The following is a 116,690-nucleotide window of genomic DNA, read 5'->3' on the forward strand; positions in this document are numbered from 1 at the left end:
GCGTGAGCCACCACATCCAGCCAGATCATCGTGCATTTTTAACACAAAGGCCCAAGAACAATTATAGCATTAATTGTTGACAAGTCATGGCCCCAGACCAGAAAATACATTCAGTCAGAAAAGACTTCATTTTGCAGAGGGCAACGCTAATGACAGCATCAAATTGCATTCACGAGCTGTAATAGAGTCCAGAATTTTGCATTTGTTCCCATGTGTCTTAATGTTTATTAAATCCAATCCAAACATCTCTACTACACTCTTGCTCTACTTCTCCCCAGATTGTCTCATATATTTATCTAGAGATCCCAGCAGTAGCCTTACACACCGACATCATAAACCATGTGTGCCTCCTCTCAGGTAGGGAAAGGGAATCTTATCAGGGCTGGGAACTCTAAATACAAAACCCAAACACTGTATATTCCACAAATATGATTTCCTTTTCCTTCAGCAGACAGTGCAGTCACAGTATTAAGTTCAACAGTAGTGTATGATCCATACTAGGAACTTTACAGGCATAAATATTTATTTTTTAAATTTTAGGTGCAAAGTAACAGGAGGAGTACATACAGCAGCATTGGGACGCCTTAGGAAGGTAGTAATTAAACTTTGTCTGAAGTTGCTTAGCTTTGTAATTCTAGCGTTCTGGGAATTATGCCTTTCATGTGTATCCCTCCAAATCAGTTGAGGTTTCAAAATATACCCAAGTAGAGTATTTGAGAAATTCTAGTTGCGGGTAAGATCTGACTGTTTTGCATTGTGCTATATACATCAATCTATTAATATTAGTTGTTCCCTTTTTGGAACACAGTAGGAAATAGACAAATTAGCAAATAGCTTACAAGAGAGATGGTGGCTTCATGTCTTCTACAAAAGTCTTACTTGAGGTTCTATGACTTGCCTTTACTTATTCTTTCGATTCCATTTAATATAATTCAGTCTTACAGAACTGTTTTTAAGGTATGCATGATATAAACTAGAACTTAGATATCTAGACTTCTAAGTATTATATACTTAATTTTATCTGCTCCATAAAATAATTATAAGGAAGCAATATTCTTTCTTTCTTTCTTTTTCTTTTTCTTTTTTTTTTTTTTTTTTTGAGATGGAGTCTCACTGTGTCACCAGGCTGGAGTGCAGTGGTGCGATCTCAGCTCACTGCAAGCTGCGCCTCCTGGGTTCATGCCATTCTCCTGCCTCAGCCTCCTGAGTAGCTGGGACTACAGGTGCCCGCCACCACACCCGGCTAATTTTTTGTGTTTTTGGTAGACACAGGGTTTCACTGTGTTAACCAGGATGGTCTCGATTTCCTGACCTCGTGATCAAGGCCTCGGCCTCCCAAAGTGCTGGGATTACAGGCGTGAGCCACCACACCCAGCGGGAAGCAATAATTTTCATAACAACCAATATTTATTTTTTATAAGTTCACATTCACAGCCATTTTCCCACTATTGAATTAGCAAAAATTTAAAAAACATTGTTGGTGAGAATCATGAGATAACCATTTTCATTCACTGATGCTGTGAATTTAAATCAGAACAAACTTTCTCAAAAACGATTTGGGAAAATGTATCAAGAATTTAAAACATCTATTCCATTTGTCTCAATTATATACATACGCACAAACAGAGCTAAAAAAATGCCCCGCCTCTTGCCAAGTCAAGGTGTTAATAATAGTTATTTCTTGGTGATGGGATAATAGGTAGTTTTTATTTTGGAATTATATTTCTAAAAATTTTATACCCAGTGAGAAAGTATTACTCACTGATTATAGTCATTTTCATCGCTGAAGAATATTTATACAGGCTGGCCACGGTGGCTCACGCCTGTAATCCCAGCACTTTGGGAAGCCAAGGTGGAGGGATCACCTGAGGTCAGGAGTTTCAGACCAGACTGGCCAACATGGTGAAAATCCGTCTCTACTAAAAATACAAAAATTTGTCAGGTGTAGTGGCGGGTGCCTGTAATCCCAGCTACCAAGGAGGCCAAGGCAGGAGAATCGTGTGAACCCGGGAGGTGGAGGTTGCAGTGAGCCGAGATTGCACCACTGCATTCCAGCCTGGGTGACACAGTGAAGCTCCACCTCAAAAAAAATACAAAAAAAAAAAAAGAATATTTATAGAGAATTTTAATAAAACAAAATATTCACAGTATGCAGTAAAAAAACACTATATTTTTAAAAGAATATAATAGCAGCTAATTTTGTATGTATATAAGTGTGCATATGTATAAATATATGACCATTCACCTAATAAATACATCTGCTTAGCAAGGACTAAAATGAGGAACAAGCAAATCAAGTCTAAAACCATGTTAGCACTTTTGGAATATGTATTATGGGTTATTTTTAATTTCTGGTTTTTCATTTTCTTAACACTGAGCTTGTATTGCTTTAATATTTTAAAAAATACTATTAAAAAATCAATTAGAAAAAAATCTCTGCCAAGCGTGATTATATCATACATGTGTTCACTATACTGTTACAGATCCCTCACTGCACTGTTACAGATCCCATCAAGTTGTCAGCTTCCTCATTATAAAGTAAGGGGATTTGGCCAGGTGCGTGGCTCACGCCTGTATTCCCAGCACTTTGAGAGGCTGAGGCAGGTGGATCACCTGAGATCAGGAGTTTGAGACCAGCCTGGTCAACATAGTGAACCCCACTCCCACCCCACGCCATCTCTACTAAAAATACAAAAATTGGTGTACTGGCAGGTGCCTGTCTCTACTAAAATTAGTGTAGTGGCAGGTGTCTCATTTCTACTAAAAATACAAAAATTAGTGTAGTGGCAGGTGCCTGTAATCCCAGCTACTCAGAACACTGAGGCGAATTGCTTCAACCCCAGAGGCGGAGGTTGCAGTGAGCCGAGATCGCACCATTGCACTCCAGCCTGGGCGACAGCAACGAAATTCTGTCTAGTCCCAGCTACTCGGGAGGCTGAGGCATAAGAATCGCTTGAACCTGGGAAGCGGAGGTTGCAGTGAGCCGCAATTGCATCACTGGACTCCAGCCTGGGCAATGGAGTGAGACTCTGTCTCAAAAAAATAAAAAAATAAAAATAATATTATATAATATAATGAGGGGATTATATTTGGTGTTCTCTAAGACACCTTCCAGCTCTAAAATCCTCTAAGTCCATGAACCATACAGCAGACATCTAGTAAATAGTTATTAAAATAATGGACCAGGCTGGGCACTGTGGCTCACACCTGTAATCCCAGCACTTTGGGAGGCTGAGGCAGGTGGATCACTTGAGGTCAGGAGTTCAGAACTAGCCTGACCAACACGGTGAAACTCTGTCTCTACTAAAAATACAAAATTAGCCAGGTGTGGTGGTGCACGCCTATAATCCCAGCTACTTGGGAGGCTGAGGCAGGAGAATCGCTTGAACCCAGGAGGCAGAGGTTGCTGTGAGCTGAGATCGCACCATTGCGCTCCAGGCTGGGCAACAAGAACAAAACTCTGTCTCAAAAAAATATATATATATGTATATTCTATTGTAAGTCTCAAAAGACTCCAACCTTGAGGTGTCAAGGTGTGATAATCAGAGGATGGCCTTGGCATTAAAGAAACGGCTGGAATCCTGGCTGGGTCTCACTTTCCTCATTCGAGCAGTGGGGATAATAACACCTCTCTCAAAAGACTGAGAAGGAACTGAAATGTGATCAGTCTGCAGGCCTTGTGTGTTGGCTTGCGTGGAGTAGATGCTTCATACATGACAGTTTTCTCCTCAATAATCCAAGGCTTGATCTGCCGGATTGCACCGGACCATCAGTTTGCAATCCCAGGATCTAAGCTCCCCTTTCGGGCCCCCACATCTGGAAGTGGAAGGGTCCCATTTGTGAGGACTAAGTGATATTTAGCTTTGGGATGTTGAGTCACGGGTTCCGGAGAGATGTGCGTGCAGCAGCCAAAGCGGCCAGGGCAAGTCCTCTGATCCCGAGCACAGAGAAAGAGGCAGCAGGGGAAGACAGGGGAGGGGTGGGGGAGAAGCTTGGTCCTGTGTCTTCCTTCACGCGTGCTTGTCCACCCACTCACCAAACTTTCTTCCTCCCCCACTCCCTTCCTTCAGAAGACATCAATGATGCAGATTACCTGGCAGTCCCCGTGCTGGGTAACAGAGTTTGAAAACTGAATACGATATTGGCTCTGGGCCAGGCACAGTGGCGCATACCCGTAATCCCAGCACCTTGGGAGGTTGAGTCAGGAGGATCACTTGAGCTGAGGAGTTCAAGACCAACCTGGGCAACATACTGAGAGCTCCTCTCTACTAAAAAAAAATCAAAGTAATTAGCTGGGTGTGGTGGTGGACACCTGTGGTCCCAGCTACTTAGGAAGCGAGGTGGGAGGATCACCTGAGCCTAGGAGGTCAAGGCTGCAGTGAACCTTACTGCACTCCAGCCTAAGCGAGAAACAGCGTGAGACCCTGTCTCAAAAAAAGATACTGGCTCTGCCCTTAAGGGTCTCTGGTCTTCTAGGGGAGGCACACAACATGGTGAAACCCTGTCTCTACTAAAAATATTAAAAAAAAAAAAAAAATTAGTCAGGCATGATGGCAGGTGCCTACAATCCCAGCTACTCGAAAGGTTGAGCCAGGAGAATCACTTGAACCCTGGAGGCGGAGGTTGCAGTAAGCCGAGATCGCGACATTGCACTCCAGCCTGGGTGACAAGAGTGAAACTCCATCTCAAAAATAAATAAATAAATAAATATCACAAGCCTACCCACATGATCAGCCCTGCACACCAGTGGGGTTCACGGGAAGGAAGACTCAGATCTGTTGGAGGGGCTGGTGGGCCATGGGACACGGTGAGAGGCGGCTTCCCAAAGGCAATCCCCTCAAGGTCATTTTTCTTTCTGACGGAAGTGGATTTTGCCCTATCGATCAAGATGTGCTTGAGATGGGGAGAGGAATACCCCATCAAGAGCTCCCAGTGGAGATGGGAATAGTCCGGCTCCTCCATGACGGAATCTTGGGGAACTCCTCTCACCAGAGAGAAGGGTGTGACGAAAGGGGGCTTAAGACCAGATCCTGAGGGGCGTGAATCACAATTGTGAAGTAGGAACAGTCTGGTGAAGGCAATGGACCATTCCCTGAAGTAGTTTAAAGTAGTTTAAAGCTCGGAGGGACACAAACACACCTGTATTTTACAGAGCAACCTCAGAAGAAGGTGCTTCACAGTTTGGCCATGGAACAGACTGGAGCCTGGGAGGCCAGCTGCAGGGCCAGGCAGTCCAGCATCGGGTGATGAGGTGGGTCAGGCTCAGGGAGAAGCAGGAAGGAGAAGCGACAGCCCGCAGGAATGCAGGGGTGGCCGGGAGCTGCTGTCGCCATTCCTGAGGTGTGTAGCCGTGGACATTGCCTGGCTGAGTAACTGGGCATTGCTCAGCTTCGTTTGTTGCTGATACTGCCTGGAGAGATCATATGGTCACCAGCTTGTTTGTCATTGTTGTTCTGTGTGACTCTGGGAAAGGGTCTTCTGCCTCTTTCTTTCTTCTATTTCTCTTCGTATTCTATATTGCCATTTTTATTCCAAGTTGCAATTCTTCTGAACCAATTAGAGAGTTCTGTTTTGGAGACTACCTCCAGAAATTCACTAACTTCCCATTTATCTTTCTTTTATCTCCATTCTATGGTATTTTTCAGCAATAATACTATTCTCCAGAAATGCATTCTAGGTGAGACCTTTTTTTTTTTTTTTTTTTTGAGACAGAGTTTCACTCTGTCACCCAGGCTGGAGTGCAGTGGGGCAATCTTGGCTTACTGCAACTTCCACCTCCCGGGTTCAAGCGATTCTCCTGCCTCAGCCTCCTGAGTAGCTGGGATTACAGGCGCTTGCCACTACACCGGCTAATTTTTATATTTTTAGTAGAAACTGGGTTTTGCCATGTCTCTAGTCTCGAACTTCTGGCCTCTTGTAATCCGCCCGCCTCGGCCTCCCAAAGTGCTGGGATTACAGGCGTGAGCCACCGCAGCTGGGCTAAGTAAGACTTTTTTTAATCTCCATATTTGAGAAATAGTATGCTTTCCTTTGTACAAACACACTAATGTGTGACTTCTGGAGGGTGAATCTGTCACAGTGAGTGACCAGACCACACTGAAATTCAGGTGCTAGAAGTCTACTGTGGTTTGAAGGTCTGTGTTCCCTCCAAATCTCATGTTTTGAAACAGAATCACCAACGTCACAGTGTTAAGAAATGGGGCTTTCCAGAGGTGATTAAGTCATGAGAGTGGAGCACTCGCGAGTGGCATTAGGCTTGACTGACCTACCAAAAAGCTTGATCAACTGCATTCAGCCCTTTTCCCCTTCTGCCCTCTGCCATGTGAGGTCACACCATTCCTCCCTCCTGAGGATGCACCATTCATGAAAGTAAAGACTGGGTCCTCACCAGGCAACAAACCTGCTGGTGCCTTCATCTTGGACTTCTCAGCCTTCAGAACTGTAAGATATAGATTTCTGGGTTTTTTAATAAATAAATTACCCAATCTGTGGCATTTTGTTATAGCAGCACAGACTAAGACCGTGGTTCAGATAGGATACTTTTTTTTTTTCTTCTTTTTTTTTTTTTGACACGGCGTCTCGCTCTGTCACCTAGGCTGGAGTGCAGTGGCGTGATCTTGGCTCACTGCAACCTCCACCTCCCAGGTTCAAGCGATTCTCCTGCCTCAGCCTCCCAAGTACCTGGGATTACAGACATGTACCACCACGCCTGGCTAATTTTTGTATTTTTAGTGGAGGTGGTGTTAAACCACGTTGGCCAGGCTTGTCTTGAACTCCTGACCTCAGTTGATCCACCTGCCTTGGCTTCCCAAAGTGCTGGGATTACAGGCATGAGCCACCGTGCCCAGCCTACTGTTTAGTGAGGGGCTCTCTCAGGGATACAATGCCTTACACAGAATTCAAACTTTGACTCAACAACAAGAGCAAAAAATTCTGTGTGTCATTGGCTTTTGAGATTATTTGTAAAATGTAGACATTGCTGAACGCCAAATGCCAAGAATAACATTTCTTCTAAATTCATCATGAGTGGCTTCTGGTAAAATAATGTGGCCTGTCAAAATCACCTTTAATATTACAATTCACAAATTATCAAATCTCTTATTTTTGTTTTTTGATATTTCATTTACTGCTTCCAAGCTTTTAGATAAGTTATAATTCTTCTGAAGATATAACTGCTTGTTTCTGTTTTCACTACTGTGTTATAGTTTGATTTATATGTTTAACAGTTAAATATCAAGTTTTTTGGGGGCCGAGCCTGGTGACTCACATCCGTAATCCCAGTACTTTGGGAGCCCAAGGCGGGCAGATCACCTGAGGTCAGGAGTTTGAGACCAGCCTGGCCAACACGGTGAAACCCCGTCTCTATTAAAAATACAAAAATTAGCCAGGCATGGTGGCAAGTGCCTGTAATCCCAGCTACTTGGGAGGCTGAGGGAGGAGAATCACTTGAACCCAGGAGGCGGAGGTTGCAGTGAGCCGAGATCACGCCACTGCACTCCAGCCTGGGCAACAGAGCAAAATTGCCTCTCAAATAAATAAATTGATTAATCAATACAAATGAAGTTTGTTTGGTATAGTGTAAGTTAAAGTGTTTTTTATATTGCTAGCATGAAGAAATAAATTTACAAGGGGTTTTACTTCTCCACAAAGCAGATAATTTGCATGTTTTGTAAACTGCTTAGCATGGTATAAATGTGAGATAATTTAAGCCAGAGGAAAAAGATTTTTATCACTCCACTACTCCCTTGGAAAATATTTAAAATATGGTAATCATATTTCTAATTTCCCTTTGAAGATACTTTTGGATAGATTCCAGGAAAACGACCCTTTGTAAAACAGATGAATGTTTCATCTAAAAATTTGGTCCACTTATAAAAAGTTAACTATCAAACATGTTGAAGTGTCTATGTTAGTTACTGTGGTACAAATTATATTCAGTAGAAGTTTCACGCTGAGAAAAACCACGATGTGCATAAGATGAATGCATTCATGGTGATTATACTCTTCAGGAGCTAGAAAATAACTACTTAGGAAGATTATGCAGGAGAGTAATTGCTGTTTAATGGAGAAAAACGGGAAAATAATTATAAGAGTAAAGAAGACATTTCCTAACCATCTGTCATTTAAAAATCAGAAACAAAAAAAGGAAACATAGCATGTTTTTCAGAAAGACTTGGAAATGATGCCAAAAGGCAATACTCTGGTGGTGCACACACAAAAGAGCTCTCAGAAGAGTCTGAGATTACTATATAAAAACAGTCTAAACACCCAAGGTGTATTTACTATTACAGTTAGTCACCTTTATTTAACATTTCTATGTAGCCAAGAGTAGAGAACAAACCCAACTGAGATGTCCATCACTGGAACCAGGAAACAGCAATGGGAAGACATTTTCTCCCACTAGAAGAAAAAAAAGGTGACTATAGGGAAAAGCAGTCTTCTTTTTTTTTTTCTTTTTTTCCGAGATGGAGTTTCACTCTTGTTGCCCAGGCTGGAGTGCAATGGCACGATCTCAGCTCACCGCAACCTCTTCCGTCTCGGCTCACCGCAAACTCTTCCTCCCAGGTTCAAGCAATTCTCCTGTCTCAGCCTCCCGAGTAGCTGGGATTATAGGCATGTGCCACCACACCCGGCTAATTTTGTATTTTTAGTAGAGAGCGTTTCTCCATGTTGGTCAGGCTGGTCTTGAACTCCCGACCTCAGGTGATCCGCCCGCCTCGGTCTCCCAAAGTGCTAGGATTACAGGCGTGAGCCACCGTGCCCAGCTGAAAAGCAGTCTTCTATTTATCACTTTGAATTTTGGGTTTTGTTGAATGCATTGAAGAAATATTAGTAAGCTAATAAAGGACTATATTGTTACAGGCTTTATTCCTATAACATTTTATTGGTGGTCTCTTCTGCTGAAGCAGGTGTTCTTTAGGCTATAGATAGGCTGGGTGCATGGCTAACACCTGTAATCCCAGCGCTGTGGGAGGCCGAGGCAGGTGGATCACTTGAGGTCAGGAGTTCAAGACCAGCCTGACCAATATGGTGAAACCCCATCTTTACTAAAAATACAAAAATTAGCCGGGCAAGATGGTGCGTGCCTGTAATCCCAGCTACTGAGGAGGCTGAGGCAGGAGAATTGCTTGAACTCAGAAGGTGGAGGTTGCAGTGAGCCAAGATCACACCAGCGCATTCTAGCCTGGGAGTTTGAGACCATTCTAGCCTTAGGAGTTTGAGACCAGCTCTGTCACTAGCCTGGGTAACAGAGCGAGACTCCACCTCAAAATTAAAAAAAAAAAAGGGCTATAGATATTAGCCCCTGAAATGTGCCTATCAGAGTCTCCAATCCTGACTTGGAGGAGCTGATGATCTGGATGCAGAGGAAGAAGCAACACCATGAATTATTCAGTGTGATTGGCTTGCTGTTGTTTAATAACACAGGAATTAATAACCAGACAAGACAATAATACAAGAGATGTGAGGCAGTATGTGATTAAGGGTGCAGCTGGAAGTGATCTCTCGCCTTTAAATTTCCAAACACTTTAGCTGTGTTCCTTATGACACTTTCCCCTTTCTCTCTGTTATTACTGTAATTTCTTGTCTTTTTCTCTTGACAACGGTGAACTACTGCAGGGCAATTCCATGTCTGGTTCGTCCTTGATTCCCCACACAGAGTCTAGCCTGGGCCTGCTTAGCACTGCTGCCAAGAAATATTTATTTCAATAAAATGAGGGATACAGGGGATAAGTTTTGGGTGTGAACAGGGGGAGGGGAAGGGTATTGCTTGCTGTGAAGATTCTCACTTTGGGCAAAACTAGATTTTTTTTTTTTTTTTCTGAAACAGGGTCTCACTCTGTTGCCCAGCCTCCCGAGTAGCTGGGACGCACCACCACGCCCAGCTAATTTGTGTGTGTGTGTGTGTGTGTATTTTTTATAGAGACGATAGCTCACCATGTTGCCCAGGCTGGTCTCAAACTCCTGAGTTCAAGCAATCCACCCACCTTGGCCTCCCAGAGTGCTAGGATTACAGACCTGAGCCACTGAGCCCAGCCTGTATATATGTGTGTCTGTGTGTATATAAAAAATTATCTGGAAAGTTTTAAAAAAAGATCCAGAAATACCCAGGCAGAGAGACGCTCACTGCAAGCTCTGCCTCCCAGGTTCACACCATTCTCCTGCCTCAGCCTCCCGAGTAGCTGGGACTACAGGCACCCACCACCACGCCTGGCTAACTTTTTGTATTTTTAGTAGAGACGAGGTTTCACCATGTTAGCTAAGATGGTCTGCATCTCTTCAGCCTCCCAAAGTGCTGGGATTACAGGCGTGAGCCACCGCGCCCAGCCATGAATTAATATTTATAAAGTATTTCAAACACTGTCTAGCACAAAGTAAGGACTCAATGAGTTCAACTTTTATTACTTTTTAAAAAGTATTCATCTGTATTGTAGCCCCTTGATATAGATGAGAAAGTTGAGCTTAAACAGGTTAAGTCAAAGACTGCAATCTGGTCACTCACTGTTGGCTTGCCTGGTTTAAACAAATATTTAAATGGATTGTAACCAGTTGGAACCTGAGAGATTTCATATGAATATGAAGAATTCTGGCTTATTTGAGTGACAGGATAATCTCTTAACACTGGGCCAGCATTCCTGCAAGGCACCCACTGGCTCTTGCTGACCAGTGGCTTCTCGTTGTAGATGGAGCCTGCACTCTCCAGTTCATCACCACCCCAGCATCCCTACTCTTGCATCTAACACTTTCCTCTATTTTGTACCACCTGCCTGGCCCTTATTGGCAACTCAAGGAAGAAAGGAAAGAAGAGATAGAGGAAAAATGGATTCAACAAATGAAAGTGTTCTTTCCGATTATTGCTATGTATACATTTTAATCATCAAAATATGCTTTATTTGATAGAAGGATCAAATCTGCCTTTGTAAAACAAGAGCCTATTTTAACCGTTAAGACAACACACACGTTTGATTTGGAGGCATGTTCTCATTCAAAACCTTGCAAAATATAATTTCTTCTTGTCTGGGAGATGCTGTCTCTCTTCGGGGAGAACCTTGAGAGAAATGTCTATGAATGTGTCTGTAGAATGAGGATAGGACAACAAACATATTTTGAAATAATTTTTCTTTCTTTTAAAAAAAACAGATACTTTCAAAAGAAAATGCTGATTTAAATTACATAGCTCTTTTTTCCATTCTTACTCATCATTGTGGTTTCAATCAGTATTACATTTATTCCCCAGAGCTAGGATTGCTGTGTTTTTAGAAAGGGAGTCTGTTTGAAGGGACTCTATACTCTTGCAGTAATTAAAATCCTTTTAGGAATCTTTGACTTTGACTTACTGCTTTGTTTTAAATTATTGAAATTATTGAACTTCCCCATTCTATCCCAGAAAAGGCTGTAGTTGTTCTCATTTATAATGGCACAATATAAGTTTAAAGATAACTGTCTCCACATGAATGCATCTGCAAATCCATCTCCCTTCTCCCTTCTCCCATCCAGGTTAAGAAGCTCCACTGCGCTCTGTCCATTGCAAGTTGAGAGGTGAAGCCCCAGCTATCACATACAGTGAGTGAAGAAGCTGAGCTTCCCTCAAAGCCTGGGCCTCCACCTGCTGTATGATTTTGTTTGTTTGTTTGTTTTTGAGATGGAATTTCACTCTGTTGCCCAGGCTGGAGTGCAATGGCACTATCTTGGCCCACTGCAACCTCCGCCTCCCAGGTTCAAGCGATTCTTCTGCCTCAGCCTCCTGAGTAGCTGGGATTACAGATGTGCACCATCACACCTGGCTAATTTTTGTATTCTTAGTAGAGAAGGATTTTCACCATGTTGGCCAGGTTGGTCTCGAACTCTTGACCTCAGGTAATCTGCCTGCCACGGCCTCCCAAAGTGCTGGGATTACAGGAGTGAGCAACCGCACCCGGCCCTCTATTTGCTTTATATTTATCTTTCCAAACTCTCTCTCCCACTCTTCTTTTCAAATTTTGTTTCAAATTCATGATTTTGTTTTAGATAAGCTTCTTTTATTATTATTATTATTTTTTTTTTTTTTTTTTTTTTTTTTGAGACGGAGTCTCCATCTCTCCCCAGGCTGGAGGGCAATGGCGCAATCTCAGCTTACTGCAACCTCCGGCTCACTGCAACCTCCGCCTCCCAGGTTCAAGCAAATCTCCTGCCTCAGCCTCCCAAGTAGCTGGACTACAGGCATGCGCCACCATGCCCAGCTAATTTGTATTTTTAGTTGATATGGAGTTTCTCCATATTGGTCAGGCTGGTCTCAAACTCCCGACCTCAGGTGATCCGCCTGCCTTGGCCTCCCAAAGTGTTGGGATTACAGGCGTGAGCCACGGGCCCGGCCATAGGTAAGTTTCTTAAAGGAAATGTAGACTTCAATTACTTTCACCTTGGCTGTATATAAAAAGTTATCTGGGAAGCTTTAAAAAAGGTTCAGGAATACCCAGGCAGAGAGCAAAGGGAATTTGCTCCCTGTTCCCATAGAGACATTAAATTGAAATTGCTTGGATCAGCCAGGCACGGTGGCTCATGCCTGTAATCCCAGCACTTCAGGAGGCCAAGGTGGGCAGATTATAAGGTCAGGCGTTCCAGACCAGCCTGTCCAACATGGTCAAACCCATCTCTACTGAAAATACAAAAATTAGCTGGGCCTGGTGGCACATGCCTGTAGTCCCAGCTACTTGGGAGGCTAAGGCAGAAGAATCACTTGAACCCAGGAGTGCAGTGAGCTGAGATCGTGCCCCTGCACTCCAGCCTAGGTGACAGAGCAAGACTGCGTCTCAAAAAAACAAAAAAAAAAGAAAGAAAAAAAATACTTAGATCCTAAGAATGGGTATTTTTTTAAATTGTGGTAAAACAAACAACAACAACAAACCCACAATGTAAAATTTGCCATCTTAATCATTTTTAAGTGTACAGTTTAGTAGTGTCAAGTAAATTTACATTGTGATGCAACAGATTTCCAGAACTTTTTCATCTTGCAAAGCTGAATCTCTACACTTTTTTTTTTTTTTTTGAGATGGAGTCTTGCTCTGTTGCCCAGGCTGGAGTGCAGTGGTGCGATCTCAGTTCACTGCAATCTCCGCCTCCCAGGTTCAAGCGATTCTCCTGCCTCAGCCTCCCAAGTAGCTGGAACTAAGGCACCTGCCACCATGCCCAGCTAATTTTTGTATTTTTAGTAGAGATGGGGTTTCACCATATTGGCCAGGCTGGTCTCAAACACCTGACCTTGTGATCCACCTACCTTGGCCTCCCAAAGTGCTGGGATTTCAGGCGTGAGCCACTGCGCCCGGCCATCTACACCCATTAAACAACTCCCCACTTCCCCTTCTCATCAGCTCCTGGCGACCACCATTCTACTTTTTGTTTCTATGAGTTTGACTACTTTAGATGCCTCATATAAGTGGAATCATACAGTATTTGTCTTTTGTGGCTTATGTCACATAGCATAATGTCCTCAAGGCTCATCTATGTTATAGCATGTGTTGGCATTTCCTTCCTTTTTAAGGCTGAATAATATTTCATGGTATGTACATAACACATTTTCTTTATCCGTTCATCTATCAATGGGCATTTAGGTTGTTTCCACATCGTAGCTATTGTGAATAACGCCGTGGTGAACACTGGTGTGCAAATACTATATCTCTTTGAAATCCTGCTTTCAATTATTTTGGATATGTAGCTAGAAGTGGAATTGCTGGATCATATGGTAAGTATATTTTTAATTTTTTGAGGAACCTCCGTTCTGTTTTCCATAGCAGCTGCATCATTTTACATTCCCACGAACTGCACAAGTGTTCCAAAGAGCATGGGTATTTTTAAAAGCTCTTTCAGTAGAAGCTTTCTGTTTATTATCTTTTGCTTTCCTTTTTTCTTCTCTATCATTGCCTTAACACAACCTATCTCGTTTGCCTGGACTAACCAATTGGTTTGATACATTTTCCTATATTTTCTTTCTTTTTCTTATTGGAGGCTATACAATTCGATTCTTTTATAATAGACTTTAAATTTTTTTACATGTATATTATTTAATAAAATGCTTTTTTCTTTTTTCTTTTTGGAGCAGGGTCTCACTCTGTCACCCAGGCTGGAGTGCAGTGGCATGATCTCGGCCCACTGCAACTGCAGCCTCCTGGGTTCAAGCAATTATCATACCTCAACCTCTGGAGTAGCTGGGATTACAGGGGCACACCACCACCCCTGGCTAATTTTTATATTTTAGCAGAGACGGGGTTTCACCATGTTTGCCAGGCTGGTCTCGAACTCCTTATCTCAGGTGATCCACCTGCCGTGGCTTTCCAAAATGCTGGGATTACAGGTGTGAGCCACTGTGCCCGGCCATAAAATACTTTTTTCTAACAAAATCGAAAGCTTTTTACTGTTTTTATCTTTTCTTAAACACATCGTGACATTTAAAGTATGCTTGAATAATTTGTTGTATAACTTTATCCCCCACTCCATCATAATAGTGTTCTCTGGAGGTTTAATTTAACGTTCTTTTAAGCACCCTCACCCCATACATTTTTTCACAATTGTTAAATTTTCTGACATAATTTATCAATTTGTGTGCTAAAATCTGTTTTCTGTGTACAAATGTATCTGAGTCACTTTTCCTCTTGCCACTTTCAAGAAGACCTGCTACAATACAAAGTATTATTCAAAATATGTAACAACCAGGGCCCTGGAATCAAACTGAGCTGACTAATCAGCATGCTCTCTTCCTGCAGGTGGGGTGGGGGGGAGGGGCTGCAGGAGGATAGAAGGATTGTGGTTGGGGGGAGCGATGGAGAGATAGGGGAGGTGAGAGGCTATTCTGGGAGAGATAACTGGAGGATACTTGGGCTTTGGGGTAACGGTATTTACTAGCAAGTAAGGAAGTGTTCAGGAGCTATATTAAAGGTATTTACCCGTAGGGTAGCATGGGCACTCACTAGCCAGAATAGGGCACTGACCTATCAAAATGAGCACTGACTTTAAGCAGCCTCTTTGTTCACACCAGTGCTGCCATCCTCGGTGAGCATCAGCCACAGCCTGCAGAGAGAGAGAGAGAGAGAGAGAGAGAGAGAGAGAGAGAGATTATATGCAGTTTTTTGTTTGTTTGTTTGCTTTTTTCTTTTTCTCGAGATGGAGTCTCACTCTGTCACCCAGGCTGGAGTGCAGTGTCGCAATCTCGGTTCACTGCAACCTCCGCCTCCCAGGTTCAAGCGATTCTCCTGCCTCAGCCTCCCGAGTAGCTGGGATTACAGGTGCATGACACCATGCACGGCTAATTTTTGTATTTTTAGTAGAGGCGGGGTTTCACCATGTTGACCAGACTGGTCTCCAACTCTGGACCTTGTGATCCGCCCGCCTCTGCCTCCCAAAGTGCTGAGATTACAGGCATGAGTCACCATGCCTGACCAGTTTTTTGGGTTTTTTTTATAAGATACTTACTGTTCTAGTGTGGAATATTGTCTGGAATGGAATGGTTTAAATAGTACCATAGTGTAGTTTAAAATATAAAATAGGATTTGGAATCTTATTGTGATAAATTTCTGTATAGGATGTATGTGGTTGTCTCCCCCCGCCAAAGTAAGGAACCCTTTTAAAGCATGTTGAGAAAGTATTTTTTGATATGAAAGGGTGAGAGGCCTTTAAATCTTTCAGGGATACATATAAGCATAAGGATACAGCCTCTATGGAGAAGGTGTGTGCAGCACTCAAAGTTGCTAACATCAACTTCCTAACTTTCGGCCAGGGTTCTTACTGCATTTGGCATGGCTCTGATGAGACAGTGGAGAATTTCTGACAGTATAGCACACTACCTTCTGACAAATGGGGTTAAGCTGCCAAAAGTGACAATCAGGGATTCCGTAAGAAATTCTGGTCATTAAATCGATTTTATATTATTACTTTTTTTGTTTGTTTTTTTTTGAGACGGAGTCTCGTTCTGTCACCCAGCCTGGAGTGCAGGGGCGCGATCTCGGCTCACTGCAAGCTCCGCCTCCCGGGTTTATGCCATTCTCTTGCCTCAGCCTCTCGAGTAGCTGGGACTGCAGGCGCCCGCCACCATGCCCAACTAATTTTTTTTTGTATTTTTTTTTTTTTTTTTTTTTTCAGTGGAGACAGGGTTTCACCGTGTTAGCCAGGATGCTCTTGATCTCCTGACCTCGCGATCTGCCCGCCTCGGACTCCGAAAGATTACAGGCATGAGCCACTGTGCCCGGCCTGTATTACTACTTTTTATTAGGTTGGTGCAAAAGTAATTGTGTTTTTTGCCATTACTTTTAATGGGAAACACCGCAATTACTAATCTTCCGTTTGTCACAGGACTTTAAAACCATATATTTCCCCTCAATTTTTTCTCCTTTTGGCTTTTTCTCCTTTTGGTTAAGACATTTTTTCGTAATTAGCACAGTATGTTTGACTGCAGACAAGTTTATGATACTTCTAGGCTATAAATCTTTAGAATTCTGTGAATTTCAACATTTGAAGTAGTCCTTCAGTTATATTTACATATGTTGTAAATATGTAAATATATATACACACACGTATTTTTATATATATATATATTATATATATATATATATTTTTTTTGAGACAGGGTCTCACTCTGTCACCCAGGCCGGAGGGCAGTGGCATGATCTCAGCTCACTGCAACCTCCACCTCCCCAGTTGAAGTGATTCTCCTGCCTCAGCCTCCCCAGTAGGTGGGACTACAGGCGCCCACCACCACACCTGGCTAATTTTTGTATTTTTAGTAGAGTTGGGGTTTCACTATATTGGCCCTCTGGGGCCTCTTTCATGAGGGCACTGGTCTTTAACTCCTGACCTTGTGATCTGCCTCCACCTCGGCCTTCCAAAGTGCTGGGGTTACAGGAGTGAGCCACCGTGCCCAGCCATGAATATATTTTTAGTTTAGGGAATCTTCCAAAATACAAAGCACTCCCAGTTAGTTATCAATGAGTTTGAATTATTGGTAAGAGTTTGAATTATTGACAAAATGTCAAAAATATCATTTAATTTTACATTAAATTTTGTGGAAAAGATTGGAAGCTTGTTTTATTTTGCACCCACATGGCAGTAGTTCAGCAGTGTAGATACTGTTTTCCCTCAGCACCTTGAAGATACTACTTCACTGGCTTCTTTGTGGCATTTAATCTCTCAGTTGAGAAGACGGTTGCCTAATTGTCATTCCTTTCCCCCAATCTTTTATCTCTGATAGTCTTTTATCTCTGATAGCCCTTAAGATTTTCTTGTTGTTCTTGATGTTTTAAAATTGTTCTGTAATGAATTGACTTCTTTATCCTTTTGGTATGTAACACACTTTTGTAAAAATTCAACTTTCCCTTCATTTTCTTCTGGAATCCTCGCAATCTAACCTCAATACTCCTCCATGGTTCTCTCATGTTATTCTCGTCTTTGGTCATGATTGCGTGAATTCCTCCACTCCAATTCAGTAATCCCCTTTTCAAAGGTATCCAGCCTAGAGTTCATTTTTTTCAATTGATTTTTAAATTTTAATGTCTATTTTTAAATTTCTACTTGTTTCTCTTTCAGATCTACCTCTTTCTTCTTCCATAATAGTTTTTTTTTTTTTTGCTTCCTACTTTCTTGTTCTTTTTTAATGGAGGAAATATCTTTATCTCTTTAAATATCATAAGCACATTTATTTTCAATTCCTTATCAGTTCCACAAAATTATTATTATTATTATCATTATTATTACTATTGAGACAGTCTTGCTTTGCAGCCCAGGCTGGAGTGCAGTGGCACGATCATGGCTCACTGCTGCTTCAATCTCCCGGGCTCAAGCCATCCTCCCGGGCTCAAGCCATCCTCCCACCCCAGCCTCCTGACTAGCTGGAACTGCAGAAGTGAGCCACTACACATGGCTAATTTTTTTATTTTTAGGTTAAGGTTAAGGCCACACTGTGTTGCCCAGGCTGGTCTCAAACTCCTGATCTCTCAAAATGCTGAGATTACAGGGAAGAGCCACCATGCCAGGCCTAATTTTATCTAGAGTGAATTTATACTCTTAACTGGGGAGGTGGAATTCATACTCTTTCTTATGTAAAATATTTTAATGTGGTTCTGAACTTTACTTTGCAGGAGGCTATTCTGAGCGGAAAGAGCTGTAGTCTTTTATCTATTTTCTCCTTCCTGTTCCCTACCTGCTCTTTTTCCTACCTGACAGTATTGCCTTTCCCTCCACATAGCAGCCTGGGACCTCAGCTCAGAAGCAGAAACACGGCATTTTTTCTTGGTATTCCTGCCTTACTTTGATGTTGTAAATATCACAGTATTTACAATACCACAATTATCACATATTTACACTATCAAAATAAGGCAGGAATACCAAAAAATTAAACTCACATGTCAATTTGAGAAAAATTTATAGGACTATGACATGCGTTAATGTGTCATTTAAAAAATCTTCCATTAAAATGTTGTATTTTTTTCTTTTGATTCCTTCACTACATTAGGCTCTGTCCCTGAATTCCTCTTTCCCGACTTCTGCTTCGGTAGCTTTAAGCCATGGGGTATCCAACTTTTTTTCAGGCTCCATCACAAGAGGGAGCCCTATCGCTAGTCCCCATCCTCAAAGCTCTCTGCGTGATGTTGTCTACTGCCACTCTTCACTACCCTGTGGGAGCCAAAGCCCTGGGCGTATGAACAGAAGACAAGTAGGTATACAGCTGCAATTCAGCTCTCTTCGCTGTGTAATTTTTGTTTGTTTCTGTGCCACGGAGGTATGTATGTTTTTGCATTCTGAACCAACTATATCATTTTAATTTCCCCTTCTTGTAAACTTTTTATTGCTACATGTTTGGAATGAGGGTAGGGGCTGAAGGTGGGAGAGGGGGAGAGATTGATCAGAGAATGAGGCTGACTCACGTCTTAGGCAGTTATCAGTTGTGTCCTTCTGCTAATATTCAAGGTGCAAAAGTTTAGGCTGGGCACAGTGGCTCACGCCTATAATCCCAGCACTTTGGGAGGCTGAGGCCAGTGGATCACCTGAGGTCAGGAGTTCAAGACCAGCCTGGCCAATGAAACCTGTCTCTACTAAAAATACAAAAATTAGCTGGGTGTGGTGGCACGTGCCTGTAACCCCAGCTACTAGGGAGGCTGAGGCAGAAGAATCACTTGACCCTGGGAGGAGGAGGTTGCAGTAAGCAAAGATTGAATCGGCCTCAAAAAAAAAAAAAGAAAGAAAGAAAAAAAATGTTATGTTCATGTTTTATTTGGCAAGCTATTTCATACGTTTTAGTTTTTATTTCTTTGTTTTAATTTACCAATAAAGCAAAGGCAAACCATTTAATTTTTATTTCTGATTACAAAAGCAATAACTTTTTTTTTCTTTTTTCTTTTTCTTTTTTTTTTTTGAGATGGAGTCTCACTCTGTCGCCCAGGCTGGAGAATAGTGGCCAATCTCAGGTCACTGCAACCTCCGCCTCCCAGGGTCAAGCGATTCTCCTGCCTCAGCCTCCCGAGTAGCTGGAACTACAGGCGTGCATCACCATGTCCAGCTAATTTTTGTATTTTTAGTACAGATGATGTTTCACCATGTTGGCCAGGCTGGTCTCGAACTCCTGACCTCACGTGATGTGTCCACCTCAGCCTCCCAAAGTGCTGGATTACAGCCATGAGCCACTGCTCCGGCCACAATAACTCTTCATTATAGAAAATTATTAAAATTCAGGAAAGGGGAAATACTAGTTTGGAGAATGGTGAGTGGGATGCTTTATGGATGCCTCCTCTTTGAAGATGTGCCTTGAAAGATGAGGATTTTAGCAGTAGGATTGTGAGGAAAGAAAAGATAGAAGGGCATTTTAAAGGGGGGATGGAATCCAGATATGGAAATAAAAATATTCCACATGCTTCACAGGATATTGCTGGGTACATGGAGTAAGGGTGGATATGTAGATAAAGCTGGAAATGATTTGGGATGAGATTTTGCAGATCTTGAATGTATTCTTCAGGAAATGAAAATCCAAGTTCTTGGCCAGGCGCGGTGGCTCACACCTGTAATCCCAACACTTTGGGAGGCTGAGGTGGGTGGATCACATGAGGTCAGGAGTTCAAAACCAGCCTGGCCAATATGGAGAAACCCTGTCTCTACTAAAAATACAAAAATTAGCCAGGTGTGGTGGCAGGCGCCTGTAATCCCAGCTACTGAGAAGGCTGAGACAGGAGAATTGCATGAACTCTGGAGTCGGAGGTTGCAGTGAGCCGACATCGCTCCACTGCACTCCAGCCTCGGGGACAGACACTCCTTTTGTCTCAAAAAAAAAAAAAAAAGAGAAGAAAAGAAAATCCAAGTCCACATTTGTCCTTAAAAAAAAATTCCTGTAAAGCTCTTTTTGTACCACAGCACAGAGAAGTACAATGTTACATTTGAGAAACACTATTTTGTTCATTTCCTGTGAGACAAGTTTGAATGTAAAATGGGAGGAAAAGCCTTGTGTTTTAGTTCCTTCCTGATTCCCCCTCGCCACCCCCCCGCCGAAAGGTAGGCAGGAGCTGGGGAGGAGAGGAGTTATGTATTCACTCTCCACAATTAAACACAAGTAAAAATCCACATCTATCCCCAACAGTAAAAGTCACATAACCAGCACTTTAACTATAAACACAGAAAACGTTTTATGTTGCTACAAGAGCAAATGTATAATCAAGAAAGATTCTTTGTAATGTTATCTAAAACCTGAAAAGTCTATAGTTTTGGTTGGTTGCCCAGTAAATTGAAAGGACTTTTTTTTTTTAATCTTGGGTTTCGTTTTTCTTGGTCTAAAGCCCAATCTATTGCCAGTGGTGACTCAGAAGGGATGCCTGAAATAGTTCTTCTGAAGTTATCTGTCTTTGTGTCTTATCATCCACGGATGGCCAAGACTTTCTCATGCATCTATATATTTCACAAAAGCCTAGCACAGTGTTCCCATGTTAAATGTTTGCTGAATTACAGAAAAGCATTTCAACTCATCTGTCAAATATGTGAGACAACAAATAGCATTTGGTGATGTGTCCACGGATGTGCAGTTAGAATTGTAAGGCCAAAGTAACCCAGAAGTTTCCTTTTCCCTTTTTCTTGACCAGGAAGAACTGTCCAATGAACGCTATCACTGATGAAGGAAAAGTTCTGGTAAAGATATTTTTTCAAAATATTAAGATAAAAGTAAAAGCACTTATTTTCAGAAAGTGATTATCATTAGCTAGAAAAATCGAATCACAAGGCTAGGCACAGTGGCTCATACCTGTAATCCCAGCACTCTGGGAGGCCAAGGCAGGCGGATCACAAGGTCAAGAGTCGAGACCAGCCTGGCCAACGTGGTGAAACCCTGTCTCTCCTAAAAATAAAAAAATTAGCCAGGCGTGGTGGCAGACACCTGTAGTCTCAGTTACTTGGGAGGCTGAGGCAGGAGAATCGCTTGAACCCGGGAGGCAGCGGTTGCGGTGAGCCAAGATCGTACCATTGCACTCCAGCCTGGGCAACAAGAGTGAAACTCCGTCTCAAATAAATAAATAAGTAAATAAACAAAACGATGTGTTTCCTCATAGTTCTGAAGGCTGCAAAGTCTTTGATAAAGACACCGGAAGATGTGGTGTGGTGTCTATGGAGGGCCTGCCTTCTGGCTGGTGAGCAGCACCTCTCTGTGTCCTCACGTGGTGGAAGGGGAAAGGCAGCCCTCTGGGGCCTCTTTCATAAGCACTAATTCCATTCATGAGGTCTCCGCTCTTTTGACCTAATAACCTCACCATGTGTCCAGAATTGGTGGGTTCTTGGTCTTGCTGACTTCAAGAAGGAAGTCACAGACCCTCGCGGTGAGTGTTACAGTTCTTAAAGATGGTGTGTCCAGAGTTTGTTCCCTCAGATGTTCAGATGTGTCTGCAGCTTCTTCCTTCTGGTGGGTTCGTGGTCTCGCTGACAGGAGTGAAGCTACAGACCTTCGCGTGAGTGTTACAGCTTTTAAAGGTGGCACGTCTGGAGTTGTTCATTCCTCCTGGTGGGTGGGTTCATGGCCTCACTGGCTTCAAAAGTGAAGCTGCAGACCTTCATGGTGAGTGTTACAGCTCATAAACGCCACGTGAACCTAAAGAGTGAGGAGCAACCAAAAGACCTAAGGCTCCACTAGTGTGGAATGGGACTCTAGCGGGTTGCCACTGCTGGCCTGCTTTTATTCCCTTATCTGACCCCTCCCACATCCTGCTGATTGGTCTATTTTACAGAGAGTTGATTGGTCCATTTTGACAGAGTGCTGATTGGTGCGTTTACAATCCCTTAGCTAGACATGAAGGTTCTCCAAGTCCCTACTAGACTCAGGATGTCAGCTGGCTTCTCCTGGTGTATCTTGCACCTGGGCTGCAGGCCAAGCTGCCCACCAGTCCCGCGCAGTGCACCCTCAGCCCTTGGGCGGTTGATGGGACCGAGCACTGCAGAGTGGAGGACGGCACTCGTAGGGGAGGCTCTCCGACCTCGCAGGAGCCCACGGCAGAGCGGGCGGCTCAGACATTGCGGGCTGCAGGTCCCGAGCCCTGTCCCGCAGGGAGGCAACTGAGGCCCCGCGAGAATTCAAGAGTGGTGCATGCTGGCCGGCAGTGCTGGGGGACCTGGCACAACCTCCGCAGCTGCTGGTTTGGGTGCTAAGCCCCTCACTGCTCGGGCAGCAGCGCAGTCTGGCGGCTCCGAGTGCAGGGCACGCCAAGCCTGGCCCGGGCCCTCTGGAACTCGCGCTGGCCTGTGAGCACCCAGCTCGGCCCGGTTCCCGCCCACGCCTCGCCCTCCGCACCTTCCCAGCAAGCAGAAGGAGTCGGCTCCAGCTCCTGCCTTGGCCAGCCCAGAGAGGGGCTTCCACAGTGCAGTGCCGGGCTGAAGGGCTCCTCAAGCGCCACCAGAGTGGATGCTGAGGCCGAGGAGTCCCCGAGAGTGAGGGCTACTAGCATGTTGTCACCTCTCACCAATGGGCCCACCTGCTAATACCATCCCTCACCTTGAGGATTAGGTTTTTAATATATGAATTTTGGGGGACACAAATATTTTGATCATAGAGAGAAGGTAAATTGGTACTGCTCTAAACTAAGGAAACAGAGAGGACTCTGGGAAATGCTCCTCCCTCCCTGGGGCTCCTAAGCTTTTCAAATATTTTCATCAGTGCCATATATCTCCCCTTAACCACTCTACAGCCCTGGATTAGACCGTAGCATAAGCCATGATTTTCAATTTGCTTATAATCTGGTGTAGAGTTTCATTCATTCATTCAACATACATGCAGCGCCTACAATGTGCCATAAATATATGCCAGAAAGGCAGAATATTTGCCAAACAAATGGTGCAGCTACTGTATGCAGTGAAATTTGGGAAGCTGTCTCTGGGGGTCGGATAGCTTGGGAAGGCTTTATCAAAGAACTGGTGATTTGAAGTCGGACTTGTAAAATGGATGGGATTTAAACTGAAGAAGGAGGAGGTAATGCTGGAGGTACAGAGGTGTAAGTAGAGGACATGAGGGAATTCAAACTGGAAAGGGGGGTTCCAGGCAGCGCGTGGTGGCTCAGGCCTGTAATCCCAGCACTTTCGGAGGCCAAGGTGGGCAGATCACTTGAGGTCAGGAGTTCGAGACCAGCCTCGCCAACATGGTACAACACTATCTCTACTAAAAATGCAAAAATGGGCCGGGCGCGGTGGCTCACGCCTGTAATCCCAGCGCTTTGGGAGGCCGAGGCGGGCGGATCACGAGATCAGGAGATCGAGACCATCCTGGCTAACATGGTGAAACCCTGTCTCTACTAAAAATACAAAAAAATTAGCTGGGCGTGGTGGTGGGGGCCTGTAGTCCCAGCTACTCGGGAGGCTGAGGCAGGAGAATGGCATGAACTCAGGAGGCAGAGGTTGCAGTGAGCTGAGGTTGCCCCACGGCACTCCAGCCTGAGCGACACAGCGAGACTGCATCTCAAAAAAAAATTAGCCAGGCATAGTTGCAGGCGCCTGTAATCCCAGCTACTCGGGAGGCTGAGGCAGGAGAATCACTTGAACTGGGGAGGTGGAGGTTGCAGTGAGCTGAGATCATGCCACTGCACTCCAGTCTGGGTGACAGAGCAAGATTCTGCCTCAAACAAACGAACAACAACAACAAAACAAATTTATACTTTAAAAGGGGGAATGCTGCTATGTAAATTCTATCTCAATGTTTTTTAAAAAATTAGACTATTTATTTATGATCCCTGCATGGAATTAAACTAAATGATAAAAAATTTTCTTAAAATCAAGGTAGGAGTCACTTTTTAATCAAAGATTGCATTCTTTTTTTTCTTTTTTAACTTTTATTTTAGGTTCAGGGGCACATTGTTCAGTTCTGTTATATAGGTAAACTCATGTCACAAGAATTTGGTGTCCAGAACATTTCATTACCCAGGTACCAAGCGTAGTACCTGATAGGTATTTTTAAAATATGAAACACTTCATGAAATTGCATGTCATCCTTATGCAGGGGACATACTAATCTTCTCTGCATCATTCCAATTTTAGTATATGTGCTGCTGAAACTAGCACCAAAAGTTATATTCTACAGTATATGTCAAATGAAAATTGCATCTGATCTATGAATATTACTCTGGAAAAATCCCTTGAATTGTCCAGGGTATAGTAATAGTCAGGATTAATATATTCTTTACCATCTCTTCATAAATGCGGTGCAGCTAGTTTTTCCTCCAGCGTTGGAGTCCATCACTGTTGCTGTGGATCAGCAACAAATGAAGTCATTGGTTTGCATTTCAGGCCTCCCTTGTATTGAAAATACAGTTTGTGTGAACATAGTTGACTTGTCAGAAATTAAAGACATAGATGATGCAATTTCCCTGAATTATTTTTTCTGAGACTGAGTCTTGCTCTGTTGCCCAGGCTGGAGTGCAGTGGTACGATCTCCGCTCACTGCAACCTCTGCCTCCTGGGCTCAAGTGGTTCTCCTGCCTCAGCCTCTTGAGTAGCTGGGACTACAGGCATGCGCCACCACGTCTGGCAAATTTTTATTTTTATTTTTAGGTTTATCCATGTTGGTCAGGCTGGTCTCCAACTCCTGACCTCAAATGATCCACCCGCTTTAGCCTCCCAGAGTGCTGGGATTACAGGCGTGAACCACTGCACTCAGCCTTGAACTCCTAAATTCTATTTACTTCATACTATTTTATCTAATTCCTTTCCTCACTTGTATTTATCTTTTTTTTTTTTTTTTTTTTTTTTAGACGGAGTCTGGCTCTCTCCCCCAGGCTGGAGTGCAGTGGTGCAATCTGGGCTCACTGCAAGCTCCGCCTCCCAGGCTTACACCATTCTCCTGCCTCAGCCTCTTGAGTAGCTGGGACTACAGGCACCCGCCACCATGCTGGGCGAATTTTTTTGTATTTTCAGTAGAGACGGGCTTTAAGCATGTTAGCCAGGATAGTCTCGATCTCCTGACCTCGTGATCTGCCCATCTCGGCCTCCCAAAGTGCTGGGATTACAGGCGTGAGCCACTGCACCTGGCCTGTATTTATCTTATGATTAAGTTCTTCTATCTAGTCCTCGTGAACCTTAACATTCTTTCTGTATATAATACATTCTCCTCAAAAAACATAGTCTTCCCCAAGTAGATATAAGTTTTATATTTTTATTTTTTAAATCTTTTTTTATTTTTAAAACACAGTTGAGATCATTCTGTACATACAATTTAATAGTGTCTTGCTTTTTAGGTTTTTTTTTGTTAAGGTTTATTACATGTTCTTAAACACTGTATCTTTCATCAAGTGAAGCTATTTAGCCATACGAATGGTTACACATTTTTATTTTTTTAGTGTTCTGATATTATAAATAATGTTGCAATGGACATATATGAACATAAATCTTATGTTCAAATTTTAAAATCTTTGTTTATTTATTTATTTTGAGATAGGATCTCATTCTGTCACTCCAGCTGGAACACGATGGCACAGCTCACTGCAGCCTTGACATCCCTGGGCTAAGCAATTCTCCCACCTCAGCCTCCCAAAGTCTCAAAGTGCTGGGACTACAGCTGTGAGTCACATGCCAGCCTGACTGTACTTTTGGGTTTTTTTGTTTTGTTTTGTTTTGAGACAGAGTTTCGCTCTTGTTGCCCAGGCGGGAGTGCAGTGGCGTGATCTTGGTTCACTGCAACCTCCGCCTCCTGGGTTCAAGCAATTCTTCTGTCTCAGCCTCCCGAGTAACTGGGATTACAGGTGGCCGCCACCAAGCCCAGCTAATTTTTGTATTTTTAGTAGAGATGGGGTTTCACTGTGTTGGCCAGGCATGTCTCGAACTCCTGACCTCAGGTGATTTGCCCACCTCAGCCTCCCAAAGTGCTGGGATTACAGGCGTGAACCACCCCACCCGGACTGCTTGACTGTACTTTTTTTTTTTTTTTTTTTTTTGAGACAAAGTTTCACTCTTGTTTCCTAGGCTGAAGTGCAATGGTGTGATCTCGGCTCACCACAACCTCTGCTCCCAGGCTCAAGTAATTCTTCTGCCTCAGCCTCCCAAGTAGCTGAGACTAAGGTGCCCGCCACCACGGCCGGCTAATTTTTGTATTTTTAGTAAAGACGGGGCTCCTCCATGTTGGTCAGGCTAGTCTCGAACTCCTGACCTCAGGTGATCCACCCGCCTCGGCCTACCAAAGTGTTGGGATTATAGGCATGAGCCACCGCGTCAGCCAACTGTACTTTTAAGTGTGGTTTATATGCTCACTATAATAGAATGGTTTTTATGTGAAGAAATGGTCTATGTGGGAAACTGATAGCTCTTAGTCATTAAGTGGAAAATAAATTGTGTTTTTTTGTTGGTTTTTTGTTTTGTTTTGTTTTGTTTTGAGATGGAGCCACCCAGGCTGGAGTGCAGTGGCGCGATCTCAGTTCACTGCAACCTCCGCCTTCCAGGTTCAAGCGATTCTCCTGCCTCAGTCTCCCGTGTAGCTGGGATTACAGGCATGTGCCACCACGCCTGGCTGATTTTTGTATTTTCAGTAGAGATGGGGTTTCACCATGTTAGCCAGGCTGGTCTCGAACTCCTGACCTCAAGTGATTCACCTGCCTCGGCCTCCCAAAGTGATAGGATTATAGGCATGAGCCACTGCACACGGCCAATAAATGCTTTTTGAGGATTGCCTTGGGATAGTGAGATTTTAAAGGGTTCAAATGCTAGGAGAAATGACATTTGAGGGGTGTTCAGTTTTTTATCTTTTTTTTTTTTTTTTTTTTTTTTTGAGACAGAGTCTCGCTCTGCCACCCAGGCTGGAGTGCAGTGGCGTGATCTTGGCTCACTGCAAGCTCCGCCTCCCGGGTTCATGCCATTCTCCTGCCTCAGCCTCCCGAGTAGCTGGGACTACAGGCGCCACCACCTCGCCCGGCTAGTTTTTTGTATTTTTTAGTAGAGACGGGGTTTCACCGTGTCAGCCAGGATGGTCTCGATCTCCTGACCTCGTGATCCGCCCGTCTCGGCCTCCCAAAGTGCTGGAAGTTTTTTATCTTTTTATCTCTTCATCAATTTTCAACTTTTGTCTTTGTTCATGCCTCTCATCTCTGAACATTATATCTACTATTTTTTTTTTTTTTTGAGACAGAGTCTTGCTCTGTTGCCCAGTCTGGAGTGCAGTGGCGCAATCTCGGTTCACTGCAACCTCTGCCTACTGGATTCAAGCAATTCTCCTGTCACAGGCTCCCGAGTAGCTGGGACTACAGGCGCATGCCACCATGCCCGGCTAATTTTTTGTATTTTTAGTAGAGACGAGGTTTCACTGTGTTAGCCAGGATAGTCTCGATCTACTGACCTCATGATCTGCCCGCTTCAGCCTCTCAAAGTGCTGGGATTACAGGCATGAGCCACCACACCCAGGCAATCTACTCAGGATTTTTTAATGGGATTCTTAAATAAGAACCTGTAAGTGCCAAATCTCAACATTTCCCCCATTTCTCACAACAGCAGTTGTCCTGGCCTCACCCAATCCTTTTGATTTCTTTTTTTTAAAAAGCCAAAAATCAAACAAAAGTGTTGGGATTTAAAACCAGATTTAATATATCTGCTAAGTATTAAAGGTGCTACCAGTAGGTACAATACTACTAGGTACTAAGTTGATAATTCCATTCATAGTTTTTTTTTTTTTTTTTGCCAAGTTCTGTTGGTCTCCTCTTTAGTGTATCCCAGACCATTCCTACCAACATTGCATGCCAATCTTCCTTGATGCAAGTTTTCCTTTTACAGTCATGATCTTTCTTTCTTTTTAGAGATGGGGTCTTGCTATGTTGTCCTGGTCTCAAACTCCTGGCTTCAAAATAGGAAGATCTGTTTCTCTTGTATTCTCTTTGGATGGCTGCTGGACCACTGTTTCTGTGCACAAACAAAGGGGCAGAGCTGAGGAACAGTCATTCCTCCTCGCTGTCCACTATCTGTTGCCAACATGGTTATTTTCATCTTTTTGCCACAAGCTCATTGCTCACAGCATTTTCCCTCTCGTGTACCTGCTGCCTCCAGATTCTCACACATATGAGTGTGACCCTGGACAGGTCCTTCTGTTCAGAGCTGAAGCAATATGAAGAGACTTCATAGCTTTTTATCTACTTAGTTAGATCTTTTGACTTATCTGCATAACTTTCGTAAAGTTACAAAACTTAAGTAGAGTTTTGGCCCATAATAAATAACCACCTTAGAAACTCTGGCCGGGCGCGGTGGCTCAAGCCTGTAATCCCAGCACTTTGGGAGGCCGAGACGGGCGGATCACGAGGTCAGGAGATCAAGACCATCCTGGGTAACACGGTGAAACCCCGTCTCTACTAAAAAAACTAGCGGGGCGACGTGGCGGGCGCCTGTAGTCCCAGCTACTCGGGAGGCTGAGGCAGGAGAATGGCGTAAACCCGGGAGGCGGAGCTTGCAGTGAGCTGAGATTCGGCCACTGCACTCCAGCCTGGGTGGCAGAGGCAGACTCTGTCTCAAAAAAAAAAAAAAAAAAAGAAAAAGAAACTCTAATGGAGGTAAGTAGACCAATTTCCTAAGTGCTCTCTAATTATGTTTTTAAATTTATTGTCAAACCAACTATGACCATAAATTGAAGTGCTGTGGTTAGAGGATACATTTCTGGTCAAATGAATCACAAACTCATGTCAGCTGGTCAAGGAATAATACGCTATTTTCAGTTTTTATAGTAGTAGGAAGCAATAAATGACAAGGAGTCACATGCAATAAAGCTGTTATCAGTCTCTGAGAAAAATCTCATATATTAGTAGTTATGTTATAGCTATACCAACCTAATAAATTCAGATGTCTTTTGCATATTAGATTACTTTCCCACCACAAGCACGCTACAAATAATGTTTGTCTTTCTGAAGACAAACATTTGTCACAGTCATTCCTACCATTCTTGCATGAATCACACTGGTTCATCTGCTATGACTTAGAAGATTATGGCCAATGGTCAACACAAGCCAAAGTGATAAATGTGCAGTTAGCTCATGTGAAAGCCCATGTAGACTCATTTCTGGAACAACGGGAGGAAGATTTATGGTAGTAAGGCAGTGGCATGTGTGAGAATTTTCATAATGGTGGAGTTGAGACACAGAGGAATTGGGGTGAGAGGTTAGACCCATCAAGTTTAGAGAGAACTGCTGAATCAAGCTCATGGCAGCAAGCCAGGGGCAGTAGCTTGCGCCTGTAATCCCAGCTTCTTGGGAAGCTGAGGCAGGAGGATTTCTTGAAGCCAAGAGTTTGTGATCAGCCTGGGTAACACAGCAAGACCCCGTCTCTAAAAAAAAAAAAAAAAGTTAAGAAAAAGCGGGAGGCTGAGGCAGGAGAATGGCGTAAACCCGGGAGGCGGAGCTTGCAGTGAGCTGAGATCCGGCCACTGCACTCCAGCCCGGGCGACAGAGCAAGACTCCGTCTCAAAAAAAAAAAAAAAAAAAAAGAAAAAAAAGAGGCCAGGCGCGGTGGCTGACGCCTGTAATCCCAGCACTTTAGGAGGTTGAGGTGGGTGGATCACCTGAGGTCAGGAGATCGAGACCATCCTGGCTAACACAGTGAAACTGCATCTCTACTAAAAATACAAAAAAAAAAAAAAAAAAAAAAACCAGCTGGGCGTGGTGGCATGCGCCTGTAGTCCCAGCTACTTGGGAGGCTGAGGCAGGAGAATCCCTTGAACCCAGGAGGTGGAGGTTGCAGTGAGCCGAGATCTCGCCATTGCACTCCAGCCTGGGCAACAAGAGTGAAACTCCATCTCAAATAAAAAGAAAAAAAAGAAAGATACAGAGTAAAGGAAGGTTTCAGATCGATGCTAACCTAGGTCCCCAAATTCACCCAGTGGGCATACTGTGGGTTCTATGGCACATGAGGGCCCCCAGCCCTGGTTTCAGCACTGGGCAGCTCTGCTGTTAAATGAGTGGAGTCATAATTTTATCTCCTTTCCTTAGAGGACTCTCAAAGTCACTGAGGTGACAGGTGACAACAAGAGTTTATAAAAATCTTGATGATGTCCTATACATCAAGGAACACATTTTAAGTTTTTTTCAAAAAGACAATTATCATTAGTAAGAATGCTAAATAATTCATACCACTACTCTCTATTTTTTTTTTTTTTTGGAGACAGAGTCTCGCTCTGTCACCCAAGCTGGAGTGCAGTGGCAAGATCTCAGCTCACTGCAATCTCTGCCTCCTGGGTTCAAGTGATTCTCCTGCCTCAGCCTCCTGAGTAGCTGGGATTATAGGCACGCGCCACCACACCAGCTAAATTTTGTATTTTTAGTAGAGATGGGTTTTGTCATGTTGGCCAGGCTGGTCTCGAACTCCTGACCTCAGGTGATCCGCCACCCTCGGCCTCCCCAAGTGCTAAGGTTACAGGCATGAGCCACCGCACCTGGCCCCATTACTCTCTTTAAGGTGTCATGTAATTGAAGAAAATTCATTTTCGTGATGTAGATAAAAATCAGACACTACCAATTGCCCGAGTTGTTCTTATTTGTATCCAGGTCCCTCTTAAATTTTTTCACCACCAATAAGGACAAAGCAACTACAAATGCCAGAGATCCCAAGATCTCAAGAGTGGCCCTTGGCATGGAGTAGAGGCACAAGGTTAGGGGATGTCCCATTGAGGTAGGTTTGATTTTTTATAGGCTTGGGACAGGACTTGTGGTGAGGGAAGAAGTTCAGTTCAGTTTCCTATTATGGTAACTGGCCAATTTTAACACACACTTTACAAATTATGTTTCATTTTGGTGAAAATGCACTTTGGAATTAATCATAAGAAGAATCTTGAGAAAGATGCAGAAAGTAAATCTACTTTTCTGCTTATCATTATGAAGCATAATGTTTACTTTTTTTTTGAGACAGAGTCTCTGCCGGGTGCGGTGGCTCAGGCCTGTAATCCCCACACTTTGGGAGGCCGAGACAGGCAGATCACCTGAGGTCGTGAGTTCGAGAGCAGCCTGACCAACATGGATAAACCCTGTCTCTACTAAAAATACAAAATTAGCTGGGCGTGGTGGCACATGCCTGTAATTCCAGTTACTCAGGAGGCTGAGGCAGGAGAATTGCTTGAACCCAGGAGGCGGAGGTTGCGGCGAGCTGAGATGTCACCATTGCACTCCAGCCTGGGCAACAAGAGCGAAACACGGTCTCAAAAAAATAAAAAATAAAACATACAAATAAAAATACAAAAAATTAGCCGGGTGTGGTGGCGGGCACCAGAGTCCCAGGTACTCTGGTGACTGAGGCAGGAGAATGGCGTGAACCCGGGAGGTGGAGCTTGCAGTGAGCCGAGATCGTACCACTGCACTCTGGCTTGGGTAACAGAGCGAGGCTCCGTCTCAAAAAAAGAAAGAACGAAAGAAAGAAAGATAACATTCTTAGATAATTTCTACCCAATAAAGAATTCAAGGGCCAGGTGTGGTGACTCAAGCCTATAATCCCAGCACTTTGGGAGCCACAGGTGGGAGGATGACTTGAGCCTTAGAAGGTAGAGGTTGCAATAAGCCAAAATTGAGCTGCTGCACTGCAGCCTCGGTGATAGAGTGAGACTTTGTCTGAAAGAAAGAGAGAGAGAAAGAAAGAAAGAGAAAGAGCTGGGTGTGGTGGCTCACATCTGTAATCACAGCACTTTGCGGGGCTGAGGTGGGACGATCACTTGAGTTTAGGAGTTTTAGATCATCCTGGGCAACACAGCAAGACTCTGTCTCTACAGAAATTTTTAAAAACAAGCTGGGTGTGGTGGTGTGAGCCAATAGTCGCAGCTACTCAGAAAGGCTGAGGCAGGAGGATCCCTTGAGTCCAGATATGCAAGGCAGCAGTGAGCTATGATCAGGCCATTGCATCCCAGCCTGGGTGACAGAGTGAGACAGAAAAAGAAAGAAAAGAGAGAGAGAGAGAGAAAGAGAAAGGAGGAAAGGAGGGAGGGAGGGAGGGAAAGAAAGAAAGAAAAGAATTCAAGAAAACAAGGATCATGTTATCATACAGGAAGAGTCTTAAATTTATTTGAAAAGGTGAGAAATTGGAGAATTTAGATGTTCTGACTATTGTCAATCTCTTGTGGCTCTTCAGATGGATAGCAAGACCCAGGCTGCTATCACACACAGGTGTGCTGCCATAGCCTGAGATGCTCTGATCTAGAAAACTTCTAGAGGACTTGAAATACAGCTGAGGTAACTCTTTCCTCTCCAAAGTTACAAGAGTTCCACAGAACTACTCCTACTCCAAACAATAAGATTCCTGTATCAAATGCAATAACAGTTTAAAATATAGGTTGGTCAGGCTGGAGGCGGTGGCTCATGCCTGTAATCCCAGCCCTTTGGGAGGTTGAGGTGGGGGGATCACCTGAGGTCAGGAGTTCAAGATCAGCCTGGTCAACATGGTGAAAGCCCAGTCTCTACTAAAATTACAGTGGTGGGTGCCTATAATCCCAGCTACTCGGGAGGCTGAGGCAGGAGAATCTCGCCATTGAGCAAGACTCCATCTTAAAATAAATAAATAAATAAATAAATAAATAAATAAATAAATAAATAAAATATAGGCTGGTCTGTGTGCAGTAGTGTTTACAACTAAGATCACCACGAGTTACAGATTTCTTTGTTCCTTCTCCACTCCCATTGCTTCACTTGACTAGCCTAATTCTTCCAAAGAAAATAGCTAGGCACCAGAACAAAAGATAGAACTCAAAACTGGAGTATGACAAGATGTCAAGGAAGCCTGGGGGGGTACTGTACCCAGATACAAGTTCTAATGGCCATGGACTGGCATTTTATTATTTATTTATTTATTTATTTATCTTTTTGAGACGGAGTCTGGCTGTGTCGCCCAGGCTGGAGTGCAGTGGCGCGACCTTGGCTCACTGCAAGCCCCGCCTCCCGGGTTTACGCCATTCTCCTGCCTCAGCCTCCCGAGTAGCTGGGACTACAGGCGCCCGCCACCACGCCGGGCTACTTTTTTATATTTTTGGTAGAGACGGGGTTTCACCGTGTTAGCTAGGATGGTCTCAATCTCCTGACCTCGTGATCCACCCGCCTCGGCCTCCCAAAGTGCTGGGATTACAGGCGTGAGCCACTGCGCCCGCCCGCATTTTTTTTTTTTTTGAGACAGAGTCTCGCTCTGTCACCCAGGCTGGAGCGCAGTGGCCCAATCTCAGCTCACTGCAAGCTCCGCCTCCCGGGCTCAAGTGATTCTTGTGCTTCAGCAACCCAAGTAGGTGGGATCACCTCAAGTGATCTGCCCATCTTGGCCTCCCAAAGTGCTAGCATTACAGGTGTGAGCTGCCGCACCGGGCCCAAGCCCAGAAATTTGTGTAAAAGTGGGCCCTGAATAAGATGATATCCGTGAAAGCCGTGACAGAAGTTAAAACAAAATCTCCCTTTGGAGACACCTTTATAATTCAAGGCACATGGAATGTCTAACGAACAGTTGCACTTTGCTAAAAATGTGTTCACAGTGAAAAATTACAGCGCATGTGAGGAAGTGATCTACAGGGGAGTCAGGAAGCAAAATGGGAGAATTAGCACCCTGAGAAACTGAGACAGTAAATGATAAAATAAGAAACAACAAAAGAAAACAAAGAGGCCATCAAATAAAATACAAAAAGGAAACGATGAAAAGTAATATGCTATTTAGTAAAAGAGATGTTAGAATACGACCTAAGTGTACATACTCCTACAAACTCACTGATTCATAATGGATTCAAATTGAAACTAGAGAATTGAAAGTAAGCTTGAAAATGTTTGATTATACTTTAGAATAAATTACCTGAAAGAATTATGAATTATGTGACTCTCATTGGATTTTATTATCTCATTGGATTTTATTATCTCATTGGATTATGTGACTCTCGTTGGATTATATTAAAAGCCATGTGACAGGTTTAGCTTAGATGATAAATGCATACATTTTTCATTGATTTTGAGCTGCTATACAAATAAATTTTTTCAGAGAAATGTTTTCTGGGCTGGGCGCGGTGGCTCACGCCTGTAATCCCAGCACTTTGGGAGGCCGAGGCAGGTGGATCACCTGAGGTCAGGAGTTGGAGACCAGCCTGGCCAACATGGTGAAACCTTGTCTCTACTAAAAATACAAAAAAAAAATTAGCCCAGTGTGGTGGCAGGCGCCTGTACTCCCAGCTACTCGAGAGGCTGAGGCAGGAGAATCACTTGAACCTGGGAGGCGGAGGTTGCAGTGAGCCAAGACCACGCCATTTTACTCCAGGCTGGGGACAAGAGTGAGACTTCGTCTGAAAAAAGAAAAAGTTTTTAAAGTTTTAACTTGTTTAAATTAATAAAATAACATAACTTTTTTTTTTTTTTTTTTTTTTTGAGACGGAGTCTTGCTCTGTCGTCCAGGCTGGAGTGCAGTGGCACAGTCTCAACTCACTGCCAGCTCTGCCTCCCGGGTTCACGCCATTCTCCGGCCTCAGCCTCCTGAGTAGCTGGGACTACAGGCGCCCACCACCATGCCCAGCTAATTTTTTATATTTTTAGTAGAGACAGGGTTTCACCATGTTAGCCAGGATGGTCTTGATCTCCTGACCTCATGATTCACCTGCCTCGGCCTCCCAAAGTCCTGGGATTACAGGCATGAGCCACCACACCCGGCCACACTATTGATATTCTAGCAGAGTCTTTTCTGGGTCTTTTTTCCTGAATGATGTTTGGTTTTTTGTTTTTGTTTTTTTTGGAGACAGAGTCTCACTTTGTCACCAGGCTAGAGTGCAGTGGCGTGATCTTGGCTTACTGAAATCTCCGCTTCCCAGGTTCAAGCGATTCTCCTGCCTCAGCCTCCCAAGTAGCTGGGATTACAGGCATGCACTACCATGCCTGGCTAATTTTGATTTTTAGTAGACATGGGGTTTCTCCATGTTGGTCAGGCTGGTCTCGAACTCCCGACCTCAGGTGATCCACCTACCTTGGCCTCCCAAAGTGCTGGGATTATAGGCATGAGTCACCGCACCTGGCCCTGAACAATGTTTTCTTACGAAGTTGAACTTACACTGAAATACTGTTTAGTATGCCCTTTGTTTTATAAATGTAACCTACATCATACACATTTTCCCATGTCCTTAAAACTTGCTGTAAGTATAGTTTAAATGATTATATAATATTTCTTCCTGGATACACCATTTATTTAATAATTCTCATTATTGCATATTTAAATTGCTTCCTTTTTTTCATTGTTATAACTCTTCAATAAATATTTGTGCATTAGTCTTTGTTTATGGGTTTAACTATGTCCTTAGGCTACATCTATAATTTTTAAAATCAAGGGACAAGCCTTGATCTTTACAATTCATGTATTCAAATGTATTTTATTTCAATTCAACAAAATCCACTGAGCATTCACTAAATGCCACATAACTTTTCCCTAGACACTTATTATTTGTCTTTGTTTTGTTTTTCTGATTGTCAAAGTCATCACATAGATAATTTGGAATATATATGTGTGTTTTTCAAAAAGGAAAAGCCAGGAAAGAGGAAGCATCAATGAATTCAGCTATTTTCTATGTTCAGTTTGTAGGATCTAAGCCAACAAAAAGAAAACTCCAAATCGAAGAACTTTTGCTGGGCATTAAAAAATTTGCAAAGTGCACGGTGGCTCACACCTGTAATCCCAGCACATTGAGAGGCCAAGGCAGGTGTATCACTTGAGGTCAGGAGTTTGAGACGAGCCTGGCCAACACGGTGAAACCCCGTCTCTACTAAAAATACAAAAATTAGCTGAGTGTGGTGACACGTGCCTGTAATCCCAGATACTCTGGAGGCCGAGGCATGAAAATCGCTTGAACTTAGGAGGCAGAGGTTGCAGTGAGCTGAGACTGCTCTACTGCACTCCAGCCTCGGTGACAGAGTGGGACTCTGTCTCAGCAAAACAAATAAATAAAAAACTTTAAAAAGTAGACCAGGCATGGAAGTTCATGCCTGTAATCCCAGCACTTTGGGAGGCTGAGGCTGGTGGATCACCTGAGGTCAGGATTTTGAGACCAGCCCGGCCAATATAGTGAAACCCCGCCTCTACTAAAAATACAAAAAATGAGCTGGGCGTGATGGCGGGCACCTGTAATCCCAGCTACTCCAGAGGCTGAGGCGGGAAAATCGTTTGAGCCTGGGAGGCAGAGGTTTCACTGAGCCAAGATTGAGCCATTGCACTCTAGCCTGGGCAACAGAAGCGAAACTTCGTCTCAAAAAAAAAAAAGTAAAAATTTGCAAAGCAAGTTTGCTGCATGGGTACAAAGGTGATGGAGTGGTGGTTTATTTCACTTGATCTTTGGAATATGTCTGCACCAAATCAGTAAGGTAAGTCAAATTACCACCTTTCCAGACTTTCTTCCTGCTATAATTCTGTATTTGGTGGCAATTTTTATAACAACATTAAAAAACTATGTTGGTTTACCAAAATGTCTAATCAACCAAAACATACACGTTTCAGAGCTGTGTTTACAAACTCCAGCTCTTCATTACTTACTTCAACTAAAAGAAACACTAACCCTCGGCCGGGCGCGGTGGCTCAAGCCTGTAATCCCAGCACTTTGGGAGGCCGAGGCGGGTGGATCACGAGGTCAGGAGATCGAGACCATCCTGGCTAACATGGTGAAACCCCGTCTCTACTAAAAATACAAAAAACTAGCCGGGCGTGGTGGCGGGCGCCTGTAGTCCCAGCTACTCGGAGGCTGAGGCGGGAGAATGGCGTGAACCCGGGAGGTGGAGCTTGCAGTGAGCCGAGATCGCGCCACTGCACTCCAGCCTGGGCGACAGAGCGAGACTCCGTCTCAAAAAAAAAAAAAAAAAAAAAAAAAGAAACACTAACCCTCTAATCAAATAAACCAAATTTACTCACAGCAACAATTTCCTGGAAAACCTAAATTTAAAAAACAATTAAGTTGAACTTATTTCAAATAGGCCAATTGATTTCCATTCTGTCTTAGACACAGAGGTAGATAGACTATTTTACGTCTGTTTAGATTCTGCCATAGCAGAGAAAATGATTTAAAAGTCATAGTGCTGGCTGGGCGTGGTGGTTCATGCGTGTAATCCCAGCACTTTGGGAGGCTGAGGCTGAGGTAGGCGGATCACCTGAGGTCAGGAGTTCGAGACCAGCCTAACCAACATAGTGAAACCCCATCTCTACTAAAAATATAAAATTAGCCAGGCGTGGTGGCATGCGCCTGTAATCCCAGCTACTCGGGAGACTGAGACAGGAGAATCACTCGAACCTGGGAGGCGAAGTTTGTAGTGAGTCAAGATCGCGCCATTGCACTCCAGCCAGGCAACAAGAGTGAAACTCCATCTCAAAACCAAAAATAATAAATAAATACATGTTGTAGTGCTAAAACCTAGAAATAAAGCAAAGGGTTACAGACAGAGCAGGAGTCATAAATCAAAGGACAATAGTTCTGTTATGAAGTTACCTGCTCCAGTGCTCAGTTCTCCTAGCATACAACTCTAACCTCACAGCCACTGCTTATGATTGTTTGTGCCCTGAATAATCCCAGGGGGCGCCATTCACAGCAAGCCCTGGCAGAGGACTCAAGCATTGTAATTCAATAATGCAACAGACTGAGATGACTTCAGAAAGAATAAATGACAGTAGTTTATTATATGAAGGGATATATTTCTGAAGAAACAAAGAAAAGTGACAATTGTGTATACAGTTGAGAAAAACGAAACACCTTTTTTGCAGGGAAATGTCTTTTGCCTTGTGCGCCACTCTAGGCTGGAACCATCTGCAAATTTTTGAAAGTACCCTGCAAAAAGCTGAGGCTGTGAGTGTCTGTCAAAAAGTAATGTGGGGAAATAGAAATCTAAGACATTTAAGAAAATAGAAATTACTTCAACTTAGTGCCTAAATAATCCCTTAAACAATGCTCAATGGTGAGGAAGAGGAAACGCAACATGAATAACAGGAAAAACTACAAGCTGGTCTTCACTTTGCAAGAATAGTTTCTCTTGTGCTTCCACTGCTCGCCTACCACTTCAGCCTTTTCACACCATTGGCCGAAATAAATAACTAAAACAATGTTTTTACATTTTTTTTAGACACAAGGTCTTATTATGTTGCCTAGGCTGGATTCTAATTCCTGGGCTCAAGGGATCCTTCTGCCTCAGCCTCCTAAGTAGCTGGCCCTGTAAGTATGGCCCACTACTCCCAGGTAATAATTTAAAAATATGAGAAACCATGGGGATAGATTCCAACCCTCTGTCTTCCAGCCTGGGCAAGCCCAATAAAGAGTCAGGTTGGATGCAACCAGGTCTCATGGATGTCTTCCAAGGCTGGTTTGCTGAAAATGGCAGCTTCCCCTGCCTTATTTTTATTTATTTATTTATTTATTTTTGAGACGGAGTCTCGCTCTGTGGCCCAGGCTGGAGTGCAGTGGCATGATCTCGGCTCACTGCAAGCCCTGCCTCCCAGGTTCACACCATTCTCCTGCCTCAGCCTCGCCAGTAGCTGGGACTACAGGCGCCCGCCACCACGCCCGGCTAATTCTTTGTATTTTTAGCAGAGACGGAGTTTCACCGTTTTAGCCAGGATGGTCTCGATCTCCTGACCTTGTGATCCGCCTGCCTCAGCCTCCCAAAGTGCTGAGATTACAGGCATGAGCCACCGCACCCGGCCTCCCCTGCCCATTTGTAATCTTTTTCTAGGGCCAGAACCCTGGAAGATTCAAGGAGACAAAGGAAGGGTGTCTGCGTCTAACATTTGGTACACTGTGTTTGCGGGGCATTTCTTCTATTTCATGACCTGATTAATCAAATTTTCACTATGCATATACTTTTCCTTTGGAGTCACTATGCATCTTTAGAAGCCATATCAACTTTTCCTGTGCAGAAAGGTGGAAACAGTAAGAGCTTGGGAATCAGGCAAAACCAGAGTTTGAATCCTAGCTCTGAACTCTGGGCAAGTGACCTGTACCTTACTTTCTTCATCTGAGAAATGGGGAAAACAATGAGCTCCTCATGGAGAAATAATATAATAGCTGAAGATCATTTGAGACAGCACCTGGCATGCAAAAATCTCAAAGAAAATGTAACTAGTGTTGACTAGCCATTTAGAGAGGAAAAGATTGGACTTAAACAGCCAGACTGCCAGAACCTGAGCATGTTGGCTTGTCACTTACAGCTATGTGACTTTGGGCGGGTCACTTCAACTCTGTTTCCTTATTCCCTAAGATGGGAATAATGAGAGTGCTGCTTTGTGGGTAGTCATGAGGAAGGAATGAGTTAATCCATATACAGGACCAAGAACAGCACCTGTCATGTAGTAAATTCTCAATAAAAATCTTAGCCATTATGATCCCTAGGCTCAGAACTAAAAAAATTATTTCCCCTATCTCATAAGCTTGTTGGGAGGTTTATAGGAGACAACCTATAAAAGTACTTACGGCCAGGTGGGGTGGCTCACGCCTGTAATTCCAACACCCTGGGAGACAGAGGTGGGCAGACTGCTTGAACCCGAGAGTTTGAGACCAGCCTGGCCAACAAAGTGAGACCCTATCTCCAAAAAAAAAAAAAAAAATTAAAATTTAAAAAGTGCTTAGCAGAGCTCTCAGCTCACTTTAAGTCTTCAAAATTAGGTATTAACTTGGTGATTATTATTATGATGATTATTAGTTCACTATATTGAAAAGCTCTGTAGTATAAGACAGCTCTCTATATTTCTAACAATAATTATTTAGTATTAGTAATTAATTAAATACTATCACTAGTTAGTAAAATCAGCATTTTCACATATGGCTGCTAAAAATGTGAATTGAAAAGGGTTACACTAATATAATTAAAGCATACAACTTATTAACCTTTTTGGAAATTTCCTACTTTACTACTTTCTAACTTTTTATAATACAAATTTTCTGAGTTTTCTACATGTTGTCATATGAGTTCGGTAAAAATATATTTATTTCCTTCAAAGTAATTTGAGTCAGTACCTTGGTATTCAGCTAAATTGAACTCCGGTATTTTGGAACAGTATCTGTTGACACAAATATATTTGGCATCACTGGCGAATTTAAAACTACATACAGACAGTGTCATGATCCCTCAAACTCAAGGCGACAGTACTATTACAGAGGACAAGCGTTGTTAAAAAGCTTTACGTTGTCATTTCTATACTGAACATATGGGCATTCTAGTTTCTGGTTAACAGTGGCAGTTACAAAGACTAAACTATAGTTTTGCAAACATTCTAAACAAATTATTTAGGATTGCTCAAGAAAAGAAGCATGAGAATCTGGCAAGATACACACTGAGACACGTGCAACCTCTCATTCACCTTCTATCTGATCCTGAGGTGACTGCATGGGGTAAAAATCAGTTCCCTTGCTCACTTCAGCCCAGAGGCATATCTGATTCTCACCAACCTTGAAGATATGGGCTCATGCTCAAGATTTTGTTTGGGTTCTGCCTAGATATTTCTAGTCTCAGAAATTCCCTGATGGCTAAATTAAATGGAAAATCTAAGAATTCAGACACTGACAGGCCCGGGAAGAATATTTGTGACTCTGAATCTTCTGCAACAACATTTTGTTTTTCTAAGTAAAGAAGTAATCTGAGGAGGCCCTTAGTGCTGAATGACCAGACTTTGTCACCTTGCCTCGGTTTCAGGTTTTCATAGGGCCTTCCAGAGGTCAAGAGAGGCATTGGCCACTTCCATATTAAACAAAAACCAAAAAGAAGAAGAAAAGATTTGCCAAAATAGGGTTATAAGATTTGTGGTGTATTTTAAATATTGGTATTTAACAAGTAAGCAATTCTGACACCCACATGCACACACACATTCAGTTCAGTATAATTATTATATTCCCAAAGTGATTGGGGGGTTATTAGGGGATTTATTTAAAATATTGGTTCATAGTTCATGAGAGATAAGACAGTAATGAGACAGAAAGCTAAAGCTGGTTGATGCCATCTTCTTTCTTCAAATCTGCCAGTGCTTCTATTTAACTATGGCTGTGACCTGGTGGCACCAAGGCCCTTGATGATAGTGAGGCCTGGAGCTAGTGGCCTCCTGATGTCCCATTTTCAGTCTCAAGACGTTTGCTCTTGGAAATATCCAGCTTATACACATAGGCACCACTGCCTAGCTTTTCTTTTTTTAGGCAGAGTCTTGCTCCATCACCCAGGCTGGAGTGCAGTGGCATGATCATTGCTTACTGCTGCCTCGATCTCCAGGGTTCAAGCTATCCTCCCACCTCAGCCTCTCCAAGTGCTGGCATTACAAGTGTGGGCCACCATGCCCAGGCCTACCTTTTTTTTTTTTTTTTTGAGATGGAGTCTTGCTCTGTTGCCAGGCTGGAGTGCAGTGGTGCAATCTTGGCTCACTGCAACCTCTGCCCACCAGGTTCAAGCGATTCCCCTGCCTCAGCCTCCCGAGTAGTTGGGACTACAGGCGTGCTTTTTTTCACTGAATGACCCTGTGGAGAGGACTCATGAAAAAATCAGGCTGATTTCAAATGATAGCTTATCCAGTTTATCAGATTGGGGTATAGGATGGCCAAGTGGGATGGCAGGGGTACAAAGAGGGATTTGGACTTAGGGTCAATGCCTTAGAAGCGCCTCTTTCTGTCTTGCCCCAAACCTTCAAGCTGTGCTACTAAATAATTAATATGAAGGTTACAAACTTTTTGATATATGTAGTCTGGGCTTCATTCAGGAGCCAAGGAGCCCCTATAAAATATGTCAGGTTCAGTGGCTCTCCAGTGGTTTCCCATTTCCCCCAGAATACACTCTAAAACCCCGTCTAAGGCCTGCAGGCACTTTAGGACCTAGTGGTACCTTGCTGCCTCTTCGAACCACATCTTCCATTTTCCCCCAACCCCTCTTCCAGGTACCTGGCCCCTTGACTTTCCCCTAGGGCTCTGCTTTCAGGCTATTCCCCAAATACCCATAGAGCTTGTACTCTCTCACTTCATCCAGGCTGTTTTCTATGCCCCTTGTTAGTCTGCTTGTGCTGCCATAACAGAGTACCACAGATGAGTGACTTAAAAAATTTATCTTCTCACAGTTCTGGAAGCTAGAAGTCTGGGATCAAGGTGCTGGCAGGATTGGGTTCCTCTGAGGGCGGTGAGGAAGGGATTTGTTCCGGGCCTCTCTCCTTGGCTTGTAGATGACCATTCCCTCCCTCAGTCTTCACATGGCCTTCCCTCCACATGTCTATGTCCAAACTTCCTCTTCTTTTTTTTTTTTTTCAAGACAGAGTCGTGCACTGTCGCCCAGGCTGGAGTACAATGGTGTGATCTCGGCTCACTGCAACCTCTGCCTCCCGGGTTCAAGCGATTCTCCTCCCTCACCCTCCCAAGTAGCTGGAATTACAGGCGCCCACTACCACGCCCAGCTAAGTTTTTGTATTTTCAGTAGAGACAGGGTTTCACCATGTTGGCCAGGCTGGGCTCAAACTCCTGACCTCAGGTGATCTTGGCCTCCCAAAGTGCTGGGATTACAGGCGTGAACCACCACACCTGGCTGGCTCTTGAGATTTTGATTATTTTTCTCTCATTGATGTGTATTTTCTGATTTCTCTGTAGTGAATATAAATTCTGTAAGAGAGAAAAAACAGTAGAAGTTATGAATGGTTAATAGAAGATATGTTGTCATACTTTTAACTGGCTGTTAGGTTAAGAAAGAAAAAAGACGCTGTTTTTCTTTTCAGTGGGAATGGTGGGAAGCACAGAGTGGGTGATGTCTCCAAACCCAGCAGCTGGGGACATAGCCTGCACAATCCATCCCATCTGGATTCACGTCCTAACTTGCCACTTTCTAGATCCATCATCTCAGGCATGTCTGTCACTCATAGTGTCCTGGTTCTTCATCTGTCAAATGGAGTAATATTGTACTTACAGGACATAGAGCTGCCTGTAGTCTCTGGCCCAGGCTGGAATTTTATTCTTTTGATCTCAGTGATTTGGAAATATCAAGACACCGAGGGTCAGAGACTAGTCCAAGGGTTTGGTTCTCCTTTTATTCCCCTTCAAGAGCAAGCCAAGCAATGTCCAGATACTGCTCACGTTGCTTCTGGGTACAGGGCCTGAGCTAGGGTGAAGTAGTAAGGTGCTTGCCACAGGCACCATTGCTAAGGCGCACCAAAACCACTTGGTACTCATCATAAATTATGTGTTAATGCAATATTTTAAAACATAAAATTATAAAAATTTACAATGAACAAGATAGCAATAATTTTGATAAAGACACAGTAAGTATTAATAATTTTTTCTTTGCCTCGAGCTCCGTTATGGATGAGTTAAGCACTGCTTCCAGCCCACAGCCTGAAGGGAGCAGACCATCAATTATCCAAATCATTATTAATTACTTCTTAATTATAATTAATTATCCAAATTGTCTTGAGTCTCAGAAGCTGCATTGCTTGTTCTGTGTTTATTTTGCTTTCAGTCAAGGCCCTGTTAGGATATCAATAGGGAATATTTATTTTTCTGACCCTGTTTGTTCCTTTCCTCTATATAGATACCTAATCATAATTGCTACCTAATTGTGGCCCTTCTACCTCACTGAGAACTCTGAAGGGCAGGTTGCTCCTTATTCTTTTATAGAAACATAAAATGCTAGCAGAGTATGATTTCTACCCAAAAGAGCACTAAGCAGAGTTTACAGATGTTGCAGATACTTCTGGCGAAGGGCACCCAGACCTGGGCATACCTTGCTTCAAAAACAGGCCAAAGCACACAGTCTGCTCATTCCATCCACTTCCAAAGAGAAGGGAAATTCTTATGTGATGGAGTTAGGCAGGTCTTTGGGCTTGGTGGAGGGTTTCCTGAGGGACTTTCATATTACCGTATCCTGGGATTTTTTTGGATATTAGTTAATCATGTAAAGCAATACCCTGTACATATTCACATGGTAATTGCTAGTTAAAAGTAGCAATGATAGGCCCGTGCTGTGGCTCATTCCTGTAATCCCAGCACTTCGGGAGGCCAAGGCGGACAGATCACCTGAGGTCAGGGGTACGAGACCAGCGTGACCAATATGGTGAAACTCTGTCTCTGCAAAAAATACAAAAAAATTAGCCGGGCGTGGTGGCACATGCCTGTTGTCCCAGATACTTGGGAGGCTGAGGCAGGAGAATGGCTTGAACCCAGGAGGTAGAGGTTGCAGTGAGCTGAGATTGTGCCACTGCACTCCAGCCTGGGTGACACAGCGAGACTCTTAAAAAAAAAAAGTAACAATAACAATCACATTTAAAATCTTGTCTTATGGCTGGGTGCGGTGGCTCACACCTGTAATCCCAGCACTTTGGGAGGCCAAGGAGGGCGGATCACAAGGTCAGGAGATTGAGACTATCCTGGCTAACACGGTGAAACCCTGTCTCTAATAAAAACACAAAAAATTAGCCGGACGTGGTGGCAGGCGCCTGTAGTCCCAGCTACTTGGGAGGCTGAGGCAGGAGAATCACTTGAACCCGGAAGGCGAAGGTTGCGGTGAGCCGAGATTGCGCCACTGCACTCCAGCCTGGAGACAGAGTGAGACTCCGTTTCAAAAAAAAAACATAGCCAGGCATGGTTGTGGGTGCTTGTAACCCCTGCTACTTGGGAGGCTGAGATGGAAGAATTGCTTGAACCTGGGAGACGGTAGTTGCAGTGAGCCTAGATCATGCCACTGCACTCTAGCCTAGGCAGGTGAGTGAGACTGTTTCAAAAAAAGAAAAAAAAAAAAAGAAAGAAAAATATGATGTTCTTAATGTGTAAATTTTAGGAAATTTGGCCTATTACTCTTTTTAGTTTGATTAAATGTATGTGTGTGTGTTGTTTTTAAAAAAATGTAAGTTGAATATATATTGAAAATATAAGTTGACATGATAAAATAGACTTAATTCATAGCAAATTTGTTTCTGAAAGCACCTGCAGAAAGCTGTGTTCTTTGTAACTCTTAAAAAACTCAGAGGCAAGGAGAAAAATGGGATTCTTTGGATGCCAGATAGTGCATAAGATTTAGATTTGGTTACAGTAATTTTAGCGTAATCCATTGTAAGGTGATGATCTGGATGAACTTCACAATAGTGAAGAAACTGGTTTTGAGATTTGGGTTTTTTTTCCCCTTCACTGGAAGGAATGTTGCTCACCACATCTCTTCTACTTGCCTCATGTTTTTAGATTAATGTTTCCTGGAGAGGTGAAACACACTGAGATTAGATAGCTGTATTCTGTAAGAAGTCTGACTGTTCTGAGATTACCATGCTGTGGGGAATGTGCAACCAGTCCCACATGTGCCAGCCTTCACAGGCTAGTCACGTGATTTGCAAGTCATCAAAAACTTTCAGTCTCGGGGATGTGATCTGGAGAAGAGTGGAAGAATCCCACTGACAGCTAGAGCGAACACTCCAGACATATAGCCCCAGGAGAGCAGTCTCAGTCAGGTCCAATCGTTAGATCCACTCCAGCTGAGGCCCCAGTCATCCCGGAGCAGGGATGAATAGCCCCTGCAGTGGTCTGCCTAATTTCCTGACCCGAACTCTTGAGCTTTATACAATGGTTGTTGTTTTTTAAAATGCTACAGGAGAATAGAAATTAGAAGCAGAGGCATAAAAAAGAATAGGAAAAGGCCGGGCGCGGTGGCTCAAGCCTGTGATCCCAGCACTTTGGGAGGCCGAGACGGGCGGATCACGAGGTCAGGAGATCGAGACCATCCTGGCTAACATGGTGAAACCCCGTTTCTACTAAAAAATACAAAAAATTAGCCGGACGAGGTGGCGGGCACCTGTAGTCCCAGCTACTCAGAAGGCTGAGGCAGGAGAATGCTGTAAACCTGGGAGGCGGAGCTTGCAGTGAGCTGAGATCCGGCCACTGCACTCCAGCCTGGGCGACAGAATGACACTCTATCTCAAAAAAAAAAAAAAAAAAAAAAATAAGGAATCATTGCACACAGTTCTCAAATTGTGATTGTTAGTACTGTCAATTCAACTTTTTCATCTATTTATCCATTCATTCAGGAAAAATTTGTTCAGAGTACTACAAGCTAGTTAGTGTGGGAGATACTAAAAAATGACTAAATTAGCTCTGATCTCAGCAAGTTCCTAGTTTAATGGAGATGTCAGACAAGTAAACAATTAGCATACACTGTAATACAATGTTGCTTTATTGTAAGGGTTTGGAGAAGGAACTGATTGCTTTGAAGATGCAGAATCTCACAGTCTTGAAAGAATCAAAGAAATTCATAGGAGCTCTGAGGCTCACAGACTGAGTAGAGGTTTATTGGATGGCCAGAACAGGGCAGCTACTGAGTTCCCAACTCTTTGGATCTTGGAGCTAACACTATGGCTGCAAAGAACAGGACAGGCCCAGTTTGGACACTCTGGCTTCAACTGCTCCTGTGAGCTCAGAGTTTTTCTTTTCCTTTCCTGCGCAAAGCAATGATTACATAGCCAGAATTTTTTTTTTTATAAGAGTATTCACGGCCGGGTGCCGTGGCTCGTGCCTGTAATTCCAGCACTTTGGGAGGCAGAGGTGGGTGGATCATTTGAAGTCAGGAGTTCCAGAGCAGCCTGACCAATATGGTGAAACCCCGTCTCTACTAAAAAGTACAAAAAAGTTAGCTGGGTGTGGTGGCGCACACCTGTGGTCCCAGCTACTCAGGAAGGCTGAGGCAAGAGAATCGCTTGAACCCAGGAGGCAGAGGTTGCAGTGAGCCAAGGTTGTGCCATTGTACTCCAGCCTGGGCAACAGAGTGAGACTCCATCTAAAAGAAAAAAAAAAGTATTCTATTTCATCTGTGTGTTGAAAAGAAACAGCTCATGGAGTGTGTGGCATTATTCAATGTAGACTCATCAAACAAGCACCTTACAGAAGCAAGGTCTGCTCAGCAGAGGAGACAAGGACCTATTCCCAATAAAATTCAATCTAAGTAGGTATTTTGTTTGTTCATTTGTTTTAATGTGTTTTCTATACAAACATATCGCTTAAGACAAGTTTCCTGGGCCCTATATCCATCCAGGTTGCTGTCCTAATGCCTTCTGATAGAAAATTTCTAGAGGCACTTAAGGGTAGACTGCATGCTGTGAGGATAAAAATAGAGTTGTCTTAACAATAGGGCAACAGAGCCATCACGAGTAAAAGATGACGTCCTAAGATCCATGAGCTTTGTTTCTAGGGGACAAATCTGGTTCAAAAGACTTCTTCAAACTTTTCCCTGCTGTCAAGTTTAATGCAATTCCTCCTCCTCCTCCAGTTTTGCCTTTCTAATGTCAGATTGATTTGAGAAGGTAGCTGTCAAAAAGGCTACTAGAATAATCTGGAGGGAATGTGTTAAGCCATTGCAAGAAAATGGTTCCAGCTGGCTGGGCACAGTGGCCCACGCCTGTAATCCCAGCACTTTGGGAGGCCGAGGTGGGTGGATCACCTGAGGTCAGGGGTTCGAGACCAGGCTGGCCAACATGGTGAAACCCCATCCCTACTTTAAAAATACAAAAAATTAGCCAGGCATGGTGGCAGGCACCTATAATCCCAGCTGCTTGGGAGGCTGAGGCAGGAGAATTGCTTGAACCCGGCAGGTGGAGTTTGCAGTGAGCCAAGATCGTGCTATTCATTGCACTCCAGCCTGGGTAACAAGAGCGAAACCCTGTCTCTAAAAAAATTCTCGCTTTGTCACCCAGGCTAAAGTGCAGTGGTGCTATCTTGGCTCACTGTAACCTCCGCCTCCTGGGTTTAAGAGATTCTCCTGCCTCAGCTGGAATTACAGGCGTCTGCCACCATGCCCGGCTAATTTCTGTATTTTTAGTAGAGACAGGGTTTCTCCATGATGGCCAGGCTCGTCTCGAACTCCTGACTTCCAGTGGTCTGCCCACCTTGGCCTCCCAAAGTGCTGGGATTACAGGCATAAGCCACCAGACCTGGCTAGTTTATTTATTTATACTTGTGTTGTTCCAAGATTAATTTTGTAGTAAGTTTATTTCCTGAGCAAGTGTAGATGGCAGCTCTCTTATAAAACTAGTTAACTGCAAACAACATGTTGTTATAGTCATTGGAACTAGGAGTAGAGCAGGCATTTGCTTTAGAAAACCAGGAGCCTGAACAGACACTTCCGGAAAAAAAAAAAAAAAAAAAAAAGGATCTTCCACCGCCACTGGGAGGTAATCTGAGGAAGTCTAGCAGTGGGCTGAAAAGGCTGAGTAAGATTTTAGACCTTTTGCAACACCTAGGAAATGAAACTGGAAGCAAATACACCAGTTTATACGGCGGAGAAGAGTAAAGAGCCCAAGAAGGCAAAAGGAAGCTCCTAGTCTCTCTTAAAACTGTAAGCCTTTCCTAGATTATGTCTCATAAAATACCCTGATGTTTGGAACTGTAATCACAGTGGAAATTTGGGGCAAGAACTGACCTGTCCAATGAGCACTATCTGCCCTGCTGATATGGCAAAGTAACACTCTTCCCTTTTTTTTTTCCTCAGAGCATAATTTCACATAAATTAGCTTTCTCATCTCAACTGACTCACTTGGCAGAAACAAATCTACATGCTGTAGAAGAGAGAAGGCAGGCGAATAGTTCAGAAGGAGTAAAAAGAGATAAGTGGAAGAAGAATTGGACAGTTTACTAAATTATAGGTACCAGCACCATTGTATGCCCAATTTACTGAAAAATCCAGATTGGAATTTTTTGAAATCAGGAATGAGAGAAGTTGAGCTGTTCCACATCATATTAGGCATAACAGTAATTCTTAAAATTTTTGTTAAGAGTTACCTTTGAGAATATGATGATAACTGTAGACTCTCTGCCGAGAAAAAAAGTACATATAACTTAAACACAAAATCTTATTATATTAGAAGAACTAGTTATGATACCTGAGATGGAACCAATTAGTCACAACACACACACAATATACTGTATATCCCTGATCTCTTGACTGTCATAAAATCGTTCTTGCATCTAACCTGAAGTCTCATTCTATAGTTTAATCCTCTCTGCACTTTTTCTGTCTTCTTAGCTTAAGAAAAGATCATTACAAATTCCTTGTTTTTCACATACTCTTGCAAAGGGCTATGAAATTTTATTGCTATTAGTCTTTCTCTCTCTCTCTCTCTCTCTTTTTTGAGACGGAGTCTCTCTCTGTCGCCCAGGCTGGAGTGCAATGGTGCGATCTCAGCTTATTGCAACCTCTGCCTCCCGGGTTCAAGAAATTCTGCTGCCTCAGCCTCCCAAGTAGCTGGGATTACAGGCACGTGCCACCATGCCTGGCTAATTTTTGTATTTTTAGTAGAGACGGGGTATCACCATGCTGGCCAGGTTGGTCTCAAACTCTTGACCTTGTGATCCACCTGCCTTGGCCTCCCAAAGTGCTAGGATTACAGGCATGAGCCACCACACCGGGCCTGTTATTACTCTGGTTTTAAACAGAAACTTTCTTAATTTTTCCTTACAGAATGTGGCAGAGACTGCTAGTTGCCTTCCAATATCCATTTCTTCCTTTTGTATTAGTCACCCTAGCTATATGATTATGTTTTTCTTTTTAGCTTCCCCGTAGCTAGGTATGGATATGTGACTAGACTTTAAGCCAATGATTTGTAAGCACTATGCTATGGGGCCTTCTAAATTTTTTTCTTTCTTCTTCTTCTTTTTTTTTTTTTGAGACAGAGTCTTGCTCTGTTGCCCAGGCTGGAGTGCCGTGGCACCATCTTGGCTTGCTGCAACCTCTACCTCCTGGGTTCAAGAAATTCTCCTGCCTCAGCCTCCTGAGTAGCTGGGACTACAGGAGCACGCCACCATGCCTGGCTACTTTTTTGTATTTTAGTAGAGACAGGGTTTCACCATGTTGTCCAGGCTGGTCTCAAACTCCCAAGATCAGGCAGTCTGCCCACCTCAGCCTCCCAAAGTGCTAGGATTACAGGTGTGAGCCACCGTGCTCCCCCAAATCAAGAAAGTTTTAAAATGATGTAATTGTTCCCTGATGGTAAAAATCCAAAACCAATACTTCAAAACTTATGGAATGTCACACGCCTGTTAAATAGAATATTTAGCATTATCCTCTATATTTTCATCAATTAATAAACACAACTTGGACAATAATTTCAGTTGAATTTCATGAGTTTGGCTGTGTCAAATTATGTTTTATATGGCAGTGGTGTCTTCAACTCAGAAATTTGATGCTTGGTGAATGAACGGATTAATCGATAGGTGGAAGGATACATGAGTGAATAAATAGACAAAGATGCTTAGCAATGTTCTAAATGCTTAAACATTACATGTTTAAAAAAATTTGGCCGGGCACAGTGGCTCACACCTGTAATCCTAGCACTTTGGAAAGCTGAGGTGGAAGGATTGCCTGAGTCCAGGAGTTCAAGACCAGCTTCAGCAACATAGTGAGACCTGGTCTCTACAAAAAGTTTTTTAAAAATTAGCTGAGCGTGGTGGTGCACGCCTGTAGTCCCAGCTACTCAGAAGGCTGAGGTAGGAGGATCACTAGAACCAAGGAGGCAGAGGTTGCAGTGAGCCAAGATCGTGCCACTGCGTTCCAGCCTGGGTGACAAGAGTGAGACCCTGTCCCTCCAAGCAAAAAAAAAAAAAAAAAATTCAGTGTGTTCTAGTTTGTTGGGTAATAAAGTATGACTCAGGTGAAAATTGTGAAGTATTTTATTTTTTAATTGACAAATAACAATTGTATATATTTATGAGGTACCATATGAATACATTCTAGAATGGTTAAATCGAGTTAATTAACATATGCATTACCTCTACATATTTTTCATTTTTTTTTTTTTGTGGTGAGAACAGTTAAAATCTACTCTCTTAGCAATTTTTAGCTTCCCCTGCAGCTAGGTATGGCTATGTGACTAGGCTTTAAGCCAATGATTTGTAAGCACTATGCTATGTGGGCCTTCCAAATTTTTTTCTTTTTTCTTCTTCTTCTTTTTTTTTTTTTTTGAGACAGAGTCTTGCTCTGTTGTCCAGGCTGGAGTGCAGTGGCACCATCTTGGCTTGCTGCAACCTCTGCCTCCTGGGTTCAAGCAATTCTCCTGCCACAGTCTCCCTAGCAGCTGGGACTATAGGCGCCACCATGCCTGGCTAATTTTTTTGCTTTTATTTTTTTGAGACAGAGTTTCGCTATGTAACCCAGGCTGGAGTGCAGTGGTGTGATCTTGGCTCACTGCAACCTCCACCTCCATGGTCCTGGTTCAAGCAATTCTTCTGCCTTAGCCTCCCGAGTAGCTGGGATTACAGGCAGGCACCACCATGCCCAGCTAATTTTTGTATTTTTAGCAGAGACTCCATGTTTGCCAGGCTGGTCTTAAACTCCTGACCTCATGATCCGCTTGCCTCGGACCTCCCAAAGTGCTGGGATCACAGGTGTAAGCCACCATGCCCCACCTTTTTTTTGTTGTTTTTTTAATGGAGACAGGGTTTTGCCATGTTGGCCAGACTGGTCTCGATCTCTTGACCTCAGACGATCCACCCCGCTCAGCCTCCCAAAGTGCTGGGATTTCAGGTGTGAGCCACCATGCCTGGCCCCCCAAATTTTTCTTTCTTTTTTCCTTCCTCCACACTGCTGTCTGAAATGAAGATCCAATAGCTGGAGATCAATAGCCATCCTAGGCCGTGAAGGTGGAGGTGATGGCCAATGTTGTCTGTTGACTCCCTACTGGAAGTTTTGCAAGAACAGGAGCCTTTTTTCATCTTGGTGAAAGCAACATCCCCAGCACTTAAAAATTATGTGACATGTGCTAAGAGCTCAGGTATTGAATGGATAGTGAATGTATGAGTTAACTCTGGACCTATACAAAGTCTCAGCTTCTCTGACAGAATCAAACTCTTGCTTAATTCAAAGCACATTCCTCCAACTTGCCTCCCTTTGCTCTCCCAGACTTGCCACTGTTATAGAATAGAATTTTTTTTCTTAATTCTCTCCAATATTCCCTTCATTCAAAATGTTTTAAAATCTATTTCCATAACAATGCTTCCCAATATCTTCCTGGTTAGCAACTTTTAAATTCTTGAATTTTCAGGGTCATAGATATCTGTTTTTGTGTGTGTCTGTTGTTAAATGCAGGCATTATTTTGTACCTTAAAATAAGCATCGTCTCAAGTCTACAAGATCATCCAAAATGGTATCTAATGACATTCCTAGGATTTCAGACAGTTTTCTTTTTTTTTTTCTTTGAGACGGAGTCTTGCTCTGTCACCCAGGCTGGAGTGCAGTGGCCTGATCTGGCTCACTGCAACCTCTTCCTCCCGTGTTCAAGCGATTCTCCTGCCTCAGCCTCCCGAGTAGCTGGGACTGCAGGCGCCCGCCACCACGCCCGGCTAATTTTTTGTATTTTTAGTAGAGACAGGGTTTCACCATGTTAGCCAGGATGGTCGGGATCTCCTGACCTCGTGATCCGCCCGCCTCGGCCTCCTAAAGTTTTGGGATTACAGGCTTGAGCCACCGCGCCCGGCCGGGATTGTTTTTAAGGGTTAAATAAATACACCACAGTTGGAACACTGGCACATAGTGCTTGCCAAATGGTAACTATTCATCTTCACGGAATCAAGACTGTGGTACCCGACTGCATGATTCTCAGTTTTGCGTGAGAAAATCGTGCTTTATGTGCTGTTTTTAGTACAAGAAGGGAAATCTGGAAGTCCCTGCCTAGAGGGGAGAAACAGGCAAGAAAAGGGAGTTGGTGAGTCCCAGCATTTCAGAGTTGGCAGGGACGAGTTAAGTCCCTATTTTATGGACGAGGAAGTGGAAGGGTGACGTGTCCTCGAGTCTCATTCAAGACCCACAGCCACAACTCTTTATGGAGAGTAGGACCAGGGCTCCAGGGTTGCTATGATCACGTTGCAGGTGAAAAGTAACGCTCATTGGAAGACAGGAGCGGAGCATTTAGTTACAAGAACAGTTAACAATTTGGGTGTAACCAAGTTCAGTGAGCAAACGAAAGTTGTCAGACTCGGAAAAACAGAGTTGCTAATGGAACGCACTCTTTACTAATAACGGCTTTCTACAGAGATCATTGACTCAGCTTCCAGTTACAAATGCCCGTGCGCTTCCAGTAGGACCGGAAAGCTCCCAGCAGCCAGCGATGAATGAAAATCGGAGTCCGGGCTGGCGGCGTGAGGGGCGGGGCAGCTGCCAGGCGGGGGCGGGGCAGTGGGTCACGTGCCAGGCTTCGAGGCGGGCACCGGAGGGGGAACTCTGAGCATGATTGGTTCCTCTTAACCAGGTGACCGCAGGTCGCGTTCCGGTTGGCAGGCACCGGCCAGGGCCAGCGGCCCTCAGTCGGTAGGCGGCGGCGGAAGGAGGAGGAGCTCCAGCCGCGCTCTCTCTGGGCAGTGGCTGCGCCTCACAGCGCTTGTTGTGTTCCCCACCCCTTTTAAATAAGCCGGGCTGGTCACCGCCCTCGCAGACGAGTCAGCTCTAGGGAGGCGGCGGCAGCGCGGCGGCGGGGGTGCGGCCGAGGCCCGAGCCCTGCCCGGGGCCGGGCCGCGGGGCGGGCGGGCGAACCGCGGACGAGGCGGCGCCTGCTTGCGCGGTGCAGCCCCGGCGTAGCCCGGGGCTGCCGGTGCCGGCCGCGCCATTGTTGGGGGAGGGGGTGGCTGCTGAGGGCGGCGGAGTAGGGGGCGAGCGAAGGCGCCGGTGGCGGCGGAGAGGAGCGGAGGCGCCCCATGGGGAACACGCTGACCTGTTGCGTGTCCCCCAATGCCAGCCCCAAGCTGGGCCGGCGCGCGGGGTCGACGGAGCTGTACTGCGCGTCCGACATCTACGAGGCGGCGTCCGGGGACGCGGTGGCGGTAGCGCCCGCTGCGGTGGAGCCTGCCGAGTTGGATTTCGGAGAGGGCGAGGGCCACCACCTGCAGCACATCAGCGACCGCGAGATGCCCGAAGGTAAGGAGGCGGCGGATGCCATCCGCCCTCGGGCTCACCTCTGCCCGCCGCCTCCCCCAGAGTCCCCCGGGAGGCATCTGCCGCCTCGGGCTCCTTCCTGCCGGTAGCCGGTTTTCCCGGGGCTGGGCTCCGGGACGAAGGCTGGCTCTGCCTCGCGTCCCCACCCTTTATTCTTTCACTGCTGCGTCTGGCCAGTTTCTTTCCCTCCTCCTTACCCTAACGCCCAGTTATTGCTCCCTCTTTCCATTCTCTCAAGCCGGCTTGGGATCCTCTAGTCCGCCGCCCTTCTTGTTTGTAGCTCTGTTCATTGTCTGGTGGGACTTTGCTAAGACTTTTGGGGCATATTGTTTTCCTTTTCTCAATGGAAACTCAAATACCTCAACTTCGGAGTACTCATCCCATTCCCTCAACCCATCCAGATGGTACCTAAGTGAAGGAACCAGGTGAGGGTCTGATTGTTCCTTTCTCCCATCCGTGAAGGTAGCTGATGCCCGCGACAGTTTAGACCCAGATGTTTGGGAATTTCTTATTTAGACTCAAAATAGAGGTTGCCATAGGAGACACTATATGATATTCCTAATAGGTTAAGTCGGCTTGAAAGAAGCTGCTTTATTCCTTCCAACTATAATTTGAACACAGAAAGAAAGAAATGGGTGGGGGGAGTAAAATATCTGTGAAGGGTGTGAGAGGTTATTACCAGTGGTGCAGAAAAGTTGCTTTTTTGAGACGGAATCTCGCTCCGTCCCCGGCCCAGGCTGGAGTGCAATGGCGCTATCTCGGCTCACTGCAACCTCCGCCTCTAGGTTTCAAGCGATTCTTCTGCCTCTGCCTCCTGAGTAACTTGAGATTACAGGCGTGCGCCACCACGCCCAGTTAATTTTTGAATTTTTAGTAGAGACGGGGTTTCACCATGTTGGTCAGCCTGGTCTCGAACTCCAGACCTCGTGATCCGTCCACCTCGGCCTCCCAGAGTGCTGGGATTACAGGCGTGAGCCACCGCGCCCAGCGGTTGTTTTTAACTCAGAGTTTAGCCACCGAGTTCTGATTGCCTTAAAATTCCCACGGTGACAAATACATCTCCAGCCATTCTCCGGTGACTTAACAGACTTAATTACCTCCTTGTTCTAAAAGAGAGGTGGGGTGGTTCGTGGTTAAAAGTTTCAAAAGAGACAAAATATAAGTTTAGACTTTAATTTATGATGTAATGGTTTGGAAGTTAAAATGCTAGACGCTGCCTGCTCAAAAGTGTTTCCGTGGCTCCCCTTCCTTCTTCCCAGTCCTGCCAATAGAATCCTGGTCAAAGATGAGAATGTTGGAGTTCGTCAGTCTAAACCGTTGGGGTAGGAGTAAGGAGAGAGGAAACGTTTAGTTTTTTGCCTCTAGAATTTTGGAAAGAGATTAGGTAAAAATAATTCCGGGCAATGGCGTGGTTCTTGAATAAAAACTAATTGCTTTGAAGTAGAAAAACATTGTATCATAAAGATGTTTAAATCCAGTGGGCTCTTTGTTTCATTTAAATGCCAGAGATTTCATTACTATAGAGGGAATGTTAGAACTCTTCTATTTAAACTTTGCTTGGGCTCTTAATTTCTTTAAAATAATAATTAAGCTTCATAATGGACATGCCTTCGTAACTGGGAACTACTGTACTCACCTTGCAGAATATTCAGACATTGTGAAAGAATGAACAAATGTATTATGTGAGTTAATTGATTGTACCTTTATATACAAAGCATGTAAGTACTTGTGAAAACTTAATGCTCTCTTAGAGAGGTGCCAGGTAAGCCTCTGAGTGTTTTTACACACCAGTTAGTAGATGGATGGATGGTGTTGGGTGAGAGCCACAAATAAGGCTCTCACCCAGTGTACATGAAAATACATATTTTCATGTACATTTAATTTAGCCCTTGCAAAATAAGGCCTGTGTATATTCCCCGTGTTGCTAATGAAGAAATGAAGCGTTAGATATCTGGAATGACTATGTAAGACGGCCACTGAACAGAACTGAGGTTCTCAGTTCTCAGGCTGACATGGAGATGAGATATGCCAAGTTCAGTTCTTTAAAAACTTTTAAAAATACAGAATTCAACATGTATTTTACCCATGAAGTAGTCCTGTATTTGAGAACTTATTTCGGTCTTGATTAGTTCCTTTCAAAGTTTGTTTTACACGATTCAGAGGCAACATTTACATCTCTCTCTTTTTTTTTTTTTTTTAAGAGAAAGAGTCTCACTGTGTTGACCAGGCTGGCCTCGAACTCCTGGCCTGGGCTCAAGCAGTCCTCCCACCTCAGCCTCCTAAATAGCTGGGACCTCGGGTGTGTGCCATCTTGTCTGGCTCCATCTTATGTCTATACATTCATTTCAGTGGATAAGAATAAAAGTTAGAGGTAACAAAATGGCCTAAATATACCCATCAAATAAACAGGTTGATAAATTTGAAGAGTTTGTTCTGCTACCTGTGAATTGAAGCTGAGAATGCCCTGGACAGAGGGATATTAGGGGAAGCTGGCAAGAAGGAAGGTAAGGTGCCAGGCATTAAGCATTAAGGATGATGATAAGGAGTGCTAAATCAGAAAAGTTGAAAAAAGAGAATTTGTAACCACAGAATTTACCGTTGTATATTAGTATGACAGTTACATTTTTATTTCAATTTGTCTCAATTTATTTTTGTGGCATTCAATAAAGTGATAATAGAAATCTCAATTTCGGCATTTGCCTATTATTCATAAGTTTCCATAGAAACATGGCCAGAACACCAAATATAAAGTATAGACACATTGAAAGTTTGCTTTTAGTATCTTTATTTCAGACAATTTTATATCAGTCTCCCTGGAAACAGAAATTCTTACTTAGATGTAAAACATTTGGCTGGGCGTGGTGGCTCACGCCTGTAATCCCAGCACTTTGGGAGGCTGAGGTGGGTGGATCACGAAGTCAGGAGTTCGAGACCAGCCTGGCCAACATGGTGAAACCCCGTCTCTACTAAAAATACAAAAATTAGGCCGGGCGCGGTGGCTCAAGCCTGTAATCCCAGCACTTTGGGAGGCCGAGACGGGCGGATCACAAGGTCAGGAGATCGCGACCATCCTGGCTAACACGGTGAAACCCCGTCTCTACTAAAAAATACAACAAAAACTAGCCGGGCGTGGTGGCGGGCGCCTGTAGTCCCAGCTACTTGGGAGGCTGAGGCAGGAGAATGGCGTAAACCCGGGAGGCAGAGCTTGCAGTGAGCTGAGATCCGGCCACTGCACCCCAGCCTGGGCGACAGAGCGACACTCCGTCTCAAAAAAAAAAAAAAATAATAATAATAATACAAAAATTAGCTGGGTGTGGTGGCGAGCGCCTGTAATCCCAGCTACTCAGCAGGCTAAGGGAGGAGAATCGCTTGAACCTGGGAGGCAGAGGTTGCAGTGAGCTGAGATCGTGCCACTGCACTCCAGCTTATGCAATGGAGCAAGACTCTGTCTCAAAAAAAAAACAAAAAAAAAATTTTAGCTTTTCTACAATGAAGAATTATTTTTGTTACTTAAACAAAAATCATACATAAATTTTGCTCGGCTTTGTTCTTCAAGCTGTTTCTTTCTTTCTTTTTTTTTTTTTTTTGACAGAGCTTCACTCTTGCCTAGGCTAGAATGCAGTGGCACAAACTCAGTTCAGTGCAACCTCTGCTTCCCGGATTCAAGTGATTCTCCTGCCTCAGCCTCCCGAGTAGCTGGGATTACAGGCGTGTGTCACCATGCCCAGCTAATTTTTGTATTTTTAGTAGAGATGGGGTTTCGGTGTGTTGGCCAGGCTGGTCTTGAACTCCTGACCTCAAGCAGTCCAGCTGCCTTGGCCTCCCAAAATGCTGGGATCATAGGCGTGAGCCACTGCGCCCAGCCTTTTTTTTTTTTTTTTTTTTTTTGGAGAAGGAGTTTCGCTCTTGTTGCTCAAGCTGGAGAGGAATGGTGTGATCTTGGCTCACCATTGTAGCCTCTGCCCCCTGGGTTCAAGCGATTCTCTACTTCGGCCTCCTAAGTAGCTGGGATTACAGGTGTGTGCCACCATGCCCGGCTAATTTTTTGTGTTTTTAGTAGAGATGGTTTCACCATGTTGGCCAGGCTGGTCCGGAACTCCTGATCTCAGGTGATCCACCTGTCTCGACCTCCCGAAGTGCTGGAATTACAGGCGTGAGCCACCACGCCTGGTCTGGTCAAGCTGTTTCAAAGAGATGCTCCTAGGAACCTACTAAACATTTCAGATAGGCTCAAAAGTATTTTCTACTACCATGCCTTTATTTAATGGTATGTCTAACATAACTGATGGTAGTATCAGTAACACAAGATAGTAAGATCTTATTGTCCAATTTTATTAATACTCTCGACTTTTCATAGAGCCTTTTATGTTCTGACGTTAGGAGGTTTGCTAATTTGCTGACTAAAGGCGCTGTCTGAAGTGACCTTTTCTATTCCCTTCCCTTGATGGGTGAAGGTAGGGAAAGAATTGGCAATGTGATGTGGAAAAACCTCTGAGCAACAGATCTTTCCTCTTTCCAGTAGCTATTTTAAGCCCCCCCCCCTTTTTTTTTTTGCTTTTTTGAATAATGATATGTTTGATGTAAAAGACTCGGAGAATACAGAAAAGTCATTGATTATACTCAGAATACTGAGTTAACTTTGGTTAATATTTTGGTATTGACTTTTTGATTTTTTTGTATGCGTATGAATATAACATTTTATTTTAGAAAAATGAGATCATTCTATATGAGCTGCTTCATAACTTATAGCAGTGAAATAATGTCATAAATTCCTGAACCACTGCTTGACATCCAGAGAGTGCTCCAGTATATCTTTCCATGCCAGGGCACCCTGCTCTGTCGCATGCCTTTTTATAACTGCTTAGTGTACCATCAGATGGTTGGAGTATCATTTACCTATCCTTTATGAATGGGCATCTTTTATAGTAACATCATACACAGACTCATTACATTTGATTTCAGAGGTACCAAAACACATTTTGATGATTGATGGCTGTACCTCCCTATAGAATGAAGTTAAATCTATGGGTTGAGTCATTTTTGTAGTTAAGATATTTTAGTGTTAAATGTTTTTATGCCAAATTGGAGTTAGCGTTGACTTTTTCCTGGACATTTGAATTCATCATTTAATATTTTTTGTTTCTTGGTAGCCTATCTTGCATCTTTAATTCTGAATAGCTACCACTTTAAAAGATTTGATGCTGTCTTAGATGACAAATTGAGAGAGTGTTAGAAGAAGTCTTACAAGATGTGGGAAAACTGGGAGAAACTTGACTAGTTTTGGGGGTGCTGAAACATGTTTATTGAGTACCTTTAGGTGGCCAGGCTATGTTCCAGATTCAGGGCAAACAGTGGTATACAAGACAGAGCCTCATCCTAACTCTGATCCTTACATTCTAGAGGGAGCTAGGGATAGATAATATATGAATAATCAGGAATGAGGTGGTGAGGTGCTGGGGAAAAAAGTATAATAGGGTCATGGATTGGGGAGGAGGACAGTTACATGGGGGTTGTGGGGATGAAAGATGGCTGCTCTCCTTAAGTGACCTGTGAGCAGTCCTAAAAGTGAGAAGGGAGCCTTGTGAGGGTGGTTGGCAAGAGCCAGGGGTCCACGCAGATGGATAGTTACTTTGGAGTTCCTTGAATGGGAGCAAACTTGTTTTTGGCAAAGGACAGAAAGATACAGGGTGGCTGCTGAAGAGTGAAAAGGATGCCAGGACTATGGTGGGTTAAGTCCATGTATGCATAGTGGGCCTTGGCAAAGAATATAGACTCTAGTTTGATAGGAAACCATTGGAGGATTTTTTTTAATTCTGGGAAATATTTTTAATTCTTTCTTTTTTTGAGATGGAGTCTCACTCTGTCGCCCAGGCTGGCTCAATCTCTGCTCACTGCAACCTCTGCCTCCCGGGTTCAGGCGATTCTCCTGCCTCAGCCTCCCTAGTAGCTGGCACTACAAGCACATGCCACGACACCCGGCTAATTTTTTGTATTTTTTAGTAGAGACAGGTTTTCACCATGTTAGTGAGGATAGTCTCACTCTCCTGACCTCGTGATCCGCCTACCTTGGCCTCCCAAAGTGCTGGGATTACAGGTGTGAGCCACCGCACCTGGCCAATATTTTCGGTTGTTTAAGAAAAAGACCAGACAGTGGCTCATGCCTATAATCCCAGCAGTTTGGGAAACTGAGGCAAGAGGATTGATTGAGCCCCGGAGGGGGCTGGGGCTAGCCTGGACAACATACTGAGACCCTACCTCTACAAAAAGTAAATTAGCCAGGTGTGGTGGCACACACCCATAGTCCTAGCTACTCAAGAGGCTGAGGCAGGAGAATCTCCTGACCCCAGGAAGTTCAAGGCTGCAGTGAGCTATGATTGCGCCACTGCCCTCCAGCCTGGGTGACAGTGAGACTGTCTCAAAAAAAAAAAAAAAAAAAAAACCAGACTAGCTGCAAAAGTAGGTAACAAAGTGATGAATAGACAAGTCACAGAAAAATTAATGCAGATGATCCTTAAACACAGCTTCACACTTAAGAGAAATACAAATGAAAACTATGCTGTGACTTCTCTGCTGTTGGGAGAAGAGCCAAAAACTTGACAATACATTCTTTGGTGTGGCTGCAAAGAGAGTTGCATTCATATATTGCTGGTGAAAATGCAAAGTGGTTTGAGTCTGTGAAGGGGAATTTGGCGTAATCACAAACATTGCAAATACATTTAATCCAGAAATTCTACTTCAAGGAATTTATCCTGAAGGCATACCCCATAAATATGAAATAACATGTGCATAAGGCTCTGTTGCATTATTTTCAGTAGCTAAATATTGGAAATAATATATCTAGTTAGAAACTGGTAAAATAAACTGTTATATCCACACAGAGGAGAACTATAAAAAAAAACAACAACAAATCTCTCTTTACTGCTATGGCTATGGCGTGATACCCAGATATCCAGGATATGTTACATGAAAAAAACAAGGAGGAGAACAGTAATCTTATTTCTTACATTACTGTAACGAATAATATGTATTTGCTTATTTAAAACAACCACACTGAAAGGAATTCTTGGTGGTGGTGTGAGACTGTTTTTCCCTTAATTTCAGGGGTAGCCAAAGTGCATATTTCCTCAAGATGTTATTTTGGTATGGGCTTTCCAATAAATGCTCACTGTTCACTTTTGCTTTTAATTTGTGAAAACTTTGTTTTGTAATTTATTGTGCATTATGTGGTATATAGCAATTGCTTTTTTTTTTTTTTTTTTTGAGATGAAGTCTAGTTCTGTTGCCCAGGCTGGAGTACAGTGGCACGATCTCAGCTCACTGCAACCTCCACCTCCTGGGTTCCAGCAATTCTCCTGCCTCAGCCTCCTGAGTAGCTGGGACTACAGGCATGTGCCACCACGCCCAGCTGATTTGTATATTTTTAGCAGAGATGAGGTTTTACCATCTTGGCCAGGCTGGTCTTGATCTCCTGACCTCAGGTGATCTGCCCACCTCAGCCTCCCAAAATGCTGGGATTACAGATGTGAGCCACTGCACCTGGCCTATCGCAATTGCTCTTGCATTTCATTTTATTCTCACTGTATTTTGAGTTAGATAGTATAGGAATTATACTTGTTTTACATATAAGAAGACAGGCTTTGAGAGGTGTAAATTGAGTTTTCCAAAGTTTTTTAGTTTGTTTTTTGTTTTTGAGATGGTCTTTATCTGTTGCTGATGCTGGAGTGCAGTGGTGTGATCATGGTTCACTGCAGCCTCCACTTCTTGGTCTCAAGTGATCCTCCTGCTTCAGCCTCCCAAGTAGCTGGGACTACGTTTTCCAAAGTTTAAAAAGATAAGACTTGGTATGGTCATGCGTGGTGGGTCACGCCTGTAATCCCAGCACTTTGGGAGGCTGAGGCAGGCGGATCACGAGATCAGGAGACAGAGACCATTCTCGTCAACATGGTGAAACCCTGTCTCTACTAAAAATACAAAAATTAGCTGGGCGTGGTGGCACGTGTGTGTAGTCTTAGCTACTTGGGAGGCTGAGGCAGGAGAATCGCTTGAACCCCAGAGGCAGAGGTTGTAGTGAGCTGAGACAGCACCATTGCACTCCAGCCTGGGGGGCGGTAGAGTGAGACTCTGTCTCAAAAAAAAAAAAAAAAAAAAAGGCTTGATAGATCAAGAATGTAAATTTCAGATATATGGCATATAGAATTAGAATTTATAGAATGACTCATGGGCTTCTTTGGATACTGCCATTTTTCCACCTTTTTTTCAGTTAATAAAGCTTTAGAGTTAAAATAGTAACATTGGATAATGAAAAATGGAGGTACTTATAACCCAGACTTTTTTTTTTTTTTTCTCTGGAGGAGACAGGGTCTCAACTCTGTCTGTTGCCCAGGCTGGAGCACAGTACTGCCCTTAGAGCTCACTGTAACCGCAAATCCCTGGGCTCAAGCTATCCTGCCACTTCAGCCTCCTAAATAGCTGGGACTACAGGCATGTGCCTCCACACCCAGCTGATCTTTTAAAAAAATTTTTGTAGAGATGGGAGTCTCACTGTGTTGCCCAGGCTGGTCTTGAACTGTCCTCAGGTGATCCTTCTGCCTCAGCCTCCCAGAGTGCTGGGATTACAGGTGTGAGCCACTGCACTCCACCCAGAAATGTTCTTAAAAGTCTAAAAAAGGAGTTAAGTGCTATTAAGAAGTACATCTGTAATCCCAGAAATACATAAAGGGAGAAAGGTATACTATAGCATATGAAGTGTCACAGCTCAGTCACAATCACTAAAACATAGATTGAGGAGTAAAAGTCAGTTAAAGCAAGAGTGAACGCTGACATAGAAGGAGGTAGAGAAGTGGTTTGGAAACCAGATTTGGGGTTGTCAGAAGCTGGGAAAGCAGAAACAAGGCATGAGTGAGCATGAGATTGGAGCTTGGCTGTGTACTGTGTGACCTCAGATGAGGCAGGGCAGCTCAAGACCCATCAAGTAAGACTTACCTGATGGGTGGAACGTGTGACTTAGATAAAATCTCAGACTTTACATCATAATTGAGAGGTTTGAAATGTTTGTGTTATGGACCTAAGACTAATACATTGTGCATTATGATAGAGCAGGTCAGTAAATGCAGTAAGCCTTTAAACAAACAGATGCCTAGCAGTTGGCCCAGAAACTGCTGATATCTACTGTTTAATTGGGATATATTGAAATCAATATGTTGAAATCAGTCTCTTTCTCTGAAATATGCTGCTTCTGTCAGTTACTTTCTTGGTTGCTGCCCTCTCCCTTTAATATATTGACAAGAAAAATCATTTCTTTACAGTTTACAATTGCATAATTTTACACTTTTGGCCTTCAGTAATGCATTTCATTTATTCTAAGTTCCATATTTTTACATTTTTAATTAACATCTGTGAAATTGAGATGGCTGATAGATTCAAGGAAAAACAGTGTTCAATGTCAGTGGATCTTACAGATTTCTTCTCCTGAGGGGTGTTTATATTAAGACCCGAGTTTAATTTTTTTGTCTTACTTGCCACCCATCATACTATCATGCTTTCAAATTAAGTTGCAATTTAAATTGATAATACAAAAATGGTGGGTCTTAAAATACAATTTTAGACATAATCCCTAACCATGATATCAAAAACCATTTCTTCTAGTTTCAAACTTTCTTAGGAGTGTTTTGTTTTGTTTTGTTTTGCTTTGTTTTGAGACGGAGTCTTGCTCTGTCGCCAGGCTGGAGTGTAGTGGCACCATCTCGGCTCACTGCAACCTCCGCCTCCCGAGTTCAAGCAATTCTCCTGCCTCAGCCTAATGGCTTAAATGTCCATTCTGTAAAATAGCATTGTGTGGTATTTGTTAGTGCAAGTTATATAGGAAATTGTATCAAATAAATAAATGCCAGTTACAGCCATGGTGATGTTCCTCATTCACATCAATAGGAATTTTTTTTAAACATCCAAAGCTAAAACTGATATAACTGGTGGCATTATATCCTAATATACCCTTAACTCCTTTAGAAAGCAACTGAGCACTATATACTGAGTGATGAAAACAATCTGACCTTTTGGTCTGATTATCCCACTTTTGTGAAAAATCTTTCCTAAGGAGATTTTTAAAATATTTTTTTTTTTTTTTTTTTTTTTGAGACGGAGTCTCACTCTGTCGCCCAGGCTGGAGTGCAGTGGCCGGATCTCAGCTCACTGCAAGCTCCGCCTCCCGGGTTCACGCCATTCTCCTGCCTCAGCCTCCCAAGTAGCTGGGACTACAGGCGCCCGCCACCTCGCCCGGCTAGTTTTTTGTATTTTTTAGTAGAGACGGGGTTTCACCGTGTTAGCCAGGCTGGTCTCAAACTCCTGACCTGGTGATCCACCCGTCTTGGCCTCCCAAAGTGCTGGGATTACAGGCTTGAGCCACTGCGCCCGGCCTTAAAAATAATTTTAAAATACCATAAAATTGAAGGTTTTCCTCCTAAGAGCAGAGCTTTGTAAGTACCTAAGTCCGCAACAATATGGGATTGGCTGAGTAGAGTATAGGAATAACACTTGATGGACCATCATTTATTCATTGCACAGTAAATATTCTCCATTGGAGTGGAGATCATTTGTAAAATAAGACGTAAGTTGTATATGGATTAGAGCTATTTTTTAAACATGCATAAGAAAAGCAACTTAAGGCTGGGCACAGTGACTCATGCCTGTAATCCTGGCACTTTGGGAGGCTGAGGCGGGCAGATCATGAGGTCAGGAGTTCGAGACCAGCCTGGTCAACATAGTGAAACCCCGTCTCTACTAAAAATACAAAACTTAGCCGGATATGTTGGCATTTGGCATGCACCTGGAGTCCCAGCTACTTGGGAGGCTGAGGCAGGAGAATTGAACCTGGGAAGTGAAGGTTGCAGTGAGCTGAGATCAGGCCACTACACTCCAGCCTGGGTGATAGAGCGAGACTTTGTCTCAAAAACAAAAAAAAAAAAAAAAGGAAAGCAACTTAAAGTAATGGTTGTGAGTTTATAATTTGTAATTTGTTTGTTTGTAATTTGCAAATGAAGCATTATTTTGACTCTTGCAAATTTCTGTTCATAAGTTATTAAAGGAATGAGTTAGAAGCTTTTGTCTATCCCCACCTTTAGTGTGATCACATCAGTATTGTTCATAAACCAGGCCTCTTACTTGCAAGTTCAAAAAATCTATCTCAAAATAGTTAAAAATTAAAAAAAAAATTGTATAACCAGGGATTCACATAGTCAATTAGGGACTACTTGACCCGGGAATTAAGTTATCTCAGAACTTGTCTCAGTTCTGCTCTTCTGTTGATCTCTCCTGAAAAGACACCCTTCATGATGGCAGAGGGAACCACAGGTGGCAGCTCCTGGCTGTCTAACAGTGCTAGAGTACAGCCCTGCCTTTATCCTCTGGTTCCTGGGAAGTCCCAAGAGAAATGTAACTGATTGGCCAGCTGTAAGTCACATGTCCACCCTAAAACCCCTGAGTTGAGGGAGTGCCAGCTTGTTTCTTGGGCTAATTTGGCTTTTTTCTCTATATCTTTTCATTTCTTTTATACTAGCTGCCTTGGATTTTTTTTTTTTTTTTTTTTTTTTTTGTAAGATGTAGTGTCACTCTGTCGCCCAGGCTGGAGGGCAGTGGCATGATCTTGGCTCACTGCAACCTCCGCCTCCTGGGTTCAAGTGATTCTTCTGCTTCAGCCTCCCGAGTAGCTGGGACTAGACGCACACGCCATCACGCCTGTCTAATTTTTTTGTATTTTTAGTAGAGATAGGGTTTCATTGGATTGATCAGGCTGGTCTCGAACTCCTGACCTCATGATCCGCCAGCCTTGGCCTCTCAAAGTGCTGGGATTACAGGCATGAGCCACCATGCCCAGCCGCCTTGGATATTTATTATATTTACACAGTAGCACATCTTGGTTTTCTTATATTTAAGAAATTCATATTACATAGTAGCACATCTTGGTTTGGTGGGGGTGGGGGTGGGTAGAGTGGTATGTGTGTGAAGCCTCCTCCTCTTTGATTTTGGTACTTAATTTTCCTGGACTTCCATTGAAAATTCCTGTTTAAATTTATCATGACGTGGGTACTGATTCGTAATATGGCTTCTTCTGTAAACAGTAGTTATTTTTTAGATTCAAATAGTGGTAGTATATTTGCTTTCTTTTTGAAAGGAAGTAGTCAGGAATCCTTTTAGAAGCTTTAGGTAGAGGCTGGGTGTGGTGGCTCACGCCTGTAATCCCAGCACTTTGGGAGGCCAAGGGGGGCAGATCACAAGGTCAGGAGTTTGAGACCAGCCTGGCCAGCATGGTGAAACCCAGTCCCTACTAAAAATACAAAAATTAGCCAGGCATAGTGATGCATGCCTGTAGTCCCAGCTAGTTGGGAGACTGAGGCAGGAGCATCGCTTGAACCTAGGAGGTGGAGGTTGCAGTGAGCCAAGATTGCACCACTGTACTCCAGCCTGGGCAACAGAGTGAGACTCTGTCAAAAAAAAAAAAAAGAAGAAGAAGCCTTAGGTACAGGCAGTTGTGAAAGTCTCTGCCTGTCATTTTGTGCACAAGTGATTTTATTTTTCCAAGTAATTTAACATTGTCACATCATCTTTTAAAGATGTGGAAAAACTTTAAACATAATTTTTGTGTGGGTCTTTTACATAAGAATAGTTTTCTCCAAAAACATTTTAATAAAGTTCAGTCAAGGAATTTCCATGGAGAATAAAGCAATTGGTTTAGGTATGTAAGTTTTTAGTGATCTGGCAGTGCTATTAAAATGGATGATTCATAATTCTTTTTAACCAGGAAGTCCCAAAATTATATTCATGTAAGATTCTAACCAAATTACTTGGAAGAGAGAAAAGGATTCTAGGTAGATAAATTTGTGAAATGCTGAATTCGACAGTAATCACTACTAGACTGATTAGTTTTTAATATATCAATGTGCATTTTGATTTTGTAAGAGCCAGGGATAGAGTATATTGTCATTTGACCACTAAATCGCTTTTTAAAAAGTAGAGCAATTATATTAATATGTAGTTTTGGGAAATACCGCTTTAACTGTTACTATGGATCTTGGCCCAGTTTCTTACAAGATTGGTTAAGATAAGTGGCTTGAAATGGACCTTGCTGGGCTGGGCCCGGTGGCTCACCTCTGTAATCCCAGCACCTTGGGAGGCTGAGGTGGGTGGATCACCTGAGGTCAGGAGTTTGAGACCAGCCTGGCCAACATGGTAAAATCTCGTCTCTACTAAAAATACAAAAATTAGCTGGCCTGGTGGGAGGCATCTGTAATCCGAGCTATTTGGGGGACTGAAGCAGGAGAAGAATTGCTTGAACCCGGGAGGTGGAGGTTACAGTGAGCCGAGACTGTGCCACTGCACTCCACTCCAGCCTGGGCGACAGAGTAAGACTCCATCTCAAAAAAAAAAAAAAAAAAAAAAAGGACTTTGCTGAAGAATACCATAGATTTTATTTTTTCCCCTCATGACAGTTTTTATTATCCCATATAATGGCAAAGTTTGTTTCATGAAAATTTAAGAGTCTGTTTTGTAGTCTTACCTAAATATATTATCCAACTTTGGTGCATGGTGAACTACAGGCAGATTTATCATGACATAGATAGGAGCAAAATTTTTTAGAAACAGCCCTAAGATCTGCTTCAAAACATACTCTTGATGTAACACCAAATTAACCATACTGTTAGAAGGAAGAAATGAGAAATTGAGGGCAAAAGTTAATAATTTTCTAACATGTTCCTGTATATTAGAACACAGAACTTCTATTCAGTCCTCTTAAATCTGCCATGATGAATAGCCCCCCAAAAAACCACAGCTAACTAAATTAGTTCACTTGTTGAATGGAGTTAGAATTAGCCATTTGATTGTCTAAAGAACATTTGCCAAAAACAACTCTTTGTTTTAACCATATTTGATGTATTGAGCTAGTGCCTAACGGTAACTGGCCACAGCATCGCCTGCTACTTGAGATTGTTCTTGAAATGTGCTAGTAATAGCAGCAGAGAGGAGAGTGTGGTTATATTTCTATTCGATAAGTTGAAGGAGGGGAGGGTATGTATATGATTCATGTAACATTTGTACCAGATTGTTTAGGCACAGATTTTTTATTAAAAGTCTCTGACACAGCCTGGTTTTGTCCACGTGTGTGGAGAGATTCTACAGTTTTGCATTCCCCAGGAGTATTTCTGTATTGTTGTCTTTATTTCCGTCATATTTATTACTAAAAACTTCTCTGAAGACTGTTAAAAGTGATTAAAATGGATGTGTATCTAATTTCAGAAATCATCTTTTCTACTCACCTAAAGTATCACATTTTTTTCCTCCTCTTCTATAGATTTAGCTTTGGAGTCAAACCCTTCTGACCATCCAAGGGCAAGCACAATTTTCCTGAGCAAATCTCAAACAGATGGTAAGACAAAACTGTTTTTTCCTTCCAAGGAAAAGACTGAAAACTGTTTCTATTTTATTGGATGTATTATAGAAGGCATTTAGAAGAACTGATGTATTAGTTTAAATTTTTCTTTTCATATGTTCACTTATTTTAATATGTGATATACTTTCTTTTAGTTGTGATTGTTTAGTAATAACATGTAGACCTTCTATTTACAGGTTTTGTCACCTTTTTATCAACACAATTAATGGCCACCTGATTTAGTAACATTGATTTTTTTTTTTTTTTTTTTAAGAGGCCGGAGTGCCTTTATTGCCCAGGCTGGAGTGCAGTGACGCTGTCTCAGCTCACTGCAGCCTCCACCGCCCATGTTCAAGCAGTTCTCCTGCCTCGGCCTCCCAAGTAGCTGGGACTACAGACATGAGCCACCACGTCCGGCTAATTTTTGTATTTTTATTAGAAACGGGGTTTCACCATGTTGGCCAGGCTGGTCTCGAACTCCTGACCTAGTGGTCTGCCCTCAGCCTCCCAAAGTGCTGGGATTACAGGCGTGAGCCACCGCGCTCGACCAGTATCATGGATTTATACTTATTTCTACACACTTCTTTGACGTCTTTCCCTTGTCCGAAAGAGTACATTTTAAAGATGAACGATAGGATTTAAGCTGCAGCTTGGTTTCATTTGAACACATTTTTTAAAAAATCAGTTTGTATACAGGGATTGAATCTGTGATTTTGGCTTCCTTTTATACAATGCTCTAACCACATGAGCCTATCACATTCAAATTTATGCTACTCAGAACTTTTAAGCTATTAACTTTTCCATCCTAATGTAATGTAAATGTAAACATGCCCTATGGTGTTTCCCAGAAGGTTAGCCTCAGCAAGCGAAACTTATGTACATTTTCCTTGCCTTGCTTGTTTTAGGATGAGAATCAGAACTGTTGTATTTTTCTGTACTCCTGTTTATCTTCCTTAAAATTATGTTAAATCCTAATTTGTTTGCTAAAAAGCCATACACAGCTAGGTTTTTCAGTTTATTTCAACAAGAATACAAGAAGTAGGGGTTCTGTAATATTTGAAGTAATGCAGCACAACACAAAATGGGGGGTTGTAAGCTGCATTTTCGAAGCTTGTGTGGACTTTCATCTGTCTTGAGCTGGTCATTTCTGGTTAGGATAGTTTATTTCTTAGTTTCTTTCAGAGCCACAGGCTTCTCACACATGCAGAGTGTGGAAGCAGTAAAAGAAGAGCTATCCCATGCTCCTCTTTCTTCAGTGGTAAGGAGTGTGTGCTTGTGATACTCGTCTAGCATCAAAGGAAGAGGCAGTGTAGGAAACAAAGCGTGGTCCAAGTCCCTCTTGGAGCTTTTATTCTTCTGGCTTTTGTTAAAATGATTTTATGTGCTGAATATACCGTGTTCAGTTAGGTTAACATTCATTTTAACTTTTAAATTTAAGGTAGTTTACTTTCCACTTGTATAAAGACCCGTTTATTTTTTCAGTAACATATTAGATGACCCGTAAGTGGTTCAGGATGCTTGCAGGGATTGTGGTGCAGCTAGAGATTGGCACCTAGTCAGAAACTGGTTCTTAGAGCTGTCAGCAGTTAGATCTTGGTAATTAAGTGACCTTTAAATGTAGAATTAAAAAATACTACTGGATGATGGTTCAAATATGCAACAGGGAAACCTATTAGCTAAATTTCTCATTAAGCGTAATTTGTTTTGTCCCTTTCTTTTGTACATAAGGGTTCTTTCATTTCTATGTAGTAGAATATCTGTTAGGTCAAAAAGTAAAACTAAGTTTTTAGATTTTATTTTATGGGATTCATCTTGCCAGATGATTTAAATGATGAGTTTTGTTGGAAATTATTTTTTAAATGGAATTTTTATCTCATTTTGTATATTGGTAATCAGATGATCAGCAACTACTTTTATACTGTGGCATTTATATCAGAATTGATCAGCTAATTTTTTTTATTCTTAGTGCGAGAAAAGAGGAAGAGCAACCATTTAAACCATGTAAGTAAACAGTTGGAAAGTTAAGAAATTAATAATTGAATTAAAAGTATGTCTGCTGTGATTCCATAAAAATATAATGGGGACCGAATACTGTTAGTGTGGGCCTCTTTTTGTGGATTTTCTAAATCATTTCTATTTTCCTAGGAATCAAATTTATGCAGGAAAGTCTTTGACTTAGTGTGCCCATTTGTTCAGGGTTTCTGACATTTAAGTTAAATTTCAGTAATTTGGTTGTGGTATAAATATCTGCCTTAAATATTTTTGCGTACATTTTTTAATCTTTTTAAAAATCAAGTAACAAAATTATAATAGCTAACTTCATTTTTAGCAGTATATGTTGACTTCCTGTCATAGCAGGTGAAAGCTTAGCTTCCTCACTCTACCGTGACCTTATTTTCTTTCCTCTATTCCCCCCACATATATCACATTTTAAATTAAATCAGTAATCGATGTTTACATTGTTATGATTATACAGATATTATTCACTGCTGAGTCATATGTTATTCTTACTTTCTCCTCCTTGTACATCCTTTGTTTCTCTTAAATATTTCCGAAATCTGAGCATGTCTGCATGTCTCTTTTCCTAGCCTCCACTAACTCACACAGCCAAATGCAGTGAGTATCCCTTGGCTGGTCTCCTTGCTTTCATGTTCTTTTTTTTTTTTTTTTTTTTTTGTGGAATTAATTCCCTGACTATATTCTTTTGGCTGTTTTCTAACAGCTATTTTCCCCCCCAAATGTTGTAGCATTTGCCACATGCCTATCAAAAGTATTTTCCATCTACTAAAACACATCTGTTCCATTTTTCTCTTGGAGACAACTTTACTCAGCCTTTTGTCATCCTCCTCAAATATAGACGGGCTTTTCCTAAGCCTGCTCTGTGCCTGTTTTCCTGGGATCTCTCTCTGAAGTCACCTGGGATCTCACATAACTCCTCTTGTTTTGGGTCCCTTAAATCCTAGATTCTGTATTCTCTCTATCTTGTTATCCTTCCTAGTTGTACTGGAGCACATTTTCCTGGGAAAGGGTCCATAGACAGGCATAGAGATCTAGCCTGTCCGAAAACCTCTCATTTCTTTTTCCCTCTCTCTCTTTTTTTTTTTTGAGAGAGAGTCTTGCTCTTGTCCCCCAGGCTGGAGTGCAGTGGTGCAATCTCAGCTCACTGCAACCTCCACCTCCCGAGTTCAAGCAATTCTCCTGCCTCAGCCTCCCGAGTAGCTGGTATTAACAGGCGCCTGCCACCACACCCAGCTAATTTTTGTATTTTTGGTAGAGACGGAGTTTCACCATGTTGACCAGGCTGGTCTCGAACTCCTGATCTCAGATGATCTGCCCACCTTGGCCTCCCAAAGTGTTGGGATTACAGGCGTGAGCCACTGCGCCTCCCAAAGTGTTGGGATTACAGGCCTTTTTTTTTTTTGAGACAGGGTCTCACTCTGTTGCCCAAGCTGGATGACAGTGGTGTGATCTCGGCTCACTGTATTCTTAACCTACTAGGCTCAAGTGATCCTCCCATCTCAGCCTTCTGAGTAATTGGGACTACAGGTGTGTGCCACTATGTGCAGCTAATTTTTGTATTTTTCCATCGAGATGGGGTTTTGCCCTGTTGCTCAGGCTGGTCTCAAACTCCTGGGCTCAAGCCATCCACCCGCATCAGCCTTTCAAAGTGTCGGGATTACAGGTGTGAGCCACTGCATCTGGCCAAAGCTTCCTATTTCATAAGAGTATAAAATGCTAGAGTATAAAATGCTAGGTTCACACTAAATTTCATAGTTCTGAAGACATTTCTCTATTGTGTTCTCATTATGGTATTCTTGAATCTGTTGCCATTGTGTGATACAGTACATGTAACCAGTTTTTACATGTCTCTGGAAGCTTTTTAGTGCCTTCTCTATCCCTGAGATCCTGAAATTTCATAATATGGCTTGCTATGTACCTTTTCTTTCTTTTTTTTGAGACGGAGTCTTGCTCTGTCGCCAGGCTTGAGTGCAGTGGCGTGATCTCAGCTCACTGCAATCTCCATCTCTCAAGTTCAAGTGATTCTCCTGCTTCGGCCTCACAAGTAGCTGTGACTACAGGCGCACGCCACCAGGCCCGACTAATTTTTTTGTATTTTTAGTGAAGAAGGGATTTCACCATGTTGGCCAGGATGGTCTCGATCTCCTGACCTTGTGATCTGCCTGCCTCGGCCTCCCAAAGTGTTGGGATTGGGATTACAGGTCTGAGCCACCGCACCCAGCCTGGACCTTTTCTTTTTATTGGGACCAATAAGTCTGCAGACTATGTCTTCTACAGAATTTTCTTGTTTCTTTGTTCCTTCTTTTTCCTGATATTCTTAGTATTTAGATGCTGAGCTTCTTAGACCAGTGTTTCTGCATTGATCTTTAATTGTCTCCCCCCCCCACTCTCCCATTTTCTAGTTAGTCTTTTGTTCTACCTGTTGGGCATTCTTTTACTTTATGCTCTAACCCTTCTATTGAATCTTTCATCTTTCTGAGGGTGTTTTAAGAATTTTTTAAAGTTTTCATTTGCTTCTGGATTTTCACAACTCCCATGCATTCCTTTTTCCTATTGTTTTGCTCTCTCTTGTTGGAGGCTTCCCTCACATGTGTGATAGTCCCTGGCTTTCTCTAATTGCAAGCAGGACTTTTGTTAACTGATGGTTCTTACTGCAAGGACATTGGAGGCCAAGCCAGCCTTTAATTTAGGAGACCTCCGTCTGTTACCTGGTGGGTCTTATCTTATCTTTTCTCTTTTCTTATTTTTCTCCTTTCCCCTTTCCTTTTTCCTTTCCTTTCCTCCTTCCTTTCCCCTTTCTTTTCTCCTGTTCTGTCCTTTCCTTTGCTTTTCTTTCTGACAGAGTCTCATTCTGTCACCCAGGCTGGAGTGCAGTGGCGTGATCTCAGCGCCCTCTGCCAAGATGCAACCTCTTCCTCCTGGGTTCAAGCAATTCTTGTGCCTCAGTCTCTTGAGTGACAGAGATTACAGGTGTGTGCCACCACGCCCGGCTAATTTTTTTTTTTTTTTTAGTAGAGACAGGGTTTTGCCATGTTAGCCAAGCTGTTCTTGAACTCCTGGCCTCAAATTCACCCACCTCAGTCTCCCAAAGTGCTGGGATTACAGGTGTGAGCCGCTGTGCCCTGCTGGGTGCATCTTTTCTGAGACTGTTCAGTTTCTTCAGAGAAGACTCTCCCAGTTTTCTACCTGGGGAGTACAAGCATGGCTGCTCGTTTTCCAGAAGCAGAATTGGAAAAAGGGAGGTAGGGTTCTACTTCTCAGTGTGTAGTTTTTTTTCCCATTTCTCAGATTTCAGTCCTACTATTTCTGAGCCCAGACCTTATATATTCTTTATAAGATGGGAGGACAGGTGGACCTGGGACTCTAACTACATGTTTTCAACTGACCTTGCTGGTTTGGTTTTATGTTTCATTCTACCTTCCAAGGTGCCATGTGTCTTTGAGTTTGGAGCCTGCCTTGGGTTCTGCAAGACAAACTAACTTGATCCTGTTCCAGTCACTCTCTCTAGGCACAAAAGTTGTGCTTCCATATCAGTTACCACTCCATTGTCTTTTTCATCTTTCAAGATTTATTAAAAATCATCTGCTGTGGCCAGGTGTGGTGGCTCACGCCTGTAATCCCAGCACTTTGGGAGGCTGAGGCAGGCGGATCACTTGAGGCCAGGAGTTTGAGACCAGCCTGGCCAACATGGTGAAACTCCATCTCTACTAAAAATATAAAAATTAGCTGGGTGTGGTGGTGTGTGCCTGTAATCCCAGCTGCTCAGGAGGCTGAGGCAGGAGGATCGCTTGAACCTGGGAGGTGGAGGCTGCCGTAAGCCAAGATTGCACCACTGCACTCTAGCCTGGGCAACGGAGCAAGACTGTGTCTCAAAAATTAATTAATTAATTAATAAACTCTCAAAAATGAATAAATAAAATAAAATAGAAAAAGTTGCTGCTGTCATTCCTGTTGCCTGATCCTGTGTATGACCTTTATTTTATGTCTTTAATTCTAATGAAATTTCAGGAGAGCGAGGAAATACATTTATGGTCAACCTGCCATGTTTAACCCAAATTTAGAACCTTTATTTAAAGTGTAAATCTAAGTTTAAATTCAACATAATGATACTAATCCAGACATTTTTTAGTTATACCTATAATAAGCATATTATACTCTTCTACTAAGGGCTTAGGAATTGTATTCAAACTCTGCACCCTGCTATATTGTCCCATTACTGTGCAACATAGATGGAGGTGTTTTCATTAATGCACAAGATGTCAGAAATTTTTAAGTTAATTAAAAGTCATTCTTTTTTTTTTTTTTTTTTTCTTTCTGAGATGGAGTCTGTAGTAGCATTTACCTCTTATTTTAAATGGGTTAAAATAAGAGGCATTAGGCACAATGGGAAAAGTCAGTGGGTAGGGATAGGAGTTCAACAGGTAGTTTACCTTTAAGGTTTCAGTTGTGACTCAGTAGACTACTAAGTGTGATTATTTTATATCTTTGCTATTCTACCTTAAGTCTACTCAGTACCCCTTCCCTTTCTTGTTAAAGATTGTCATTTGTGCAGACTAAATGAAGATGAATGATATATTCTTTGTCCCTATTTTGTGACTACCTGAAATAACATCTGTAAACTTGCAGTAGTGTTTTGCTGTTTGGATTTTTTTTTTTAAAGTATTTATATTTTATATTATTATGTTTGCCGGTAGTTTGTTGAGGTTGTAAGTCAGCATTGGTAAGGCTTTAGCCTAAAATAAAGGAAATTGTTGAGTTTTCCCGCAAGATGATGGGGGAATTACCTGTTGCCAGCTATAATTGCTTTGCTCAGAAGCTTAATTCTGCCACCCTCTAGTCTCAAGAGATACAGGGATGCTCTTGATAACAAAAAATTTGGATAGTTGAAAGTTAGTGCTGTGTCTCATGCTACATATTGATTAGCAGAGAGGTTTCTTTTTTTTTTTAAAGACCAAGTCTCGCTCCATCACCCAGACTGGAGTGCAGTGGTGCGATCTTGGCTCACTACAACCTCCGCCTCCCAGGTTCAAGCCATTCTCCTGCCTCAGCCTCCCAAGTAGCTGGGATTATAGGAGCCCACCACTACACTTGGCTAATTTTTGTATTTTTAGTGGAGATAGGGTTTCTCCATGTTGGCCAGGCTGGTCTCGAGCTCCTGACCTCAGGTGATCCACCCTCCTTGGCCTCCCAAAGTGCTGGAATTACAGATGTGAGCCACCGTGCCCGGCCCCACCTTCCACTTTGAATGAAAGTATTTGAATGAGTCAATTGTTATTTTTTATACTGTATTTGTTTTTTGAGACAATAAAAGTATATACATTAACACACACAGTTAATGTAAACTATATACATTAAATATAATAGCTTAAACATGAGTTTAGATATAGTTGAAAACATTTCTAGCTTGAAGGAGAATTTGGTCCTTCAAATAGTAATATTTTTTAAAAATAGAATATCTGGGACTTTTTGTTAGTAAGAATTAAGTGACTGCAGTAAAAACATCTGAAACAAAATGGTGTTACACTGTATGGATATTTCTGATTATTGGCTACTGGCAATTTTTAAATGCATGCACTTTTAAAAGCAACAACTAGACCTTCTCCCTGCCCTGTCTTTATGTATATGTGTGGGATACTGATGAGAGAGTGTGACAACGTGGTAAAAATTATCATATTAATAGGAAGAAGGAAGGCTCATCTGAATTAGTCGTTTTTTTTTTTTTTTAAGTGTTAAAATTATTAGTATTCTGTGGTTTAAAAAAATGCTACTGTTACTTTCAGCTATTCCATGACTGGGATTTGGTTACTGACCTTATTTTTAAGGAAGAGAATTGTCTTAACATAGTTCAGGCTGTTTCAGTATTTGACTGTTGCACTCTTCCCAAATAAATGGATACTTCTAAAGTGTTTTAAAGATGGTTTATTTTTTAGAGGGCTCAAAAAGTTCATGGTCACCTCCTTGATACAACTGCAGATAAATTCTACTAATTTGTGTCTATAGTAGCATTTACCTTCCAAATTGTAACTGATTTAAATAATTTGTCGAACACTTGTTGAACTCCTAAATTTGTCCCCAATTCTGTGCTCAGCAGCCAGGGGTATGAGGAGGAAGAGTCCTTCCTTCCCTGGAGAAGCTTACCTTCTTTTTTTTTTTTTTTTTTTTTTTTTTGAGACGGAGTCCCACTCTGTCGCCCTGGCTGGAGTGCAGTGGCGCAATCATGGCTCACTGCAACCTCCGCCTCCCAGGTTCAAGCAATTCTCCTGCCTCAGTCTCCTGAGTAGCTGGGATTACAGGTGCGCACTACTGCGCCCAGCTAATTTTTGTATTTTTAGTAGAGATGGGGTTTCACCATCTTGGCCAGGCTGGTCTCGAACTCCTGACCTTGTGATCTGCCCGCATCAGTCTCCCAAAGTGCTAGGATTACAGGCATGAGCCACCACTCCCGGAGCAAGAAGCTTACTTTCTTTTTTTGAGACGGAGTCTCGCGCTGTGTCACCCAGGCTGGAGTGCAGTGGCGCGATCTCGGCTCACTGCAAGCTCCGCCTCCCAGGTTCACGCCATTCTCCTGCCTCAGCCTCCGAGTAGCTGGGACTACAGGCGCCCGCCACCACGCCCGGCTAGTTTTTTGTATTTTTAGTAGAGACGGGGTTTCACCATGTTAGCCAGGATGGTCTCGATCTCCTGACCTCATGATCCACCCGCCTCGGCCTCCCAAAGTGCTGGGATTACAGGCTTGAGCCACCGCGCCTGGCCAAGAAGCTTACTTTCTTATGAGGGGATACTCCACAAGCAATTGGTATCATATAACAAGTGGTGAATTAGATGGATGAATGTACCAAAAGGGAAATGTTTTTTGGTGTGGCTGCTGGCAAAGGGATCCCAGAAGGTAGATGGGGCTAGGCTTATTGGGATAAGGAGGAAGAACTAGGTATTCCAGGCAGAGCAGCATGAGTGAGGCAGGCAAGTGCCATGATGCCTGTCAAATAACTTACAGAATAAAATTAATAACATTTTGAAATGGAGAGTGTTCTCTGAGGTTCTCATTTGAGTAATGTAATGGCAGTTTTATTTAAATATGAAGTGAAAGGTAAATTCCTAAAGTTGTTTTTGTCATCTGTTTTTTGGAATATTAAAGTGATACTTTTTCTCCTCCATATAAGAAAACAGGCCCCCTCTCGCTGTGGGTGATGGAGCAGCCCTGGCAGACAGAGCCTCTGTGAAACACTTGTTTCTCATACTGTCTCCTGAACTAATACATTTAGTATTAGTAACTTAGTAAATGTAGTATTAGGCTTTCATTTACCGCAATAAAATGCTCTTATGCAAATATGATTTAAGACATTACATTTTACTGTAGTAAATGAATAATAGAAAATCTCAGCTGCTTTTTATTGCTTAAGAAAGAAACACAAATCTTATTGTAAACTTTTCCCATTAATTTATATAGGGAATGCATAACAGATGCTTGCCACGTTTGATTATAGGTATCACAAGAGCAGCATTTTATAACCCATTCCTCAAAACACTGTCTGTGGGAGAGCCTCCACTGGGTTTCCCATAGAGCTGCACATGATACCACACTCAAGTCAGTTCATGGAGTGTAAGAAATATCTTAATGCTTTATCATTTGACATTTTAACCAAGGAAAAAACCACACTTTTATAGGTTTAACTTACTGTGACATTTTCTTCTATTTCCCTTCCCCTTCAGGTATCTCCAGGGCAGCTTACTAAAAAGTATAGCTCATGCTCAACAATATTTCTAGATGACAGCACAGTCAGCCAGCCTAATCTTAGAACCACAGTAAAATGGTGAGTACAACTAGGCTGCCAAGGGCTAAGTGACAGACCCCCTTATATGCTAAAAGCATCCTCGCCATCCTCGGTAATTTCAGCCATTTGATTGTCCTTTTCAGCAATCAGTTTAAGAAATTGGTGTCAACTATATATTGATTTCAAGGACCTCAATATGAATTTTCATTTCCTGTTTTAATCTTAGGCTGCATGGTGGAAGGGAAAGCCAGTTAGTGAAGAAGCAATCCCAGAAAAGTGTAGCTATTTATTTAATGCATTTATGTTAAGACAGTGTTGAACATAATGTGAGAAGGAGAGGTGCTTTTTATTGGATGTTTCTGGAAAAACATTAGTTTGTTATGAGTTACAGGCCTAAAACAATGTGTACTGCTTTGGAAACTACTCTTGGAAGAAGGAACAGCTTGTCCTCTACTGGCACCACAGTGTATCTGCATTTAAATTTTCCCTGTCGTGCATGAGCACCTCTTGGGCACAATCTGAGATGCACTTTCAGAACACCCTAAGATGAACCTTTCAAGTTTATTTAAAAACTAACAACAACAACAAACAACTCCATTGGGGTTGTGAGGAAACTATTAACATCTCCTTCGATTATGAGCGTTGATTTTCAGAACACAGTTTGAGAAGTGCTACACTAGAATATTAATGTCCTTATTCCTAATTTTACTTTTCAGTCTAAAAACGTAACTAGCTTATAAACTTACTTGTTTCTAATGTACTAGCTTTTTTTTTTTTTAAGTTAATTCAATTGTCAGTAACTTCTACTTTAAAAGCAAAAAATTTACACTCATAATCATGTCACTTTCCTCTCTCCCTTATATAACAGTAGTTGAAATCGAATTGTGTTTCAGCACAAGCTGGACTCTGACTCTGTCTAAAGTCCTGAGCTTTGACACCTACTGAGTAATCATTGAATGTTTGTATTCAGCCAAGGTCCTAAATCCTTGAGTTAAAAAACCAGTCCACTTTGGCTAGAGTCCCTGGCTTCTTTTGAATTCAAAAGATTCTGATGTTTCTGTAAGATTCAAAGTAGTTTTAAAGATTAACTTTGCTCAAACAAGTATAAAAGATTTCATGCTTTTTTCCCCCCATTTTAGTCTTAATTTTTAGATGTCTACTTTGGGAAGTACAGGAAGTTTTAATTTGTTCTCAGTAAGTTTTAGAAATGGTCATTTGGTATATTTCACTATTGGTTAAATAAAGATTTCACTAGTAGGGCAAATTGACTTTTAGGAAAGATTTTGAAAAACATTTATCATGGCTTAATAGTGCATTATTCTCATGGGGTGGGTGAGCCATATCAGAATCACTTAAGCAACTTTTTTCAAAATGTATGTCTACAAACACATTCATCTCACCTCCACCTTCCCTTGATCTCTAGGCAGTCACAAGCCTTTTAGGAAAATGAAGAAGGCATGTGAGGCATAATTACACGGACAAGCACATCCCAGATGATTCTGATCTTAACCCTAACTCAGTCGTTCCCAAACTTTGCAGCACGTAGGAATCATCACCAGGGGAACTTTAAAAACAACCCTCAGGCTGGGCGTGGTGGCTCACACCTGTAATCCTAGCACTTTGGGAGGCCTAGGCGGGTAGATTGCCTGAGCTCAGGAGTTCAAGACCAGCCTGGGCAACACGGTGAAACCCCATCTCTACTAAAATACAAAAAAATTAGCCAGGCGTGGTGGCGTGCACCTGTAATCCCAGCTACTTGGGAGTCTGAGACAGGAGAATAGCTTGAATCCGGGAAGCGGAGGTTGCAGTGAGTCAAGATCATGCCATTTTACTCTAGCCTGGGCAACAGAGCGAGACTCCGTCTCAAAACAAAACACACAAAAAAACACCCCTCATATCCCAAGTCATACCCAATGCCAATTAAATCAGAATGTCTCAAGTTGGAAGTTAGGCAGTTTTTAAAGCTCCTCAGGTGATTGCAGTGTGCAGAAAGTTTGAGAACCACTGCTTAATTGAGTGTAGGAGGACGAACTCAATTCTATTTGGTGGGACCGTGGGCAAGTCAGTTTTAAGCCTTGGTTCCCATATCTGTAAACTGGGTGTTGGATTAAATGTCATGTAAGGTTCTGTGGTCCTTTTCAGCATGTAACTTGAAATTCTGTAATGTTAAAATCAATTTGGACATGAAACTGTTTGAAGCACTATAGAAGTATCCATCTTAGATGCTAATGTTACAGACTTTTTTAAAAAAGTGCTAACATTGTATAGACTTACTTTTAAAATTCAGATTTGCCTTCCCTCAATTATTTTGAGCCTCAGTTTAGAGACTGAGGGCAAATGGAAGCATATTGCTTACCTAAGACAACTCCTTGTTTCCTGATACACAACATCTGTGGGTAATTTAGGACTACAGTAACATATCTGAAAAGTCGTGTCTGTTCACTAATATTTAAACCAATGTGGAAGTACTTGCCATTAATATTACACTTTGTAGTTTTATGCTGCATTGTTAGCACTGCTTATTTCAGGATAGCTATACCTATCATTGGTTTTGTGTGCACTTATTTACTAATAAATTTTCTACTAATGATGCAGAATTGATCGTAAATGATTTTATTTGGTATAAAACACTTTTATTTAAGGGGAAATAATGAAAAATGGGTGAGTAGGTGATAGTTAATTAAATCAACTGAAATGCAGAGCCTAACAACTTAAAAAGCAAAAAATAAAAATAACCAAAAAACCAAACAGTTTAAATTTAAGTGTGTATACAAATAGGTAGAACTTGCATAAGATGAAAGGTTCTATGGGCAGAAGAGCAAATGGGGATATATGTAATTATTTATATGTTATAATAGTCAACAGAAACATGTATTTTAACAGCATGTTACTTAGCATTTTGGTTCTTGTATTTTTGCTGAAAGGAACTAAAACAAGGGGAAAGTACCTATATGGTACTGTTCTGAACTAGAGGATTTCAGGGCCACTAGGAGGTTCCTCCCTTCCCTCATTTAAAAAATGTCTTCAGGCCTAACAAATGTTTAAATCAGTTGTTAAAAATAATTTTTTTTCCTTTCACAGTGTGACCTTAGCAATATATTACCACATAAAGAACAGGTGAGCTCCTTTAAAACCTGTCTTGTTATTCCAGCTAATTACTTTGCATGATATCAGGTTCAGTATTAGGTCATAACTATAGACATCATAAGCTGTAGAGTGCTATTACAGTATTGAACTGAATCATTTGTGGTTTTTCTGGTCCCTAAGACAGTTTTAACTATTAAATTACTGAGGATCCCAAAGAGTAATTGTTTGTGTTGGTTATATTGATATTTATTATATTAGAAATTGAAATAGAGAATTTTTAAAAAAAAACCTATATTTAGTTTTGGTTTCTCAACCTTGGCACTGTTGATATTTTGAGCTAGATAAGTCTTTGTTTCGGGGACTGTCCTGTGCATTGTAGGATATTTAACAGCTGTCCCAGGTTGTGACAACAAAAATATAACCCCTGACTGAGAACAATATTGTTAACACAAATAATATTTTCTCATGAAAAATAACTCTCTTCAACAACAAAGTTGAGTGAAATGTGTGTCATGTATTTATATTTTTGCAACTCTGGTGTCCAGCTTAATAGAAAACAGCTGGATTCTCATCTCTGTCTTTGTAATTAGTTTTTTTTTTTAAATTTCAACTTTTATTTTAGATACAGTGAGTACATGTGTAGGTGTATTACATGGCTAATATTGCACCCTGGTAGTGAGCTGTAATTTGTTTTGAAGAAGTGATAAGAAGATGACCTAGCTTCTTGCAAATACATAGTTGGTAAAAGGTATATTTTTAAAGCTTTCAGATGGTTGTGGGTATTCTTTATTTTTTAATTTATTTTTATTTATTTGGTTTTTTTTTTTTTTTTTTGAGATGGAGTCTTGCTCTGTTGCCCAGGCTGGAGTGCAGTGGCGCGATCTCAGCTCACTGCAACCTCCACTTCCAGAGTTCAAGCGATTCTCCTGCCTCAGGCTCCCGTGTAGCTGGGGTTACAGGTGCATGCCACCATGCCTGGCTAATTTTTGCATTTTTAGTAGAGATGGTGTTGCGCCATGTTGACCAGGCTGGTCTTGAACTCCTGACCTCAGGTGATCCACCCGCCTCAGCCTCCCAAAGTGCTGGGATTACAAGCATGAGCCACCACACCTGGCCAGTATTCTTTAATACTACCCAACACTCCACAAGTGCTAGTTTCTTAAAATGGTTACAGTGGAATTTCATGTATCAATGAATTTTTTGTTAGTACTCACCCATCTGTCTTGTACAATAAATGTATCATTTCCCCTTACTTGCTTTTATAATATTATGCATTGGCTATATGGAAAATACTGGTTCACGTTTCTTTTTTCTTTTTTTGAGACAGAATCTCGTTCTGTCACCCAGGCTGGCGTGCAGTGGTGCAATGTCAGCTCACTGCAACCTCCGCCTCCTGGGTTCAAGCGATTCTCCTGTTTCAACCTCCTAAGTAGCGGAGATTACAGGTACACGCCACCACACCCAGCTAATTTTTTGTATTTTTAGTAGAGACAGGGTTTCACCATGTTGCCCAGGCTGGTCTTGAATTCCTGAGCTCAGGCAATCCGCATGCCTCAGCCTCCCAAAGTGCTGGGATTACAGGCGTGAGCCACCGCACCCAGCCTGGTTCATTTCTTGACAGTGTCAAAAACTCGCTTTTGTTAGTGTCCCCACCAATTGTATTAAAATATTTTTAAGTATTGAGAAGCTATTAAACTTACATAATAAGGTACAAGTTTCTCCAAATCCTGATTTTTAGTTTGAAAGCTTGAATTTTATCATATCATTGCAACAAATAGTGTTATTTTCTTGAAGTGACGGGCCCACTTCATTTTTAAAAATTATTTATTTATCTTTTGAGACTGAGTCTCACTCTGTTGCCCAGGCTGGAGTGCACTGGTGCCATCTTGGCTCACTGTAACCTCTGCCTTCCGGGTTCAAGTGATTCTCCTGCCTCAGCCTCCTGAGTAGCCGGGAGTATGGGTAACTGTCACGATGCCTGGCTAATTTTTGTATTTTTAGTAAAGTTGGGGGTTTCACCCTGTTGGGCAGGCTGGTCTCAAACTCCTGACCTCAACTGATCCACCTGCCTCGGCCTCCCAGAGTGCTGGGATTACAGGCATGAGCCACGACACCTGGCCACTTCTTTCATTTTTGAGAATGATAGTCGTATTTTCAAGTAAAAATGATATTCTATGGAAAAAAAGGCTTGTTTAGCTCACAATTAAATCACAAGTGCTTTTCCTTAACACAGCCATACCTTGTTATGCAGAATTACTTTATATCTACTTTCTGCTTACTCAGAATAGTAAAAAGAAAGGTCAATATTTAATAATACCATTAATTTTTACTGCTTCATCAAGGATATTCATAAGTGAAGCAGGTGTTTTTCTTGAACTGCAAGAGGCAGTAAAGAATAGAATGACTATTAGTATAATTTGGTAGCACTGCCTTGATTTCATGCTGAGAAGCCAGCAGTTTACCTACTTTCGCTGTTATACATTTATTACAAATGTCAAACAGTCAAAAAGCAAGCAATATCTTGTATTCTTTTTTTTTAGTATTCTTTTTTTTTAAATTATTTTTATTTCTAAATATTCAATCAGCTTTCTCAGGTTGAATAGTATTCTTTTTTTTTTTTTTGAGACGGAGTCTCGCTCAGTCGCCCAGGCTGGAGTGCAGTGGCCGGATCTCAGCTCACTGCAAGCTCCGCCTCCCGGGTTTACGCCATTCTCCTGCCTCAGCCTCCCAAGTAGCTGGGACTACAGGTGTCCGCCACCTCGCCCGGCTAGTTTTTTTATTTTTTTATTTTTTAGTAGAGACGGAGTTTCACTGTGTTAGCCAGGATGGTCTCGATCTCCTGACCTCATGATCCGCCCGTCTTGGCCTCCCAAAGTGCTGGGATTACAGGCTTGAGCCACCGCACCCGGCCAGAATAAGTATTCTTATAAGAACAGTTTTGACCTCAAGGACCTCTTAGAAAAGGATCTAGAGGGTCTCCAGAAGTCCACAGACCACACTTGGAGAACCACTGGTTTTATTAAATGAGCACAATGTATTAGTTTTATAAACTTGTAAAGATTATCAAAGGCTTGTCTCTTTTAAAGTAAAAAGGCAATACAGTTTTTAACTCATCAAACTACTTAAAATAAACAAATATATGTCAAGAATGTAATACAGAGAACTAGAGAGGAAAAGCCTGGGAAATCTGAATCTCATTCACAGTCATTAAAGTTCCGAAGATTTTATTGCCCACCACTACTGCTTTGTAAAATGTTCTTGAGTTCCAGTGAGGGGTTAGAAGAGTGAAAATACACTTTATTACCATTGCCTGTTAGGGAGGGCCAACACTTAAAGGCAATTCTGAATTGTCATTGTAGAAAAGACTTCACAGTACAGAACCTCATGTGCTGAGTAAAAACAGGTCAGGAAATCCTCTGAAGGCTGGGATCCAGGAGAAGAATTTGTACAACTGTTCGCTTTGGTGAAGCAAACACCAAAGCAAACAGGAGGCATCTCCTGCCACCCCCAGCAGACATTTTACTCAGTATTAACAGTTCCTGAATTAACTTCTTCAATGCATATTCTTATTTTATAGAGATGCAAATAGATCCTTGGATATTTTTGATGAGAGATCACATCCACTTACAGTAAGTGTCACTTTTTTTGAGGTAGTATTTTTCTCTCATAGAGTTATGTTTATTTCATGCTGATATTTATAAATAGTCCTAACAAATAAATGTGATCTCTATGAAGATTATTAGAAAACAATTTAAATTTAAATCAATTAAAATGGTGTGAACATTTAAGAATTCACTTCCTCAGGTATATGATAGCCGCTTGTGACTAATAACTATTGTATTGGACAATGAAGCCTTTGAGCCTTATGGTTACAGGAAACTAAAACTATTTTTTCAAAGTTTATTTAAGAGGATCATGACATGCCGCGATTAGTAAGACTTTCGAGCCTACAAGTAGTTTACATTTTGATAGAGTTCTGTGGAGGGAAAGTGGAAAGGAACATAAAAATTTTCTGAGTTGTGCCTGTATTTTTCCTTAATGATAAATGGTGATGAGTTTTGAATCATTATGATATTTTAAGATGCAATTGTTTATATTTTAAAAACTGAAAGTCATGTCACTCAACCAGAATTATTTTAAGGGGTACATGGGCTCAAACGTCAACACTGCTGGTCTTAAGAGTACTTAGGCTGACCGGGTGTAGTGGCTCACTTGAACCCGGGAGGTAGAGGTTGCAGTGAGCCAAGATCATGCCATTGCACTCCAGCCTGGGCAATAAGAGTGAAACTCCGTCTCAAAAAAAAATTTTTTTTTCTTCAGTGGATACTAACATTGCATCTTTTCTTCTTTCAGCGAGAAAAAGTTCCAGAGGAATACTTTAAGCATGATCCTGAGCACAAATTTATTTACAGATTTGTTCGTACTCTTTTTAGTGCTGCACAGCTAACAGCTGAATGTGCAATAGTAACTTTGGTAAGATATTTCTCATTTATAAAGCGTCTTTAGAAATTAGTCTTGTATACAGGGTATGGTCCTGTTTTTCAAATAAAAATAGGTTCCTGAAATTATCATCAGAACTTTTAAGAGAAACCTATCAAAGGAACGTAAATATGTACCTTCACATTTAATCATCATTATGGTTGAACATGTTTCCATTGCTTTTCTCATCACAGAACAGTTGCTCCAAAAGGCAGCCAGGGAGATTTCTGGTTTCTCCCCCTACCCATCAATGCACATGTACACATTCAGTGTGTACACATACAAGGCATGGTGGCAGGGCTGAGGGTTATGGAGAGTGGTAACAAAACCATGTGGTTCAGAGCCAGATACTGATTCCAGTGTAGGTCTAAGCCAAGTCCCAGGCCCTATTCCCCAGGTATTTCCGATGTGTGTTGTGATTGAGAACTATTGCTCTAAATTCTTTGTTCCTTGGATGATGGGTTTTAATCATCTCTGCCTACCTCTTGTGCCTGCTTGTGATGTTGCCCAGCAATATGGTACAAGTAATACTTGGACAAAGGCTTTGCTGATTAGCTTACTAAGCTATAACTGTGTCCTTAACTTTATGTCCTCCATACAGAATTCCTATGGTAAGATTTTATCATTGAATAATAAATCCTATTCAAGTGGTTAGGATTGTTTTACTCTTCCCCACAGCAAACCTATAGAGGAAGGTCAACTGCATGGCCTGGAGGGAAAGAATACTTAGGTCAGTACCTACTCCGTTAGCATCCATCTGGAATTTAGGAGAGAAGGCTTCTGCTGTGCACTTGAATAGAAACCCCTCAGTGGGTACTGGATCAGACTTAGGCGTTTTCATGGAGCTGTAAGCCATTTGGAACACTTAGGACATACTGTAGAGAAGCAGGAGTGGTGCTTCCAGAGGTAGAGAGACAGGTGATACAGGAGGGAAAGCTGTATAGGAAGAGGGGGAGTTCATTATAGATGGTTTAAGCTCTATGTGCCTGTGAGGTAGCAGAGTGGCAGTGTCCAGTAATCATTTGAATATACTGGACTGGAGCATGAATCTGAGCTTAGAGGTAAGGAATGAAGAGTTAGAGTAGCTGTTCAAATACAGAGAAAGGGTGCAGAATGAAAGTGGACAAGCTAGGCATGGTAGTGCACACCTGTAGTCCCTGTTACTGGGGAGGCTGAGGTGGGAGGATTGCTTGAGTGCAGTAGTTTGAGTCCAGCTTGGGCAACATAGCAAGACCCCCATCTCTAAAAAAAGAAAAGAAAGTGGATAGAAGTAGATCTCTAAAGACTGTTAGCATTTGAGGGACAAGCCCCCAGATGGAGTGGAAGGAGGAAACCCAGGAGAAGGTTATAAAAGAACAAAGAGTTCAAGATAAGAGAGGCTGTGGTCCCAGTGTTAAATGCTGCCAAGAAGTTTCTGATTCTGTAAATATTCACTGGGTGCCTACTCTGTGCCACTATTCTTGTATTTTGTTTTTGTTGTTGTTGTTTGTTTTAATTTTTTAGTAGAGCTAGAGTCTAGCTATGTTGCCCAGGCTGGTCTCAGAACTGACCTCAGGTGATCCTGCCAGAGTGTTGGGATTACAGACGTGAGCTACCAAGTGCTAGAGTAGAGGAGAGGATTGAACAAAATTCTTGCCTTTACGAGCTTATGTTCTAGTGAGGAGGACATTTTTTCAGGTAGTGGTAAGTAGCAAGAAGATGAAGCAGCATAAAGGGATACAGAGTGAGAGGAGGGGCTCACTATTTTAGATAGAATGATCAGGAAGAACCTCTCTAGAGGTGACGTTTGTGCAGTGACCTGATCAAAGTAGGAAGGTAAGGAGTGCCGGCATTACAGGCAGTCAGACAAGTGCCAAGACTAGACAGGAACATTTTGTGTGTGTGTGTGTGTGTGTGTGTGTGTGTGTGTGTGTTCAAGGAACAAACAGCAAGGTGTCCAGTGTGGTTGGAGTGAGTTGGAAAAAGTGGAGGAGGTGAGGTCACATGGGCAATGCCACATACAACTCATAGGGCCTTTTGGCTTGCAGGCCACAGGAAGGTTTTGTTTTTTGTTTTGTTTTTGAAATGGAGTCTTGCTGTGTCACCCAGGCTGGAGTGCAGTGGTGCGATCTTGGCTCACTGCAACCTCCACCTCCCAGGTTCAAGCAATTCTTACTGCCTCAGCCTCCCGAGTACCTGAACTTACCAGCGCCCGTCACCACGCCTGTCTAATTTGTTTTTTCTTTTTTTCTTTTTTTTTTAAAGTAGAGATGGGGTTTTGCCATGTTGGCCAATCTGGTGTTGAACTCCTGACCTCAAGTGATCCGCCTACCTTGGCCTCCCGAAGTGTTGGGATTACAAGTGTGAGCCACTGTGCCTGGCCAGGAAGAAGTTTTTATTCCAGTTTGATGGGTACTTTTGGTAGATTTTGAGCAGGGGAGTGAAGTGCTCTTAATTTAAGAGGTTATGCTGATGGCTTGAAGAGAGTAGACCGTAATTGGCAGAATAGAGGCAGAGAAGAGAGTCAAGAAGCGACTAGGGTGATGTAGGTGAGCAGTGACAAATGGCGAGCAGCCTACCAGTGAAGGTGGACATAGCAGGAATTGCGCACAGTCTGGAGTGGGGTAACTTGAGCGTAGGTATTTGGCCTCAGCAACTAGGTGAATGGAAATGGCCTGTACAATATTAGGGAAGACTTGGGGAGTGGAGCAGTGGGATGAAGAGCTCTGGCTTGTAAGTGTGAAGACTCTGGGGACGTTGGCAAGAGGAGTCTCAGGAGAGTGACAGCAGCAAGGGACAAATAGGAGTGGGTTAAGGAGAGATGAGAGATGAAAAGCTGATACCAGGGCATGATGCTTTGAGCAGATGAGAGGACACATCTGGGGAACTGTGGGGAGGGGGATGGGAACAAAGGAAACACACTGGGGAGAATCTCTGGCAGAGAAGGAGAAAGCCTTCAGAAAGATGCAATTATGGGGACAGTGTTCTGCACAAGTGGAATGGGATCAACTGCACTAGTGGGAAGAAAAGAACTCACACAGGAGGGCAAGTGGTATCAGTGAGCATCAGCACATCATCAGCTTACCAGTAAAGGCAACAGGAAGTTGAGAGATTGTCTATGTTGTTTCCCTGTGGTCTAATTATTCCCATTGAGAGTTGAACCCTGTGAAAGAGGTTCATTCTTAGGATACTGCCAGTGCAGAATTTTGGGGGAAAAGGAACAGAATCTGTCTTAAGAACATGTCATGTTCAATACCTATTTTTGAAAACACAGTTGAGTTTGGAGAGTACTGCCAGATCTCAGCTGCCTATCTGATAACCTTCAGACAATAAATAAGCTCTGTTAAAATGAACTTTTTTCAGGCTCGGCACAGTGGCTCATTCCTGTAATCCCAGCACTTAGGAAGGCTGAGGTGGGCAGATCACTCGAGGCCAGGAGTTTGAGACCAGCCTGGCCAACGTGGTGAAACCCCGTCTCTACTAAAAATACAAAAATTAGCCAGTCGTGCTGGCGGGTGCCCAGCTACTCAGGAGTCTGAGGCAGGAGAATCGCTTGAACCCAGGGGGCGGAGGTTGCAATGAGCCAAGATTGCATCACTGCACTCCAGCCTAAAAAGATTTCTTCTTGTCTCGATACAGAGTTCAAGTAGCATACAGACATATTCTTCCACAGAGAACCCTTTGAGGTGACGGCAAATTACAGCTTACCTCTGTAATCTTTACTTAGCTGTTCACTTTGCTCAATTCTTTGAAGGATGTTTGGTAGATGTAAAATAATTCATGAAGTTGTCTGATAAACTGCTTGGCAGGTTTAGAGAAATACCAGGAGTCCAGAGACGTCCTTTTGTCCATGTGTGTTCCTTGTGGAGGCACTGAATACGGGGAATATTTTATAGCCCTAAAGACCTGCCCCTATCATGCTGCTCTGCACAGCAGCCACTGGGTGGCTCTCTTGACCAGCAGTTCTTCAAGCTAGTGCCACAAAAGGGTTAGTTACTGTGAAAAGGAGAAGGTAAAAATGTGCTCAGTATTACTTCATATTTGAGCATAATATAACTACCTGTAAAATTACTATCTACTAACATTGCATCTGGTAGGCACTCAGTATTTATTGAACAACTCTATTACGAGTGTGGAGGTGATAAGAGTGCCTCTCTTCATGATGCCCTTTGCTGAGATGTCCGGTCATTCCTGTGACCAAATCGGGCAGGAAATGTATGTGGGCAGAGTAGGCAGCACAGATATCTGACCTACAACTGTGATTTGGTGTCTCGCTTTGGCTGACTAAGCAAAGTCTCTGTAGAACATAAGAATAAAAGGCACTTATTTTCTGGTCAAAAACAGAAGAAATCTGTTAGTCATGAATTCTTATCAAAGCATTTAGGGGCCAGGCGCGGTGGCTCATGCCTATAATCCCAACACTTTGGGAGGATCGGGTATATCACCTGAGATCAGGAGTTTGAGACCAGCCTAACCAAAATGGAGAAACCCCGTCTCTACTAAAAATACAAAAATTAGCTGGGCATGGTGGCGCATGCCTGTAATCCCACCTATTCGGGAGGCCAAGGTAGGAGAATCGCTTGAACCTGGGAGGTGGAGGTTCTGGTGAGCTGAGATCACGCCATTGCACTACAGCCTGGGTAACAAGAGCGAAAAAAAAAAAAAGCTTATCAAAGCATTTAAACTGAACTAAAATCAAAGACCAGTGTTCTATTTTACAGGTTTACTTAGAAAGGCTTTTAACTTATGCTGAAATCGACATTTGTCCCACTAACTGGAAAAGGATTGTTCTGGGAGCCATTCTTCTTGCCTCAAAGGTTTGGGACGATCAGGCTGTATGGAATGTGGACTACTGCCAGATCCTCAAGGACATTACAGTTGAGGACATGTGAGTTTCTTAAGGTTTTGGTGAACTTTCTAACCATTTTCCAGTATCTTATTTGTTTCTGTAAAGTTAACAAGGAATATTTGTAAAGGTTACATTATGCAGATAATGGAAATAGGCATAAGACTATATATTTCTATCTTTAGTATAACAGTTCACAACAGAGCAAGACTCTGTCTCAAAAAAAAAAAAAAAAGCTATATATTTTCCATCATTACTTGATAGGTTTTGATGTGTGACAATCTGCTTGATAAATTGAAAAGTATTTTTCGGGTGGTTTTTGGCAAACATCTTACAAGTATACTACCAGAACAACATAGTACAGTAAATATGTTTATTTTATTTTTTTTATTTATTTTTTTGAGACGGAGTCTCACTCTGTGCCCAGGCTGGAGTGCAGTGGTGCAGTCTCGGCTCACTGCAACATCTGCTTCCCAGGTTCAAGTGATTCTCCTGCATCAGCCTCCTGAGTAACTGGAATTACAGTGGGATTACAGGCATGCGCCACCACGCCTGGCTAATTTTTGTATTTTTAGTGGAGACAGGGTTTCACTGTGTTGGTCAGGCTGGTCTCGAACTCCTAACCTTGTGATCCGCCCACCTTGGCCCCCCAAAGAGCTGGGATTACAGGTGTGAACCACTGCACCTGGCCCCTTTATGGCTTTTAAAAAGTTATCTGCCAGTTAAAGCTCTTTGCTCTTTTTCTTTCATTTATTTTTTCATGTGACCAGTAGGGTATAAACAGCCCTTAAAGGGCATATGTCTGGCCTTTGAAATAATTGTTTGGCCACTATTAAGGTCTTAGGGCCTCTGGACTATTGAGAAGTTACATAGCTTCAACCTGAGTCACACATTGTATATTTGCTTTTGCTAGTCTTTCCACATTTTATCTGAAGGTCTGTTTTTACAGAAGCCTTGAGATATGAAGATCCCTGTGCCCTGACCCCTCCCCATTAGGAGTGTTTTTTGTATTTAGAAATTGGTCTGATGAGTTAGGAAGCTCCATTGTTCCCCTTAGGCAGTCTGAGAAACACTGCTGGGGCATCACCCAATACTCACCACACTTGAGAGGCTCCCTGGGTACTCACTCCAACAACCACAGCACCACTTTGGGGGCCTTGAGTTACCTATGAGAGTACAAGGAGCCTTACCGAGTCATGGAGTTCCTCACAAATGGCACCAATATGACCCTGAAACAGCAGCTTCATCAGGTCTTCCTTCCAGTCTGGCCTCATGACTGCTGTGAAGGGAAGGGCCTTGGAGCTTGGTAGGCAGGGTGAGCCAGGGAGGCATTTCCAGCAAAGCTCTTAGGGTGCCAACTGGACAGTGAGAATGGCTTTGTGGGTGGCATTTAGAAAAATATGAAGGAGCACCTCTTGATGATGTTGAGTAACAGAGGAAGATCAAGGTCATGACAGGCAGTGGCAAGACTTTGTTTTTATTGCCTTTGCCCATTACTCCATATGACTGTCATTCAGAATTACCATACCATATATTCACAACTGAAGTGAGGATGCTTGTGACTATAAAGGAACCAGTGATTGTGGTAGCTGTTGAAGTGGCTTTTGGTGAAGTTGACCACTTTACTAATGGTGTAAACCGAACAGCCCTAGTGATATTGCTGGTAGCCATTTTAGCAAAGGGTGTGACAGCAAATGAATTTGAAACAAATGGAAGTACTTTTGGAAGTTGCAGAAGCTAAAGTGACTTTGATCACTGCTATCATTAGTCTGCAAACTGGTTTCTTCAAGGAAGCAAAATTTATAATTATGAACACTAAGCCCTACCATGATGGCAGCTAAAATGTTCTCAAAACCTGCAACTGAACTGGCTGAAGTTCTCGTTCTAGATACAAGATCAGAGAACATGCAGGGAAATGTGCAGGTTTCTACAGATGTAAGCTTCAGGAGCAGCAGTGGCAGGGGCCAGCTCCAAGAAGACCAGTTCTAGATAGTTGCTGTTTGTGTATGCCCGGGGAAGCACCAGGAGCTATGCTACAACCAGGCAGCTTTCGTTTATGATCTTTGGAAAGCATTTCAACAAACCGTTTAATATACATTTGTCTCATCCCCCTGCTGTTGACTGTTTGTAGTGGTCTCATTTGAGTCTAAATTGAAACAATTTTAAATTGGTGTCTATGAGGTTATTCTTAAAATTTTTCAACATCTACATGTCCTGTTAGAATATATTTCCCTTTAAAAGAATAAGTTAAACTGAGCAGCTGCTATTCAGACGGTTTGCTGTGCCTGTAAAGGGTATGCTATTCAGCCACCTACCCATTTAAAAAACAACAAAAAACGTAGAAGATGCATGTTCTGTAGGCATAATGCTTTTCTTCAGTGATTAAACCTCTATTAATACGTGTGTTAATCCTATGAAGTACTGTATTTCTACACAGTTAAAATGTATTAGTGGAAAAAATATAAAAGGGATTGTGAAGTGCATTTATTACTGTAGTAAATTAAGTCCTGATTAGCTGATTATCAAAACATTATCTGATTTACATTTCTATAGGCTTATGGACATATGAACAGGAAATTAATTTTGGAAGTAGGTTCAGTTGGGTTTTTAAGCTCAGCAAATGAGAAAACCACATCTCTGCTCATATTAACTGCTCTCCATACAGGAGATCATCAAGCATTTGTTGACTTAGCCAGTGGATAAAATATTAAAACTTTAAACCCAAGAAACCAAATATGTTGTTTAGGTATTTATCATTTTTATACAGTTAAGTACTTGTAGGGATTACTGTGAAAGTGGTTAAGATTTTCTCTAGTTTTGTGTTTATTGCTTAAGCATTTGGCAGGGGCAGCTGTGTGGTCATGTGGCTGAGTACTACTCCCAGCCCTTTCCTCTCCCACTGCATTCAGCTCACTCCTACATTCTGTTCTGACCAGGATGGTAGATACTGAGCACCTCAGGGTTTCATTCCTAACTCAGAAGAAATACTGAGTTTTTAAGTCCAGTGACCTACCACGAGGCATATCATAAAATGGGTTTAGTCTAGCCGAGACATCCACCTTTGATCTTTCTGCCTTCCAAAGTTTAAAGAGTATCTTTACCCTGTCATAGTGACAATTTCTCACCTTCATAATATATTAAAGTGAGCAGAAACTTGCATTATGCCCTTTGACATAGCCTCATGCGCTGGGACAGGGGGAGGGGATTCCCTTCCCTGTAATGTAGCTTGCTTATTTATTTATTTGAGATGAATCCTTGTTGCCTCAAGGGTTTTTCCCCCTCAGAGATAATAGCAGTGGCTCTCGATGGATCCATTTGTTGCCGTGGTGATATGCCCACTCCTTTTGTTGGTGCTTCTCAACTTCAATAAGCCCCTTCCTGTTATCAGCCCGGTGAAAATGTCTGCAAGTTCTTCAGAGCTAATAAACAGCATACATCATTCCTTTCATCTGATCACTATAGTGGGGCCTTGTGAGTGAGCATGAAGTATGAATTGTACAGCTGCACTAATGGAACTCTGAAGAATGAGGCCCGAGTCAGCAGCACAAGTGTATCAGAGGCCGTAACCTTCAACCTTCATCCCAGTCCCAGAGTGCTGGGATGCAGAAGGGACCACAAGTAACTGTACCTTGTGTGAACATTAGTATGTTAATATAACTGGGTAGCCTATATTTTAAAACAGAGTTTAGAGCTATTCTAGTCACTCAGAATGATATTTTTGAAGATAGCCCACTTGACTGACATTGTCCTGTGCTGGTTTTGTTGTGTTCTTCCTTCTCCAGGAATGAAATGGAAAGGCATTTTCTGGAGCTGCTTCAGTTTAATATTAATGTTCCTGCCAGTGTTTATGCCAAATACTACTTTGACCTTCGCTCCTTAGCAGATGACAACAACCTGAATTTTCTATTTGCTCCTCTTAGCAAAGAAAGAGCACAGAACCTAGAGGTAAGGCTGTGAAGTCACTAAGTGGGGTTTTCCATCAGCCACCAAAGCCAACATCTGTGACTAAATCATATTAAGTAGTGATTAGGAAAATGGAAAGCTTTAAAATTAACTAACACACTGAAGAGCTTATTAGCCCTTTGGCGTCAGATTTCCTGTGTCTTTTATGGTTTAGACAAGGATCAACATTATTTAAAAATTATACATATTAACTCTTCTGTGACCATAATTCAGAATATTTTAAATCAAATTTAATCTGTTGTTAATGAGGCTTCCTTTTGAACTTCTACCCTTTCATATAACCATACATGAATAATTTTTTTAGCTGGGCGCTGTGGTTCATGCCTGTAATCCTAGCACTTTGGGAGGCCGAGGCAGGTGGATCACCTGAGGTTGGGAGTTCGAGACCAGCCTGACCAACATGGAGAAACCCCGTCTCTACTAAAAATACAAAATTAGCCGGGCATGGTGGCACATGCCTGTAATCCCAGCTACTCGGGAGGCTGAGGCAGGAGAATCACTTGAACCGGGGAGGTGGAGGTTGCAGTGAGCCGAGATCGTGCCATTGCACTCTAGCCTGGGCAACAAGAGTGAAACTCCATCTCAAAAAAATATATATATACACACAAAAAAATATTATTCGGGTATGGGAGTGCATGCCTGTAATCGCAGCTACTTGGGAGGCTGAGGCATGAGCATCACTTAAACCTGGGAGGTGGAGGTTGCAGTGAGCCAAGATCGCAACACTGCACTCTAGCCTGGGTGACAGAGTGAGATTGTGTCTCCAAAAAAAAAAAAAAAAAAAAATGTTCTTTGTGACTATATTCCTAATTTTATCTACATACATAATTCACTTGCCACTCTTGACTGTCTTATTCTGTTTGTAAATTCATGTCATGGTTTACATATCACAGTGCAGTCCTGTGAGTTTTTTAGACAAAGGATTAGTGGGTAAGCCAAGAGACCTATACCCTTCACTATATAGGGTGCAAGTGTTTCAAATGCTGGATGTAAGTGCTGGGCATGGTGGCTCAAACGTGTAATTCCAGCACTTTGGGAGGCTGAGGCAGGTGGATCACTTGAGATCAGGAGTTCGAGACTAGCCTGTACTAAAAATACAAAAATTAGCCGGGTGTGGTGGCAGCGCCAAGTTACTCAGGAGGCTGAGGCATGAAAATTGCTTGAACCTGGGAGGCGGAGGCTGCAGTGAGCCAAGATCATGCCACTGCACTCTAGCCTGGGCGATAGAGCGAGACCCTGTCTCAAAAACAAAACAAAACAAAACAAAACAAATAATGTAGGAAGTACGTGGGTTTTTTAATGGAAATGGTAACTTTATGGGGCAAAGTAATATTTATGGCTTATGACTCTTGGTGAGTATACAGCAGAATTACAACTGAAGTGGACACATACTTTAAACTGACACTTTCTGTGGTACCATGGTGGTACTTTAGAATAATATGTATTTCTAGACTGGGCTCAGTGGCTCACGCCTGTAATCCCAGCACTTTGGGAGGCCGAGGCAGGTGGATCACCTCCTGGCCAACATGGTGAAACCCCGTCTCTACTAAAAATAAAAAATTAGCCAGGTATGGTGGCACATGCCTGTAATCCCAGCTACTTGGGAGGCTGAGGCAGGAGAATCGCTTGAACCTGGGAGGTTTCACGCAATTGCACTCCAGCCTGGGCAGCAGGAGTGAAACTCCGTCTCAAAAAAAAAAAAAAAGAAAAAAGAAATAATACGTATTTCTACCATAATTAACGTGCATGTGAAGTAACACCTTTTGGTGCGTCAGTCATTAGACCTCTCATATATTCCAATATAGTCCAGCACATGCCTGCCTCATTAAAATGTGCTTTGAGTATATAACAGCTAATAAGGATGGGGTAGAATTTGAATAGCTGAATAAACTTATTTTTTTGCACAAGTGTACGTTTGTTATATTTAAGGGATAAGTGCACAGGTAACAGATGCTATTGCTGTTAGGAGCCTATCACAATACCTTTGACATCACTGGGAATCCAACTTTTTAATAATATAATAAATTCCCCTTTATTCTCTGGGAATCTAATCGTAGCCCTTAAAGGATATTACATTGGTGAATTGGCAGGAAGTAGTGTCCCCAGAACCTGGCAGTGTAAAACTCAGCCAAAGTAGCTGTAACTGTGAATTATGTAAAGGAGTCTACATGTGTGGCTTTCATCAGTGTGCTTTTTCAAATGTGGAAACCCTTTTTAAAATTGTACCTGTTTTCTATTTGATTGACTTTCCTAGGCTATTTCTAGATTGTGTGAAGACAAAGACTTGTGTAGAGCCGCTATGAGAAGGTCTTTCAGCGCTGATAACTTCATTGGTATTCAGCGCTCCAAAGCCATCCTCTCTTAAAGGGAGAAATGAGGGGATATAACGTCACGCGACCTTCTACAAAGACTGGAGAAATATCACCTCTCCTGCTCAAAAACCAGCAAAATTAGTATTTTCATCAAAAGGAAAGATCTCAAATTCAAGAGACTCATGGACAACAAGGATTATACTCCATAGGAAAGAATGGGACCTTGTCAATGCAACAGAACACACTTCTGTTCTTTTTAATGTAAACAGAGTTACAAAAACCACTCCAAAGTGAAGGCTCCCATCCCACACACAGATATTTACTTACTGTGTGGGCCCGATAGCTGTGAACTATGTAAGGTTTTTTAAACAATAGTTTAAATTTTTAGACTTTAAAGACACTAACCATATAACTTTTATGTTTCTTCCCGTTTTTCTTCCTCCCCCCCATTTTGCTGCATATGCCTTTCAAATCAATGCAGTATTACCATTAAAACATGGGACTCTTCACTAAAGCCACTTAGGAGCAGACTGCAGCATTGTTAGGTATTGAAGGGTTCTTTCTCCCTTCTGTTACCATTGAAGCTGCTAGTCATTGGCAATCATTTTAAACCAAAAAGCTGCTGGATAACATTCATCATTCATATTTTTTGCAAGCATTACTTTAGCATTTTAGCATGTTTGGGGTCATAAACAGGAAGTATCAGTTATTGATATCTGCTTCTATTGGGGTCCATGTTGCATTTCTTGTGAACTAAATGGTGCTTCTCATTTTCTGATAATTTTTCTCTTGTTAAATAAAGGTCTTAAAAGATTTTTTCATAATGCCAACCAACATGGTGGTTCAGTGATGATGAAAAAAAGCAAAGCAGTTTTAAGCTTTAATATAGTTTGGGCCCTCCAGGGCACTGCAGCATGAGTATAAATGCTATAAACCTTTAAAAAACATCGTTTGAAAGTTTTTTTGTTTTGTTTTTTTTTAAGAGATAGGGTCTTACTGCATTGTCCAGGCTGGAGTGCAGTGGCTGTTCACAGGTGCAATCATAATGCACTGCAGCCTAGAACTTCCTGGCCTTAAGCCATCTTCTAGCCTCAGCACACAAGTAGCTGGGACTAAAGTGCACCTAGCACTTGTCTCCTGAATATTAAGCTTTTAATTTTTTGTTTTGGTCACTCTTGATAGCAGACATTGACTGAAACAAAAAATTAAAAGGTTTATATTCAGAATTGGCAACATGAAGCTAGGTGTGGTGGTGCACGCCTATAATCCCAGCTACTTGGGAGGCTGAGGCTGGAAGATTGCTTGAGGTCAAGTATTGGAGGCTGCAGTGTACCATGATGGTGCCTATAAGAATAGCTACTACACTCCAGCCTGGACAACGTTATCAAGACCCCATCTCTTAGAAAAATGCAAAATTAAATGCAAAAGAAATGGGCTGGGCATAGTGATTCATGCCTATAATCTCAGTACTCTGGGAGGCTGAGGTGGGAGGATTGCTTGAGTGCAGGAGTTCAAGACCAGTCTAGGCAACATAGTGAGACTCTGTCTGTAAAAATAAGTCAGTAAATAAAAATAGTTGATATGGTGGCATGTGTCTGTAGTCCCAGCCACTCTGGAGGCTGAGGTGGGAGGATCAGTAGAGCCCAGGAGGTCAAGGCTGCGGTGGGCCATGATCATGTCACTGCACTCTAACCTGGGTGACATCCAGACCCTGTCTCAAAAACCAGAAAAATGTTCAAACATGATTTTGTAAAGGTTTGTAGCATTATATTTCTACAAGTATCAAAGCTTAAAATTGCACTGAACTTTTGGAATACCTTGTATCTCCATAATCCCTCCTCTTTTTAAAAGTGTTTACTTGCAGAGTTGTGCTCTATATGCTTTGATCACCGAAGTTTCTTTAAAGGAAGATTTTGAAGAGCAGTGTTAATTAACATGTAATAAAAGGAATTGGACCCTAATGATAGAAGGTGATATGAACAGCTGATATGAACAGCTGTTTTATCGTCCTACATGCTACCAAGCTGTAGGTGTCCCATTAAGTCCTGCTACTTAAGAAATAACTTACATAACCCTTAGGAACTCTTACTTCAGGCTTTAAAAGGCAAGGAGCAAATAATTTTAGGAGACCGATAATGTCACCTAAATTTGAAATAGTAAAAAGATTAGTGTTTTCAACCACGTGAAATCTATTTCTCCTACTTTCTCAAATCTAATCCTAGGAATCTTGCTTATAAACGAAACATTTCTGGGCCAGGAATACTTCCTCTATTATAGCAATGCTTCACATCATATTGTGCTGCAGTTTCCATCATTTTTAAAGGACAGAGACATAAATGATAAATAATGGTATAAAAATATTACAATCTACCACCTCAAAAAAACACAAATATAATGTTTATGGAATTCAGAGCTTGGAGATTCAAGTATTGATTGCAGTTTTATTTTGAAAAGAATGCTACAATTTATGTGGTTTTTATTTCTCATGTTTATATTAAAAGCTAATAAACTCTATTTTAATTAAAATATGGCTAGTGTGTTTGTAACACTTCTATTCACATGGTGTTACATCTCTGCCCAGCCTAGTTTTAAGTCAATCCTGATATGTCTTTAAAGCATTTTCAAACCAACCATAATTTGATTTGATCCATGCCTCTAGTTAAGATGTAGTGATCCATTTCTTTTGCATATGCTCTTTTCAACGTGAAGATAATTTATTATACTTAAAATCACTGTCTGGCCACGATACTTAATGGCATAGTGTATTAGATGGCATCTTGAATAGTTGGTTATCGTGTCTGAGAGGGAAAAGCACATTAGAATATAAAATTAAGTAAAATGTACCAAAGAGAGAAGAATTTCAGGAATAGCGTAGAATTAGAACAAGAGGTATTTGAGGTTATCAGACAGTTAAACAGGAAAGAGAATGGAAAGACAGGAACTAGAATTTGTGTTGCTGTTGAGAGGGTGTCTTAAGCCACATAATTTGACTTTAACGTGCTATTTTGAAGCTTACATTTCAGTTAAAAATATACCAAGTCACTATTAGGCTTCTTTAGAACTAAGAGTAGCCACTCAGCTTTAGCAATTCTCACTAAATCCTGACAGTATTGCAATATTTCCATCCACTTTAATTCTTCATTACCTGAAGTCAAATATTTAAGTAAATGATCGTGGCCAGGCACGGTGGCTTACGCCTGTAATCTCAGCACTTTGGGAGCCCAAGGTGGGTGGATCACTTGAGGCCAAGAGTTTGAGACCAGTTGGCCAACATGGTGAAACCTCGTCTCTATTAAAATTACAAAAAAGACTGGGTGCAGTGGCTCACGCCTGTAATCCCAGCACATGAGGTCAGGAGTTCACGACCAGTCTGGCCAACATGGTAAAAACCTCGTCTCTATCAAAAAAAAAAAAAAAAAGCCAGGTGTGGTGCATACCTGTAATCCCAGCTACTCGGGAGGCTGAGGCAGGAGAATCCCTCAACTCTGGAGGTGGAAGTTGCAGTGGGCTGAGATGGCACCACTGCACTCCAGCCTGGGTGACAACAGTGCAACTCCGTCTCAAAAAAAATAAAATTACAAAAACATTAGTGGGGTGTAGTGGCACACGCCTGTAATCCTAGCTACTCAGGAGGCTGACACAATAATCGCTTGAACCCAGGGGGCAGAGTGCAGTGAGCTGCGATTGCACCACTGTACTCTAGCCTGAGCGACAGCATGAGTCCATGTCTCAAAAAAAGAAAAAAATAACTGATCACTGTGTCTTGATAAGTTGCCGACTAGGATAAATGATCTGATTTAACTTGGAAAAAAAATGTATCATACGTCACTTTATAAGATGGTTTGCACCTTGTGATATGCCAGTTATAAGCAGAAATGTTGACATATTTGAGTGGCCAAAGAAAGTTTGGGAGAGGGACATTGGACATGAATCTGTGACTTGAAGAACAAGTTGGTAAAATAAGTATCACTAAAGTTGCTCTCCTCCTTTGACTTTTAATTCTAGAAGGCAATACAGCGACTTTGATAAATGGGAAATTGGGTCAGTTGAGGAAAAGTATAAATGCCACTGAAAAGCAGGTAGGTTCTCTGACAAATAGGGCATGGAAACTAAGTTGCTAGTGGGGTGGTAACTATGGCATTTTTCTCAAGAGTTCTGTACCTAGGGAAGATTTGTTCCCTAACATGAGACTTTTAAAAAGGACTGATTACCTGGACTCAAATTTATTTTCATTTGTAGGTTTTTTTTTTAACTACTATAATACAGACCCCAATGAAATACTAACGTTGGTATATTGTGAACTGAACTTTCACATCTTTATTACAAGAAAAACACAAAATATCTGAAACATATTTGATAGGAGTCTGGGGGTGAAGAGTTAAAAAAATGAAAGATATATTTGAACCAAACTGTCATTTTTATAGGCCTTTTGGTTGCCTTTTGGCAATTTCATGTGTTTCATCCTAAGATGACCACTAAGGGCTCAGTGTTTCTGGTTAAAGAGAAATTTTATACTGGCCCTTTATTTTACATTTCCTCTTTATGTAATCCATATGTCTATACATTATTGAAATCCAGCACTAAATCCTGGCTTTATAACAGCTCAAGGTTCATTTCTTGGTCTAGTTTTCCTGCATTTCTAAGTATAGCTTGATTTTTTTTTTAAGCCAAAGCCAATTTTAATCAGAAAACAAATTCAGTCTTGATTCTGTGTTCAGGCTCTGCAGTGTTTCTGGGAACTAGTTTAGCCACAGTATTCAGGTTAACTAGAATCTTTCATCACCCAGCCTTTCTCCCTAACTACATTTAAGATAGTTATGACGGACTCTCAAGCAGGCTTTTTTTTTTTTTTTTTTTTGAGACGGAGTCTTGCTCTGTCACCCAGGCTGGAGAGCAGTGGCATGATCTCGACTCACTACAACCTCCACCTCCCGGGTTCAAACGCTTCTCCTGCCTCAGCCTCCTGAGTAGCTGGGATTACAGGTGTGTGCTACCATGCCTGGCTAATTTTTGGGGTTTTCTTGGTTTGTTGTTTTTTTTTTTTTTTTTTTTTTTTGATGGAGTCTCGCTCTGTTGCCAGGCTGGAGTGCAGTGGCGCAATCTTGGCTCACTGCAACCTCAGTCTCCCGAGTTCAAGCGATTCTCCTGCCTCAGCCTCCCAGGTAGCTGGGATCACAGTCGTGCGCCACAACCCCCAGCTAATTTTTGTATTTTTAGTAGAGACGGGGTTTCACCATGTTGGCTGGGATGGTCTCAATCTCTTGACCTCATGATCTGCCCGCCTTGGCCTCCCAAAGTGCTGGGATTCCAGGCACGAGCCACCACACCAGCCTCAAGCAGGCTTATTGAGTATAGTACTACTTGGAAAAGACAGCTGGCAGAGAACTCTCCCAGGTAAGTGCTAGTTTCTGTGCAGAATCTGTAGTTTACACCTAGCACCTCTCAACAGATTAAGGATTGTATTACCTTAAAGTCTAACTTCTGCCTACGTACCCATCTGGTAGACCTGACTGGGGCTGACTGACATTGTGCCAGCAGGCAATACCTAGGAGCCCTTCAGTGAAGCCTGCTCCCCTTAGTATACAGGAGCAATCTGGTTTCTAAGGCAATTTCCATCTAACTATTTGACAAGGGAGAGAACGTGCACTTAAATGTGAAATTTTAAGAATGTTTGTGGTTTAGGATATCTAGGGTGCAGGAAGAACAACTAACTGTGAAAGTGAAATGGTATAGAAATTAAGAGGAATCCCGAGTCCATTGAAAAAAGGTTAACAGTCTTTAAAAAGGTACAGGTTTAGCCAGGTGCGGTAGCTCACGCCTGTAATCCTAGCACTTTGGGAGACTGAGGTGGGTGGATCACCTAAGGTCAAGAGTTAGGGACCAACCTGGCCAACATGGTGAAACCCCGTCTCTACTAAAAATAGAAAAATTAGCCTGGTGTGGTGGCACGTGCCTGTAATCCCAGCTACGCAAGAGACTGAGGCAAGAGCGAAACTCTGTCTCAAAAAAAAAAAAAAATAAAAGGGACAGGTTTGGTAATTAACTGCTGTAAGGGAGCAAAGCAATTGGAATGTGATTAGGAAAATTCAGTAATGGTCCCAGAACCTAAGGTCTTCAATGGGCTATCAGTATTATCTACTTCAAAAGACTTCAGAAGATTCCCAAATTAGACTGCTAGCTTTAAGGGCGGGGGGGGGGGGCGGAAATCTGTTGCTTCGTCGTCTTAACCTCTATTCCACAAATGTTTACCTGCCACCCCCTAGCTGGTGGCCCCTGTGTCTGCTCAGTGTGAGAACTCTCCGACAAAGGCGGAGCTTCAAGTGTTTTATGCACCTTGTCTTCCACCTGCTCCTTCACTTTTAGGTGAAGATCCTTAGGACCCTCCCTCAACAATATCATCCCAGCCTCACCCTGACCCAATGTGGCAATGCTTGATGTTGGTCACTGTGACCCACTACCAAAGCATTAGCATCAGGTTCTAGGACATGCAGGTTTCATGAGGCTCACAGGCTAACAAGCCTCTTGTAATTCCCTTTCATCACCTATTTGAGCCCACCTGTGTTCCCCAAAGCAGCTGTTCCCAACTTACTGCACTTACCCGTTTTCCTGACTTGCTGACAACCCTAGTCATATATCCTCAATCTAGGCTGCGGACTAAGTGGCATCTGCACCTTCCAAAATCTACTATTTCCTCTGGCATTAGATGCTTTCTTTAAAGTAACCCTCCTCATCTAGTGGAGAGCATTCCATCTCTAACTCTAAAATCAACCTTCTATATCTATCTTCTCCACTACTTTATTCCCTTCTGCTTTAAAATTGCATTCATCTCCCCAGTTTGGGGATGCAGCAATTGTTGTCCAGTTCTTTAAATGTCCCAGTGATTCTCACGATGTGGTCCCCAACCCACCTGCCTCTCATCAGCTGAAAGTGCCTGTGAAAAACAAAGCTTCTCTAAAGGCAATGTGGTGTCCTGCACTGGATCCTGGAACAGATAAAGAACATTAGTGGAAAATCTGATGAAGTCTGCAGTTAACAGTAATGTGCCAAAATTGACTGCTTAGTTTTAACAAATGTTAACATTGGGAAATGAGTAAGGGGCATACAGAAACTGATTTTCACAACTTTTGGTAAATCTAAAATTATTCCAAAATTAAAAGCTTATTTTTTTAAAAAAATAGCTTATTGTGCCCCAGAGCTACTGAATCTCAATTCCTGGGGCTGAGATCTGGGAATTGATATTTTTAACATGAACCTCAAATGATCCTTAAGCAAATACAAATTTGAAAACCTAATCTCTCTTTCATTCCATGTCTGAACAGCGGCTTCCCCATTGTTTTACTTAACTTTGCCTTAATCTGAGTCAATCCTTTAAATCTTTTTAACCCTAAAATATAAATCCCCCTTTTCACAAATGAGAAAACTGAAATACCCAGAGATTGTGTCCAGGATCACATGACACATAGTGGTGGAGCTGGGATGTGAACTGCTAATAAGTCTGGCTCCCAAATCCATGCTCATAACCACTCTGCCTCTCAACCCTGTTACCATCCACGGACAAACGAACAAGCTGTGTAACTAAATCACTAAAAGAACCATTGTTACCAATATTACCCTGGGCCCACCTATTTCTGCAACCTTCTTTTTTTTTTTTCTTTTGAGATGGAGTTTCACTCTTATTGCCCAGGCTGGAGTGCAATGGCGTGATCTTGGCTCAATGCCACCTCCGACTCCCAGGTTCAAGTGATTCTCCTGCCTCAGCCTCCCGAGTACCTGGGATTACAGGCATGGGCCACCATGCCTAGCTAATTGTAGAGACAGGGTTTCTCCATGTTTGTCAGGTTGGTCTCGAACTCCCGACCTCAGGTGATCTGCCCGCCTTGGCCTCCCAAAGTGCTGGGATTACAGGCGTGAGCCATTGTGCCCCGCCTATTTCTGCAACCTTCTAAGCCCAACAGTCCTTCTCTCTGTTCCAGCTTGAGACTTTGCCCTTTGTCCCTTTTACCAATGGGGAAAAATGAATGACAAGAAAGCACGGGGAAGATGTGCTAACTACTGTGTCCTGGACATGTAAGGTACAGTTCCTCTTCTCTTAGGATTCAACTCAACTATATTTTCTTTTTTTTTTTTTTTGAGACAGAGTCTCGCTCTGTCGCCAGGCTGGAGTGCAGTGGCGCAATCTCAGCTCACTGCAACCTCTGCCTCCCAGGTTCAAGTGATTCTCTTGCCTCAGCCAAGTAGCTGGGACTATAGGCACACGCCACCACGCCCAGCTAATTTTTTGTATTTTTAGTAGAGATGGGGTTTCACCATGTTGGCCAGGATGGTCTTGATCTCTTGACCTCGTGATCCGCCCGCCTCAGCCTTCCAAAGTGCTGGAATTACAGGCGTGAGCCACTGTGCCCGGCCAACTCAGCTATATATTCTAGTCTGCCTCTCCTAACTACCTTACGCATCAATCTAATAAAGTTCCTAGTGTTCACCTTGACGTTGAATTACACTCTCTCATATTGCTAACTAACTTCTTATTGGATTTACGTTGTCTCCTACAAATATTTTAAGCTAATTACCCATGTTCTCCAACATGCTTATGTCTCAGAGCATTGGTGGAGAACACTGACACACCACGCATTAAAATGAGGTGGTGTTTGGTAGACTGGTGGCTAATCTGCATTTTGCCAAAGCAGCATCAGTAGAAGGTGGTCTGACAATATATCTCAGGCTCACTAAGCATCTGTCCAGATGATCAGGGAAGAGCCAGCTCAGTCAGTTTCACTGTCTCTTCTGGGCTCCCTGACTTGTATTTAGAGCGCAATACCAAGTTGCAGATCCCACTGCTGGATGATAAAGTTTTGGGAGTTCCTGCCCTCCAACCAGACACACAAAACAGCATCATCTCTAATCAAATTGGTTCAGTATAAATGGAGGGCTTATAAAATAGAACGCAATCTCAGGCAAAGCGTTTGTCCTTCCATGTATCTCCCTTCATCAAGTGAATCACGAGACAATCACAGGATCGGCAGGCGTGAGACCTAGGAAATATATTCAAGTAAAACATGTTTCTTCACTAGTTCTGTTTCTGGTGATTGCAATTTGCTTGATTTTACTTACTAATAAAATTTTTGCTGCTTATATTTTAAGTACATCTGAAAAACCTGATTATGAAGTTAGAATCCATATATCTCCTCAAATACTCTTAGAAAGCAGTGTCTCTCCACAAAAACATGAGGAGAAAAAGACTTCTACAGCATCTTTTTATTGTCTTTACCATTACTTTAATGCATTTTAAAATTTATCTACATTAATTGGGAACAAAGAAAAATAGACATTTCTTTGTTTTTCATAAATAACTAATCTTCATATTTGATAAAAATCTCAAACCATTATTTTACCTTCCCACAAATATAATACATACAAAAGTTTTCTGAAGTAAGCTCAACAAATTAAGTATCTTGAGACTAACATAACCACATACAACTGCCGTTTGTACTGACTCCCAGGAACGAAGCAGAAAGAAAAACTCATCAAGCTGCTCTGGGTTTCGTTTTGTAAGTGTTACAGATTCAGAACTGTAATCATGTATCATCTGCCAGTAATAACGTATGGATTCAAATTGATTGTCTACAAATAAGATATCACTGGCTCTGGGGTAACTTCTGGATTTAACATGACAGTGACTACTGCATGGGATAGGCACTATACATATGTGGAAATCAAAAAAAGTACTGAATGCCCTGGACTTGAACTACTGACTCGGTATGTGCCTCATTTGGCTCAGTAATAAATTCACCTGCACCAAACCCGTATCAAAAGTCACCAAATCTCTCATATATATATAATATATATTATGTATATACACAACCCACAAAACATACATACTATACATACAGTTTGTAACAACATGAAGTCATATTGTCTTAAAATGATGTACTCACAGAGAGACATTATCCTGGCTGAAATAAATCCTATTGTCATCAGGCTGCTAGCTTTTGAGAGTCTTGACTCAGGTTAGCTACTTATATTCTGTCTACTCTTCACCCTTCTTTAACATCTTGGCAGTTCTTTCAGAACCACCCTCCCCAATCCAGACAGATTTCTTTCCCAGGATCACTTGATTGGACTTTGGAAACAAGAAAGAGCATGCAGAGGGAGCAGGCAATTCTTAGCCACTGTCCCTCACACCTGCCTATATGTGTGATGTGCTCTGTCCTGTTGGCCACATTTAGTGTTAGAAAGCAGTTATTCAAAGCTTTGTCCCTCCTACCCCCCTTGGGCTTTCTGTAGAGCACAAAAGTGAAAGAAGCTTCTTTGGCAGGGGTAGCAGTTCATTAAAATATACAACTACATTTCCTAGCTCTGGGGTTCCCATTCTGTACTGCAGAGTGCAGGTCACGGATGCTGTTATTAAGGTTCGGTGTGTGATCCATGAGGTTTTCTCCTGGCAGCCGGTGTCAGGATTAGTGCAGCTCCAGCCCAGGAGGAAACAGCCTAATGAATACCAACTTTGAAACAGTGCTGTCGGCACGTTATTTAAGCTTGTACATGCACACAATTACACACAACACATACAAGGGCCTTGGTCACTGGCAATGGTCATGAGAAAATATGACAAAGGTTTGCAAGGATAAACCAATAAGGCACCAAGAAAAATTATTTCCAGTCAATTTGACCATTTCAAAATATAAGAAGGGAAATCATAGAAATTAAAAAGATTTCCTAATATCTGGTCAGCTGATTCACTGAGAGGTCCCATTAGTTCCTTTACACAACCTACCTAAATCGAATCCTCACTGGCTAAACTATGAAGTGAGGCACTGCTTAAAATCAAACTGAAAGGGATAGCCCTGAAGCTGTACACATAAGAGACTCCAATGGGCCCTAAATCCTCCCCAGCTTCACAAAGCTGGCTGTGAAGAAGTTGCAGAACTACTCCATAACCTTTTATTTTACAATTGTTTTCATGAGCATGACTTGTTTCCATAATCAAATGCAAACTGGAGGAAGTAAGTCTATGGATGGAAACAGGGGGTGGCCGTAAGTAGATCCAGTTTCCCTCCCCTGGGGTGGCTGATATCAGTAAGACTTAGGGAAGCAGGTGGGCTTTTATCTTTGTCTCTCTTAGGGGATGAGGGAAGAGAGGGACAGCAGAGGTGAGAACAGAGACAAAGAAGTGCCTCTGAAAGTTGGTCTGGAATTAGACCCCAAAGATCCCGACTAATATTGCCCCCCCTTGAGCTTAGCATCCTTTTGTTTTAACTGGCTTATTTTTAAAGTACATTAGTTGTTCAGCATGTTGCTAAAATGAAAAAAAAAAAAAACAAATTCTAAAAATGAATTAAATCGCTTTCATCCACTGCATCCCACAACTTTTGGATACACTGTGCATCATTTCTAGATTTCTCCACAAAGAAGGAGGGACAACTCAAATTAGGCACAATGACTGAAGGCAGCAGAGCAGTCTGTGTACTTTCTGGGAAGACATACGAAATGAGGGAAAAGGTCAAGGTGATCAGAAAAGGTTCTCTCATCTGAAAAACAGGAGAGGAATTGGCACTCAGTCAAGGGATCTATTTCAAGATTCTAGGAAGAGGCTTCTTCCTAGAAGAATAGAGGAATAAAATAGGCACAAAGTTCTGTAGCTATTTGTATGAGGTTTTGTAGAATCCACTTAAATTTTAATTTTAATTCAGAGGATGAGTTGGGTAAGAGCAGTGCATTCTGATAAATGTGAAGTTTTTGAGAGTCCTTAAAACTTTAATACTAGGTTTCTTCCCACTAGTGAAGTGTTTAAATTCCCTCTGGGAACTATGCATTTGTCTATTTAACATCCATGAAATAAAAATGGACCTAGGCTTACATTTTACTTTTCCAGCTTTGGTATAAGTGAATTACAAATGCCTACACTCCAGTTGTTTTCCTAGACAGGACTTTCTCAAATGTTAATTGCTCTGGTCATTTTAGCTTCCTAAATTTAGTCCCCAATCCTGGTCATTGGTATTTTGCTGGCTGAGGCACTGTCACCCCCTTCCCCAGTAATGGCCCCACACTCTTCATGAATGAATGCTTAAACAGATTAGGAAAGCAAACAGAATTTTCTAATAGCAAAGAAACCTCTGTGTGTGTGTGTGTTCATCAATATAGGCTTTCATAATGAATGAAGGAATAGTTAAACAGATTAGTAAAGCAAACCAAATTCTCTAATTGCAATGTGTGTGTGTGTGTGTGTGTGTGTGTGTGTGTGTGTGATCAATATACAGGCTTTCTCAGAAGAGGAAGAAAACTATAGAGGTAGCACTACATTGATCTATATTTTAAAAGGTTGTGCAAGCATGTTGTGGGTCTCTTTTGTTTTCAGAGACAGCAGAGAGCAACGTCTTGCTGCTTTTGGAATATCTGGCTATAAACTAGTCCAAAGTCCAGGGACACTTATTTTCCCTTATTTGGGCCAATGTTTGTTCACAGGTAGCCAGCCTCCTTCCCCCAGTTCAAGCACTTCATTCAAGGGTGGGTGTGGTTTCTAATCACAGCTCTCCAGGAGAGGAGGAATAAGAAAAGCAAAAAGGCTGTTTAACATGATAAAGGGGGAGGGGTGGGGGTGCAGCAAATAAGTGTTGGAAATTTACTTTAATTATTGGAAGTATATCCATTTTAGTCCTTACATTTAAAAAGGAGCCCCCGTTAGCAAGTATCACTAAGTATTGTCCAGAGGGAGTGGGTTTATACTTTTACCAAAATTATAACACAAGTTCCTTTAAAAAAAAAAAAAAAAAAAAAAAAAGCGATCACTGAAGCCTAAGAACCACCCACTACCTCTCAGGCACAAGGCTGCCATCTCACCAGCCATCTCACCAGCTTAAAATTCAAGCTCCACCAATCACCATCGCTTAGGTTCTCACTATTGCAAATATTTATGCCAGATCCTCTATAATGCTACCTCTAACTTATTCAAGACACAACGATGGTGCTTTTAGGAGTGAGAATTATTACAAGCACTACAGAAAAGAAACTGAACCTCCCTCTATAAACAAAGCCAAGGATGAACACAAAATCGCTAAGCACTCCCTAAGCTTGTCACTTTGGAGAGGCCCTGAGCACATTATGCTCCCCTCCTAGGTATGACCTGGGGCTATAAACTGCAGCTCACCTTAAATAATCACGGATACTTTAAGCAGTAGAAGGAGGAGCTGGCTGAAAAAGCACACCCAACAACTTCCCAGTCACAGCAACCGAAACGTTCACTGTTCACATTTTTTTTTTAAAGACACACATATAGGAAATATATTTTCCCAATTGAGACCACACAGTTCAAAGAAACCTGAACCAAGTGGAACTTCATTACAACGCCAACCTTAGGATTGTAAAGCCCCCAAAGCAAAGGTAAATTTTGTTGCCAAAATGCAACAAAGTTACAAATTAAGAAAAACACATATAAATTAAAAAGAGGGTTCCCATAAAGAAGGCAGTAAGAAACGCAAAATAGAATACACGTGAGCTGGGCCTCTTGGAGAAGACCTGGGACAGGTTCTTCCTCGAAAACGCCCCTCTTCCCTCTCTCCAAGTCGCCGCGGGAGGGGGCAACAGCACCATGAAGGTAAACGGAAGTGACCTTGGCAAAACTACCAAACAAAACGCCCCCCTCCCCTCAGCTCTTCGGCCGGGTCCCTCGGCGGCAGCCTCCTACACGTGCGACAGGGACACCTGCTTGTGGTAGGTGGCGGCGGGGCCCGGCGGCCCGGTCCTGCCTGTGAGAGCGGCGCTCGCCTCGGGGTAGTCCCCAGCGGCCATGGCGCCCCCGCTCTTGTGGCCGCGCCGCGGGCGGCAACAGCAGCGGCTGGTGAAACGCCGCCACGACTCCACCGTCTTGCCCGACCAGATCCAGACGCCCGACGTGATGCCCACCACCAGGCACATGAAGTACTTGAGCATGAGCACCCAGTACTCGGGCTTGGCGCGCGGCTGGCCGGCGTCGGGGCCCGGGCAGGCGCAGGTGAGCGCCGCCTCCCAGCTCTCGCGGTAGTGCTGCTCGTACAGGTAGCAGGCCACCACGATGCTGGCGGGCACCGTGTAGAGCAGCGTGAAGATGCCGATGCGGATCATGAGCTTCTCCAGCTTGTCCGTCTTGGTGCCGCCCTGCTTGATGACGCTGCGGATGCGGAAGAGCGACACGAAGCCCGCCAGCAGGAAGAGCGTGCCCACCAGCAGGTAGAGCACCAGAGGGCCCAGCACGAAGCCGCGCAGCGAGTTCAGGTTCTGGTTGCCCACGTAGCAGATGCCGGCCACCGGGTCCCCGTCCACGGAGCTCAGCGCCAGTGCCGTGATGGACTTGACGCTGGGGATGAGCCACGCAGCCAGGTGGAAGTACTGCGCGTAGCCCGCGATGGCCTCGTTGCCCCACTTCATGCCGGCGGCCAGGAACCAGGTGAGCGACAGGATGACCCACCAGATGGAGCTGGCCATGCCGAAGAAGTAGACCAGGAGGAAGACAATGGTGCACAGCGCAGGGCCCGTGGTCTCGTAGTGGATGTGGTTGTGCTCGCGGCTGCAGGCCACGCTGGCATGGCCCACGACCAGGCGCACTAGGAAGCCCAGCGACACGCACAGGTAGCAGGCTGACAGGAAGATGATGGGGCGCTCAGGATAGCGGAAGCGTTCCATGTCGATGAGGAAGGTGGCCACCGTGGTGGATGTGGAGATGAAGCACAGGACCGACCACAGGCCGATCCAGAAGGTGGCGAACGTGCGCTCGTCGGCACTGAAGGACGGCTGGTAGCAGGGTACCGCGCAGTTGGGCACTTGGCCCGTCCGCACCTTGTTGTAGAGGGGGTGTGACTCCTTCAGGATGGGCACGAAGGGCTCGCGACACTTGCACACGGATGGGCCCCCAGCGGGGCATTCGCCCCCAGAGGCCGGCGCCCCTGGCGGGCCTGGAAGGGTGGGCTTGGCTGGGAAAGGCCTGGGGGGCGCCGTGGTGGCCTCGCTGCGGTTGTAATCCATGCAGAGGACCTCGGCGTCGCGGCCCAGCACCGGGAGGCGGTCGCAGCTCATGCGCTCGGGCCAGGCGAAGCCGTACTGGCGCATCAGCGGCGAGCAGCCGGCCTTGGCGCGCTCGCACACCGAGCGGCAGGGCGGCAGCGGCTTGTGGTAGTCGGGCAGACAGATGGGCGTGTACATGGAGCATAGGAAGAAGCGCAGGTCCGGCGAGCATTGGATCTCCACCAGCGGCCAGAACTGGTGCACCTCCAGGCCCGCCTCGTCCTGCGTGTCGTGGTTGAACTGGTTGGGCATGTGCGTCAGGTTGTAGCCGATGCCGCGGCACATGGGCACCGTGATTTCCTGGCACACCGGGGCCTTGGACGCGGCGGCCGCCCGGCCCACCAGCTGCGCCAGGAGCAGCAGCAGCAGCGAGGGCGGCGCGGACGGGTCAGGTCGAGCCATCGCCCCCTCCCTCCCCTCGCCTCCAGCGGCCCGCGAGGGACCGACACAGGCAGAGGAATCCGGGCCGGGGCTTCTCCCTCCGGCGTCTCGTGTGTTGCACCGGGGCTGGCAACCTGTTGGTTGCTTTTTCCTTTAAAAAAAATTCGTCCAAAGATAAACTGCTTTGGGAAGGCGCTGCCTCTGCTGGCAGCGCTCCGCTTCTCGCCGGATAGGGCTGAGGAGAGACGGTGAGGGCTCGGATCCCAGGGAAAGGACTCTTTAAAAAAGAAGGGGGAGAAGAAAGATTGCAACCACTCCCTGTTGGAGGGGCGTCAACGGTTCGGTCCCCGCGAGCGGTCTCCAAATCTCTAAGTTAACCCCTTTCCTTTCCTCCCCGCTCCGCCTCCTGGAACCAAACTACTGACTCCCCCACCCTTTCTTTCCAAGCTGGGCCCTCCAGGCAGTGCCCGGAGACCTGAATCCTCAGCTTCCCGGAAAAGGGCACAGGAACCGGGAGAAGAACAGAGAGAAATGGAAGGCTCTCACCTCCACGGATCCCGCCGAGAGAAGCAGACAGTCCGCAGCCAGCCTGGGTCCTCCGTCCCTGGGTCACTCCGCTGAGAAGCGCGAATCAGAGCCGGGCTGGCGCCGGGAAAGTTTAGCGACAGGCTGGGTACCCGTGGCAGCGGCACATGGCAGCAGGTGGGGGCGACTCAGAGAGGGGGGCGCCCCCAGAACAGACGCGGCGCAGGCCGGTCACTCGCCCTCTCCTCCTCGGGGGCCCCCCGCATGATCCAGACGGAGCCGGGCAGGGGCAGGCCGTGCGGTCTCCCCGGGGCCGGGAGCCGGACGGAGGGCGAGCGCGCCTGGCAGCACCTGGGCGGAAGGAAGGCGGGAGGCGGGAGCCGTGGGACCCCGCCGCCTCACAGCACCGCGAGCAGCCGGCGCTGGCCGGGCCGGGACTGCATGGTGCGCGCCGGCCGCCGCGTCCCGCCAGCCGCTCGCCTCCTCCCCTGCAGGGGGCTCCGCGCTCCAGTGGACTCCTGGGGGCGGTGGCGACGCTCTCGGGACGTGCCCTGCTCGGCTCCTCCCCCGCGCTCTCGCACCCTTTCGCCCACCTCCGGCGAGCACGGAACCGCGCGCGGCGGCGACCACAGAGGACTCACGGCCGCAGGCTGGCTGCCCTCTCCCGCCCCGCCCGGGTCACCTGCTTCTAATGCCCGCCGGGAGGCCCCGCCCCGGCCCCGCCCCCTCAGGCCCGGGCGCGGTTGGTGGGCCGCCTAGCCACGCTCTCCTCGCGTCCCCGCCCACTGCCCCGCGGGCTCGGCCTTTCCCCCGGCGCCCTCTGGCCCCGCCCGGAGCGGGCAGCCAAGGAGCGCTGACCAATCGCAGACCGGGAGGCGATGGAGGCGGGGCGAATGCTAATCATGCCGCTCTGGGAACCCGGGCGGGAAGCCGTCGCCAGAAGTCCCTCCGGAGTTCTCTGCCGGCGCCCTGGGTGCAAGACTCGCTCCTGTAACGTCCTGGCTTACGCACCTTTGCTCCCAGGGCCCCTGCTCTTTCTGTCTGCAGCTAAGCGTCCTTACAGAGTTCAGTGCTTCTTTGAAAGAATTGCTCAAGGAATCATTCTTAGGCGTGGCTGCCTCCCTTCTGCGCTGTCTTGGAACTGTGTGAAAGAAGAGAGAATACTTACTGAGCCCTTTACTGTGTGCCTAACAAAGTGTTAATCGTTTATATCCTTTTTTTTTTTTTTTGAGACGGAGTTGCTCTGTCGCCCAGGCTGGAGTGCAGTGTCGCGATCTCGGCTTACTGCAACCTCCGCCTCCCGGGTTCAAGCGATTCTCCTGCCTCAGCCTCCCGAGTATCTGGGATTACAGGCGCGCGTCACCACGCCTGGCTAGTTTTTGCATTTTTAGTAGAGAAGGGGTTTCATCATGTTAGGCTGTCTCTCGAACTCCTGACCTCGTGATCCGCCCGCCTCGGCCTCCCAAAGTGCTGGGATTACAGGCCTGAGCCACCGCGCCCGGCCCGTTTACATCTTGAGACAAGGTCTCACTCCTTACAACAATTCTGCGGCAGGTACTCCCTACAGGTGAAGAAACCGGGACAGACTTGGCCAAGGCAACCGAGCTAGTCGTAGTTCCCGCAAGAAAGGGCGACCTCGGCAAGCAAGTTCACCTCCGTATTCCGATCGCCTGCCATTCGCCGCCCAAATGGCAACCCTGGGATTCGAACCCACGTAGTCGGGCAGGGGCATTCACCATCGTAGCCACCCCTCCCCCCATGCTGTCGCAGCCTCTCTGGCTTCGACCTTTACTTTTGCATCTCTTAACAAACTCTTGTTGTGACAAGAAAGTGGATTTCTTTCTGCCTTTAGAAGACCCAGAAAGATGTGAGTCCTTTATTAGTCGTGGTTTATAATCCCAGGCAGTTCCGAAGTCGCCCGCAGAGAGAAGCGATACCAACCCAGGGCTCTGTGCTGGGCACGGCGCCGGCCTCCCCGTCCCCTCCAGTCCCCGGCTGCCTGCTGCTAAGCCGCGCGCTCGCGCGCCGTGGGGGGTCGGAGGGCGCACGGATGGCGGGGACAGGGCGGCGCTCTTCGGTTGCGCAATTATGCTACAAGTTTTAAGTGTCCTAAAAATGCCTCTTTTCTATGTATTGTAATTAGATTGGAAGACTGAGGTATTTAGCATACTTGAAATACATTCACACGCCTAGGAAGAGGATTTAAATTGTTTCCTTCTCCCCAAACTCTTCCTTTCACTGGGCAAAGGGCGAAAATAGGCAAGAGGGCCTGGGGACACTTGAAGGAATAGGGACTGGACTAACTGGATTAGATCCAGATCAACCGCGGGTTACTGTCGATCTCCTGTCCCAGATCCCATTGGCACAGGTTGGAAGAATAAATTGCGGAAGTGCCACTCCCCTCCTGCGTATCAACAACGCTTTGTGGGCAATAATGAAGAACATGTGTATTAATCCCAGCCTCTAAGTTAAAAAGGAACAAATATCAATCACTTCGCAGATATCAAAACTATTAATAAACGTTTAAAAGGCCGGGTGCCATGGCTCACGCCTGTAATCCTAACACTTTGGGAGGCTGAGGTGGGAGGATGGCTTGAACCCAGGAATTTGTAGACCAGCCTGAGCAACATAGCAAGACCCCCCACTCTAAAATACATAATTAAATAAATGAATAAATATACCTTACGTCTTTCATTCTCTGGAATTCTACAGGTGTTCACATTTTATCTCTTGTGTTTTGGAATTACTTGGCACTCTGGGTCAGGAAGCCTCCCAGGGTTGAAAATAGTGGGAGCTGAAAAGTTGTGGGCATAACAGTGAGCAAGAAAGGGGAGCCCTCAGTGGAAAGTATGTGCAGACTATGAACATGCCAAGGGAGGCCCATCTCATTCTGTGCTCTTTATGCAACGTGTGTATTACTGGGGATGGACAAGTGTTGGCTAATAATAAAAATTATTTGAAGTTGGAGAATGTTAATCACTCACACTGGAATTTAGCCAGAATATTTGTGTTATTTCACACGGTTCTGTCAGAGGCATTTGAACCAGAGCAACTCCATCTTGGATAGGGACTGGGTAAAATAAGGCTGAGACCTATTGGGCTGCATTCCCAGGAGGTGAAGACATTCTAAGTCACAGGGTGAGATAGGAGGTCATCACAAGATACAGGCCATAAAGACCTTGCTGATAAAACAGGGCACAGTAAAGAAGCTGGCCAAAATCCAGCAAAACCAAGATGGCCAGGAGAGTGACCTCTGGTCGTCCTCACTGCTTATTATACCTTAATTATAATACATTAGCATGCTAAAAGACACTCCCACCAATGCCAAGGCAGTTTACAGATGCCATGGCAACCATCAGGAAGTTACCCTGTATGGTCTAAGAGGGGGAGGAACCCTCAATTCCGGGAATTGCCGCCCCCTTCCGGGAAAACTAATGAATAATCCACCCCTTGTTTAGCATATAATCAAGAAATAACCATAAAAATGGGCAACCAGCGGCATATGCCCGCTGCTCTGTCTATGGAGTAGCCATTCTTTATTCCTTTACTTTTTTTCTTTCTTTTTTTTTTTTTTTTTTTTTTTTTTTTTTTTTTTTG

The 116,690-nt window shown here is 43.2% G+C and overlaps 2 protein-coding genes, 1 long non-coding RNA gene and 1 other non-coding gene across 6 annotated transcripts; 2 read left to right on the forward strand and 2 right to left on the reverse strand.

Moving 5' to 3' along the window:
• Positions 1 to 6,322: 6,322 nt before the first annotated feature.
• LOC112636675 lies at positions 6,323 to 11,019 on the forward strand. The gene is made up of 2 exons (XR_003122220.1): positions 6,323 to 6,441; positions 10,683 to 11,019. It is a non-coding gene; the product is annotated as an uncharacterized LOC112636675 (long non-coding RNA).
• A 13,402-nt stretch (positions 11,020 to 24,421) lies between these two features.
• LOC112636875 lies at positions 24,422 to 24,528 on the reverse strand. Its single transcript, XR_003122332.1, has one exon. It is a non-coding gene; the product is annotated as a U6 spliceosomal RNA (small nuclear RNA).
• Positions 24,529 to 53,655: 29,127 nt separating this feature from the next.
• On the forward strand, positions 53,656 to 99,683 carry CCNYL1 (cyclin Y like 1). 3 transcript variants are annotated; one of them, XM_025405519.1, is made up of 11 exons: positions 53,681 to 53,826; positions 54,085 to 54,263; positions 68,623 to 68,697; positions 70,667 to 70,701; positions 78,430 to 78,530; positions 81,573 to 81,608; positions 85,156 to 85,207; positions 85,932 to 86,051; positions 90,758 to 90,924; positions 94,665 to 94,827; positions 97,100 to 99,683. In XM_025405519.1, exons 2-11 carry the CDS (start codon positions 54,254 to 54,256, stop codon positions 97,208 to 97,210), a joined length of 870 nt encoding a protein of 289 aa, XP_025261304.1. In that variant the 5' UTR covers positions 53,681 to 53,826; positions 54,085 to 54,253; the 3' UTR covers positions 97,211 to 99,683. The 3 variants fall into 3 exon arrangements, with proteins under 3 accessions (XP_025261302.1, XP_025261303.1, XP_025261304.1); XM_025405517.1 differs by having other exon boundaries at positions 53,656 to 54,263; XM_025405518.1 differs by lacking the exons at positions 78,430 to 78,530; positions 85,156 to 85,207 and having other exon boundaries at positions 53,656 to 54,263.
• Positions 99,684 to 106,394: 6,711 nt separating this feature from the next.
• Positions 106,395 to 113,410, reverse strand: FZD5 (frizzled class receptor 5). The gene is made up of 2 exons (XM_025404677.1): positions 113,115 to 113,410; positions 106,395 to 112,845 (listed from the first exon to the last, which is right to left on the reverse strand). The coding sequence occupies exon 2, from the start codon at positions 112,587 to 112,589 to the stop codon at positions 110,832 to 110,834; it is 1,758 nt and encodes a 585-aa protein (XP_025260462.1). The 5' UTR covers positions 112,590 to 112,845; positions 113,115 to 113,410; the 3' UTR covers positions 106,395 to 110,831.
• Between the last annotated feature and the right edge of the window lie 3,280 nt (positions 113,411 to 116,690).

The sequence above is a fragment of the Theropithecus gelada genome, chromosome 12 (assembly GCF_003255815.1).
Source record: "Theropithecus gelada isolate Dixy chromosome 12, Tgel_1.0, whole genome shotgun sequence".
Classification (NCBI taxonomy): domain Eukaryota; kingdom Metazoa; phylum Chordata; class Mammalia; order Primates; family Cercopithecidae; genus Theropithecus; species Theropithecus gelada.

What these genes read in the sequence shown, in the direction of transcription:
- CCNYL1 (XM_025405517.1), top strand. Translation starts at nt 54,044, where the DNA reads ATGGGGAACACGCTGACCTGTTGCGTGTCCCCCAATGCCAGCCCCAAG. An exon ending in CGACCGCGAGATGCCCGAAG is followed by an intron (nt 54,264 to 68,622) that starts GTAAGGAGGCGG and finishes CCTCTTCTATAG; the next exon opens with ATTTAGCTTTGGAGTCAAAC. An exon ending in AGAGATCACATCCACTTACA is followed by an intron (nt 85,208 to 85,931) that starts GTAAGTGTCACT and finishes TTCTTCTTTCAG; the next exon opens with CGAGAAAAAGTTCCAGAGGA.
- FZD5 (XM_025404677.1), bottom strand. Translation starts at nt 112,589, where the DNA reads ATGGCTCGACCTGACCCGTCCGCGCCGCCCTCGCTGCTGCTGCTGCTC.